Source organism: Uloborus diversus, chromosome 9, assembly GCF_026930045.1.
Source record: "Uloborus diversus isolate 005 chromosome 9, Udiv.v.3.1, whole genome shotgun sequence".
NCBI lineage: Eukaryota > Metazoa > Arthropoda > Arachnida > Araneae > Uloboridae > Uloborus > Uloborus diversus.
In genome coordinates, this window is record NC_072739.1 from 9,294,027 (window position 1) to 9,437,956 (window position 143,930).

General features: G+C 34.0%; 4 protein-coding genes across 6 annotated transcripts; 3 read left to right on the top strand and 1 right to left on the bottom strand.

Moving 5' to 3' along the window:
* The first annotated feature begins 2,270 nt into the window (after positions 1-2,270).
* Positions 2,271-62,546, top strand: LOC129229529 (elongation of very long chain fatty acids protein 7-like). Of its 3 annotated transcripts, none has more exons than XM_054863849.1 (8): positions 2,271-2,312; positions 31,777-31,951; positions 44,558-44,748; positions 47,199-47,279; positions 48,296-48,352; positions 48,452-48,557; positions 51,090-51,226; positions 61,771-62,546. In XM_054863849.1, exons 2-8 carry the CDS (start codon positions 31,894-31,896, stop codon positions 62,239-62,241), a joined length of 1,101 nt encoding a protein of 366 aa, XP_054719824.1. In that variant the 5' UTR covers positions 2,271-2,312; positions 31,777-31,893; the 3' UTR covers positions 62,242-62,546. The 3 variants fall into 3 exon arrangements, with proteins under 3 accessions (XP_054719824.1, XP_054719825.1, XP_054719826.1); XM_054863850.1 differs by lacking the exon at positions 2,271-2,312 and adding an exon at positions 3,349-3,373 and having other exon boundaries at positions 31,774-31,951; XM_054863851.1 differs by lacking the exon at positions 2,271-2,312 and adding an exon at positions 22,056-22,128.
* Positions 62,547-69,447: 6,901 nt separating this feature from the next.
* Positions 69,448-86,891, top strand: LOC129229206 (cytochrome b-c1 complex subunit Rieske, mitochondrial-like). Its single transcript, XM_054863468.1, has 3 exons — positions 69,448-69,731; positions 79,777-79,920; positions 86,324-86,891. Exons 1-3 carry the CDS (start codon positions 69,518-69,520, stop codon positions 86,788-86,790), a joined length of 825 nt encoding a protein of 274 aa, XP_054719443.1. The 5' UTR covers positions 69,448-69,517; the 3' UTR covers positions 86,791-86,891.
* Positions 86,892-87,988: 1,097 nt separating this feature from the next.
* On the bottom strand, positions 87,989-127,863 carry LOC129229207 (geranylgeranyl transferase type-2 subunit alpha-like). The gene is made up of 13 exons (XM_054863469.1): positions 127,781-127,863; positions 122,078-122,188; positions 116,307-116,434; positions 112,145-112,332; positions 109,994-110,188; positions 106,403-106,486; positions 105,566-105,648; positions 105,389-105,484; positions 101,974-102,125; positions 99,566-99,654; positions 97,770-97,898; positions 91,196-91,468; positions 87,989-88,705 (listed from the first exon to the last, which is right to left on the bottom strand). Exons 1-13 carry the CDS (start codon positions 127,781-127,783, stop codon positions 88,554-88,556), a joined length of 1,683 nt encoding a protein of 560 aa, XP_054719444.1. The 5' UTR covers positions 127,784-127,863; the 3' UTR covers positions 87,989-88,553.
* Positions 127,864-128,377: 514 nt separating this feature from the next.
* LOC129230090 (V-type proton ATPase subunit d 1) lies at positions 128,378-139,966 on the top strand. Its single transcript, XM_054864484.1, has 8 exons — positions 128,378-128,593; positions 128,793-128,964; positions 133,349-133,527; positions 134,911-134,990; positions 135,097-135,174; positions 136,407-136,583; positions 137,260-137,337; positions 139,205-139,966. The coding sequence occupies exons 1-8, from the start codon at positions 128,473-128,475 to the stop codon at positions 139,364-139,366; spliced, it is 1,047 nt and encodes a 348-aa protein (XP_054720459.1). The 5' UTR covers positions 128,378-128,472; the 3' UTR covers positions 139,367-139,966.
* The last annotated feature ends 3,964 nt before the right edge of the window (positions 139,967-143,930 follow it).

Below are 143,930 nucleotides of genomic sequence, written 5' to 3' on the forward strand. Positions count from 1 at the left end.
AAAATTGCGATATTTGACGTCAATTTCGAAAATTTCTCCATGCACCTTGAATATACCCGACTCTTTTGTCCTTGCAACCGAACGCAACCAAAGATTAACTAAAACTATTTTTTATACGACAATTTCGATAATTTTCTCGGAGCAATCCCCCCCCCCCCCCCCGCTTCCGTCCTTCCTCTGATGTCACCGAAGACAGATTATAAAATGCGTTTTTAAGACTAGTAAATTTCGGTATCTATTACTTTCTTCAAAGATATAAATTGTACCTAAGGAGTTTCTTATTATAAAACTTTTCTTCCTTTTTACAAATTCAACATTCTTCTGTTTTTTTTTCTCACTCTTTTTTAAATTATAACTTGATACAGAAATTTGAAGAAAGATTTATATAGACGTTTTAAAGATTAGTCAAAATATGCAAATTACTCTTGAGGGGCGGCACATCAGGTCTTTGCACACGGGCGGCCGACACCCTAGGATCAGCCCTGTCTCGAAATCGAAGTTTCAAAAACAGAATTTTAGACAAACTTTGATGATTTTACGGAAAGGGAGGGAGCTCTTCCCTCGAAAAATTTTGAAAATTATGCTTCTAAAAACTTTAGCAATATTTTATATTCAGGAGCCAGTTCACCTAAACTTTTTGTTGATGTAGTTTAAAAAACCTGATTGCTAATGATATAAAAGAAAGGCGGTATGGGGACCCTTGCATGAATATTTTCTAATATCCAAGCCTTAAAAATGCGATTCTATAAGGCCATATTTTGTAATATTAGGTTCGGTAATTTTTGAAATTAATAATTGAAAATCAAAAGTGTGCTACAAAAACACAATTTTAAGCGATTTTCGATGTTGTTTAGTATTTGGGGGCTTTAGCTTTAAGCTGGAAATATCGCGAAATTTAAGATCTCGAAACGAAATTTCAGATGCTCCATAATGCTATCGGTGCGCGCGTGTATGGAGGGGTGTGTGTTCGGAGGAGCAGCATTTTGAATATTTTCTAATTTTTCAACAAGAGAAAAAGAAAAGAAATAGAACGGGGTGCGGGGGGGGGGAATAGAGTTAGCTGATCAATAAGCTGTAGCTAGTGAATATTTTAAATTCAGGTTCCTACAGAATTGGGCCCCGCATTTGCTAAAGCTGGCTCTGTGCAGTCTCCGCTGCACGCACTATTTTGATTACTTTTGTGTCTGTTGCATTTAATAAGAGCTTCAATTGAAAACATGGAAATTTCTTAAAACTTTTGAGAATTTACTTCTGAGAATTTTGCGAGGCCCTATCTGCGCGAGGCCGTCGGCAGTCGCCGACGTCGCCGACGCCTAGCGCCGCCACTGTGTATGCGTGTAAGTTTAGGATATTGACGAAACCTGGAGACGGTTTTCGCTAGAGGTGCAGCATCGTGAGGACCCGGTCGACGGTGATGCTGCGGAGGGTGCTGGTGGGAAAAATCAAAGAAACGTCAAAAACAGTCAAATGAAAGCAATAAGCAATCGTGATTGCTCAAAAAAAAAAAAAAAAAAAAAAAAAAAACATAAAAGACTTTCAGTCGCTGCTTTCATTTTCGCTGCTGACGTCACAGGTGAAAAAGTCGTGGCCGTTTGCTGTACCGTTTTTCTATACTTTAGCCAACCAGATGTTCTTCTTTTTTTCTTTCTTTCGGTGCTTAATTGCACAGGTTTATTTTGATGAGGACTACAATCTGAGTGCTTTGCCTCTCTTACGCATGATATATTTTATTACACATATAAACAACACATGAAAGAATTTACATCACAAAGAAGGGAAAGTATAACCGGAGCGAGGGTGGGAGTCGAACCCACCACCTCAAGTGTGCCAAGCCAACCAGATGTCATTTGGTGTTATTGTGACGACGAAAATGTTGCCAAATACAAACAGTTTTAGACAATAATAATAATACTGATAAAAAAAAATCTCGGTTTTTTGTTCCCCTTTTTGATGAACTCCGCCAAAGGAATAAAATCATGCATCGCGGTTAATACTTTCACATCACATGCACCAAAGAGTTCATGTCAAACATTCTACAATTTGCAAACAATAGCTCGAGAGGAAACGCGCAACTGTTAGCTAAAACCCTCCATTACCTCTCCGAATGTCCCTCTGCACGAAATTTACTTCACCCAAACCTGGAATATTTACCACTGTGACCATCAGACGAGACTCTTCAATCGGTATTGCGAAGTCCGGTTTGGCAACGGTTTCGTTCTCTAATTCGAGTGAGGCGAGTTTGACCTACTGACGGAGGCAGCCAGTCCATCATCCATCAGAGAGTGGGCAACAACTCCGCGAATTTCAAGAAGGTAAGCAAACTCGCTTTCTAATTTCTATACTTGGTATGCACATGGGGAGGCCAGCGAAGGTAAACTTCTGAGCATGTTGGTTGTTTTAAGGGGCACTGGGAGGGGTAATTACCCTCCCCCTGGTCAGGGGCGCCTAGGAGGTCACGGGAGGTCACTGTGACCTCCCCAAAACTTCCCTTACATTTCCAAATTTACCTGACGATTCAACAAATTTGAAGCATAATTAAGTGCAATACTGTATTTTTTTTTCGTGTCCATATGTCCCTTTTCATTTGATGTATTTTAGGGTGGTTCAAAAAAGCTTTTTTGTTAGTTAGTCCAGAACACTCCTTATTTTATTTATATATATATATATATATATATATATATATATATATATATATATATATACTTACTAATAGTATTATGCTGTGTAAAAGTTTTAACTTCTTACTCAAATTTTAAGAGGGTGCTCAAAGATTTAACACTAGCCGTAACATTGAAAATGCCAAAAATTTAGGAACATTTAATTTCCCCAGCTTTTTTTTTTTTTTTTTTTTTTTTGTAAATAATTATTTGATTGCAATGTATATGAATATTACTACTGTATACTACAATATGCATAATTGTTTTTTCAGTTCAATGTATTTTTTTAACCTCCAATCCCATACGTTTGAAGTTTGGGGGAGGGGGGTTGAGCACCCTATTTCAGTTTATAAGAAATAAGTTATTCCAGTTATTACTATCCGCAAGTCTAAAAATATCGAGAAGTGTCCTGCTATTTAGGAGAAACTTTTTTTTTTTTTTTTTTTTGCATGTGTTTTTGAACCACCTTAATGCACTTATGTGTGCTATGTGCATACCCAAATTTTGTTACTCAGCAAAATTTAGAGTTCCATTTGGCCCATTGAGAATTTCCACAATTCCGAAAAATTAAGTTCAGGTCGCCCCTGCTCCTGGTTTTGAGAAACGTAATGTAGTCGTATACCTTGGAACAACAGTCAGCAATGTCAGATTTTGACTAAATTTAAGTCATGATAAAAACCTGTCCACTGTAAACTCCGCGAATTTCAAGAAACCAGCCGATAAGCAAACTCGCTCTCTAATTTCTATATTTGGTATGCACATGGGGAGGCCAGCGAAGGTAAACTTCTGAGCATGTCTGTTATTTAAGGGGCCCAAGAGGATAATTACCCGGTCAAGGGGCACCTCAATAGGAGGTCACGGGAGGTCACTATGATCTCCCCAAAAATGTCCATACCATTCTAAATTTTGCCTGACGATTCGACAAATTCGGAGCATAATTAAGTGTAATAATGTATTTTTTGTGCCTAAATGTCTCTTTTCATTTGATTTACTTATATGTGCAATGTGAATACCCGAATTTTATCAGCCATCAAAATTTGAAGTTCCATTTGGCACATTGAAAATTTCCATCCTTCCAAAAATTTAAGTTCGAGTTGCCCCTGCCTCCTGGTTTTGAGAAACGCAGTGTATTTATATCTGTACCTTGGAACAACCTCAATCATTCTCAGAGACTCTGACCAAATTTAATTCATGATAAAAACCTGTCCACGGTAAACTTTTCGGTGCAACAACCGACTGTGACGCGGCGATACATACTGGTTATTTTCCTATTGGTTTATCTTATGTTCTAAACATTCCTGGAGATATTCTTAAGTATTTAAATTTTGCTAAAACAGTTGATGTTACTTTTAATTCAAGTATAATTAAAACTGACTTGAATTTGTATGTGCATTTCTATTGAAGAACGGGATAATATAATCTCTTGAAGTGTTTTAAAATTTCGCGGGGATCGGTTATGAAAGTTGGATGGAGTCGGAAAATAATTGCATTTTACGACCATTTTCGATAAAACTTATTTATAACATTGGGGGTTCGTCCGATATGTAACATTTTCCCCCTTCAATCTTTCATGGAAACATGTGTCCATGTATTTTGCTTTTTAAAAGTGCAATACATATTGAATCCCCCCCCTCCCCACTCCATCCCGTGAATAAATTTAAAATAACATGTCTGCATCATAAGAGGCTGATATAGTTCTCCAGAAGACGCATCGCACCTTTACAATGAAAGTTAAAATCAAGGTTTTACGCAATAGTACAGTTTTACGTGATTTATTCGTAAATATTATAATACGCACAAAAAAATTATAATGTGATGTTTACTGGTTAGTTTGTTTAACTTTCTTTTACATAATGAAATTTCAATAATGGATAGTTAGTACGTTTTTTCAAAATTTTGCGTTGCCACTTTCCTTGCCGGAGTGCGATATGTTATCGTAAAAGTCCGAAATCTGGTAAATGTCGACATTAGCCAGTGAATATCAACATTCGCATACAAAGACGTCGGCGAAAGACCCAATATTTGTGGTAAATTACCGGGGAAGGTCAGAATGTATTTCTTTTTTCAAGTGAATAACATTAAATCTTACCTCCCCCACTCTCTCCCGAGAAGAAATTTAAGATGACGTGCCAGTTTCATAATCGTGGCATATATTTTAAGATACATAAGAGGCTGTTAGAGAATTTTCTAAAAGACAGAAATTTCCTTCAGATAGCAAATATTATGCATGTTTTGCATCATCGGCCCTTTGTATGTTTATATGATTATTACAAGTCTGACTTGAAACGTCATAAAAGATCATGAAATACTTTTTATGACTTATGTTTTTAGTGTTCTCATTAGTTTACTAGAAATCATCCTAATTTTGTTTTTAGACACCTTACTTTAAACGTCATTTTAGGAATCCGAAAAGTTTAATTTTCGTGTCTTTGAATCTTAGAATATTTCAAAATCTGTTTCTGTCGAAGACCGAAAGTTGATAAATGCCGACATTTGCCAGTGATTCTCAAAATTCACATAGCAAAAACATCGGTGAAAGTCCGAATAATTTCTGTAAATCACCGGTGAATGTTGACATTCTCCAATTTTCGTCTTTCACAGAAACATACTGATAAAATCCTAAAAGTAATTCTAATTTTGGTCAGCTTTAGGAAGTCCCTTTACTGAAACTTGTTTCCTTTCAAAAACAAATGCATTTCAATTAGTAGTTGAATACGTCGGATGTTTTAGGGTATTGATACTTTCTTGTAATGTTTATGAATTTGTGTTTACATTAGTTAATCTCTGAAAGAAATCGTACTTTGTTTTTCCTTTCCTTTTAAAACATATTGCCATTTCTAATATGTCAGCATACATTTAAAGACTTATTGCAGACTTAGACTTATTACCTCTGATTGAGAAAATTTTCTTGTACCTCATCCTCTAAGGAGAAAGTTCTGGCAACTCTACTGTATCTTGAATGCAGCGCGGTATCTATCCCTTATTGCATACTTTCATAATTTTAATAAACCTAAGTTGAAATGACGTTTTAGAAATCCGAAATGTTAAATTATGTCTTTCAATTACGGTATTTTAATTTTCTAAAAATAATCCCCCCCCCCCCTTTTTTTCCCAGAAAGATCATTTTAAAAGTTTATGGAATATAAAACCTTTTTTCCTTATAATGTTGATTTTTGCAAAGATAATAGCCGCTAAATGCAAAATACATTTTGATGTCTCTGAAGTCATTAATCTTTGATCAGAGAGCATTGTATTCTCAATAGCACTACATTGTTAATTGGGGGGGGGGACAGTTTGTGGAAATTCCAACATGGAAACATAATTAGCGACATTATTAAAAACAATGTTTAGAAATTAAGGGTACTTTTTAGTTTCGGTCGGTGAAAAAATCGCACAGATGTTATATACTGTGTACTCTAGATAGTAGAAAATAGTTGGTGGTTGCCCATAAGTGATGCTTTTTTCATCATATTCGACACCCCCCTCCTTTTGTTACAAAATGTCACACTCCTTCACCCCTGTCACATGTCATGCTAGATTACGTAATTCATATTGTTTGTAAGAAAATGAGTGATGTCACACTTTTTGTCACCCCTCCCCCCGTGCCACAGTTTCACGCCCCCCCCCCCCCCCGTTCCTTCAATACGTGACATTATTTGTAGATGACCCTTCAACTAAAGATGCTCCGCTTAATAAAATTGAAATTTAGAAGAAACTTCAAATTGAAATTTAGAAAAACCTAGGTTTAAAAAAAATTAAACCTTCCGCTTGTAGCGTAATTGTAAATGATAGTTTAAAAAATGAATTTCATAAATTTCAGTAAAATAAGCTTTCCCTTGTTATTTTACGAATTAGGTTTTATGTGAGGTGTATTTTACTTATTTTACAACTGCATCTACTGTATGTTGCTCAATTTTCATGGATGCGCCATTTTACACATATATTTTGCACTTTATTCACGGAATTTTAAACTTTGGCTCCTATTTCTATGCATTCCATTACAAGGAACGATTTCACGATATGAAGTATCAACTTTGTGAATAGTTTTCTGGTATTTAAAAAATAATGACTTGTTGTAGACGTGACCATACGGTCATACCCGCCGCACATACTAATTATTTTTCAAGTGCAAAAATTGTATTTAGTAATTTGATACTTCATATTGTGACACATATTGGTTCCTTGTACAGTGGCCACCGCTTATTTGAATCAAGTTTGTTCTAAACAGTTTTGGTTCCGTAAAGCGGCTGATCCAATAAAACTGAATTTTTGATCTGTGTTTGATTTGATTCGTTAAAGTGTTTGATTCAATTAAACACTGATTCAACTAAACGGCGTCCACTGTATTAGATTACCGGAGTACCCCGAATTTACGTAATCTGTTGGACTAGTGATAAAAAATGTACCAAGCGGGAAAACGTAAAATCGTGGTTTTTCTCTTAATATATAGGCAGAGCTGCCAACTGCTACGAAAAAATCGTAGTTTCTACGAATTACAGCTTCAAACTACGACGCTACGAAAGCGGGTCCAAAAATTACGATTTTCCGTCTTTTAATTTATAATTCTAGAGAAAAAACATAACTGCATTAAAATTAAATCGGTAAGTGCAGAAAACAAAACTTCTACACGTGTGCTGACAGTCTCTGCGTAACAAGCATCGCTCTTCAAAAGTTGTATGGTGTAAAGATAGATCGGTTTTTAGATCGCGACGCTGATCCAGTCATTAAATCTTCGGCAAAAAAGCGTAAAAACTGCCGAAAACTCGAGGAGAAAAGAATTATTCCGTATTAATGTTTTCTGTACCATATTTGAAATTTGTTAAGTATCGTTGTTTTTGTTCTTTATACTGTTGACAATTCGTCACTGTGTTTAAATATGTGTCCCCCCCCCCCCCACTTCAAACGATTTTAGATTTTCCAAAAATAGCAGCTCTGGATCTAGGTTTACTTTTAACAAATTCCGTGCAAGTATTTTTTTTGGAAATTTGCTAATTGGTTTGCATTTGCAAACCAAATCGATTGTTCTTGGTTTCGTGCTGTTAGTTTAGAAATTCTTGTTTTTCTAATTGTTTTAATATTTGCATTCCATGAGAGAGTGCAAGTAACACTACAAAATTGAGTTGCAAAATAAATTTTCGTTCAAACGGATAACTTTCGGGCATAAACTTGAAAACTTCGATTTGTCGATCAAAATAAAACTAACCCACGTTTCAGTCCCTCACTGATATAAATTTGTTCTGTTTTTTAGTTTTGCAGTTTCGTTGCACTAAACTTGCAATTTAGTGCTTATGCTTAAAATTTTATGAAATTTAGATAAATGTTTCATAAGAGCAGTCTATGATCGAAAATAAATAGGAGTGGATTCTTGAATTTTATTTTATTTTGTTTTTTGTAAAATGTCTTACATTATCGTTATTCAAAGGAATAACGATTCTGCGCAGGTCCAACTAGTTTCTTCAAAATGTAGTTAATAAATAAAAATTTAATTTTAAATGAATCGATAGAAATATTGTACAACTTACACTTAAATATGTATATATATTTCGCAGGGGTATATGAAATTTATTTATTATTTTATTTATTTATTATTATTTTATTTATTCATTTATTTATTTATTTATTTTGAGACAAAACTTTGTTATTCAGAACGGCTATAATGCACACAGAAAGTTTCGAGAGTTCACCTTTTCATTCTTATGACTGATTCAAAAAAAAAAATCTGTATTGGTTCTAAATAAAATTATATTGAAACGATATGAAGTCCATGCATAACTAAATTATTTAAAAAAATAAGATTTGAAGAAAAAGTGGACGTGCAACGTAACTGTAAACTAATTTCCCAAAGATATTTCTCGAAAACTTAACAGCTCGTATGAGAGACAGTTGTTCTCATTTCCTGATCACTTGATTACAAACCCAAAAGAATGTGGGGGCCTCCTGGAAGCGAAAACGAGGGGTATCGTGTGCGACCTCACCTCTCAGGGGGCGCCGATCATTTTCTTTTAGAACTCTGCAACGCTGATAAAGAAATGAGAGGAACTAAATATTTTTGGGAATATTGGTGAAACTCTAGAAAATAGCCATATTACCTCAGTGGCGTACACCTAGGGAGGGGTCCAGGGGGTCCGGAGCTCTCCCAAAAGTCTTGCTTTCTTCCGCGATTGATTACGATGATATGTATTTTTTACGTAGAATAGTTTCAAACAAAAGCAACAATTTCGGTTCTAATAAGTGAAAAAATAAAAACCTCATGTTAAAAGATTTTATAAAATATTGTGCACTGTTCCTATAATCAACTGTCTATAAGAAGCAGAATAGTGATTAAAAATGAATACGCTGTAATAAACATGTTTCTAGTTTTATTCCTAGTGTAATTATAAATTTAAATGAGATTCCATGAACTTGAATCCATTTTTAACTATAAGAAGTAAAATGTAAATTATTTTGCTCTATGGTTTTTTATTTAAGTATATTTCATTAAATAATGCTGATTATTTTATCAATAGTTTATTTTTTTACTGTTTTTTCGTTCTCGGAAATCTATAAAATCAAGTCAATATGCTTGACGGCGCATTAGGGTATGATATGAGAGAGGCTTTCGGCCTTGGAAAGCCTGTGCGCGCCATTGCTGCCTTATCATAGTGTGCAGAGACACTTTTGGATTTTTTTTCTTTCAAGATGTGAACATACTTAACGTTTTTTTAGAGGAGTGAAAACACAAAATCAGTAAAGATCGTAAAAATAGTGAACTTCCATGGAAAGAGTTTTTAAGGATGAAATGGAATATATATATATACCTATATGGCAAGGAAATAATAGATGTATGATATTTTGATTTTTAACATTTAAAATGCTGATGTTTATTACAAAGCAATTTAAAAATAAACCGTTCAGTTTTATAAAATCTAATTCTTTTTTCTCCTTTTTCCATGAGGCTAAATTTTCATTATTTTTTCTCATATATAAAAGTGAATAAAATTATGAATAAGAAAATAAGTGAAGAAATGAATAGAGAATTTTTGAACGAAGGAATGTAAATAAAATAACTAATAAATGAATACCGTTTGACCACGGATTGTATGGAATTGGCAAACATCCAGTTGGGGCGACTCCATCTGAATGAGGGGAAAAATAAAAATTTTATGCGCGCGATCCTCTCATTTGAATGAGACTCTGCTTAATTTAGAGGCTAACATACATCTGCAAAATCTGACATCCCTGAAAACTAATAGATGCTTCCATTTCCGCCTGTAAACCGGATGTTTGCCTTTCCATACAATCCGTGGTTAGACAGCGCATAAGTGATTTACCAAAAGATTGAATAAGTAAATGAACTATTTCACTTTGCCCCGCATGCACTAGACCAACTGTAGAAAGCATTTAAAATATTAAACAAATAAACATTGTACTTAATAGTAGGTCTCAATATTTGAAATGTTAAAAACAAGAACTTTATCACTTAATAATAACGAAAATACTTTTTGCCTTACAACAAAATATTTCAATACGAAAGTATCAATTTTTGAAAATAGCTTCATCACATTCTTTGATTCTCAGAGAAATTTTTCGTTGGAATACATTACAAGTGCTACTACACAGTTAAAATACTACTAGATAGGTGGTGCTAAAAGCAGAGTAAACATAATGAGATTTAGGAATCAGTAAGCTGTAGTCAATATGAATGTATATTGACATAAGCTTACAAACAGGCAGCAGGCGCACTGCATAAATATAGTAGACATGTGGGGAGGGGGGGGGGAGGAGACACGAGCCAAAAAAGGTTGAAAAACCTTGATCTATCTTGTCATTTTCTCCCCGATAATGATAATACTTTTAAGCCATACATTTTAATTTAACGACAAAGCGAATTCTCAAACCATCCAATGGGGTTGTTCCCTTCAGTCAAAAGTACTACTTTTAGTCACTGAAGTTGAAAGAATGGACAAAGAAAAAAAAATACACGGACCCAGAAAATACTTTTATTTCTCTAACAATTAACTTTTAATTAAATGTTTCAAGTGTTCGATTTTTCAAATAAGGCATGGTCTTTATAACATCTGAAGTGATGTACTTTGGCGCACATTCCACTGGCGCACTGAATGTTTACGCTTGCTGTCTACCGCGGTTCCAGATTATGATAATTCAGAAGCAAATTAAATATTGCGCTCTACGCTTGCTATCAACCATATCGTTGCCATTACATATGAGTAAAGAAGTGAATCAAATATTGCGCTCTGCGCTAATGCCATCAGCGAATGGCAATTCATCACTTGTGATGTCATGTGCAGAAGCGTAAAAAATGAAATTTTATCTGCTCACCGATTAAAATAATTGTTAAAAAATACTAAACTCAGTCAAACTATTTTCAAAAACTAGAAAGGTATGACGGGTGAAAATGGCTTCTACATTTGAACGAAGCCATTGCCTGTTTGGTGATAGTTGAAATGGTAACCCTAACTCCAGTGGATTAACCCTAAACTCCAGTAGGTAGCGTTCATCGTTGACCATTTTTTTCGTTTCTTCACTCCCCTGAAATGACACTGTCTTACCAGTAAAGCAGTTTAAGAGTCATTTCACGTCAAATCGCCTAATGCCATGTGCTGTCATGTCTGCGATTTTTTCTATTATTTTTTTACGAATAGATATCTATGAGAAAAGCTCAAATTAATTTTTTTAGATTTTTTTGAATGAAAATTACGCTTTGGAGAATTATTTCAAAAATTCGATTTTTGATCGTTTTTCGGAGTCACCGTTTTGGCATGAATTTAGGAAATCGCTCTAATTTCTTTATTTTTCAATTAATTAAGCTGAATTTGGTATCAATTTCAAGCTAATACTTTTCTCTTTCAGCGTGAATGGCAGAAAGTGTTTTGTGAATAGTTGGGTGTTGCCACTCTGTATCTGAAGTCAGTTTTTATGATTTTTCAATTGGGAGATTAAATGAGTCATATCTCCGAAGTACCTACTACGATCTGCATCAATTTTTTTTTGTAGTATATTTAAATCATTCTCTTGCTCTGTAGAAAAAATAGAAGGGTATTTTTTTTCAAATAAAAAAATAAAGTTTATATTGCAGATAATACAAGTTTTCTAATACTTTAAATCCCTTTTAAGCTTAAAAAAGGCCAAAAAACTTTTCAGAACAATTAATACTGTTCCTTCAAAGAACTTGTATCAGTAGTTATCTGCTAAAAAGTTGTTTACTTTGGAAAAGAATCAAAAAATTCCGTTTCAGACTTCGCAAAAAAAAAAAAAAACACTTTTGGCTGAAAGTGTACTAAATATTAAGAATAATAATTTGAAAAATAGTGAAAAGAAATATTTCTAATGGCGCTATTTAGCTTTTTTTTTTTTTGATAGTAAAAGATGGAAGAAAAGAATTACAGTAAAATCCCTCTAATGCGGACACTAACGGGACAAATTTTTTTGTCCGCAATAGAGAGGTGTCCGCAGGACAGGGGTTTAATAATGTTATATACATTGGAACTGAGGAATTAAAAATTGTCCGCATAAGAGAGGTGTCCGCCTTTGAGGGGTGTCCGTTAGGAGGGGTTTTACTCTTGAAAAGTTTTCATAGCCTAAACTTGTTTGGATTACGTAACACCTGACAATGATCTTCCGTTCCTACAAAGCTCATGCAATACACATCCTTCTTCTTTCGCTTTGAAAGTTAATCGACACATAGCTTTCGTCGATTATAAAATGTGAAATGAAAGGCATGCTTATGTCGACGGCATTTTTAAAATATACTTCAATAAGCAAAAATAATATTCATCACAGAAATCTAGAGTTGTGGAGTACTTACTGTACGTGTGGAAGTTCATTGTTTGGTGCAACGTAATCCAAACAAGTTTATGCTAAGAAAAGCTTTTAGCAATATTTTCCCCCATCCTTTAATGTCAAAAAAAAAGCAAAATAATTCCATTAGAAATATTTTTTATGCTATTCAAATTATTATTCTTAATATTTAGTACACTTTCAATTATAAGTGTTTTTTGTGAAGTTTGAAACAGGGGAGATATTTGCACAATTATTTTCTAAAGTAAACAACTTTTTAGCTATTAACTGTTGATACAAATCCTTTGAGAGTCCAGTGTTAATTGTTCTGAAAAGTTTTTGGCCTTTTTTAAGCTTAAAAGGGATTTAAAGTAATAAACGTACTTTCTGCAAAACAAACTTAATTTTTATTTCAAAACAACAAAAACCCTTCTATTTTTCCTACATAGCAAGGGAATGATTTAAATATGCTACAGAAAAAAATGATGCAGATCGTAGGTAATCCGGAGATATGACTTATTTGAACTCCTAATTGAAAAAACATAAAGACTGACTTCAGATAAAGAGTGGCAGCACCCAACTATTCACAGAACACTTTCGGCAATTCACACTGAAAGAGAAAAGTATTAGCTTGAAATTGATACCAAATTCAGCTTAATTAGTTGAAAAGTAAAGAAGTTAGAGATTTTCTAAATTCATGCCAAAACGGCGACTCCAAAAAAGGATCAAAAACCGAATTTTTGAAAAAATTCTCAAACTTAATTTTTATTCAAAAAACTAAAAAAAGACTTTTTTGATATCTATTCGTAAAAAAATAATGGGCAGAATCGGAGACATGACGGCATGGCCGACTATTTAATTTAGGCGATTTGACATGGAATGATCCTTAAATAGCTGGATCGAGTTCAGCCTTGTCACGATAAAGCCTTTCCCTGCATTACCAAAACATATTATCAAATTATCAAGCCGTGGTGCGAGTTTCATAGTTGAAACGCTCGGGTTACTCGATCATCGGCTATTATATATAAGAGGATGGTCAAATCCTATGTTTTAAGAATGCTCTTTTAGAAAAAAGTAATTTTTAAAATTTCGAAAAAAACATATTTGCACCAGAGAACTTCTGTTTTGAATTAAATGAACATACGAGTTTTTTAATCCTCTCACACGCGATTCTGAATCTAATTTCTTCCAGTCCGGAAAAGGAAGACACGGGCTGGCATTAACCCATACATATTTTCCAGACACATCTAATAAACATTGTAAAGAAACCAGCACGTGCTTCTCTCGAAACGAAACTAGTTCCGGTCAGTTTTTTTGCTGTTTTTTTATGTTTAATGATTCCGCTGGTTGGCTGGTTAACGCTCCAAATCTGGGGTAATTAAGTCGAAATCAGAATGCAGAAACCCTCTAGCAACCAGTAAGAGTCATATCATGTTAGATTTTTTTTTTTTTGTTAACTTTGTGATAATTCAGCAGCAGATGTAGAGCTCAAATTGATGGTTTAGTTCGTTGATGTTTCGAAGGACTTTCTCTAAATATTTGTAGCAAGAGTGCGTTAACCCTTTAAAGACCACAAGTGTTTAGGTACAGTATGAATATTTTTCATTCATAAAACTATTTTAAAGCCAAGTTTTTTGCCAAGTTTTGCAAAAATTGGTTCAGTAGAGTGTGTAAGTAAATGAAGGAGACATGCAAAGCAAAAAATTGATTAATTTGTCATTCAACTACGAAATATTGGCATTTAATCTAGATTAAGATGTAATTTTTACCAAAGCTGAATGTCTAAATCTGTCTGGATGTCTGTGACGCGCAAAGCCTTTAGACCGTTCTGCCGATTTTTATGAAATTTGGCACAAAATCAGTTTGTTGCATGTGGGTGTGCACTTCGAAGCGATTTTCGAAAATTCGATCCCACGAAAAACATTCTGTAAAAAACTAGCCAAGTCTCGATGGAGTTGCTTGTTTATCTCTAAAAAGTAATGAAATCTAGACAAAGTCATGACAAGTCTAAGGTTCCTTACGGCGATTTCTTTATTATAGTTAATGTTGTGTGACTTGGCCGTTAAACATTCTTCATACGTTAGTGGGTACAAGTCAATTTTGTTTACACGTTTTCCAAGTGGCAATTTTCCATCGTCAATGGGTAGCGGTTCTGGTGACAGATTGGTGCAATGGTGTCATGGAGCACCTGGTTTTGCACCCTTGTGTACCCTTTAACGGCCAAGTCAAACAACATTAACTATAATAAAGAAATCCCCGTAAGGAACCTTAGACTTGTCATGACTTTGTCTAGATTTCATTACTTTTTAGAGATAAACAAGCAGCTCCATCGAGACTTCGCTAGTTTTTTACAGAATGTTTTTGGTGGGATTTCACTTCTTTCTGTAGAAACATTTAATTTGTGTAATGTTCGAGTAGATTAAAGTTAAGCCAGATTAAATTAGAAGATGTGTCCCACTACGCTGGACTTTTGCAATGACAGTCGATTTTTTTATGTACCAATAGTAGAAGGGGGCATTACCATATCTCTAACACAGCTGAGACCAGCTGAGGGTTCTTCATTAGATACTTCAGACTTTTGATTTTTGACATCAAATGAAGCGGCCACCAAGATGAATATTTTTTGTAAAGGCGGTATGTCGATCTCTAATGGTTTGATTGGGCTCTTGTGTTTTCTAATCAGGGTCACTCCAGATTTTCGATTAGCCTAGTTTTTATAGTTTTCCCTTTATGTGGGATTAAACCCTAACTCTGTACCAAATTTCACCTCTCTGAATTTATGGGAAGTACTAGTTCTATTTTGATGATCATGAATGAGTGATTGTCATAAATGCGAAACTTTGCTTTCGCTTAACTTCGGAACTAAATGAGCTACAGATTTGAAATTTTGCATTTTAAGTATGTTATTATAGCTTGCTGGATGACGAAAATTTCTGCGTTCTGGTCTCATCCAGAGGTTCTCAAATAGGGGTCTGAAAATGCGGCGAAATGGTTCCAGTAAAGGATGGTACGGCAGTGTTTGCTTTGCGCTCGACTTGGCGGGGGCACTGCCGTACCCCCCGATTTTGTTCTTTTTCTATTCCAATTCTGAGAACATTTTACCGAGCAAATTACCGTAACGTGGACGAGCAAATTATCGTATTATGGGCGCATTATTAACATAGCAAATCGGCGAGAAATTCATCATCCGTTATTTGTAAATACACAGGCGAACAAAAAGAGCTTTTAATTTTCTACTACGGGCAAAGCCTTGTGCATACCGCTAGTCTTGAATAAAAGTAGAAACGTCGCAAATAGAAAGGTATGAGTGAGGTGTTTTCAATCTATACTTCATGTGCCATGTTTTCAAAAAATAAACAAGTACGGTGAATTTTTAAAGCAATAACTTTGTCTAATCAGTGACTGATTTCTCGATAACCAGAAAAATATTTCATTTATAATTTGTTAATATTCGATAACTTATAAAATAAATTTTGGATTTGGAAGACCGTGAATTGTATGTCTTTTGAGTTATGAAAAGTTTTCTGAACCATCCCTGCATTTTTAACAGAAATGTCGATGCATTTTGAATTTGAAAAAAATGAATAGAGGGGGAGAGGTGTATCCAAATAATTTCTTCAAATATTAAGAGATCCGACATATACTGATTCTTCCTTCTCACGAACTTTTTCTAAAATGGAAGTAACGTATTTACGGGGAGTAGGTATCCTGTATACGAGTAATGTGAAATTTCTAAACGTTTTTTATGTTTTTAACTCACTTTTATTAGCTTCACCTGTATGTATCTTGTAACGGAATTTTGCATCTCGAATTTCGCCCACTTCCTGCGATCGGATTCTTTTGAAATTTGGCACGCGACCTCAGACCCGATGACAATGCAATATTCTATAATCAAATTAACTCTTTTAATTGTTAGTTTCCTCCAATTTTAATCAATATTTTGGCATAAATCCAACAATGTGAAAAAGGAAAAATTTAAATAAATACATTAATAAATGCTCGCAAAAATTATTTAAAAATATCTACAAAAACTTTTAATTTTTCTGCTTCAGACAAAATTTGTTCAAATGTAATTTAGAACATGAAATATAATTGTTTTTAACTAATTTCATGCCAAAATTTAGGTGAGCCTTCAAAAAGCATGGGGGGCTTACAGTTGCTTTAAAACTCTATTTAGCGAGTGAAGCGGTTTCTACTGCAATTTAAAATATTTCGCCAAATAAACAAAAGACATCAAATAATATCTTTCAAATGTAAAAATAGTTCAGCAACTTTATTGTTTATAACTAAACTCGCCCAGCAACCACGCTATCATGAGCCATCCGTCTAAAGAAAAGGAAAAAAATAAAATAATAGTTTAAAAAACTAAAAACACGCTTTCGTAGCAAAATGAACTAAAAAGTGAAAAATAATCTTTGGATGATAGTAGTTGACCAATCACTTAATTTTAATGTAAAACAAAAAAGCGTGGGGGGCTTCTTATCAGTTGTCTTGAATTTCTTCCATTTGTTGTCCAAGCAAAAATGTAAATAGACAGCACCCCACGCTTTTTTGTATTACATTAAAATTAAGTGATTGGTCAACTACTATCATCCAAAGATTATTTTTCAATTTTTAGTTCATTTTGCTACGAAAACGTGTTTTTTTAGTTTTTTAAACTATTATTTTATCCTCAAAACGTTTTAATGATAGGAACTTACAACTTTCAGTGTTTTCAAGGTATATCAAAGAGTCTACTGGAAGTGAAATTTTAAAACAATTCTGTTTATTCTATAATTTATTAAATGTTTACCAACAGGCACTTTTTAAAGGAATTTTTTTTTTTTTTTGATCATAAAAACTGTTTATGAAAGAATGTGACTTCTAAAAGCATAAATTTCACTTCAATTCAATGGGGTCGTTTCTGAAATTTTAAGGGTTTTTTTTCTGAAAGAGCATGCTTAAAAACATAGGATTTGACCATTTTTTCAAATGATTTGACCAAGTTCGACGTTTTGCAAACATTATTTCAATCGGTACGCAGGTTCAATTTCGTTTTTTACGCTTCTGTATATGACATTACGAGTGATGAAATGCCATTCACTGATGCCATTAGCGCAGAGTGCAATATTTAATTCGCATCTTTACTCACATGTACTGGCAACGATATGGTTGATAGCAAGCGTGGAGCGCAATATTAATGAGCTTCTGAATTATAATGTGGAAACACCGTAGACAGCAAGCGTAAGCATTCAGTGCTAGTGGATCACGTGCCAAAGTTCATCAATTGCGACGTCATAAAGACCACGCCTTGTTTAAAAATCGGACATTTTAACCCCTTCAGACCTGGTGTCCGGTATACCGGACATACACTTTAAACAGCTGCTAATCATTTAATAATTGATTGAATTACTTTTTTTTTTGTAGTTGACTCTTTACATTCTACTTACTACAATCTGTGAAATAATTTTTCGTTTTGGGATTGACAACACTGACATATAAGGATTAGGAGATAGAGAGCGGCTCATTTTTCCAACCATGGACTCTCACCCGAAAAGCGAGGGGTTTTTTTCTTGATTTTAAAAAAAATATATAATTTTTAATTAATCGTTTCAAACGATTATATTATGTTTTATTATTGTTTAAACAACATTTTATAATGAAATTTGTTCGATATTTTATCGTTTTTTAATGTGAAATATTAATTTCAAAAATATAAGTTCGGAATATTGGGCGTGCCATATCTCTTTTAATTTTTCTCCTACAAACCTTAAACTTTGTCTATAAAATACCCTTTACCATAGTATATTGTGTACCAAATATAAACATTTTTGGTCAAGTATTTCATAATTCCGACTGAAGGGGTTAAAAATTAATTAAAAATTAAACATTTTGAAAATAAGATTTTTTTTCTCGCTCCATGTTATTTTTCTCTGCTCATTCTATCAACTTCAGTGACTAAAAGTAGTAAATTTGACTTGGAAACAACCCCATTATGAACATATCAATAAAATATAGTGAAAATTTCAAAGTAATATGTAATTTATTGTAAAATTGTAAATTTTATTCAATATGTAATTTAGTTTTCTAGAAAAGGAAACACGAGTTTTTCAAATTGACGTTTTGAGAAAATCGCTTTTGAAAGTAAAATTGTGTGTGCATTTTAATACATTTCTGCCCCGTTAATATTGAAATTAAGTTACATTTAATATACATAGAAAAATGAAAATGGTGTCTCTTGAAAGTTCTTGATTTGAATACCTAAAATCTGAAGAAAATTTTTTTTAAGGTTTTAGGATACAAACTCCCCTTAATATTTAAAATTCATCATTTTGAATTTTTAGTAATGTTTTACTAGTACGTGTGTATTGGTGCGTGTATTCATGTACGTGGATGCATGTACTCATGTAACCCTACTTTATTCTCTTCTTTGATTTTCTTATATTGAGTTTTTTACTTTTTACACGCACAAACTAGAATAGTTTTAGAGATGGTACCTACAGGCTCAGAAAAATTTAATAGTTTTATTAGTCTGAAATCTGAATTCAAAGTAACAGTAAAAAAAGAAAAAAAAATTAATTTGAATTTTGGCATCTTGAATTCAAATTATGTTTTTCGCAATCACGAGTGTGTGTATGTAGGCATGTGTGTTTGTGTGTGGGGGGGGGGGGTGTTTGTGTGCACGGGGTATGTGTGTGTGTGTGCTGGCATAAGTGTGGGGGGGTAGGTGTGTGTGGGGGGGTATGTGTGTCTGTGTGCTGGCATAAGTGTGGGGGGTAGGTGTGTGTGGGGGGTATGTGTATGTGTGTGTAGGCATATGTGTTTGTGTCTGTGTGCAGGCAGGAATGTGTGGGTAGTTGTGTGTATGTGTGTATGTATGCATATGTGGGCCTATGTGTTTGTGTCTGTGTGCAGGCATGAATGTGTGGGTAGTTGTGTGTTTGTGTGTGTAGGTGTTTGTGTGTGTATGTGTTTGTGTGTGTGTAGTTGTGTATGTATGCGCGTGTGCGTAGGACATGGATGCAACCTGGAGACGGCTTTCGCTCTAGGAGCAGCAGCGTGAGAAGCCCGCCTGTCCACGGTGATGGTGCAGAGGGTGGCGGTGGGAAAAATCAAAGGAACGTCAAAAACAGTCAAATGAAAGCAATAAGCAATCGTGATTGCTCAATAAAATGGAAAGAGTAAAAAGAACGAAAATGCAATAGAAAATGCCTTATAGTGAGGAGAGTAGTATTTCGCACTTCCTAGTCAGTTGCGGATCGATGCAGAGAAGACAGTTTTACAGAGATAGTTGATCGAAATCTCGCCAAAGGGTTAAGAGGGGAAACCAATTTAGGAGGACGGAATTTAAGTGTTTTTCGTGATTTGTTTTTAAACAGGAAAGAAAATAATTAGAATCTAATTAAACTTGGAGGATACTTTATTCAGCTTTTGGAATAAATCTTGTAATTTTTTGAAGTCATTTCCACCAGAGTTAGTGGAGTTAGAAGCTGCTGTCCATGGGCGGTCGCCATCAGAACTTGTTGCTAGTGTGCGTTACCGAAACCAATTTTTGTCTGTAATCATTACAATTTTTATTTCTCATTAACAACATATTTCCCTACAATATGAATCTAATTGTGATCAAAAAAGTAAAAAATTGCACGTTTTTGAGGTGTTTGATTACAATGTTATGTTTTTCTACCACTTTTTTTCACATTTCTTGTAAATTAAGAAAATATTTTAAATAATATCGACAAAAAGTTGAGTTCATATAAAGTATAATTGAATCAAGAATATTCACGCAAATTTTCAGAACGATCGGTCAAAACTCTTTGAGCTAGAATGCCCACCAGTTGAAAAAAAGTTGTTCCGAGGAAAAAACTTTTGAAAAAAATGCTGAGAACGTTTTGAATCTCCATAGTCACTTAAGTGCTCATAGCATCGGAACTAATCGGAATTTTTCACAGAAATTTTGGCAACATATTTTTGAATAGTTTTACTAACACTTTATGGACACACACACAAAAAAGTGGATATTTACAGGAAATTCGCCAAATAATGCCAATATCGCCAAGCTTAGTTTGGATTCAGAATCTTATTTTTGTATAGCAAGTTGTAAAATATTCATCAAATTATCTCATCGATTCCGTTTGCACTCTGTTTCATTTTATCCGTTTTATGCTGAAATTTCAACCATCGTGCCAAAAGAAGCAAAACCAGTGGCTGATTTACCATGTCGTAATTACGAGGGTTAGGGTCCCCCACGACCATAGGGACCCCGAAGACGATTAAGAAATGCAAATACGAATTTTACCTAGTTCAGTGCTCAGTGCTAGACAAAGGGACCCCTAAAACCTAACTGTGCATTGCGTCGGTCGCCTAAACCCGTCAATCTGCTACTGGATTAAACTTCTAGGAGCCATAACGTAATACTGAAGCATAATCTGGAGGAATTGACGTCTTAAGGGGTTTCAAGCAATTTTTTTTCAATTTAAATAAATTATATTTTTCGTTGAAATCATAACATGCTTGCTTACTTTGTAATCAATAATTTATTTTAAAAATTTTAAAATATTGCTTATTTTTTTAAAAAATTTAAAACATTTGGAAAAATTTCAATTTTTAAAAATCCCTAAGGTTTTTTTGTTTTTAAACTAATATAAAAAAAGCTTTTTTCTAAACGATCACAATCATCATCCCTAAAAATCTGTGCATTCATTTGCTTTTGTGTTTACTAGAAAATTTTCTGTGATCAATTACGTAAAAAATCGTAATTTTTTTCAAAAAAATTTGGTTTTTAAAGGTATAACATGCTCTAAACATTTGAGTAATTTATAAAATGCTTATCCAATGCACAGTTTTGTTAAATATATTATCTTAATTGTAAAAAGTATTACTTTAAAGCTGTATCTTTTATAGAAAAAAATCCTTAGGGATTCTTATGACACGAAAACACAAAAAAAAAAACGATCATCGAGAAAAATCAAGTTGAAGTTTTCTTTTTGCATAAGAACACATAGCGAGCATGACCTAAAACCACTCATAAATTTTTCAATATTTAAACTAAAGCATTGAAACTTTTCCCCTGTGTTTGGACTAGTGTTTAGTTTCGAAATAAGCAATACAATTTTTTTTTATCGTTTGGTTATTTTTAAGGTGCTGTAACCCCTTAATAGCCAACCGTTATAGTGAGACAATTACATTTTATGTTTGAAAACTGCATTGTTAAAGCTGTACCACTAACAAAAAGTCATAAAATTCGAACATTTAAGTCTTCCTGATAAAACAATGGTTTTTTGACGTGATTAGTAGCTTTTACATCAATTAGAACACGTGTAAACTACAATAAACATAAATTTATGTTTGTGGTTAAATTAGTGTTTGGATTTCGCACGATAGTATCGAAAAGCTAAAATAAACTCAATTTCCTCCTTGAAGAATTTTGACATCTGTTCTTTCCTTTAAACAGAACTAGAGGGAAAAAGAAATGAAATATTATAACACTTTTATAAATTTCCTCTAGAAATAAAGTTTAGACCGAGGCAATTGTAATGACAGGTCATTAGAGGACAGGTTTTTCTTTTCTCTAAGATGGAGACTTCGTGATGACTATGCTTGTCGTGCCAAAACTTCTTTTAAATGTTGACTTTGATATTTGTATAAACTTTTGATGTTGCTGGCTGCGAACAAGACTATTCAGCTATCGAGTTTATGAATAATGTACTAATATATGGTAAGTTTTGTGTTTCTGACTTCGTTTTGTTTTGCTCATTATTTCGAACAACATAATTAATTTTTTGAGCAATCACGATTGCTTATTACTTTCATTTGACTGTTTTTGGCGTGCTATCATTTTATTTTCCCACTAGCACCCTCTGCAGCATCACCGTCGACCGGCTCCTCATGATGCTGTTCCTCTAGCGAAAACAGTCTCCAGGTTGCGTCAATATCCTACACTTACACGCATACACGCACGTACACACACACGCACACAAGCACACACACGCATACATACACACACCTACACATACACACACTCATGCCTGCACACAAACACATGCCTACACACAAACACATGCCTACACACACACATACACATTCTTCCCCACACACACAAACACTCATACACACAACTACCCACACACTCATACCTGCACACAGACACAAACACACATGCCTACACACATACACATACCCCCTACACACAGACACACATACCCCCTACACACAGACACACATACCCCCTACACACAGACACACATACCCCCCACACACGCCTACATACACACATACACTCGTGATTGCGAAAAACATAATTTGAATTCAAGGAGTCAAAGTTCAAATTAATTTTTCTTTTTTTTTCAGTTTTTCTTCCAGAATTGCTTTTCCATCCACAGTACATTTAGCCTTTTTTTTACACTTTCTAATGAGTAGTTTAATAAAGTTCTTTTTTTCGTCAGGTGAAAGTGGGATTTTCATCTTGTTCTAAATATGAGCTCTTTGATTAAATTCCATATTCTACGAAAGGGGCAACCCCGGCCCAATCAAGTCATAGTGGGGCTCTGAGTCTAGAGTTCATGCGCATCCTCCCCTCTCCCTACACGACGCATCACAATTTCTATAATACATTATCACAATATTTTGAAGGTCTTGTGTTTTAGTATGTCTTTTATGAACAAATAAAAACGTATTTACATCCTCCTCATCTTTTTATCTTTAATATGTTCTTTATTTCTATTCTTACCTCTCATTTAAATAGCTTTATCTTCAAATGTTAAAATTGAAAGCTAAATATTAGTGGTATGGATACAACTAAAAGTGCTCCGAATAGTTTGTTTTTTTTGCTAGTTTAAATGCAATATTTACTGTATTTGAATAAAATGCAATATAAATTTAATGTAACACTATAAAAAAAATGAGACAAATATATTGAATGTTTAATTTAAAACACTAATATTAGAGAAAGTAAAGAAAAAGAAACAAAAAGCTTTGCAACAAATATTTTGTTTTTAGTAATTTTATATTTAAAGCATAATAAATGCAAATTCTATAACATAACGTAACTTGAAAAAGAAACAAGAACCCTAAACCTTGGGGACCCCTTGGCCAGGGGTCAGTCGGCCCATGCCTTTATCAGGGCTAGGGAAGCACGGGGTTTTCTTCAGGGCCGTATACAAGGGGGGGGGGTTTCTAAGGGTTCACCCCCCCCCCCCCCGAAGATTTTGGTTTGACATTTAAATGTTCGTATATACTAAAAAATTTCCAAAAAATATTGTTCAAAAACTCATATGTATATTAATTGCATAAAACGCTTTCATAATACACTACTGGCCAGTAAAATTGCTACACCAAGACGAAATACAGATAACAAAATTATATTTATTGGACACATATATTATGTTAGAAATAAAAAATGATTACATGTTCAAGAAATTTGGGTGAATAGATCCTGAGAAATTAGTACCTAGAAGTACTACCTCTGGCAGCAATGACAGCGCTTATAAGCTTGGGCTTTGAGTTATACAGAGATTGAATGACATGTACAGGTACAGACATCCATGCAGCTTCAACACGATGCCAGAGTTCATCGACCGTAGTGGCTGGCATTTGCTGACGAGCCAGTTGTTCAGCGACCATTGACCAGACGCTTTCTATTGGGGAGAGATCTGGAGAACGTGCTGGCCAGGGCATCAGTCGAACCTTTTCCGTATCAAGGAAAGTCCGCACAATACCGGCCACATGCGGTCGTGCATTATCCTGCTGAAACGTAGTTTCGCAGGGCTCGACTAAAGGTTAGTGCCACGGGTCGTAACACATCAGAAATGTAACACCGACTGTTCATAGTGCCGTCAATGCGAAAAAGAGGTGATCGACATGTGTATCCAATGGCACTCACAAAAACTTTTCAAATTGAATTTGCACGTGGGAAATTGGCAGTACAATTACCTCATTTAAACACATTGTAGGTGTCACTGCAGGCGCCTGCGTTGTCCGAATGCGCTGAAAAGCTAATCATTTGCAAATCACATCATCTTCTTCCTGTGATTTAAATTTCATGTCTGTACCATGTCGCCCACTTGGTGTAGCAATTTTAATGGCCAGTAGTGTAGATAACCCGACGACTTGAACATTAGCACAAATAGCGCAAAGCTCCGCATGAAAGTTTATTAAAAGCCTCCCCGAAATGATTTTCTAGTTACGGCCCTGGGTTTCTTTATGTTCTGATCGTAACGCGTGTTTTAATCTGAGTCTTCGTAGGAGACGGTTTGAAATTTCGGATGTCAAATAAAATAGCAAAAAACGAGCAAGATCTTCGATAGCTCCGAACTTTTTGAATTGAAAAAAGATTCTTTGTAGCTCCAAAACGTGTGCTTTTAACGGTAATTTTTACCAAATTTCACTGTGCCCAGTCATCGGTTTTACCATACCTACTGCCAGAACTCAGATTTAATTTTCGAACACATCTCTGAAGTTGTCAGATTGATTTATCAGATTCTTAACCGCTTTTAACTATCTACCCCATCATGCCTACAGAATCCGACGCACTTTCGATTTTGTTCGTGAAACTTTTTTTCTCGTTCGCCAGACAGCTCTGTCAACAAGAGAAATTCAATAGCGGTGTTTGCCAAACGTTGTTCAACGCATTCCCTTTTAGCCAAGACCTGTTTCACTGGGTCACGAGAGCGCCTTTCTTCTGGCAACATTCGCATTGTCATTTCGAAGAGCGGCTCCCGGAACACGGACGAGATGAATATTAAGTGCATTTTCGTTGTCACGTTATTCTAATGGGTTCACCAATTAGTGATGACCCATTGGAGATAAGGGAGAGTGCTTCCAGACGTTCTGGTAGGATTCTGGTACGGCGATCGAATCTGAAAAAGAAAAGTTACTCCTTTTTTGCTTTCTTTAAATTTATCAAATGTCCTTTATGCTTCGACTGTAGTTGCAAGTATCACTAGAATTCAACTACGATTTAAAATTAATTCCTCCAAATACCAACAGTACATCCGGGATCGATGCACAATATAACTAAAGCCCTAGATCGTAGCTTAAGTAGCGACATGTCCACCATCTTGGGGCGAAACGATGCTTTCTTTTATGTCTGCTATGGTGAAGTAGCGTGTTTTTCTACTTAAAAATGGCGTTTCTTGATTGCGGATTAACATGGAGTTAATAAGAAACCTCAATCAAGAAGCAAAACACGCTACTTCTCCACTACAGACATAGAAGAAAGCATCGTTTGGCCCAAGATGGCGGGCGTGTCGCTACTTACGCTACAATTCAAGGCTTTAAATATAACGAGTGTAAGAACACATTAAGTGCATGTGACGGCGAAATAGATTCTCGTTTGGTAGAAGATTTAAAGTTTGTATTTTGCTTGAACCCTCTGAAATTTAGTTATTTGTGAAAAGCAGCTCATTTAAACTGAAAATTGAATCTTGGGCAAAATATTTAACGCTATTCTAGTAGACACAGTAATGACTTCTCACTGATTCCTCCCACACTTTTCAACAGGTTTTAAATCTTGTGGTAAACTAAGAGAGCTGAACGTACAACAAGTCCTCTGTTGAACACTTGTGGTCACAGCTCTCGCAGCTTTCTTGTGTGCCATTGCGAAAGACCTTACATAGATGAAGAGGCTCTATTGCATCCCTTTAAAAAAAAACTATTTTTAGAATTTTCTTGACACTTTGTGATTCATTCACGTTTGTTTGTTTTTCTTCATTTAATTCAACATCATATCGCTGCGTTCAGGTCAAATCATAAAGTCAAACTCAAGTTTTGAGGCTTGCCAGTTTAACCTTCAAATGGCTATGAAAAGTAGAAGATATCATTTTACAGACCCGTAACTGTTACAGCATGTTTATTCCATTGAGAAGAAATAGATGGAGAGAGTGCAACCCTACTATCCCGATACGGCAACAGTACCATGTGACCTGGGGAGCAATTTCAAGTTCACCGTAACCGCTGAAGAAGTTTTCATTTGCTGGAAGCCATGCATGATAACAACCTTTAACTGTAGAAGGGAAAAATTAGATTTATAGTAATAGTGCAGTATTCTAGCATTGTAAACTGTGAGGAAAAAGGCCACACCAGGAGGTCCAGTAACTTTTCCCTAGCATGTACGAATGTTTTTTACTTCTAAATAAAGAAAAAATAACATTCATATGCATTCAACGAGTACATATTCCACAGTTGACTATAATTTTTAAATTTTTGTACTTATTTTACCTATAAAAGTTATAAAACATTGTATATCTTGAGTGTAAATAACAGTTTAGTTCCATAAAAACACTTTTTACTTAACTGGTAATTATTTTAACGGCTCTTAAGCATTTTGTGTACATTTGCTTTGTTGGCGAGTATTTTCCCGCCAAGCTCTTATGAACAGCAGATGCGCAAGAGTAAAGATTTGCTATTTTTATGCTTCAATTTAATTACTAGTATGCCTGCGTATGAAATCATTTCAAAACATTGATTACAATACATATGAATCCATAAATTTTCAGTCAATAACAGAACACTTTAAACTATTTGTACATGCCCGTCATTTCAGGGAATGAATATCAAAATACATGAAAAATGCAATTACATTATATTTTAAAATCCGGAAAGAAGTGGGGAGGGGGAGTTTGAATGATAGGCCTGTATTTGTATCCGGTATTTATTTATTATTATGCGGTAAAGGAGTTGGAGCCAGAGTTGCTCTGATTTGTAGCCCCGACTTCATAATAAGCGCCGTCGCGTCGTCTGAAAAATATTCGATGCCAAAAGAGCGATTGCATGCCAAAACGCGACAACTTCCCAGCCAAACAAGTCACCTGACCTGGGAAACATTGGGTCCCAAGCTTATTTCACCGAGACATTTGCCATGGCTCCCTCCATTAGTATTCCTTCTCAATGGTTTATTCATATAACTTTTAAACTAGGCAATTGATTTGCATCATGAAGTAAGTAACTGTACAATCAAATTCATTGCAATGATTCATCTTTCCCCCCCCCCCCTTGTCGACTAAAAGGCTTTTGCCAGAAAGCCAACTTATACAATACAGTAGTGCCCAACCTTTATCTGCCCGAGGGCCGCTCCTCATATTGAAATCATTCTCACGGGCCAGAGCCCATATACAATTTCAAAATCGCTCATTCTTTCTAATAACATGGTTCAATATTGTAAAGGAAAGAAAATCACAAACTTATGATCGTTGTTATCATCACTTGATTCTTATTTTATTTTCACTGCATGTTTTTTCAGGTACCAATTTCTGGATATTGGGCTACAAATTTGTGACATTGTCACGAATCGTGCTTTTCGAACTTGTAGCATTGAACAAACCAACGAGTCACACGAAATAGCTTCGGGGGCCGGATGTGACCCGCGGGCCGTAGGTTGGGAGGTTGAGCATTACTGCATTAAATCGTGAACATTGACTCTGGCTCATGTGGTTCATGCAACTTGTCAGTATGGTTCCGCTAAACCAATAGAGAATCTTTTCATTCTGGAAACTGAAGCTTATTTATATTCCCCCTCCCCCCCCCCAAGGTTTTTCTGCTTATCGAACTGCTTTAGTTTCTGCTGAATATTTACTAGTCAAATGCACTTTCCCTTGAATTAAACGTGTTGTTTCAATGTGCAACTAAACCAGATTTGTTAAACGGGACTGAACTTTTGAATCAAATTTATATTGTTCTTACTACAAGAGTGGAACAGCTGTTTTAATTTAAACAGAAGACCTTATATCTTAAAATACCTGGCTTTTAATTACATTACCCTTAGAACTACAAACCGGGATACATATTTACCCCACGGGGGTTTTGCTCGTACAATCGTTCTGAAAGCTGCAATCTGATTCATAACTACATGATGTTTTTTGTTTTTCATACCGAAGAAAATGACGAAAATCAAATTCAATTTTATGAAGTTTTAGTTCGTGAAAATACGATTTGAATAGCTAAAAGTGCTGAAAACGTGGCTAAGAATGGTAAAAATCCAGTTTACGTGGACGCCCAGTAACTTGGTTTGTAGTTCTAGGCTAAAAATCGTGTTTATTTCGCTGTTCCGGTGGAACACTAACGCAACTGTAAAAAGTGTCATTTTACAGTAGAACTAAATATACATGGAACAACCTCATACAGTGAAACGTAAACTACCACTGAGTTACTGCCTAAAAGTTGAAAAACAAACCTGTGAATGTTCCTCCGTATGGGGTGACCACGTTTGGACCCAGTGACAACAACTCATTCTCAATTAATTTTATATTGTTCTTACTACAAGAGTGGAACAGCTGTTTTAATTTAAATAGAAGACCTTAAATCTTAAAATACCTGGCTTTTAATTACATTACCCTTAGAACTACAAACCTGTAAACTACAAACCGGGATACATATTTACCCCACGGGGGTTTTGCTCGTACAATCGTTCTGAAAGCTGCAATCTGACTCATAACTACATGATGTTTTTTGTTTTTCATACCGAAGAAAATGACGAAAATCAAATTCAATTTTATGAAGTTTTAGTTCGTGAAAATACGATTTGAATAGCTAAAAGTGCTGAAAACGTGGCTAAGAATGGTAAAAATCCAGTTTACGTGGACGCCCAGTAACCTGGTTTGTAGTTCTAGGCTAAAAATCGTGTTTATTTCGCTGTTCCGGTGGAACACTAACGCAACTGTAAAAAGTGTCATTTTACAGTAGAACTAAATATACATGGAACAACCTCATACAATGAAACATATTTGAGTTACTGCCCTGGTAGTTAAAAGTTGAAAAACAAATCTGTGAATGTTCCTCCGTATGGGGTGACCACGTTTGGACCCAGTGACAACAACTCATTTTCAATTATTTTTTACTTCTTTTTACAAAAAAGGAAGTATTGTATTCGCGAAAAAAATTTCACTCAAAAATCGGCCTTAATTTCTATTTTGCTCACCCCCGAATGAATGTTGGGTTTTTTTTTCGACTCGACCACACGTGGATATATGCCTAGGAACGTACAGACACCCGAAATATCCATTTTGACGATCCCCGAGTTAATTACGAGTTTTCTCGTGACGTATGTATGTGTGTATGTATCTCGCATAACTCAAAAACGGTATGTCCTAGAAAGTTTAAATTTGGTACGTGGACTCCTAGTGGGGTCTAGTTGTGCACCTTCCCTTTTGGTTGCATTCGGGTGTTTCTGAGGGGGTCTTTTGCCCTTTTTTGGAGGGAAATCATTAATTTTGATGTAAACTCAAGTGGTGTTATAATTTGGCGGACACTTGGCGATATATCGCCAGTCTTTTGGTCGCCAAGTTTTGTCGCCAACTTGGAGACAAATTTGGCGATTTTTTTTTTTTTTTAAATCTGGTATCGATTTGGCCACTGTTGGTGATATTTAGAGAGTAAACTATTGAATCACATTAAAACTGCCAGTAATGGGGAAATGACATTAAATTGGAGTCAAAGGAAGTCATGTGATGCACACATCAGCTTGTTTAGTTACGTCAATGTTCTACCAGAAGAGCGATATTGTCTTGTTTCGTTCTACTCGTGGAACAATCGGGGGAAAAATTTTCCAGCTACGACTACTCTAAGACTATGCGTTATTTTACCTATGTAACTTTTAAACATATACTTCTGCATTTGGAAGTTTTTTCAGTTTTAGCTAAAAGAAAATATTTAAGATTAATTTACTAAGTTACCCTAAGAATAGAATTATCTTACAACATTAACTTTTCGTAAAGTTTAAGAATTGTGTGTTGCTTGCCCTGTAAGCGCAAATTTAAGTCATTGAAGCGTATTGTAGTCAGTTTAGTTGTTTTTGACAACGCACTTGGTTAAAAAACTATTTGGCTTACTTTATATTAAAAAAAAAAAAATGCATAATATTAAAGTCTAACTAATTTTACTGAATGATCTAACAAACCTCAATATTGATTTCTGGGTTATTAAAATCTTCCTTGGTCGGTTACAAGGCGGACCGCGGGTCATAGTTTTCCGATCATTGCAACACTCTGTTGTTTTTTGCAAAACAACATGCAGGGCATCCGAGAAGTCTTCGACACATTTTAAAATTTCATAGAAAAGCAAGAAACTGTATAAATATGCGGATTGCACCACAATACTTAACAGGTTCAAGATTTTTTTTGTGACATTGTACAAAAAAAAAAATTGCAGAAAGTGTGGGGGGGGGGGGGGAAACTGACGATACAGCAATTACTTTTATTTATTTACTAGTGTTACGGCTTTGCTCGTAGTTGAAAATTAAAAGGTCATTTGGTTCGCCTGTACTTTGGTTGCCCTGTATTTACAAATAATGGATGACGAATTTCTCGCCAATTCGCTCTGTTCATTTGCTCGCCAATGTTATGGTACCACGTTATGATAATTTCGTAATTTACTCTTCCACGTTATGATAATGTGCTCGGTAAAATTATCTTAAAATTGGAATAGAAAAAGAACAAAATCAAATTTTCGAGAAATCGCTTCGAGGTGCACACTCTCGTGGTACAATCTAACTTTGTGCCAAATTTCATGAAAATCGGCCGAACGGTCTAGGCGCTGTGCGCGTCAAAGACATCAAGACAGATATCCAGACTGACTTCCAGCTTTATTATTAGTACTAGTGGCACCAGCACGGCTTTGCCCGTAGTAGAAAATTAAAAGGTCTTCTGGTTCGCCTGTATATTTACAAATGTATGATGAATTTCTCGCCAATTGGTTTGCCCATGTTACGGTTCCACGTTATGATAACTTGGTAATTTACTCGTCCATCTTATGATAATTTTGCTCGGGAAAACGTTCTTAAAACTGGAATAGAAAAAGAACAAAATCGAATTTTCGAAAAATCGCTTCGAGGTGCACACACCCCCATGCAACTAATTCTGTGCCAAATTTAATGAAAATCGGCTGAACGGTCTAGGCGCTATGCGCGTCAGAGATTCGGACAGAGAGAGATCCAGACAGACTTTCAGCTTTATTATTAGAAAAGATTTTTTCCACGATGTCACAAAAAATTCTTGAGCCTGTGAAACATCATGGCGCAAACCGCATATTGATACAATTTGTTGCTTTACTATGAATTTTTAAAATGTGCCAAGGACTTTTAAGACGCCCATTGTGTCATCAATAGGTGCATTGCTAGGTTTTGGTGCTGATAGAAACCTTAAGCTTATTGAAACCGCAAACTTTAAATTGTCGCCTGACAATTAAAAGTTGTCTGACCCATCGAAAGTCCCATCTGACAAATAAAATGCTACGCTAAATGTATTTCATGCGGAAATGAATCAACGCGAGTTTTAGAGTAGTTCATCATTAAATCATTGTTTCGAACCTTTTTTCTGAATTAGAAGTCCATTCAGCTGAATAAATATTTAGTGCTTTTTTTTCTAATCTTTTTCAGATTTGACCTTCTGGTTGTAAATCGAAATTGTTTCCCCTTGGCGGGAAAATTTTCGTGCTATAGGAAACATACGCAGTAGTCCTAAAGAAAGCAAGGTTACAACCACAGACGGACGCCATGTTTGCTGCTCTCGAGATCTTAAACAAGAGCTTCAAGGATTTCTTGGATCAAGGAGGTATGTAACCAAGGAAACACGTTTTATCCATCGATTTTTTTTCAAGGAAGTGAGGTGATGTGTTTAGTTGTGCCACTGAGAGGTGGTGGATGTACTGGAAGCGGAAACAGGAAACAGATTAGCAAGAGCCTGCAAGTACAGTAAAACCTGTCTACTACGATATTATTGGGACCTAAAAAATATCGTAATAGACAGGTTATCGTTATAGACAGTATCGTTATACACTGGTTTCACTGAAGTAAGGTTTTTACTGCTGGTGCTTTTTCGCTGATCCTACCTCCTAACAAAATATTCTGTTTCCGCGTTCAGTTCATTCACCATCTTTCCGTGGCACCAAGCCCGACAACAGGCCATGTCAGCCTAGTCGGAAACTAAGGGCACTGACTTTGGGGGAGGGGGGGGGCGACACTGATGTCAAAAAAAAAGAAAGAAAAAAAAGGAAGAAAGACAAAGGAGGAAAAAAACTCCGAGTAAAAGAAAACGTCAAGATTAAGTAAAATTTACTCTTTTGATATTTACCTGTTGTGACATATCTCCGTTATCTCGTTTTGAATACTTAATTCAATCTTTCTGTGTCCGATAAAGCAGGCTGAATGAGTTCCGTTTGATGGTTTTGTGTGAAAAAGTCTCAAGTTTGCATTTTTACTATTATGAATATTCATGATTTCTTTTGAAGATGCAGCGAAGTGCAATCCTCTTCCAGGATGTTGTTTTGTCTCCTTGATCTGTCTTTGCTAATTTCACCAGACTTCGCGTTTCGCTGAGAGGTGCTTCAAGGCTGTCGAGAAATATATTTGTTCTCTCTTCATTTCAGAGATTAATCTGTTTATTTTAGCCATTTTTCTATGCTAAACTTGACAATGTTTGCTTAATTTCTTGCAACTGATTTTCGCAGTCTTGTTGGTGAAGAGTCAACAGTAGCAGAAGTCGTAATGGTGTTATTGCGCAGTTCCTTTTCATCTTCCTCACTCTGATTTCCCGTCGAGAAGTTCTCTTTGCTGTTAAAACTTTTCTGTTTCTGTTGGATGATTTTTTTTTTTTTTGAGTACTCATGTTTTTATGCTGTGATGACATATGAATTAGATTCCCGCTTCGTCCTTGTTGTTTTCGTTATCTTTCAGTTGCTGCTACCAGGGCTGCGGAGTCGGAGGCAGCCCTGACTCCGGCTCAGGGAATTGTAGAGCCTCCGACTCAGACTCCTTGACTCCAAAATCAGTCCGACTCAGACTCTTCAACTACGACTCCCTAGCCCTCGTTGCTAACCATTATGGAAGATCACTTTTACATTATGCTGGTTGAATACACGGACGTAGCCAAAGGGAGGCTGTTATAATTTAAATTCAAGTAGTCAAGTTTCATGATACTATTGAGTAATTCACAAATGCATTCAAGTTAATTCTTTATTAGTTGACACGACATTTTTCGTAGCTTCATGCACTACTACAACTTATCTATATAACTGGCAAATTTCAGAAAATTCAATGAATGATCAAAATTCACATTAGGTGCGGTTACAGTATATAAACTAGTTCACATGTGCAGATCTAATTTACATAAAAAATTCTAACAGAGGCAGGTAAGGGCAACTGCCCTGCCTAGAAGAGAACCTCCGACTTCCACGCTCTTTCCAAATGTCACCAAAGAACTCGAAAATGCAATTTTAGGACCTCAATTTCCAAAACATTTCCAAGGAGAACCACATACCGCTATTTCTGCCCGCATCTGACTAAAACTAGCGTGAAATGTTTTTGTAGGGGGAACGGGGGACTATATTCAAGCAATTTCCGAAGTCCGCGTACTTGGGGGAGGGGGGTAGTAAAACCACTACTTTGTTGTGCCTATGCTTGCCCTGTCCTAACGGAAATCCTAGCTACGCCCATGGTTGAATACTTTTTTTTAAAATCAGATTCTGATGGTTGTATGTTGAATACTGTTTGTACTCGGAAAACTGGGTTTTGTTCCTGGAATACCTACTGTCAGCTGATTTCTGATTTGAAATACCATTTTAATAGATGTCCCTAAACCTATATATATTAAAATACTACAAAATCGCCCGTCATGGTATGACGGGTGGAAATTGCTTCTACATTTGAACGAAGCAATTGACTGTTTGGCGATACTTTGATAGCTGAAATTTTAACCCTAACTCCAGTGGATGAACCCTAAACTCCAGTAGATAGCGTAAATTGTTTTGGTTTCTTCGTTTTCCTAAAATGAAAGTCTTACCAGTAAAACAGTTAAGTTACTGGATCGAGTTCAGCTTTGTCGCAATAAAGCCTTTCCCTGCATGTTAAACATTACCAGACATATTATCATGTCGTGAAGCGAGTTTCATTGATGAAACACGCGGGTTACTCGATCATCGGCTATTATTTATATGAGGATAAGAATTTAAACCTATTTTTAATGTTTTAAAATGTATCTTTTTCTTGAGGATGGGAGTGATTTTGGTGAGGCATTTTGTTTCTTAAATTATTTTTTTTTTAAATCAGCATTTGTCTTCATTAATAGATAAATTTTAAATTATAGATGCTTGTTACATAAATGACATGAAGGGTTTTGGAAGTCTTGTTTTATTCATAGCTCAGTAAAATGTAATCTCTGAATGGTTACAAATAGTGTTTAAAACATACAAAGAATACGAAATTGTTCCGAGGTTTTTTTTTCAATGCTCTAAAAAACAACCCAAAAACTCGCTAGAAATTGAAATATGTTGCTTAAATGTGGTGTCTAATGGAGGGAAGTTTGATCAGCCAATGAAAGCCTAAAAATGATTTTGTCTGCTGAAGTTCATAATATCGTTGAAAACTAACATTTGATGTATGATAGGGAAAGAATTTTTTTGTGTGCGTAATTGTTAACAAAAAAAAGTTGGGGGGGGGGGAGTAAAAGGGTGTAATAACCCAGTAAGTTCACCGGATGTCCATAAAAGAACTAAAAGGTTCTAAAGCACTTTGTTTTTTTTTTTGTTTTTTTTCAAAAATCATGAAAATATGTCGATGCGATTATACATGCGATACGTTATGACCCTGGTTAGAGTATTTAGCAGTTTCAGGGTTTTGAAAAAAATCATACACTCTATGTGTGTTTATCAGGGCATTGGACTTGGAAATGGACTAATTTTGGGGTAAGGAGTCGGGAGGGAAAGTTTATAAAAAATGCCAATAATCCGAGTCTGTCATCCCCCCTCCCAACTCCGCAACTCTGCCAGTCTGCCAGGGCTGCGGAGTTTGACTGATTTTGAGTAAAAGGAGTCGGAGTCAAGAGTCGAAGGCCTTAAAATGCCAAGAGTCAGTCTGTCATTTTTCCTCAAGTCCGCAACTCTTCCAGGACTGCTAACTCGGACTGATTTTGGTGTGAAGGAGTCACGGCCGTATGCAAGGGGTGTTTATAGGGTTCAAACCACCTCCAAAATTTTTAATCCAAAGACATTTTTTTCCATTTTTTAAATAATTTATTATTTCTTTTGTGAAAAAAATAAAATATAGTTATTATTTCAATTGCACTTGAAAAATGCGATTAGTAAACCTGAAAAATTGTATAAACTCAGTGCTTCATCTGCAGTACACATTTTTATGGTAGTTATTGAGAACATAAGTTATATTATGTAACAATAAGGCTCTTTGTTTCATAAGACCCCCCCCCCTCTTGATTTTAATAATCTATTGCAACAAAAATAATAGAATATACGAATGAAATCAAAATTGATTCACCATATAAGTTTTTTAAAAAACGTGTTTGGTGAAACCCCCTCCGAAACAAAAGTCTGGTTACGACCATGAAAGGAGCCGGAGTCAAAGACTCTAAACTTCCCAGAGTTGGTAATTTTCCCTCCGACTCCACAACCCTGGTGCTCAATAGAGATGAGTTCGGGCTCATTTTTGAGAGCCCGGGCCCGCCCGAGCCCGAAAATTTGTAACCGAGCCCGCCCGAGCCCGAGTAATATTGTCTCGGACCAAAATCCGAGCCCGAAGGAAACTTTCTTGTATCAAAAACCGAACCTTCTACAATCTGACATCTCTCTGTTAATGAAAAATGTTATGTCAAATGTTCTTCATTAACAGAAGTTTCTAAATTTTCTCAAAATGCTCCACTTCAAATGCGTTACTGTATGACATATTACAATAGTAATCGCAAAAAAACACTATAAATAAGCGTTAATTTCTTTTTTTTTTTTTTTTGGTTTAATTTTCATATTGATTAAACTGATTTAAATGTTCCTTTTTCATTTTCTCACAGTGGGAAAATGTTTATTTGCTTTGAATTTGTTTGGAGATTGACGATTGAATATCTTTGCTTGAGTCCGAGCCCGAAACCTATTTTCGGTTCTAGAGCCCGTCTCATCTCTAGTGCTCAAGCACTGGTTGGACCGCATTGACCAGCAGGTGCAGTCTTCGTAGAACTGTAACCTTGGGTTACTTGAGCAATGGACATGTTATCGTCGGTTAATTAGTAGAACCGTTGATGATATTGATAACTTCGAGAAGTTGTCTGAACGTATCAGATGAGGGTGATTTATCAGAGGAAAATGCGTCCTAATTAGTTTCGTTTCGACTTTTGTCTCACCTGAACGTTGAATGTCAAGGTCAGGCCTGAAACAATTGCTTGCCTTAAGACATAGATGCAGGTTCCTCAACAGTACAATGCTCCAAGGTCAAAATATTGTATAGTACGTGTCATGTCGTTAAATTAAAATTTCAAGACTTTTAATTTTTTAACAGGTAGCTGGTCTTAGCGTTACAACTGGAACACTTATCCTAGAAACAAAAACTATTTTGGTTTTTAGCTTTGATAGAATAAATATAAATTGGGAGACTAACATTGCAGATCAGAGATCAGAGATAAGAGTATTGTATACATGTTTTAGAATTAAAAAGAAATCTTTTTTTTAACATGAAAAAGGTTTGAGCTAGGGGGCAACTTCATGGTGATTGTTACTTTATTGAAATGAAAGTTCTTACTTGCCGAGAAAAAAAGGGGGGAGGGGGATTCATTGTAAATCTCGAACTATATGCATACAATGGAGCTTGCGTGCGACGAGTTCAACCGGTAGCGACCGGTCAATTGATCACGTGACAGCTAATGACGTCATTATTTGTCATGTGATCAACCCACCGGTGAGCTACCGGTCGCTCATCGAACACAACCAGAAGTTGGCGAATGAAGTGAGTTGGGGGCCGAGCACCATTTTTAAATTTTAAATTCCGTAACTTTTACCGCAATGTTTATTGGTTTAAATCACGAATTATAGCTCTTCACAAGATTCAATGTATTTATCTCGTTTTAACCAGATGTTTTAACCAATATCTACTGGTTTCTAAATTAGATATAAGAAAGCTCGTCCCACCGTGAAGGTGACATTTTGAATTGTTAAGCTGGCACTCTAAGAATAAATTCGGCTCTTTTGAGGTTGTATTTTTTTTATATTAATTTAAAAACGTTTATTAATTTAAGTTTAATAAATTAAAGTTTACTCTCATGTTTGAAATTGTGAGTGATCAACATGTTAAAGACTTGGAAGAATCACTATTACCATTGGGTGATAGCGCGTGACCGGTGGTGGGTGCGTCGATATTTTTGAAGTGACTTGGTAGTCCAGTCAATAGATACATTTTACCTTGCAAAAAATGGGGTCAAAGATTTTATTTTTTTAATTTGCACATATTGGTGCCGACATGGAAAAACCAAGTTATCCAACACGAAAGACCCCGGGAGAACTTTTGGGGGCCGAAAAATCACAAAAATTTATGACTTTTTTTGTTTTTTCCAAAATATCTCCGAAACGGTTCAACTTAGAAAAAAGTTTTAAACGTAAAGTTTAAAGAACATAAAATTTCCTACAACTTTTGTACTTGCAACGTTTTTGTAGCACAAATAACAAGCTTGCTATAGCTCTTTGAAAATAGGCAGTTTTCCTCCACTCCAAAAAAAAAAAAAACTTTCACACTGAAAGCAAGGCGTCATGATTATTAGAACTTCAATAGAAACTTTAGTTTCAGAGAGTTTATCGACAGTTAGAGTAGTTTGAGTTTCTTGCTCACCTCCCCCCCCCCGTTTGACACAGTAGCAATTCTGGCTGACAGATTAGTTCCCACACTCCAAAAACAAACGATGTATTATGAAACTGAAATACATATATACGCATTCATTTACAGCACATACGACGATGCAATAATAATTTTAAAAAAAACCTTCCCCACTGCTCACGAACTAACTTTTCTGACCTGCAGAGGTAGTCTTCATCAGACTCCAATAATAGATGATATATTGTTGTTTTTAACTGGATTACACAATATATATGTTACGGCCAAAGCCCGAAATCGGCCAGTTCGCAAATTGGCCAGCCAATTCGCGAACTGGCCAACATTGCTGAAAACTTACCGGCCAAAGCCCGAAATGTCCTTCATTTCGGGCTTTGGCCGGCCAATTCGCGAAGTGGCTATGGACGATCGGCCAAAGTACGAATAGGAAAATCAAGAGGAGATTGTATTACACTGTTAAAAATGCAGCATTTTAAAATGAGTACTTCTGTGTACTGTTATTTTTTTCATGATATACACTTCTTTCAGAAACGAGTTCAAATATAATTGATATTTCTGTGTTAAAAATGAGCTCATAATATATAAAAATATGATCTCGTGTTAGTCTGTTTTTATATTAAAGCCATAATACATATTATTCAGTAACAATACATGATGTATTAATGTGATAGCTTAAAAAAGTACATTTGTGCCCTTCAAATGAGCGAATTATATCTTAAATAAATGCGTTGTGTAAAGTGTGCGAATGCAAAGGTAAATTGAATTGAGGACAATCGACAGTCTTTTTCTGCTCCGTAGACCTAATTTTAAAGATTCTAGATCACATTGTACCGAGAAATATGGCTTTTTTTTGGAATGCCTCCATAATAAGGGCTCATTAAGACAAATATAAAGTGAAAATAGTTTTATTGTTATTATCTATTATTTAAAGACATTTCCTTAATGCAGGTTTTTTTCGCAATTCCCCTGCAATATGCCCTTATCAATATTTTATAAATAAATGTCGTTATATTTATTTTAATTTACTCTTAGTATTGTTTTTTTTTCCTTTGTAAAACAGTCCGAATTTTTATGAAACAATATTTCGGAAGAGAAAGCAATCTAGAACATTTAGCATATTTTCCTTTTTTTTTTTTTTAAACATTTAGGAAAGGTTGTTCTTATTGTCATGGTATTTGTTTTAACTCTCTTTTTTTCCAAACGTTTTCACGCACGTTTTACTGCAATTATTTAAGGTTAAATTGATTGCGTGTATTTTAGTTGGTTTTCTCTTCGTCTTACGGTATTTGCAATCTGGATTTTAATTCAAATTTTTTTCTTCTTGAGGACGCGGAATGATCATTTATATAATTTGCGTTGAGTAGGTATTTGAGCTAAATTCTTTTTTTTTTTCTACGGGGGACAGAGGAGCGAGATTTTTCTTTTGTTTTAGATACAATGTGTTTTTAATTACCTTTTGCTGCGAGGAGGGCGAGAGAGCGGGATTATCGTTTAAAACACTTTCGTAAGAAAGGGTGTATCGCTAATCGTTCGGAGTTCGCTTCGCTCGCAAATAGATTGGGTTACGGTAGCGTAGTTACTTGTCGAGTTTGAAGATGAAAAACTATAGAGTTTTTTCATTATTTTACATTTTAAAGCAACTGTTTATGTAATTTAATGTCTTTTTCATATAGCGAAATATTTTAAACTGCTGGTTTTTTTTTTTTTTTTTTTTTTTAAATAGGTTTTCTTAAAGAGTGACGCATTTTGGTATAAGAAAATGATTATTTTGAATCAGAGATGGGAGGGGGGAGAATTTTCGTTTATTCGTACCTTCCTTTAAATTCTTAGCACGGGCATCGTCTTGCGGGTATAGCTTGTAATTAATAAAATTACTCTCATAATTTTCGAAATGGCCTATCGCACCAACGCAGCGGTGTGAATAGCCAGTGAGTACAGACTAATCGCACGGACTTGGCGCAAAACATGCTAAGTTTCCCCTCTTTGCTATCTCGTTTTTTAATTGTCAAGTCTACACAAATGAAAGCAGAAGTAAAAAAATAAACACTTATAGCTTCTCAAAGCTCAAACTTGATTCTTCCAACAAAGCATATTTCAAGAAAATATCACACATGACAATTTCTAAATGGAAGCAAGTCTATATTATTCGTGCAATAAGTCATTTCCAAAATATGTGTTGCCGACGATTCAGTTACTATATATTTGGATTTTCATCACTACTTTATAACTAATGTTTTATTCATGATTCATTTTGGCTTGAAGATTTTCTCTGAGATCTGGTTTTGTAGAAATTCGGGTTTAAGAGGGAGTTTAAAAAGAACCAATTTTAAATAGAATTCTGGGGAGGGGAGCACACACTAAATTCCTTACTTGTCATTAGGTTTGGTGTCGGAATGAAAATTATGTTTAAAATTTGTGTCACGAACACTGAAAGGTTGAGAAACACGGCCTTAGGCTTAACCTCAGCTGGGACCGGTCAAGTATTATGTAAGCAGAAAGGGGAGACTAAGGGCTTATTTTCTCTGATAAGAGGAGTGGGGCACAAAAATTCTTAGGTAAGCATTAAATAATGAAGCAGTTACAGTGCAACGTAAAAGACGTGGAAAAAGAGCATCCTGATCCTGTGACGCACAATATATCATAAAATCTTATATGTAAGCAAAAGGGGGAAGGGGGTATAGCGTATGCTTATTTTTTCTCAAAAGGTGAGGGAGGGGGGATACAAAATGACCAACAAATGCTTACACAATACTTCAATGACACCTTATTAGCGATCGCATATAATTTCAACTGAAAGTATTTACATATAGTAGTGTAAATACGAGAAATACATACTCATAACTCAGTCGAAGAATTAAAGGCTAGAAAAACGAGGTCGAAGCTTTGAATATCTATTGGCACACCTTCATAGGGACGTGGTAGCACCCTCCAAAAGCCAGAGAGAACATATCAGCCTAGTCGGAAACTATGGACCCTACTTGGGGTCAAAGTAGTATAAATTTGACTGGTTTTATAGTGGGAAACGGGCCTGGTGACGAAATTGACAAGGGACTCGATTTGGCTCTCTGCGGCCCTGGGGCACCCTTTTTTTCTAGTTTCTACTACTCGCACGCCGCGCCGTCCCATTGGAAGCGACAGGTGTGTCGTCTACCTGTTTATCTAAAATCTTTCGTAATCATTTCGGGCTTTGGCCAAGGATTCCCGGCCACTTCGCGAAATGGCTAGCCAAAGTAGAAAATGCAATATTAATTCCGTGTATTTCGAGCTTTGGCCAAACGTCTTGGCCAATTCGCGAATTGGCCGGCCAGTTCGCGAACTGGCTGAATTTCGGGCTTTGGCCGTAACATATACATTCATTTGAGGGATATAATTCGTACGTTCTAGTCTAATTATTGCAAACAAAGTTGCGATTTTTAAATATTAATGTGAAGGAATGAATATTAAGCAGCTAATAAGCAAACAATCAACACAGTCATGCATTCTATGCTCTGATACAATAATAATAATAAACCCTCCCCCACCGCTCACGAACTAATATTTCTAGTCTGACAGAGGTAGTCGTCAGTCAGACTCCAATAACATATGATTTATATTGCAGTTTGTAATTGAATTAGAAAATCTTCTCATTCATTTAAAGCACATAATTCGTACCATCTATTCTATTACAAGCGAAAATGCAATATTCGAATATAAATGTGAATGAATAAATATTAGGGTGATAATAAGCAAACAATAGACATAAAAATGAATAAATAAAGGTACAATAGTAATACGTAATGAATACTTTGAAAAAATTCTGCAGAAACTGACATTTTGAGGCATGAAAAACCCAAAAGAATTACCTTACAAAATGAAAATCCAACTGTAGAAGATTAATACATACATCTAAATTACAGAGAGATTCATTCGACCTTAAAGCAAATAGAGAAATAACAACAAAATACGCTGTTTATCTTCTTCGAAGCAGTTTTGAAGGTCCAGGTTCTCCCAGTTCAGAATCTGTAGGGGGTAGAAAGAAGCTGTGGTCCTTTAATTGTTCATCTCCTTGTTGCGGTAATTCCAAAAGCTCCTGGAACAAATTATCTTCTTCAGCAGTCTCATCCAAAGATGAAATTTCTGCAACATTTTCACAATTTGTGCCACTGCAGTGTTTGCACGTGCTGGAGCATTTTAAACCTGCCTTGTGACAAGAACAGGCTCCAGTACAATTTTTCTTGCAGGTACAAGATACCATCTTCAAAAGATTCTGAGTAACTGAATCTCTTTTCGTGTCAACATGCATTAGACCTTGCGTCCTGCGTTCCCAACCCCATTTCTCTGGATCAATTATGTTGCCCAACCAACTTTGAAGTTGGTGGTAGAACCAATATGAGTGATACCGTCCAGCATGCCCCCCCCCCCCCGCACGTTGGACGTAGCCCTGCAAGATTTATCTTAGCCCTGTATACTAGTTTTATAAAAAGATTAAATTGCAAAGTATCCAAAGATAGGTTCAAATACTTTACGTCACCTGTGTATAATATTTGCAAAATGTTTTCTCCAGCTGCAGCTAAGGAAGGCATCATGATGACAGATTGGGTCCATAAATACTTCAATAGCTTCCTTAATTTTAGGAGGTGTTTTTTTTTTTTTTTTGACTATTTTGTACAACTTAATTTTGCCTTGGCCAAAGATTGCCGAAGTCGTATCACACCCACTAGACGCATGGATGAAAAGAATATTGCTGGGGTTAAACTTAAAAGATTTAGTGGGGGGAAAAATAAATCACAAGCATTCCCTCTTCCAGGTTTTAAAAAGAACAAGTTGCTGAAAGGCTGTCCTAAAGCTGTCATCAGTCCTCTCGTTCACTATAACATCCTTTTCCATTTCTTTTGCCTTTGAAAGAGCAGTAAGTGAGTGAGTCGGCATCATCTTGAGTCTGCCTGACTTCAATACCACACTCTTTGAAATATGTCTCAAGAAGTAGAATAAGACAATTCTTTTTGTTATAATTTGCTAGAAATCTTTCTTTAGGAATTTAGTTAACATGTTAGGTTTAACCATGACTTCAAGGGAAGAGATTGATTGCTCATTGATATAGCGTTTGTGACAGGCAGTGTGAATTGCCACTTCTTTTAAGAACTTCAAAAAACGCTGATGTTCTTTATTTTGCCGTTTTGCGCTGCATCTTTGAAGATTTTCTGTTCCCTTCTCCTTCACAATCTTTATTTAGCATTCATGCAAACTGATTTCAAAAAAAAAAAAATAATAATAATAAAAAACACCTTGGTCAGGCGTAATCATTTCTAGGAAAAAAATTGTAATTCAGAACACACAAATTGATAAAACACTCTCGCGCAAACCCTGAAGTGACCAACATGAGTAGCTATTGAGTCGATTCATCTCATTTGGAGAAAAAAAAAGGGGGGGGGGGATGGAATGGGGGTGTTTTGTTTAAACTAAAGGGAACGGAGGCATTTACCCTCAACTGTGAAAGACAAATGATTTCCAAGGTCAGACTGCCGGCGTTTCTCCTTTTTTCCTCCGTTATCCGATGCGCTTTCACGCACTTCGCTGAAGGGGTTCAGAAAAAGTGTGACTTTCAAGAAGCTGTAACTCGCTTGCTTTTCATGCTACAAAAATGTTGTAATGACAAAAGTTGAAGGAAATTTAATCCTCTTTAACATTTGCATTGGAAGTTTTTTTGTAATTGTAACCATTTTTGAGATATTTTGAAAATACTACAAAAAGGTCACAAATTTTTGGGGGTTTTCGGCCCCCAAAAGTTCTCCCGAGGTCTTTCGTGTTGGATAACTTGGTTTTTTCATATTGGCACTAGTATACACAAATTTAAAAAATAAAATCTTTGACCCCATTTTTTGTAAGGCAAGCCCGTTTTTTTCTACCTATTGACTGGACTATGGCGGGGGGAAAAAGATTTAAAAACTTGTAAGACCACAATAAGTATGGACACCCGGTGTATAACAAGTTGTCTCCCATATCATTCTTAATCACTTGTCAATAGCTTGGCTTAATCTGTTTATTTTAGCCATTTTCCTATGTTAAACCCGACAATGTTTGCTTAATTTCTTGCAACTGATTTTCGCAGTCTTGGTGGTGAAGAATCAACAGTAGCTGAAGTCGTAATGATGTTATTGCGAAGTTCCTTTTTATCTTCTTCACTCTGATTTCCTTCGAGAAGTTCTCTTTGCTGTTATAACTTTTCTGTTTCTGCTGGATGATAGTTTTTTTTCTTGGGGAGTATCGTAAACACGGGCTACTTTGGCCCACATTTTGGAACTTTTCGCGTCTTTTCTCACACATTCCAAGCTATGGAAACTTTTTTACTCATCTCGAGTTATCGAGAAGTTCTCTTTGCTGTTATAAATATTCTGTTTCTGTTGGATGATATTTTTTTTTCTTGAGTACTCTTGTCTTTATGCTCTGCGATAACAATTATGAATTCGATTCCAGCTTCGTCTTCGTTATTTTCGTTATCTTTCAGTTGTTGCTACCAGGGTAGCGGAGTCCAATGGTGGTTCCTGCACGAATAAAAAAGCAATTTACTTTTTTGTCTCTCTTGCAGATCCTCGCGTGAAGGATTGGCCCATGATGCAAACGCCCTTCCCTGGCCTGGCCATGATCATTGCCTACATCTACTTCGTGAAGGTGGCTGGACCACAGTTCATGAAGAAGAGGAAACCCTACGACCTGCGGACCATCATGGCCATCTACAACGCCGCCCTTGTCTTCATCAATCTCTTGGTGTTCTTTGGGGTAAGAGCCATCCCACCAAAAACATTCTGTAAAAAACTAGCCAAGTCTCTATGGAGCTGTTTGTTTATCTCTAAAAAGTAATGAAATCTAAACAAAGTCATGACAAGTCGAAGGTTCCTTACTGCGATTTCTTTATTGTTATAGTTAATGTTGTGTGACTTGGCCGTTAAACATTCTTTATACGTTAGTGGGTACAAGTCAATTTTGTTTACACGTTCTCCAAGTGGCAATTTTCCATCTTCAATGGGTAGCGGTTTTGGCGACAGATTGGTGCAATCGTGTCATGGAGCACCTGGTTTTGTACCCTTGTGTATACTCTTTAACGGCCAAGTCACACAACATTAACTATAACAATAAAGAAATCGCAGTAAGGAACCTTCGACTTGTCATGACTTTGTTTAGATTTCATTACTTTTTAGAGATAAACAAACAGCTCCATCGAGACTTGGCTAGTTTTTTACAGAATGTTTTTGGTGGGATTTCACTTCTTTTTGTAGAAACATTTAATTTGTGTGATGTTCGAGTAGACTAAAGTTAGGCTAGATTAAATTAGAAGATGTGTCCCACTACGCTGGACTTTCGCAATGACAGTCGATTTTTTGATGTACCAAGAGTAGAAGGGGGCATTACCATATCTAATACAGCTGAGACCAGATGAGGGTTCTTCATTAGATACTTCCGACTTTCGATTTTTGACATCAAATGAAGCGGCCCACCAAGTTGAATATTTTTTATAAAGGCGGTTAGCCTAGTTTTTACAGTTTTCCCTTTATGTGGCCATCAAACCCTAACTCTGTACCAAATTTCACCTCTCTGAGTTTATGGGAAGTACTAGTTCTATTTTGATGATCATGAGTGAGTGAGTGTCATAAATGCGAAACTTTGCTTTCGCTTAACTTCGGAACTAAATGACCTACAGACTTGAAATTTCGGATTTTAAGTATGTGATTATAGCTTACTGGATGACGAAAATTTCTGCGTTCTAGTCTCATCAGAAGGTTCTCAAATAGGGGCCTGAAAATGCGACGAAATGGTTCCAGTAAAGATGGTACGGCAGTGTTTGCGCTTCGCGCTCGACTTGGCTGGGGCACTGCCGTACCCCTCGATATTCACTTTGGAAATATAACGAAGGCCCGACGCTTCCTTTTGAATTTCTTTCACTTTTTAACCCCCGACACACAAAGGAAGAGGGTTATAAGTTTGACGTGTCTGTGTATCTGTCTGTGGCACTCTAGCGCCGAAACCGATGGACCGATTTTGAAAACAGAAATTTTATTCGAAAGGAGAGTTGATCGAGAGTGTTCTTAGCTAGGTTGCGTCTTCGGATGACATTAATTAACTAAGATATTAAAAACTTCAAAAGGGTTTTCGTGATTTTTGCAGTTAAAACATATTTTAAGATTTAGTACCAAAATGAATGTTTTTTTTTCTGCGGTCTGATAGTATGTGTTTGGAACTTCCATGTTATATAGAATTCGAATTATAACGCTTTTCAAAGCACATTTTACACACGGCTAAGCTTTTATTCACGCGATTGGTAACCGAATTCATTGTTGGCCGCAAGGAAATTAAAAGCAATGATTTAAAATTTGTATCTGTTGCCAGTTTCTATTTGTTGACAAATAAAATACTTCTAATTGATTTTTAATAGTACAAGGATATTCAAAGGATTTTCAATTTTCCCTGTTTTCTACATTTGAGACCCAGAGTGCAACCAAAAAAGGAGGTGCACAACTAGACCCCACTAGGAATCTACGTACCAAATTTCAACTTTCTAGGACGTACCGTTTTTGAGTTATGCGAGATACATACGCACATACATACAGACGTCACGAGAAAATTCGTTGCAATTGATTCGGGGATCGTCAAAATGGATATTTCGGGTGTCTATACGTTCTTAGGCATATATCCACGTGTGGTCGGGTTGAAAAATAAACTCAACATTCATTCGGGGGTGAGGAAAATGGAAATTAAGGCCTATTTTGGGATGAAAATTTTTTCACAAATACATTTCCTTTACTTCGTAAAAGGAAGTAAAAATACTTTGAAAATTTCGGAAACACAATTATGTGAATGTTTTGTTATTATTTATTTTTCTTTTTTTGTCTTTTAAACAATTCCATTTATTTTTGCTACAAAATCTAGTTTTTGTTGTAATGAACAGTAAAAATACTTATTTAATGCTTTGCTTTGCTTATTAGCCATTCTACCTAGATTTCCTTATTGCGTTTGGTCCCAGTCTGGCCGAATAATCGTGGTTGTACTATAATTGTATAATATTTTTGTCTTGGCGCGACTATAGGTCAAAGCGCGCTGGGATGAACTGGAATCTTTAGTGGGAATTTCACGGCTTCATGGGATAAGAACAGATTTTAATTATTTCTTTATACGCTGCAAATCTTAGATTTAATTAAATGCGTGAAAAAATTAATTTTCATTTTCTGCTTCAGATTGGCTGGTATGGTTACTTCAATGGGTACAGCTTAAAGTGTCAACCTGTTGATTATTCCAATCGTCATAGTGCAGTGAGGGTAAGTATGAATAAAAGTTCTAATGTATTTTGTAAATATACTCTTGTTGTTCTCAACCACTTTTGTACTCCTGTTGTCTGAACATTTTAAATGTATATTTATTCAATAATTTTCTTTTTCTAAAATTATGTCAAAAGATAGTAAACAAAAGAATATTTTTGCTGTAACTTTTTCCCAATACTCACCCTTTGTAACACGAGCTTGAGTGACTTATACTGAGGCTGAACTGTTTCCGGGGCCCTACTCAACCGGTAAACCTCATCTGTGGTAGGTACGGTTAACCCTGGGGTGTAATGTAATGGACAAATGGTGAAGAGTGGAAAAGATATTTGGCCTTGACAAGTTGATTCTCATTACATGAACTATAATAAAATCTTCACATCATTGCACTTTTTTTTTGAGCAAGCGTGATTGCTTATTGCTTTCATTTGATTGTTTTTGGCGTTCCTATGATTTTATTTTCCCACCAGCACCCTCTGCAGCACCACCGTCGATCGGCCGCCTCACGATGCTGCTCCTCTAGCGAAAACAGTCTCCAGGTTGCGTCCATATCCTGCACACACACACATGCGCATACATGCACACCTACCTACACACACATACACATACATACACCTACACACATACACACACAAACATATACACACACTCAAACACATACACACACACATACATGCAGACACGTACACATACATACAGATACCTACACATACGCACAAACATATACACACACTCAAACACGTACACACACGCATACATACAGACACGTACACATACACAAAGATAACTACACATACACACATGCCTACACACACATAGACATACCCCTACGCACAAACACACATACCCCCCACACACACATAAACACACACACACTCGTGATTGCGAAAAACATAATTTGAATTAAAGAGGTCAAAATTCTTTTTTTTTTTTTTTGTGTGAAGCTTTTTCAAGCAATTGAAAGCATAAACACAGAAAGTAACATCTGAATTTATAACATCTTATTCTTTTTATAGATGGCTCAAGTAGGGTACTACTTCTACCTCACCAAGTTCGTCGAGTTCGCTGACACAGTAAGTTCTATTCTTAAATCAATCGATACATTTACATTTTTTTAAAAAATTACCCTCGTCTCTGACGGTTAAGAACTAAAACCTTACCATTCGTTCCAGATATTTTTTGTTTTGCGCAAAAAAGACAACCAAATATCAGCGCTGCACGTGATTCATCACAGCATTGTGCCATTCAGTTTGTGGTTCGGGGTCAAATTTGCTCCTGGTGAGTATGCCACTAGATGTCCTTTTTTTTTTAAACCTAAATTGCAACTTTTACATCTTTGTGCGTGCTAATGTGGTTAAGAAAAAAGTTTGACTTTTTGGTTGGTAATGTTTTAAGCCACTATAATTGGGAAAACCTAGCCTGGCAGCGCCGTATTGCTACGATTACGATCTGCGTTGCCTTTATGATGCTATGAGGTTAGGTTTGCCCCAACTATAGTTAACAACTTTTTCTATTTAATGCCATCATGCAGTTTCAGTAGCGCACCCAGGAAATTTTTCTGGGAGGGGTTTTCAAAATCGAAAATTGTTGCTTTCTTTCCTATTCATTCACAATGCGTAATTATTCAGTATCGAAGAATTTCTAGAGATTAGTAATTATTCATTCATAGTAACTGCTGAAAAACAATTAATAATTCGTATTGATATCACTATGAAACGAAGAAAGTGGGAAAATGCACAGAACGTTTTTTGTTTTACTTTAATCTTATTCATTTTTTGTGTGTTTTTCGCGAGATCATTTAAAACCTCCTCCTCATACATTCATGTTTTTATGAATGTCAAATGCTAGCTAATAACGTTTTCAATCTTTCGATGAGAATTGGTTGAGAGCCTCAGAAAATCCGGTGCGGTAGGTTTCCTCTCTCTAGATGTCCCTAAAAAAGATTTGTGCTGTGATGGAAATGCTGAGGGACCGTGATACCCTGTAGAGCTTTGACACCATTTTAGCTATCCTATACCAGTATGGACGTGGGATGCTCATCATGAAATACAACTTTTATATTTAAGAATTGAAAAGTAATTTCTGATTGCTTCCCGATCATTAAAAGCAGTAAGATACTTTGTTGAATCCTATTCCGCTTGGAAAAGCTCAAATACTCTGCTTTTTAACACGCTTTTATTAGCTTCACCTGTATGTATCTTGTAATGGAATCTTGCAGCTCAAATTTCGCCCACTTCCTGCGATCGGATTCTTTTGAAATTTGGCACGCGATCTCAGACCCCGATGACAATGCAATATTCTGTAATCAAATTAATTAATTAACCCTTTTAATTGTTAGTTCCTCCAATTTTAATCAATATTTTGGCATAAATCCAACAATGTGAAAAAGGAAAAATTAAAAAAAATACATCAAAAAATGCTTGCAAAAATTATTTAAAAATATCTACAAAAACCTTTAATTTTTCTGCATCAGACAAAATTTGCTCCAATGTTCCAAGGTAATTAGAACATGAAATATAATTGTTTTTAACTAATTTCATGCCAAAATTTAGGTGAGCCTTCAATTGGAAATTCATTGCTGATCAGACACCATTGTTGAACAAAACTTTTATTCAAATGCATCTCAAATTTTCAAAGTAATATAAATATGATTTCTGCAAACATACATCGATGACTCACAGTAGCTTCCCATCGGGGTGCCCTTGTCTTAACTTTATGATATTACCTCGCACTCGTTTTATAAATAATTTCGTCGCTTGATAATTCTCCAACATAAGACTAAAAAGCAGAAAAATAAAATAATAGTTTAAAAAACTAAAAAAACACGCTTTCGTAGCAAAATGAACTAAAAAGTGAAAAATAATCTTTGGATGATAGTAGTTGACCAATCACTTAATTTTAATGTAATACAAAAAAGCGTGGGGGGCTTCTTATCAGTTGTCTTGAATTTCTTCCATTTGTTGTCCAAGCAAAAATGTAAATAGACAGCACCAAACGCTTTTTTGTATTACATTAAAATTAAGTGATTGGTCAACTACTATCATCCAAAGATTATTTTTCACTTTTTAGTTCATTTTGCTACGAAAGCGTGTTTTTTTTAGTTTTTTAAACTATTATTTTATTTTTCCTTGATTTTAACGGAGGAAATGAATGTGCTTGTGTTCTGAGAGGACTTTTAACCCCAAAACCCCTCCCGTGGCTGCGGCACTGTGCAAGTTGTATCTGTTTCTCGTTTGGGTACTGTCCGGCCATCACGAGAATAGCCACCACCGGCGCCACTGTGCAAGTGGTATCTGTTTCTCGTTTGGGTACTGTCCTACCATCACGAGAATAGAGACCACCGAAATGTCTACGCCTGTCGGCTGCTATAGTAACAAGGCGCGTCTCATTTTTCCATGGGAAGTTTTGGAAAACCCGTAAGATTGCACAAAGGCGAGCAGACGAATGACGAAATAGCGCCAAAAAGTCTTCCTGCTAACCCTTGCAGAAAGTGAACGAAGTCCGTTTCTATGGCAGTAGACGGGCTCAGACTTGACGGCGGGAGCTTTTCTCGTGAAAGCCAGACAGTATTCTACACTTGCAGAAACTTTTTATCCTGTAAATGCTTGTTATTATAGTGTCGGGTGGTGTGATCAATTTCCTCCCTCAAACTACAAACCAGAGTAGATATTTGCCCCCACCTAAACTGGATTTTCAGCACTTTCAACCACATTTTTAGAACTTTTAGCTATTTAAATCGTATTTTCACCAACTTAACCTTGATAAAGTCGAATCTGTTCTCCATTGTCCTCATCATTTGTTCTTTTTTAGGTGGCTACAACGCGTTTTTTCCATTCCTAAACTCATTCGTACATGTGATAATGTACACTTACTACGCAGTAGCTGCGTTAGGAGGGAAGTACAAAAAGTACTTGATTTGGAAAAAATACATGACATACATTCAGCTGGTAAGTGGCTCATTTGTTTTCATCCTTAAAATACATCAACCACCAATTGTAATTCATTCGTTTGAAAAAAAAATTCTTCAACTCTATAAAAGTATGCATTTTGTTTTGTTTTTTTTCCCTCGTATCAACGTGAATTTGTATGCATATGTAACATTTTTTTCAGCAAAAAGGGGTTTGAAATAAGAACAGTGTTAATGCCATTTTAGTATCTCAGATTTCAGACTTTAAAAGAAAATTATGGATTCATTTTAAATCAAGAAGAGTATGATGCAGGAAATAGGAGCAACGAGAAGAGGGGAGGGGAGGCATTGCCAAACATTTTATGGAATTAAAGTTCCTTATTTTCTACTGATCACATTTCTTGATGCGTCGATCATTATGGTTCTCTAAACAGATAACGGATGATCTGAATACGTAATTACGGCCTTGAACTCCTTTAATTTCGATGCTATTCGATGTAGTTGGGGCAAAGCAAATTTGGCAGCATTTTGAAAGCTATACAGATTCTAATCACATCATTACGTACGCTGGCAGGTCAGGTTTGTCCAAAAGTCACTCACTATGGCCCTATCAGGGGGGACTCCCTCCCCCTTCAAGCAAGGGCGCACCCCACCCCCTAAAAATCGCGAGGACCCCCCCGCCAAGAAAGAGCCCCCTAAAAAGAAAACCCCCTCAAAACAACGCCTCCCTAAAAATTTCAATGGCGCAATCTGCGCCATGACTCCTCCTAGGTGGGCACCCCTGGCCTTGGTTTTCCCTGCAATGGAATTAAGATTTCCTCTCTTACAAAAATCTTAACATTTTAAAATATGCGAGGCAAAACCTGATCCAGAAATTTTTTTTACACTTTCATATTATTGACACTCATATGGTTTTTCTCTTAATTCTTTACATGCCCACTATTAAAGCATTCAACCATTTGTACTACATTTACACAGCTCAATATGAATAGTGCATATTGTATAAAATAAACTAGGGGGCTCCGCAAGCCGCCGTGGCTCCATGTCGTCTGCCGGCCCAGGTAGCATTAACTCATCGGATTTTGCTCGGCCGATCATCGACTCCTCCTAAACTCATCGCGTAATGCACGCTGATATCGTTGCGATCAGAATCCGAGAACGGTTTTCGATGAGCTGTTTTTTATCGGAAAACTATATCGTTACGATCAAATTTTCCGATGAAAATTTGCCGAGCTACATTTCATCGGAAAAAGAGATCGTAACGATCAAATTTTCCGATGAAAATTTGCCGAGCTACATTTCATCGGAAAAAGAGATCGTAACGATCAAATTTTCCGATGAAAATTTGTCGAGCTGCATTTCATCGGAAAAAGAGATCGTAACGATCAAATTTTCCGATGAAAATTTGCCGAGCTGCATTTCATCGGAAAAAGAGATCGTAACGATCAAATTTTCCGATGAAAATTTTCCGAGCGAAATTTCATCGAAAAACGAAATCGTAACGATCAAGTTTTCCGATGAAAATTTGCTAAGCTACATTTCATCGGAAAAAGAGATCTTAACGATCAAATTTTCCGATGAAAATTTGCCGAGCTACATTTCATCGGAAAAAGAGATCGTAACGATCAAATTTTCCGATGAAAATTTGCCGAGTTACATTTCATCTTAAAAAAAGTAGGTCGTTTAAATTTTCCGATAAAAATTTTCCCAATCTAAATTTTTTGGAAATCTCCCAACTGTTAAAATAGGATAAAATTTATTATTTGAATATCCGACTATTGATCAAACGTAAGGCTATACGGATCAACATTCAAGTTTGAGAATCGGATTAAAAATGACTGAGACTTTGACTCCGAATCCGACTCCTGGATTTTGGAAGGGTTTACTTCAATTTGCTGCAAAATCAATTCAACTTTAACTCCACGATTCAAACGCCGATTACCTCACTGGAATTGCGAACAAAATGAGACTCCGACTCTTGAATGATTTCTCTCTATCTCCAAAACAATTCCACTCCTGACTCCCAAAATTACCGACTCCGACTCTTCACTAGCTGGCGCTATAAGTATATTCACTGAATAAAATTCTCACTTTCCGTTCAGAAATCTGTCATGGCCTTACCACCCGATAGATGGCGCCACAAATGATTTTCCATTTAATACATTATTTTCCGCCATGGAGTGAGCATAACTTGTCTAGTGGTTAGCGTATGAATCTCGTATTCCAGAGGACTAGGGTTCGATCCCCGGCTAGAGCGATTGAACTCATGAATCACGCTCATCAAAAGTTGTTAAATTAGAAATTAATTAAACAAGTTATTAAAAAAATAATATATAATACGTAATTCCCAAATGACGTCATCCGAAAATACCCCTCCTGCAAGTTCTCTTCCCACTGTTATTTTTTTTCCCTCCTTGCTTGTCCCTATATCGTAGTTGTTACTACTTCTCATCGTATTTTCATCCTAAATTCATCGCCTCGGAACGACAGCACTGCTCGTATATTGCTCCAAATTTCATCGTATTTTCATCCAAAATTCATCGCCTCGGAACAGCACTGCTCGTATATTGCTCCAAATCTCATCGTATTTTTATCCAAAATTCATCGCCTCGGAACAGCACTGCTCGTATATTGCTCCAAATCTCATCGGTATAGGGAGCAAAATTCATCGGAATCCGATGATCGGATTCTACTATTGCCGATGAGACATATTGGAGCAATTTCCGATGAAAACTCATCGGAATCCGATCATCGGCCGATCATCGACCGATCAAAGTTTGATCGGATTTCGATGAACGGCCGATCATCGGCCGATGAGTTGATGCTACTCGGGGGGGGGGGAGGGGACGGCAATTGATTACTTTAATGCTTTTTAGCCCAGGATGTCCTGAGGATATCCTGAAAACTGAGGGGTTTCCTCTTAAGGTCAAGAGCGGGTGAGACTGTGGAATGGATTCCAATGGATGTCCTGTATGCAACGATACCAGTATTTCCCTGGTAGACATTGCTAGTCGCAGGAAATGGGATTACACACAGACGTGTACAGGTTTTAATAGTGTAGATAAAATTGAAGTATCGATTCTTCAGACTTTTTTAAACCAAGATATGTAATTAGTGTTCTCATTGTATAATTAGCTCATTGGAAAATTTGTGCTTTATTCACGTATCGTGTCAAACAAGTTTTACCGAACATAAAAGGCAATTCAAAACTAAAGTGACAAAAAGAATGTACGCTTGTGGTTGTTTTAATCGACGTACAAGGTGGTTATAATTAATTATCTCCTTAGACTTCACGGAAAGCTCGTTTCAGAAGCTTGAACCACTGAAACTTGGAATACACTTTACATGGTCAATGGTGAACAGAATTTTGCATTAGAAAATCTCTAGTTGAGTTTCTTACTACCAAGTGAGAAAAGTGTGATGAAAACACCACGATTTAAGAGCAAAGAACAAAAAATTATAACAATTTGTTCAATATTTAACTAAAATTCGTTCTCAAAAGCACTAGTTTTGACAAAGGAAACATCAGTAAGTCTTACAACCAAAAACTTCCAGCACCTTAACATTTCCTTTTCTAACCTAGAAATCTATTATTGATTACATCCAAACACAGACAACGGTAGCTGCGGCTAGATGGGAAAGTTTAACAATTTAGGCTCTATCTAAGTTACTTAAAAACAAGAAGCTGTAGGCGTCTTACGTAGCGTTTATACTACGGATATTCAAGCTCTTCAGCAGTTTTTTTTTTTTTTTTAAGTGATTACTGTGTTAGGTAAGTTTGTCAGCCGTCTTGTAATTTGCTCAGCAGCGAAGAAGCAATTTATAAAATAATCAATGAAATGTTTCTCCTTATTTTTGAAGGTTTTTGAAGATGTACCATTGAAATTTTTAGGGGGAGGGTGTTCTGAGGGTTATTTTTGGGGGGCTTTTGCTTTTGGGGGTCTTCGCGATATTTAGGGAGGGTTTGCACACTTGCCCTTAGGGGGTGGGCACTCCTGGTTTTTGGATGCGTTTTGTGGTTGCAATCTTTAGGCTACTACAGCTGTATTGGTTTTAATTCGGAAAAAGACCATTGAGTAACTATTCCAAAAGTACAAGTATCTGTCTTTTTTAAATTTTTCACCAAACTAAAATTAATCATGGGCAGAAAAAGAAGAAATTAATTTCCTTTTAAAACAATTTTTTTACTAAACGCTAACAACTATTCATTTGGGGCACTCCGAGGTTCGAAGCATGGGGTAAAATTTCGAACGGGCTATTTTTTACGGACTTTCCAATGGTACAAAAATTGTGACGGTTGGACAATATCTTCAGATTTACGCAAAAATGAGGGTTTAATTAATATCTCCGTTAGTTAGCTTTCTACTTGGATAAGACCAGAATATTCGTGATCTTCAAAAAATTTCGGATTTTTTAATCCCTGGCTCAACTCTGAAGCCTTGCCCATTCTCGAGGATTTTGTGCGTAAGCGTGCTAAGTTCCCTATCACATTTCCTCCCCTTAAAACCGAAAATTTCAAAAATCCCTTCGTAGTGTGTGATAACTCTATAAAAACAAATCTATGTTCCAAATTTCAACGTTCTACGTTTAGTAGTTTTGGCTGTGCTTATCTGTAGGATAAGCTGCTCAGTGGCGTAACTACGTACCGCAAGACCCCGCAACGCGGTGGGGCCCGGAGTAGGAAGGGGCCCGAAAATGTTTGAGTTTTGTTTTCATTCAATTTCATTAAATTTTCCGGAAATCAAGCTTAGTTTAAAACTTTATATTGGTTCTAGGGCCCTCTATAACCCCAGAACCTATTAACCAAAACAAAATATCGGGCCTTAGGCCAAACCCATTTTCGGGGTCCTCATAAAGACAAACATTACAATTTTTGCTATTTGCTAAAACGGTTACAGCCATTCGAAGCCCCCGAACAGAAGGGGCTCTAAGTCACGGCCTATTTGGCCTTTTCAGCACACAGGCCCTGAGTAGAGAGAAGGGGATCCACGGACCAACTTCCCTGCACGAAAACCAAACCTCGGCACGGTGCAAAAAGTATTATACCTAGGCCACCTACCACGGAAAGAAGGGAAAATTCTTGAAAGAAAAGGAAAAACGTCTTGACTGTACCGGAGCACGGAAAAAGATAGCGAGGAGAAGTTTTTGGGTAAGATCTGTATTGGAGGGGGGGGGGGGTGGAATCGGAAGGGGCCCGAAAATTTTTGAACTTTGTTTTTACTCAATCTTATTAAACTTAGTTTTGAATGCTTATGTTGGTTCTAGCCCCCCCCCCCCCCCTAGGGCTCCAGAACTTATTGGCTTGGGGTATTGGAGGCTATTGGATTAAAATATCAGAGATCGTAGGCCCAAAATTTTTCGGCACCCTTTTGTAACCAAACATTACAATTCTTCCCATTTGCTAAAACTGTTTTCGCTTTTTGGAGGCCCCAAATAGCAGGGCTATAGGCCACGGCCCAGTTGGCCTATTCAATAAACAGGCCCTCTTACATTTTTTAAATAAAAAAGTAGGGCCTTAGCCAAGAAGGTGGGAAAGAAGGGATCCTAACACTAAATTTCTTTTTACTTCACCAAAGACAGCCTATTGTGTTTTTAAACTTCAATTTCGGAAACTTTCTGGGAGAGAGTCTGAAAAACCTCCTTCTCCATAATCTGTCCAAAAATCGTTCTTAATTTTTTTTTTTTGAACTTCTATTCAAAAAATTCCGGGGCAAAGTTCTAAACCTCATCCTTTCCCAAATGTAAGATTTTAAAACGTTAATTTTCAAAAAATCCCGGAATAGCCACGGAACCCCATCTCTTCTCGTCTGGTCATCAAAGGTGGCCTACAACTGCGTTTCATAAGTTCAATTTTGAAAAATTTTCGGGGGAGCCTCCGAACTCTCGTTCTTTTTAAAATTACCGAAGGTCATCTAAAATTGCGTATAGGGAACTTCATTATCAAAAGAATTTTCCGGAAATTTCATCTTTGAACAGCTCGCGTTTACATATCTTAAAAATGCATTTGTGGGCCAATTTCGATGAAGTTAGGGGAAGAAATAAGGGGGTTTGAAACTTTCCCTCTTAATTTTTCGAAATCGAAGTCCAAAAATGCACTTTAGAGATGGCTTACAATCGCATTTTTAAAACTTCAACTTCGAAAAATTTACCAAGAAGGTCCCCAAAACTTGCTCTCTTCTTAATATCACCTAAATTCGTCGAAAATTTCGTTTTCTGAACTTACCCGAGTAGCATCAACTCATCGGCCGATGATCGGCCGTTCATCGAAATCCGATCAAACTTTGATCGGTCGATGATCGGCCGATGATCGGATTCCGATGAGTTTTCATCGGAAATTGCTCCAATATGTCTCATCGGCAATAGTAGAATCCGATCATCGGATTCCGATGAATTTTGCTCCCTATACCGATGAGATTTGGAGCAATATACGAGCAGTGCTGTTCCGAGGCGATGAATTTTGGATAAAAATACGATGAGATTTGGAGCAATATACGAGCAGTGCTGTTCCGAGGCGATGAATTTTGGATGAAAATACGATGAAATTTGGAGCAATATACGAGCAGTGCTGTCGTTCCGAGGCGATGAATTTAGGATGAAAATACGATGAGAAGTAGTAACAACTACGATATAGGGACAAGCAAGGAGGGAAAAAAAATAACAGTGGGAAGAGAACTTGCAGGAGGGGTATTTTCGGATGACGTCATTTGGGAATTACGTATTATATATTATTTTTTTAATAACTTGTTTAATTAATTTCTAATTTAACAACTTTTGATGAGCGTGATTCATGAGTTCAATCGCTCTAGCCGGGGATCGAACCCTAGTCCTCTGGAATACGAGATTCATACGCTAACCACTAGACAAGTTATGCTCACTCCATGGCGGAAAATAATGTATTAAATGGAAAATCATTTGTGGCGCCATCTATCGGGTGGTAAGGCCATGACAGATTTCTGAACGGAAAGTGAGAATTTTATTCAGTGAATATACTTATAGCGCCAGCTAGTGAAGAGTCGGAGTCGGTAATTTTGGGAGTCAGGAGTGGAATTGTTTTGGAGATAGAGAGAAATCATTCAAGAGTCGGAGTCTCATTTTGTTCGCAATTCCAGTGAGGTAATCGGCGTTTGAATCGTGGAGTTAAAGTTGAATTGATTTTGCAGCAAATTGAAGTAAACCCTTCCAAAATCCAGGAGTCGGATTCGGAGTCAAAGTCTCAGTCATTTTTAATCCGATTCTCAAACTTGAATGTTGATCCGTATAGCCTTACGTTTGATCAATAGTCGGATATTCAAATAATAAATTTTATCCTATTTTAACAGTTGGGAGATTTCCAAAAAATTTAGATTGGGAAAATTTTTATCGGAAAATTTAAACGACCTACTTTTTTTAAGATGAAATGTAACTCGGCAAATTTTCATCGGAAAATTTGATCGTTACGATCTCTTTTTCCGATGAAATGTAGCTCGGCAAATTTTCATCGGAAAATTTGATCGTTAAGATCTCTTTTTCCGATGAAATGTAGCTTAGCAAATTTTCATCGGAAAACTTGATCGTTACGATTTCGTTTTTCGATGAAATTTCGCTCGGAAAATTTTCATCGGAAAATTTGATCGTTACGATCTCTTTTTCCGATGAAATGCAGCTCGGCAAATTTTCATCGGAAAATTTGATCGTTACGATCTCTTTTTCCGATGAAATGCAGCTCGACAAATTTTCATCGGAAAATTTGATCGTTACGATCTCTTTTTCCGATGAAATGTAGCTCGGCAAATTTTCATCGGAAAATTTGATCGTTACGATCTCTTTTTCCGATGAAATGTAGCTCGGCAAATTTTCATCGGAAAATTTGATCGTAACGATATAGTTTTCCGATAAAAAACAGCTCATCGAAAACCGTTCTCGGATTCTGATCGCAACGATATCAGCGTGCATTACGCGATGAGTTTAGGAGGAGTCGATGATCGGCCGAGCAAAATCCGATGAGTTAATGCTACCTGGGTAGATTTCAAACATTCTGGGCAGAGTCTCCAATTTAATCCCTTGTTATAACGTCATCAAAGGTGGCCTTCAATTGTGTTTTTTAAAGTTCCATTTCAAAAAATTTTCGGGGGAGAGCCCCCTTTTCGTTATTATTAACGAATTTTGTCTAAAATTACGTTTTTAGAACTTTAATATTGAGATATTTTCGGAAGAGTCCCCGACTTCTTCCCCCAAAGGTGATTCCCAATCATGTGTGTAAAAACTTTACGATTAAGACCCCCGAACCTTCCATCCTCCTAACATCACTGACGAACACGTTTAAAATCACTATTTCGGAAATTCGAAAAACTGTGAGTGAGAGTTCTGAACCTTATCCTTTCACCTAACGTCATCAAATGTGGCCTATTGCATTTTTAGAAGTTCAATTTCGATAAATTTCCTGGGATAACCGCTGAAATCCGTTTTTACAACATCATCAAAAGTCTTTTAAAATTGCGTTTTTCGAGCTCTCATACCAAAATATTTGTGGAAGAGTCATTAATCCCTTTCCATTGCGTCACAAAAAATGGGTTGCAATCTCGTTTTTAAAATTCAATTTACGACGAAGGGCCCTGAACCTTCCTTTTGCCACATATAGTCTGAAATTCCGTTTTTCAAACTACGCCCCCTGACCATTGTGATTAAACTGTTATGACGAAAAAAGGGGAAAATACATCGCTAACGCAACACCAAACCCCTATATTAATATTCAGCATGTTAATTAAATGTATCTCTTATTGAGCTTGCTTATTGCTCTCACTTACCCGTAGTTGATCTTTTAATTTTATTTTTCTGTGTTTATAATGCAAACTCCTCTGGTCCACGGTACTCCATGAGCACCTCCTGGGTGGTGGAGGCCATGTCCTCCGGAATCGACTTAATTTAAACCCGACCATCTCGACTTCACACAATCCTCTTTGGACGAAAACAGATCCAGCACACAGCATCCCGCCCCTCTGGCCTTCATGAGTTCAAATTATGTCGTTCACAATTATGAATGGAATAGGCAGAGCCCGATTTAGAAATTTTAGGACAGTAAGGCGCAACAAACCAGTGGGGGACCCCTTGACTAGCAGAACCGAAGAACGTGCTCAATTGCACATCTTTTTGTCATTGCAAATGTTCCCATTCCCCAAGAAAAGTTGTGTTTCATCCCAAAAAACTGATACGCCCTCCAACACCACATAAAAAAAAAAAAAAAAAAACGGTGCAATCTGCACCATTTTTTTTTTTTTTTTTTTTTCAAGTTGACCTCCATTGACATTTGCAAGGCTATAGGCTGCAGTAAACCGGGGCGGTAAACCTCCAAACAATTCAAACATCTTGAAATATTGTAAATCAACAAAAACAAGATAAATGTCTTAAGCAGTAACATTGAGCTTTGGTCCAGCATGGAGTTCCACCTGAGTGGTCTCATTCTACAGGGTGTTTCAAAATGAATAGCGGGGTTTTAACATGTTATAATATTTATTACACCAAACTTACAGCCACAAGTGATATATCAAATGAAAGAGAAACTCAGTTTTACATAATAGCCTACAAGTGTTCAATGTGAGCACCATTCGTCACTCGGCACACGTCAAGACGATATGCGAGTTCTTCCCAAACTTTGATGAGTGTCTCATTAGTAATTGCTGCAACAGCTGTTTCAATCCTGTTCCTTAATTCGGGAAGGGCGGCTGGCAGTGGAGGCACATACACACGGTCCTTAATAAACCCCCAAAGATAGAAATCACACGGCGTTAGGTCGGGTGACCGTGGAGGCCATGGGAAACAAGCCCTGTCATTAGGCCCCTTACGGCCAATCCAGCGGTCGGGTACAGTTAGGTTAAGCCAATCGCGTACCTCATTATGCCAGTAAGGCGGCGCACCATCTTGCTGAAAGATAAAACGCTTTCTGTTCTTTAGTCGCCATCTTTGCTACAAGCGCTTTCTAGCGGATTGCAGCAGAAACATTCCACGCGCATGCGCACTGATGCCAACAAACAAAACAGTTTGAGTTTCTCTTTCATTTGATATATCACTTGTGGCTGTAAGTTTGGTGTAATAAATATTATAACATGTTAAAACCCCGCTATTCATTTTGAAACACCCTGTACGCTAGATGTCACTCCAGATAGTTTCCTCACTCCGTAGGAGAGAGTTAGTTTTTCGCTGAACTCATAAACCTTGTTAAAACAGCCAGAAATAACAATTTAATTTTGAACTAATACTAGAATGAAGAGAATGTAAAAAAATTGTATAGCGCAGAATAAATAAAAATTCATTGTGTGTGTTTTTTTTGTAATTTTTGGGGGCTCCCCAAGCTAAGGGGCCCAAAACCCGTGCTTCCTGGGCACGGGTTTCCTCTTGCACGGGGTCCTCGGGCACTAAAATCAGACCCTGGTGATAGGAGCCACATTTGTAAGAACATGAAATTCAAGGAGTAGGGTTCTGCCTCCATTCGTGATTGCGAAAAACATAATTTGAATTCAAGACTTCTAAATTAAAAACATCCAGGCCCTGGCATTCTTTTGAAAGTTACTTAATACTTTGTGTTTCTGATTCGTATCTTTTCACTTTCAGTCGCAGTTTGTCTGCGTCATCATCTACGCCATTTCGCTCTACTACCACAAATGCGATGTCTCGACGACCTTCATTGCCATGAACTTCGTCCACGCCCTCTTGTTCCTAGGCCTTTTCCTCAACTTCTTCGTAAAGAGCTACATCCATCGAACACCAACCAAGAGGCCATCTTTCAAATTGGTGTCGTCTGAGAAGGCCGACGCGTGTTCCACAGAAGAGACCACCTGCGTTTCGAACAAGATTCAGAAGAACGGTTACGTGAAGCAATTGGTGGCGCAGATCGCTGAAGAGACGGAACGCCATCGAATGAATCTACACAGGTGCGCAGCAGAAACCTGCTGCAATATATCTTGCAGGAAGTCTCACCAAAAGACAGGATCTCACCTCAACGACTGCCTTCCAGAGCTCTCTTATTTCCCAAAACAAAATGGCGTGTCGTTACAGAACAAAAAGGATTCGAAAGCTTTGTGATGGAAGCCTCACCAAAAGACAGGATCTCACCTCAACGACTGCCTTCCAGAACTCTCCTGTTTCCCGAAACAAAATGGCATGTCGTTACAGAACAAAAATGATTCGAAAGCTTTGTAACAGTAATCAAAATTACTGTGTAGCAGTTTAATTATCGAAATTATTCACCAAATATTTTTCGTATTTTGTGTGCTTAAGAAGTACGTGGTCTTGAGGACTGAAAATCACTTCTTCAGAAATCAGTATAAGAACTGGATCGTCTGCTGGATTTCGTGTATTTTTTCTTCCTTGTAGAAAAAATTTGTTGTTCTAATAAATTTTTGAAATTTATACGTTTTATCTCTCAAATACTTCAATCATGTACACTTTTTTATTATTTCCTTCCAGAAGTTGGTTTTCAGCAGCTGTATTTACTTTGAAATACAGTGACAGGTTTGTAGCTTTGTAATTTTTGACTAGCTTTGGCCCTTAGTCCATCACTTTCAAAATCAGAGTTAGAGAAATGAGGCAGTGAGAAGCAAAGGAATGGAAGTAGCAAAATGAAAAATTTGGAGATAACCAATACAAATAGGTGAAACCCTTCCCCTCCTCTGTCTTGGGGCAAGAGATAGTGCTGGACTGGTAGCCCTGGTAGGTGATGATCTACGCATGATTTCGAAAAAACTTTTAATGAAAGCTAACCGAGGACCTTATCTTTAAACGCGTTTTACTCAAAAACTTGAATGTGTCTATTTACATCCCTTTGCTTCTCATTGATTCGAATAGGCATTGGTCTCCTTCGGGACCTAATGTCATGTGGAACAGAGATGGCGATTGGGACTGAAGGGGGGAGGGGGCAAAAAAAAACTAAAAGCCGTAGGATTTTTAGCGGCAGCAAGAAATGAAAGAAAACAAGGTACAAAATTTGCTAAGGTTTGTCTTTAGAGCATATGAGTGGTAGTTGATGCAAATTTAACAGCTTTACTCACATTTTCTGAAGATTTTGATGAATTATGTACACAATAACTTTCCCGAAGAAAGACATAAATTAGACTTACATTATTTATCCCAAAGTATTTTGATAAATCACAAACGCTTGGTGATAATTTCGTTAAGCAAGTATGGCTTGTTTTAGGTAAACAAATGATTTACAAATATCTAAACAATGAATATATAAACTAAAACTTATTGCTTGTGCTAAATAATGTTCCGTAAACATAGATACACACAGTAAAACAATTATGATCTGAAAGTTTTGACACTTCTGCTTTTTTTTATAATTTCTGGTTTTTGTTTTTAGGGTGGAAAATAAATGATTGAACCATAAAGAGTGGGGGAAGGTTCCCCCCATTTTCCTTCCCCCCTCGAATTGCCGCCATTGATGGGGAATAATAAATGCGACATGATAAACCCGGTACTGTTGAAATAAACTTTTAGAATGTTGCATCTTTACTTCTAAGAATCTTTACTTCAGTTATTTTGTTAGAAATCATAGTAACTGGGGTTATGACTTAAATACTAATCAGGTAATGAGAATCAAGTTTGTTGCGCAATTTTATGATTTGAGATTTTTCCAAAAGGATGTTTGTATAAGAACTTATCAGATGCGCATGTCATTTGATAACACACCCACTAACAAATAATGCATTTACCCAGTAGCTGCCCTTGCTCCTGCAGGGGCCTGGGCGATTTATTTTAGAGGGAATTTCGTTCTTGAAAGCAAAAATGAAGGTAAAATGAGAAATGATTTACATTATAAAATGAAGCGATTATTCCATAAAAAGTCATTAGCTGAATGAAAACGAATAGGGCTTAATTCTTTTCTGAAATGATCAATTTAAATAAAGGTATAGTCTGAGACTAAACAATTTTAACCCTTTCAGACGGAATTTTGAAATACTTAACCGAACGTGTTTTTATTTGTTAGACAGTGTACTATGGTAAAGAGTATTTTATAGACAAAATTTCAAATTTATAGGTGAGGAATTAAAAGAGTTATGACACTTCCAATAATCCGGAATGTTATTTAAATACATATTTCAGACAATAAAACGATGAAATATCAAACTTTTTTTGTAAAAATTTCTCTAAGCAATAATAAAACATAATATAAGCATTTGAAATGATTAACATATGATTATATTTTTCAACAAATCTGAAAAAAAAAAAACGCTTTTGCGACGAGAATCCGTGGTTGGGAAAATGAGCCAGTCCCATTGTCCCAATCCCTATTTCGTTATGTTGTCAATCCCAAAATGAAAAATTCTTGTACAGATAATAATAAGCAGACTGTAAAGTGTCAACTACGAAAAAGAAAAATTTATTCAATTAATAAATGATTAGCAGCTGTTTAAAGTTCATGTCCGGTATACCGGACGCCACGTCTGAAAGATTTAATGTTTTTTACTGAATTAAGCGAAGTCATTGGTGAGAAAACGTGCAGCTTCTGTTAGTCCAAAGACTGGAGCACCAAGGGTAGAAGACTGTCTTAGCTACTCCTTGGTCCCTCCTGTCTTGTTGGCCTGTCCGTTTCTCTTAACCATGACGTTCATTTGCAATGGATACCCTCTCATGTGGACATCCAGGGGAACGAAATGGCCGATAATCTTGCTAAAGAGGGTTGCAGGATTCCAACAGCTCCATCATCCACACTTACCTTTATAGAATTATACTCCCGAGAAAAATCAAATCTTGGAGGAGTGGAAAAAACACCCCCCATGATTGGTACATGGATCAGAACCGGGTTTGTCCCTTGGGCCTCCCGTGTGACAGACGTACCAAGATTGCTCTCTCAAGACTGGCTAGTGGTCAGGGGCGCCGACTTGCAAGTTATTGGGGGGGGGGGGGATAAACGTCTTCGGGAGTCTAAGGGGTTATGTAATCCTGAGGGGCCTCCACCCCCCTACCCCCCAAAAAATTATCAGATTTTTGTTCCTTGAAAATGCCAGTTTGCATATTTTCTTTTCTTTTTCGAAATTGTAGTTTCAAAAATGCAGTTTAATACCATGTTTGATAACATTATTAAGGAAAAGCGGCTCTCCCCTGGAAAATTTTTGGAAGTGATGTTATTGAAAACGCAAATGTATTTCATCTTTGATGATATGAGGGAAAGTTATGAGATTCGAAGCTCTCTTTTGGAATTTTCGAAATAGAAGTTCCAAAATACTGTTACAAATTTTCTAAAAAATAATTGTTTTTATGATCAATTTGTTGTAATCTGGCTAATTTTGGCGTTTGTTCCATTAATTTTTATCTAAAATTATCGTAGTAACTTAACCTGTAATTTGTTTCTTGTAATGAATATGCAACCCCAACCTTCGTATGACGTATATAGTACCCCGGATAACATTTGTGAATGGAAGAAAAAGAAAATATGAGAAATTGGTAGGATGTTGTAAGATTTTCTGGATGTTTCTTCGCTGGGTATATGGACATCTTGTGAAGGGCAGAGTCAGTTAGTTTGCTTTCTAACTGTGAAGTCGCATTTTCAGCGTTCCGCTGGAAGTGTGTATTAGCCTTTGCGCTGTGTTTTTGCGTATTTTGATGTGAATACGTGTGTGACCGTTGAGTTTACGGTGTTAATTGACATTTACCTAATTACTATGGTTAATTTAGCGGTTGCTAACGATATTTCTTGTACATAGTTGTGAATAAATCTCCTATGTTTTCTTAGAACTGTGTCGTCATTTAAAGAAATTTTGAAGTTGCAACTGAACTTGTAACAATACAATTTCAGACGATCTTTGGCGATGTTAGGGAGAGGGGAGGTTTGAGGGATTTCCCATGGAAATGCCTCGAAACCCTTATGCTAAAAATAGCATTTTGAGGCCATCTTTGGTAATGATGGGGTACAGAGACATTTCATCGGAAATTTTTTGAAACTTGATTTCTAAAATCGCAATTTTAGACGATCTTCAAAGAGATTAGGTAAAATGTGGTTAGGGGGTTCCTCCGGAATATTTGAACTCTTGGTCCTAAAAACTCAATTGGCCATCTTTGAAGTTAGGCGAAAGAATGATTCTGAGCATTTCCCCGAAATTTTTAGAAATTGAAGTTCTGAAAATGCAACTTTAGATCGTCTTTTAGCGATGTTAGAGAAAGGTTAGGTTTGAAGGTTTTCCCCTGAAATTTTTTTGAAATTAAAATCGTACAGGCTATATTTCATAACGTTAGACGAAGGGATGGGGCTTGGAATCCTATCAAAGAAGTTATTCTAAATTGGAAATCATAAAAATAATTTTGGGCCGCTTTTGATGACTTAGGGAAAGAGATAGAATTTTTTCTCCTCTCAAAATTTTTAGAAACTGAAATTCTTAAAACATAATTACAGCGTATCTTTATTGACGTTATAAAAAGGGGCTTTGGGTATTTTCCCCCGGAATTCGACCTTTTTTTTAAGTACAATTTTATAGGTAGAGCATCGGTCACAAAAGGCAGGGCATTGCTCCCTAATGCCACCCCCAGGCTACAGCCGTAGAGTTATGCAGTGGTCATACATTGCTTGGGGCTATAAATTTAAAACCAACTTTTGAATTCCACCAAACTCCCCCCCTCGTATTTGACGCACTGAAAAGCAGTCCTCTTAAATCCTGAAAAAATAAGTCTAGGCGGATAAGAATATCTTTCAGTATATTAGAGTCTTTGCCTTAATGTTTAGTTTCACAAAGGTCTGTAAATTTCTCAAGTGTCAGAATTCTCAATGACACTTGTTAAGGAAAAAGAAATTTGTCTTTCCATAAAGTTAGTATTCCTCAAGCAAAAGCACTCGAAATTCCCTCTTAAAAATACCCCCCTCCCCTAAGCCCCATGGAGTGGGCGCTATTGCTAGCGGTCACATCAAATGTCTCACTTTCAACGAGGGCAGGAAAACTTTCGCCATCTGCACCAAGTGCATTAGTCATCAGGCTTCTCCAGTTCACAGTTTGGATTGCATAGGACTCTCTAGGGAGGATCCTTTAGCAATCCCCTTTTGATCTTTGACTTAAGTCAACGGGATCGTGGATCTGACGGAGTCAGACAGTAAGGATAATAAGCAACAACAACAACTGAATTAAAATGAACAAAACATTTTTTCTAAGAAATTCTTCTTCGTTTTAGGGTAATTGTACGGTAATAGTGCTTCCTCTTTCTTATATCTTGGCTTTTGTAAAACTCCCATACGCTAAGAAATCAGCTCTGTTTGGTTATTATTTAGCTTAAATTCTATGTTCGGGTAATCACCTCACACATTTTTATTAAATTCGAATTTGTTCTTCTCTTATTTCCTTTTAAAATGAAATTCTAACAGAAATTCCTTGTTTAGGGACGAAAATCACTCTGAACAAGAATACTAGATGTCCCCACTCACTGTTTCAAAATGTGGTTACGAATTGCTAAAAATGGGGACTATCCATACAAAATGGGGACGTTTAATCGTCTTTTTACATGGTTTTCCTTTAGCTCCGTTTTATTTAATTAGCATCAGTTTTTATGAAACTGTATCCTTAACTGAACTTGAACGGTTATATTCAGGCGAGTCTCTTACTCTGTGACGTCATATCTAGCATCCAGAAATAAACTTTACCTTCATGCTGCCATCTAGTGGCAAACTCTATATTTTTTCAGAAAAAAAAAGAAAAAGAAGATTCCCGCTTATAATTGGATAACGAATACCCCGCTAATACGAATAAAACCTACTGGAACCGAATATTTCACCATAGGACTGAGTCAATGACTTTTTTCCCATTTGTTCTTCGTTTTAATTTTGTTTGTATTTTAATTTGTTAAGTTCTCTGCCATTTGAAATAGATAAATAAATCTCCATAGTCGGCAATGTTAAAGATCCCCGCTTTATCGAATAATTTCCCCGGATATTCGAATAATATTGATCAGCTTTCGCAAATAATTTAGTTGAGAACACTTTTGATTAAATTAGAAATAAATTAAGTAAGACGAAAAATGTTAAAGTAATATTTTTTGCCGAAAACGGGCAAGAAAAACAACGTTCATACTCTATCAAAACATTTCAACTATTGTACCAAATTTCTTTTGTCTTTTCCATAAAAAAAAGAAAGAAAAGAAAACAACAGACAACGCAGTCGATAATTAAATTAAATAATACAAAGAAATGTATACACATTTTAGACGATTATAAAACACGGTAGACGAAGAGGATCATTTGTTTTACTTTGTATATCTGTTCATAAAATATTATTTAGCACAAGCAGTAACTTTTAGTTTACGTATTCATTGTTTAGATATTAGTAAATCAATCGTTTTACTTAAGCCATCATACTTGTTCAATCAAATTATTACCAAGTGTTTGTTACATCTCGAAATACTTTGGGGTAAATAATGTAAGTCTAATTCATGTCTAAGTGTTTCTTCGGAGAAAGTTATTGTGCACATAATTCATCAAAATCTTAATAAAAACGTGAGTTAAGTTGTTACAGTTACATCAATTACTACTCATTTGCTCTCAAATCCAGCCTTAGCAAAATTTTGTACTTTCTTTCCTCTCTTTTTTTTTTTTTTTTTTTACTGCGGCTGAAAGTTCCATGGCTTTCAGTTGTCTTTTTTTTTTTTTTTTGCTCCCCCCCCCCCAAAGTCCCAATCGCCGCTTCAGAGTCCTGCAAATGGTAATTTAAACGAATGGATTTCAAAAATATGATTTTTAAAAGTTGGTTCCGTCATCCATCTTTTATATATATATATATACATATATAAAAGACGGATATATATATATATATATATATATATATATATATATATATAATTTCTTTATCTATATTATTATTATTATTTAATTAACTAGTATTATAAATATATGATCAAAAACTTTTATCGATCAATTAGAAACATTTGGTATTTTTCGCTTCAGCTGTAGTTATTCAAAACCTTACCAACTAATATAATTGCTTCATTTCAATATATTTACTTATTTTCTTCTCCTGACATGTACTTCTATTATTCCTTTTTTAAAAAATAAATCAATGAATTAAAAATATCCTCTTAATTTTTTTTCGTATTCAATCACTGTTTAAGATACGAATAATATAAGAACTATAAATATTTATTTTTTTGTTCGATATTAATAGGAAAATCTATTTCCATCCCCCTCCCGAAAACAATAAGTTTTTTATTAAAAGTTTGAAATATTTTGTCAGTATTTACATAGTATGCCACTAGATGTCAGCACAGTAACGAATTTCGCAGATTATTCGGGAAAGAGACAAGACTGGATTTAACCTTTTAACCGTTCGCCTCTCGGAGCAGGAGCTCTAGCTGACCTTGTCTGTGCTGTTTACGTAAAATTACAAATATGATTAAAATAACTCAAATTCCACCTAATATTACTAATTGCTTAAAGGTATCGAAACAAGTTATTGGTTCACTTAATGGAGAAATCGCCGCTCCATTTCTCATACCAAAGGAAAAAGTTAAAATTCCTCCTTCGCCTGTTAAGCTAACCAACTCCAGTTTGTTTAGTTCGCTACCAAAAGGGCAATTATGTGCTCAGTCCGGTGGATTTGGAGGTAATTATTTATCAATTTTACTGTTATTGATTAGGGCTGAAATATTTATGGCATTTTAAGATGTGTGGTATTTCTTACGCATTTCATCTTACATAACACTGCATTTGAACAACCGCATGAAAAATGCTAATCTTTCTCAATTTGTATCATTTTGTTTTCATTAATTCTTCTATGAACTTTGCCTCCCCCCCCCACGGCTTATTGTTTATAAAGTATTCCCTTTAGATATTAATGTTGATAAGTAATTGGTTCAATTGAATGTTGTCATGTAACCATCTGTAATAAACCAGATCACCTAGCTCATTTTGTCAGTTCTGTAATACGTAGTTATTTTTCATGTATTTCATGGAGTTAATTAGCTTTTGTTTCCTACGTATTTTCAATCTTGTCTTGCGATGTAGTCCCGCCCCGTTTCTTTTCAGTTTTTAAATTTCAATTCAGAAATGCCGTAAATTGAAGATTTATTAGTTTTCCATTCTGAGTGTTTCAATTTTTAATTCCCCCCCCCCCCCTTTTTTATTCACTACTTTACGGGAGATATGAAAAATATTTGTCTAGCGCAGACAAATGATAAGACCCGCTGTGTTCTTTTAACACGTAAATAATTACAGGGGATTTTTAATTCTCTCCCCCCTCTTTTTGATTTACTACTTTACAGGAGATATGAAAAATATTTGTCTAGCGCAGGCAAATGATAAGATGCTCCGTGTTCTTTTAACACTTGTAAATAATTACAGGGGATTTTTAATTTATTTATTTTAGAATTTTTCGATGTGGACTAAGATTCTACATACAATGCAGCAATAAACAGAAACCTGCAATTTTTAAATTTTTGTCAGTCTGGCTCTGAGGTACAGAAGTGGCAAAGTTATTATTTTAAGTAATATTTCATACTTAATTATTTTTAAACTCTTTCGGTCATCTGTAATTAAATTTATCTTTTTCTGGGACGTGAAGTAAACCGGCCGGCAGTCTTGCATAATATATAGACTAATGCGCGAACGGCCTTCGCAGAGAATTTTTGGCTCTGCAATTTTTTTCAAACTGTTAACGTTGATTTATTTTTTTTTAATTTTTTTTTTAAAGGGAATTTTTAAGAAATCCCAGAGTTTATTTAAAGCCTTTTAAAGCACATGTGTAAAACAAATAATGGTTTTGGCAGTTTTCTTCAGTTGGTGAAGAATAAGCTAAGTATATGTTATTGTAAAAAAAAAAAAAATTAAATGATTTAAAGAACTTTTTTTTTTGTCTCTTTCATATATTCGCAGAAAGCTTTTCATTTTATCCAAGTCTGCCGGCCGGGACACCTGGGTTTTTTCTGAAAACCGGGACTGACCTGGTTAAACTGGCAAGCCTTGTAAAATAAACGACTTGACAAAAGACTACGAAATGGTCCTTCTGGTGAATCCTGCTGCAACTGGAGTTTCAATGCATTGGTATTGGGAGAGAGAAGAGAAAAAAAAAACACAGACTCACACACAGACAATAAACGGCAGCATATAATCCATACCTCATTAATTTAAAACTTTTTTTAACCTATAATATGAAGAAAATATGGTATTTATTTTTGCAGAAATACTTAATTTCAAACAAATAAGTAGTTTTGTTAATTTTTTTACGAAATCGAATATCTTCATAAAGTTTTCAAGTAAAATGCAGGTAGCTCATGTTTTAGCAGATCTGCATGAACTTTTTCACTAAAAAATAAAAATACAGTAAGACTCCTCCTAATGGACCCCCCTCTTATGCGGACAATTTTTAATTCCCCAGTTCCAATGTAAATAACATTATTAAACCCCTGTCCTGCGGACACCTCTCTATTGCGAACAAAAAAATTTGTCTCTTTAGTGTTTGCATTAGAGGAATTTTACTGTAATAGTAATCATGTGATTGATATTGAGCAAAAAATAATGGTTAAAGCAGTTTTTCTTTAATTGGTGTATTTGCTAAAAATTTTCCAGTTAGGATTTGTGTTCGCAGAAAGCTTTTCATTTTATCTAAGTCTGTTAATGGCCCTTAGAAACAAATTTAAACTTAAACAGTGCTCTACTGTAGCAAAAACTTCTTACAAAAGAATGAAAAGTTTAATGTTACAAGAACTTACTTAAATTGTGGTGCATACCTTGTAGCTATACACTATTCTATACACAAAACCAGTGGTTGGAAGTAGCACGCTACAAGTAGCGACGCTACTGTAGTAGCTACATTTTTGAGTGGTTTGTAGTGTAGCGCACTACTTTTTAAAAAAAGTAGTGTAGTGAGTAGTTAACTACAAAAAATAGTAGTTTGTAGCGATTTCTGGAAACTACTTTTAAATAAACTGAAAAAAAAATCAAGGTTCAAACGAATTTGACTGGCACAAATTTTACACAAGTACATCAGCGGATGCAATGAGAAATAAGACTCGTAAAAAATACGAGCTAACCTCAGGCATTTCATTTTGACTCAATACGTTCTATCTGTTCCAGGGTTCGTACACCCTTGAAAAACCTTGAAAAGTGCTTGAAAAAAAAAGTTCATTTTCAAGTGCTTGAAAACCTTGAAAAAGTTTTAAAACCTTGAAAAAGTTTCTTAGTGCTTATATTCTCTCAAAAATCAACGAATTGTGCTTAGAAGTTTTAAAAAAGTATTTCACCACTGCAATTTTCTGAACATGTGCTCAGTATGCAACATCGCGAAAAATTGCTTCCGTGTTTGGGATTTCGATCCTTTTGCATCTTGTAAATATTTTGATGTTTTTTACAACCGAAGATATTTTGACATATGGTACCTTAGATTAGTTTATTTTTTGTTTAATTTCATTAATTAACAAAGAAATTAATTTGGAAACCATGACAACATTGAACTTACTCGGGTTTCGCGGAAAATTGCTCTTGTGTTTGAAATTTCAATCTTTTTGCATCCTGCAAATATTTAAATATTTTGGCTAATCAAATGTTAGTTTCGCATATGCTACCTTAGATTAGTATATTTTTTGTTTAATTTTAATAAAAAACAAATAAATTTATTTCATGGGAAACATGCCACGTCGAACAAACTCAGACTTTGCGAAAAATTGCTTCTCGCTAATCGGATGTTATTTTCATATTTGCTACCGTAGATTAGCATATTTTATGTTTAATTTCAGTAAAATATAAGTTTATTTTATGGGAAACATGACAACATTAAACTTAATTCGCGAAAATTTGCTTCCCTTGTTTGAGATTTCAATCCTTTTGCATTTTGTAAATATTTTATATTTTTGGCAATTAGTAGTTATTTTGACACTGCTACATCAGATTAGCTTATTTTATTTTAATAACTAAAGAGTTAAAGAATTTATTACCTTGGTCTTGTTTAATTATTTGCTTATTTATTTTTGCAATTTTGAATGATTATCTTTACCTAATTTTTGGTCATAACAGATTTTTTTTTAAAAAATTTAAATTTCAGCAGCTGAGCACCTAACAAATTAACTTAAAGTTTGTATTTTAAATATAAAGTTGATTTATACAATTTTATTTATAAGTACATCATTTTTTATGTCTGCTAATATAAATAAGGTGTATAACAGGGGTGGTTGTGTTATGATTATTCACTTGAAATCCAGTAGTGTTCGTTTTTATGCTTTTACCTCCCTATATCTCCAATTTTCCCCTTTTCCTCAAATGTTCAAAATTACTACTTTATTAAGGTTGTGGGTACTTGGAGCTTACTGAAAGAGGCTTTAATCAGCAAAGGGGTAGATAGCTTAAGGAGGGTCATTCATCTTCATTTGGATCTAATAAATTGACCAGTACCAGCCTAGCTAGGCCCAGTACCTGTTGCTGGTTATCAACAGGCACTGGGCATTGTATTTCTATGCAGAATATTGACTTAATAAACTATTTTATGAATTGTATGCATAGCAAAAGTTATTGTTGTACATATGTATATTCAAGTAATAGGGGTCTTAGTTTTAAAAATTATTCCCCCCCCCTCGCTCCATTTTGCTCTTTGAAACTTTCAGGTAATTTTTTATGAACTCACAAATCACAATTACACCTGAATATTATTGCCTTTCTAAATTTAAATTCTAATTTCAACAATAACCCATTTTTTTCCCAAAATAAAACTACTTTTGTCATAATATATGTCAACTTATTGTGAACCTTTTCAATTTCGAAATATGGCTCTATAAATCTGAACTTGCACATTTATTGTCTATTGCAAGTTAATCAATGAAAGCTGAATAGGCTCAAGTTTGCATTCAGAGTATTTATCACTGCTTAAGCTGCTTTTGTATATTTTGAGGTGTAGAGACTGGACTGTGGACTTTCATAAACTTTTCTTACTTCCTAATTTTTAAATTTACTCGAGGACAGTTGAAATGCCTTATTGGCTGAACAGCTAATAAATACATACGAATAATTGATTTGCATACTTATAAATGATTTGCAAACCTAATATTTTTAGAACTTAATAGTGTAAACTGAAATAACTTTCTGGGTAGTGTCTTTGTCCTAACCGCCCTTATATTGTAATAAACCACTGTATAGATATTGGAAATAAATGTTGAAACCAGGGGGGGGGGGAAGGAGTGACTTCAAAAACTCCTCTCCGGCAATGCCATTGCACATGGGTATTTTAGTTTCTTCCCATAGAAGTTAAAAGCACTTATGAAAGGTTTTTTTTTTAAGTATTAATTTGCTGATTCTAGAAAATATACAAACCTCTGACTGCTGCAACCTTTGAAAAACCTCAAAATCAAACCTCTTGGTATCTGCTTCTCTTTATGACCAAACTTTTCAAACATTTTCAGAAAAACTTTCAACGCAGTAGATCTTTCATCAAAGTGTCTCTCGTTGTAGAAAAAGCAATTTTGTTTTCCTATACTTTTTTGTATTATTGCCTTATTTCTATGTGTTTGTAGTAAATGAAATCTGCATACAATATTTTTAGTACAAATTTGATATTGCCTTGAAAACAAAATTTTTTACCTTGAAAAGTACTTGAAAAGTGCTTGAATTTTTTTCTGCCTAAAGGGTATGAACCCTGTGTTCGACGCCATTAGTTTGTTTGCCATCGTAATTTTCATATTTCACAATATTTATATTGAGAAAAGCACTTATTTTCGCGAAAATGAAGATATCGGTGATTTCGCGAGTTGAAAATTTGGTGAATTTTATATTAACAGATCGAAGATTGAGAAACAAAAATATTTTAGCGAGGCCTAAATTTTCGACAGTATTCACCAAATAAAAAGAAGTTACTGAAACTGTTATAGAAAAGGATGAGATTGAACTGTTCTGGAGGACTTAAAATAAATGCGAGCATTACAGTGTATGAGAGTATGATAACGGATATTTTTTTAGCGTCTTCTGATGAGCTAATTTATCAATCTTTTTTTGTTTAATCCTCTTACTGTGTGTTTGTGTATTAGGGTCCCCCCCCCCCAAAAAAAAAAAATCGAAAGTTGATTTTTCAAGTTGCACACTCTCTTATATTTTATCCTTTTACGTCAAAAAAAAAAAAAAATCATATAATTTGAACAACGGCAACAAGTGCTGATTATGTCTGAAAGTGTGAACCAGCACTTGTGTAGTGCTATTCCAAATTAAAATAAAATGTTTTTTTTAGAAACTCAAAATTTTTGCTGATAAACGTTGCACCACAAAGATATTTGTTCAAATGAAAAACCATTTAGATATCCCACACGTGGCCTAACATTTATAATTTTCTTCAAAAAATTAAGTTTTTGATACACATTTTCAGATATGTAAGATTTTACGAAATTATTAAGCTGAAAAATATAAACAGTAAAGTAGAAAAGTAGGTAATTAGCGTTAAATAGAAATTTTTGTTTTCCTGCAGTTTTTAAGCCTCCCCATAGTACTCAAAGATATAGATTTTTTCCAGGTTGAGTTAAATTTTTCGTTTAAAATATATTATTTTTTTTATTATTCGTTTGTAATTGTTGATCTGTAAATGTGTTCGCCAGTAAGTTTTGAACTTGATATTCTATTTAAATTTATATGTAATTTTTTGAAAGATAACTGAAACAAAAAATAATTTTTTTAAATAAAATTATAAATTTTAGGTCAAGTGTGGCATATCTAAATGTTTTTTAATTTGTGAATAAATATTCTTTTGGTTCATGTGGGGTGTTGGGTACAGGGGCGACGTTTTATCAACAGAAATTTCGAGTTTCTAAAAAAAGTTTTTTTTTTCGATTTGGCCTAGCATACAAGTACTGTTTTACACTTTCAAGTGCAAGTCGGCACGGATTGCCGTTGTGCAAATTATATGAAATTTTATTTCACGATTGTTTTGACACAAGAGGAAAAATACGAGAGTGTATGCGACTAGAAAAATTGATTTTCATTTTTTGAGGGACAACCTATTGTGTATGCTTTTTATTTACTTATTTTTTGGAAAGTAGCGAAGTAGCGACTACATTTCAGAAGTAGTTTGTAGTTGCTACATTTTGAAAAAAGTAGTTGTAGTTGTTAACTACATTTGTAACAAAGTAGCTGTAGTTGTAGCTCGCTACAAAAAAAATGTAGTTTTTTCAACCACTGCCCAAAACTTTTTAACACATATCGCAGCTACAGTCTTGTATATAGACAAACGTGCAAACAGCGTTAGCAGAAAATTTTTGGCTCTGCAAAAATATTTATCAAACTGCTAACGTAAAAAAAAGGGGGGGGGGGATTTTTAAAAAAATCAGTTTATTTCTGTTAAAGCTTTTTAAAGCATATGTGTGAAAAAAATAATGGTTTTGGCAGTTTTCTTCAGTTGGTGAGAAATATGCACAAACTATGTTATTGTAAAAAAAAATTAAATGATTTAAAACTTTTTTTTTTTGGCCTCTTTCATATTTGAATATAAATTTAATTCTTTATTCAAGGGTGAGTTAGGCAAAATAATTATTTGCAGAAAATTTTCTAGTTAAGATTTGTGTTTGCAGAAAGCTTTATATTTTATCTAAGTCTACACTGCTGTATGTTATGAGTCTGGTGCATTTGTTATTTTGGATTATGATTTGAGGTAATTTTTATGATTGGTTGAGTTTAGTGTTAGAATAAGTGCTGTGTATTTGAGAAATAAGCATAAACTTTCATAATGTTTCTCAGTTGCTATCCTAAAATGGCTATTCATTCTATGTTAGAAAAAGGTGGTTAAAAGTTCTTAATGTAAGAAGCCCCAAGCATTACCAAAATCTTAATTTTTTTTTGCTGTTAAAGCACAGCTGTTGGCTAGTAAAAGTTGGATTTTTATGAAAAATTATGGATTTTTTACTATGTTGCATTCAAGTAATTACTGAATGAAGAAATATGCCATTTCACTGCATCAACCACGTTTCAGTGTGGACAATAACCAGGGTTTGCCGTTATTATCAGTCAATATCTTTCATGATATATATCACGATATATATCCAATATTTATCTTGAAAATATCATGATATTTTCGATATTTATTTTTTCAACTATTTATTTTTTATTTATTATTTTTTATTATTCACAAAAAATTTACAACAAAAATTATATTAATCATAGTAATGTTGTTAATTTATCATTAAAGATAACCAAAAAGTTATGTACTATATTTTTATTATGTATCTCTACATAGTATAAAATGAAATCCCCAAAAAGCGTCTGTGTGTTTGAACTCGCAAAACTCGAGAACTACCCGGCCGATTGCGCTGAAATTTTCACAGTTTGTTCCTTTGAGTCCTGAGAAGGTTTGCAGAACAGTTTGAAAACAACTCCATGAATAGTTCTTTTTTTATTCCAATTTACTTCCAATTTTCACATAAATTCCCAAATATGGGGGTGAAAAATTACTCGCAAATAGTAATATTAAGTATCGTTAGAAAGGGTAGAATTTTCCGCATTCTAAGCAATTTGTTTCAATGCTCTAACTTTATTATGGCGGGAGTTATTTACGTTTTTAGCTCGAATTTTTTTAGGCTTAGCTGAAATTTAGGCACTTCTTTCTTCATTAAATAAATCAATAAAAAGTGAAGGAATTGTCCCACAGCTTTCTTTTTGACGCCATTGGAAAATGCGACCTTTTTTACTCCAGATCTAACTCGACCTATGGTCGAAAAAATAAGCTTTTATCTCGAAAGGAAAAAAAGTTGCAAGCCTTTTTAAATCAAGTTTAAGAAATCCCGATTCCATTCAAGTTGTGAACCATTTTCTTTCGCATTTTAATTCCTTAAACTTATTTCATTTTGTGTTTCCATGGTTACGTATTAAAATCCATCTTTCTGGATTTAATTTCTTAAAAGTATTTTATTAATAACATAATTAATGTAACAAAGTAATATAACAATAATTTTCATTTTATATTTACAAAATTATTAGTAATGTAACAATTTTAAATCACGTTAAAAGTGCCTATTAAGTGTTGTAACAATATCTTATGACTATGCACCAACTAATACATATCTTTTATTTCTGAATCATAACTGTGCAAATGTAGCCAACAGAAGAAAAATGAGTAAAACCGCTAATGCTAAATGAACTCCATTAAAATTGATAAAAATGTGGTATGAAATATTAAATATAAATAAGGAAAGCAACCTTAACTTTAAATCTACATATTGTAATAATAATATAAGAAAATAAAGAATGATTTGAGGATGCATTTACTATTTTGGAGACTAAAGTTTGTGCTTGTGGAAAATATTGGATATATATCAAAATAGCCGATTATCAAAATATCGAATATTTTCGAACCCTGACAATAACAAATTGGCACCAAGCAGACAGCAAATATTGGTCTACCCTTTTATGTTGTAGAGAAAATCCCGAAAAGTGGCAAACCTTTTGGCAACTTACTTTTGGGCTTACTTTAGGTTTATATTTTTTCTGAACAGAGGCAAATTTCCAGTGTTGCCAGATTGGGAAAAATTCCCATTTTGGGGAAATCTTGTGCTTTCTGGGGAAATTTTAAGGAAAAGGGTTCTGAGAGAAATTCTTTGGGGAAAATTTTTTTCTTGGGGAAAACCTGAGGGGGGGGGGGGGGGGGGGGAATGCTTGAAATCGTGTATTTACATCTTGTAGTTACATTGTTTGTATAAAACAGCGTTGGTTTAGCTTTGCTCAACTTTATGACTTTTGCATTATGTGGAATATTATGTTACGGAATTCGCATTATTGTTCTGTGTGACTAACTTGAAACGGGTAAAAATAAGTGAGTGTGATGAAGAATGTTCTTGGATAAATATATACAAAATTAATTGTTTGATGTACAGAAGCAGGGCAATAAATGCAAGTAGAAAAAAAAAATTTGGTTATTTTTTATCTCTCGGTCGGCCAGGGCCATCCAATCAAATCCAATATGAGTACAAAAATCTTTTCTTGATGCAAGCACTTGTATTCATGGAGGCAAAAATGAAAAAAAAAAAAAAAAAAAAGTTGAGGAAATTAAGAGAATTTTGGTTATTTGAGGTAAAAAAAAATTCTAAGAGAAAAAATTATCATAGGAAGTGGATTTATTTTATGAAAATATTACTGGTTAAAATAATTTTTGAATTTGGGGAATTTTGGTGGAAAACATCGCTTTTTGGGAAAAAATTGGAAGGGAAATGGGAGAAATCTGGATTTGACCATCTGGCAACACTGCCAGTTTCCCTAAAATTTCACTTCTTTAGAAAATTTACTTGAGTCTACTATCACCCCAGATTCCAGAACCAGCATAGCACTTTTTATTTTGAGCCCTGGGGATACATTGTACATTACAGATTCTAGAACATAAGTTTACTTTTAATCTGTGTTAAATTGATATTTTCTGTATCATAAAATTCGTATGTTAAGCTTGTTTAACAGTTTTGAAAACGCTAAAAATAAACTAAAATGTTCTAGAATGGGTGTTCCAAAACGTTTTAGGATAAGTGCAAAAGTAACTGGCTGATGCAAATTGTTTGTCAACATCATGTATTTTAATGACCTAACAACATGATTTTTGTAAAATGCATATTTGTTGAAAAAGTAAAAGATCAATTTTAGATGTAAAATAATTATTGTTCAGGTAATCATATTTTATTCAATGACTAGTAATTTCATTTTAATTCCAGTCTTAGCTCAAGTGAGGTTGGCTCATACAGATGTACAAGTTCCAGACTTCGATTTTTACAGGAAAAAAGAATTACGAGATCCCGCAAGACCTTCCAGAGATGTGATAGATAATTATAAAGGTGGAAGCTACTTGATCATGGCAGGTAAGAAATTACTGTGCTACAACTATTTAATATTACTGTTTTCCTTTGTGACGTCTCAGTTGATTGCAGAGATGTGATGCAATATGTTGAAAATTTGTTTTATGGACGAAGTAATTGATGTCATTTTAGTTTGTATATTTGATTTAAGTGTTTCATGTTGATGATCAATATTATTCCTTTCATTTTATATGAAGTACATGTACAGCTTTACACACATATGGGCAGTAAAAAGTTGCTGGATATGAAGTTTTACTACGGTCATCTTGGACTTGCAGGATTGGGGGGGGGGGAGGGGGAGGCTCTTGGGGGGCCTCTCCAGGAGCCCTCTTGGGGCTGGCACCACCTGCTCTAGGAAAGTTTATGCCTCCAATAAGGGAAAACTGAAAAATACTAGTCATAATCTCCTTTCACTGTATCAATTTAAACTTAAAAAGAATCTTTTAATACATTTAAATCAAAAACCAGTTTTGCCCAAATATTTTTGAGTCAAACAAATGCTATTTTTGAATTAAAAGTTTCCCATGGTGTTCTTCTGTACATATAAGTACAGGGTTGTCCTATTTAGTCCATCACGGAAAAAACCGTCCTGGACAAAATGTCATTTTGTCCACTTCATCAGTAAACTGAAAGTTTTGAGTTAAAAATCTGAAGTTTCAAAATAAATAATTATAATATAGATTTTTCCTATTCATGTAATATTTTAATATAAAAATAGCATACATAAATATGTATATAAACAATTGATTGTAAAATATTTTAAAGTGAAAATAAAAAAAGTAAGATCAGTTGAAGTTTATGTAAGGTTGTTAATAAATCAAATGAGTATTAAAATAAATTATAATGCATGTAATAGCATTTATAAAACAAGCACATCAGCTTAAATTTTAAGATGTTTATCTGTGATATCAAGGTTTATTGCCCATAATAAGTGCATTTATAAAATTAAAAAGTAGAAATAAAAAGTTTTTAAAGGTTGGAGTTTCAAAACATTAAAAATCATATTAAAAAAAAAAAAAGAAAAACTACTTGATATTAATAAAAGAAATGTTGGCATGAAGTGAAATCTGATCTCGCAATACAAATACAAATGTGATGATCAGCAACAGGCTCTGACTAGGCTGTTCCCTAGTCAATTTATTAGTCCCCAATGAAGATTAATAATGGCCCTTTTAAAGCTATCTACCCTCTTGCCTATAATAGCCTCTTCTGGTACACTGTTTTGAGTACCCACAAACCTACTATAAAGTAGTAATTTTTCTTAATTTGTATGACATTAACAGATCCATAAAATATGCGAGTACATAAATACTTTACTATGGGTTGACATCAATAAAAACTTGAAAAATATAAGTTATAAAATATTTTTAGTTTATAAATCTTTGTTTTGTATGTATGTCTCCAAGCATTTCATTTGACTTTCCCATTGAGTTTATTTTCTATTATTATATATATAATAGTCTAATCATGCCCAATAGCTTATTCACATTGTTATATTTTATTACTTTTAAGTAAATTATAATCTAAACTTAGCTGCACCAATGTGTACTTTTTTTAGATTTATGAAATTCTAAAGCTAATGATTCTATTTTAATTAAATGATTAATTCATAATAGAAAACGTATTAGAATAATATACTAATATTATTACACCATAACAATAAATTTATGTATGTATAATCAGTTTATTTTTTATTTCGTCCAGTTTTGTCCGGGGTCCTGGACTTTTTACAAAAAAGTGGACAAAATAGCAACCCTGTATAAGTATGACTAATCCTAAAGAGACAAGAAATCAAGTTTGTGTACCTACATTGTATATATATTGTATTATAAAAGTTTCATAATTAGTTTATAGTTATTTGTGAAGTTATTGCAAAGTTTTCAATACCCCTCTAATGATTTTGACACATAGTATAATTATTTGCGAAGCTATTGCCAAGTTTTGCAATACCCCTGTAATGATTTTATGGCACATAGTTTGGGAAACACAACTGTCTTAGACTAATAACCAATCCAACAGGTTCTATTTTTATACATAAAAGTGGATTCCGAGATGCATTGCTGTATCTGCTCCTATCAGTTTCCCTCTTTGATTCCAGAACACTATTTCTTTCTTTGGAGTTCTGCAGTGGCGCACACAGGAATTTTACAAGGGGAGGGTCCAGAGTTACTAGTCCCATTTTCAAATCATACCCTAATATGCCATCAAACATATTCACTTTATTTTATCAATTTTAGAGAACAAAAACATAAAAAATATAACTTATTCAATAAATTAGCACAAAAATTACTTAAAAAAAATATTAATAACAAATACTTAATTAAATAACCAGAAAGTAAAAGAGTTAATGCATTTATTTTTCTCATTATTCAAAAATGAAAACAGCGAAGCAAGTTCAAGTATAAGAAGCACCAAGTCAAGACCAAGGAAAATTTCATTTTAATCTATAATTACAAAGCTAAAAACATGATTATTACACTGTATTCATTCACAGTCACCAGTCTGCCTCTATAGGCTTACAAAATATCGTAGAATAAAATTTAGTTTTTTAGTTGGTTTTTGGATTTCATTTATTAACTTCCTCAGTGTGTGTTGGTGAAGTTGCTTGAATTTAGCAGCGCAGAAGCCACTAAATGTTCATCATACATTGTAATATTATAGTTTCTCAAAAATCAAAATAGATTTCTCACTGGTGCTGTGAAATTCGTTATTGGAAAAGTGCATAGTTTTTAAAAATTTTGGGGACGGTGGACCTTGAAAGCTTTTTCTTTTATTTATTAATTTTGAAATGTGAAACTTGGCATAAAAGTTAGTAAGTTTATTAGCATGCAAAATATCAAGCAAAAAAAAGCAACAAAATAAAAATGTAATTAAAATTAAAAAGTTTGAAATTTAAAATAAAAATTTTAAAATGCTCCATGCGACTTAATTTTTGCTTTTTTCTCAAACAATTTGCATTTTACCAGAGAACAGAATATTGCCAAGAACTTTGGGTATCCATTTAAGGACTGGTCCATTATTAACTGCACAGCATTTTTTTTTCTCTTAAAGCAATAGTTTTTGTTGCGAATAATTACATAAAAATCAAAACTTTAATATTTTTAAGCAACATAAAATTCTCTTAAACCTTAATGCATACCCAGTTTTATCAAACTACTACCAAAATAGCATATTCTGAAATTTGAAGCATATCGAACAAAAATTAAGTAGCATGGAGCTTTTTTCAATCTGTGACAGCATCGAATTTTCCAGTCCGAGATAAATGATGTTAGTCTAATTTCACCTACATTTCATGATCTACGTATTTTAATACCTCTCGAAAGATATTTTCACGATGACTAAATATTTTACATTAATACCAATGTAAGAATTTTTTGAAACTTAGTTTACATGTTTGACACTTAGTTTTTCGATTTTGTTTACATGTTTTACAGCCATTTTAATCGAAAACATGCTCTGTTTACTTTTTTTTAAAAATGCATATAACTTTGCGATAAAACATCAGATCAACAAGCAGTTTTTTTCATACGATTCAGCACACTTCATATATTGTTACTTCCCCCGGAATAAAAAAAAATCATATTTTTGACCGATTTGAGCTATTTGGAAGGTCCACGGTCCCCTTTTAAGTAGAGGATTTTTTTTTTCACTTAGAGCTGAAATTACTGTTATCTTTGTTTGGAAATATTTTATGTATAAAATACATAGAATCATAATTAATCGGAAAAAAAAATGCAAGAGCTATGGGAAGGGTCCGGAGCTCCTGGACCCCTCCCTTGTGTGCGCAACTGGAGTTCTGTATTTATAGTTTGTTACATTAAAATTTCATTTATTCAATATGAGGTGATGAGAAGCAAAAAAATGTAAGTATAGAATTAGAAATGTGGTGATAGCCAGCACAAATGGCAGGCTAACCTCTCCTCTGTTTTGGGGCATGAGATAGTACTAGTGTGTGATAGCCACAAAATGTCTATTTGAGAAATATTCTCACAAATTCATTTTAAAAGCAAAGTGTAAACTAAGTGAAAATGTTTTTACTCACTTGTATTTCTTTAATAATGAATAAGCAGTAAATCTTGTCCCTTAAAGGACGCTTGTTTTAAATCGTGTATCGGAAAAACGTGTAAACATCGGAACGACGTGTTTCGTCAGGAAGAAGGATGTGACGTCAGAGCACGAGCGGATGTGTGATATAATCTCCCGATGACTCCGCGGCAAATCGAATGTTCTGGAAAGATCCAGACTGGCTCTTACGTTAGCATATCCGGAGTGACGTGCAGTGTGTGCAGGGTAGGATATAAGCAGATGGAATGAGAAGGAAATCACTCTTCTGCTTGCGTTTCTCATTTTCGACTGACGACAGTCGTATTTCTTAAGAGGATCGTTGGCTGTTGAAACGACGTCCTGCACAGAGGAGATGGCTGTTAGGATTTCGCCATGAGGGTTAGGGACTTAAAATTTTTTGAAATATTTTAGAATAATTCTTGTTAGGGTGTCAAATATTTTTTTGGAAAGATGTTCTTTTGGAACATGAAGATTGATTTGAGTATTGTTGAAATCCCTCATACTTGTTTATACCATTTACTGAATTTGGATTTTATTTACAGTTGTTAATTATTAGATTTATAAATAAAATGATTTAGACTTTCAATTTGAGTTCTTACATTTCATTCACTTGATAGCTACAGAAATGTGAAATAGAAAGGCATCTGCTAAACTTATGGTGTTTACCTTCCTTACGGGAGTTAGACACAAATTGTTAGGTCAACACTGTGCCCTGATAGGCGCGCTACTACACACCTTGATTTAGAAAAAAATTACATGAAAGTCTACCTAGGATCTGAACTTAAAACACATTTTACTCAAAACTTTAGAATTTCCTTTTACATCTCTTTGCTTCTCCCTGCCTCATGTATTATCCTTGAGCAGTTTGATTTTAAATTAAAACATTATTCATATAGATTTAAAAAAAAATATTGTTCAGTTACCCATAGTTAGAGATGAACTTTTTATTTACGTAATGAATATTCAATGTAGTATGTAATCAGTGTTAGAAATCAGTAATCGTATGTTGCATTTTGCAACCTATAATTTTGATTTGAAGCCTAGATTTCCAATCATAAGCGTCGAATTCGATGCCTAAAGTTTTAGATCACATTGAGGCCTTTCTTCCCTGACTCATTGTGATTAAAACTTGTGATTGACTCAAAGCATAAGTTACAAGAAACCAATGTTATATGCAATCAGGGTTCGTGATTTTTTTGATTTTTTAAAAAGAATCAAAAAAGTCGGATTTTTAAAATTTAAATCAGATTTTTTATATATTTTTTAAATGTTCAAAAATTTGTTGATATTAATTACTTTTAAAATTAAGATAAGTTCTCTAGCTATTCAATTTTTTTAAAGATTTATGAATACGTTATAATGTTTAGATAAGATGTGATTTTGTTTTATGCTTTGCTTAAAGATAAGGTTTCCATTATCATGTACCTTTTTAGTGTAAAATAATATGTTGAACAATTATTTTTCTGAACTATATTAGTCATGGTGTATATGAAAAACTCCAAATTTCTATTTTGTTCTAAACTCCAATTTTGGAGTAAAAGCAATAGAGTGAAAATCTTACACACACAGAAAGAGGGATCTATGTAGTTTTGCCTGTTGAAGTTAAGATAGTATAATGCAGTGCAGTTAAATTTAAAGCAATACATTCTAAAAATGCCAAATTAATTTATAAAAGTAAAATCAACTGATTTTAATTAGTGATTTTGTTAAATAAATAACTTGATTTAAATCAACGAACCCTGTATGCAATCATTTTTGTCTTTAAAAAAATCTTATATAGTTTACAAATATGCTATCCTTAGTATGCCCTGCATTTGGTAGTGTGTTAAGTAATTGTGCTTGGGCTTGCCCGAGCATCTAAAACTGATAAACCATGGTGTGGGGGAGCTCTGGGTGTCCAGTGTCAATAGTTTAAAAAAAAATTTATATTTTAGTTATGTATCTTTAATGCAATAAAAATGGCACTTAGGTTTGCTTTGACGCCTAGAAACTTATACTAAGCACCATCATGATGCCTAGATTCAAGTATTTTTATTTCCAATACTGTATATCATGTATCAAAGTTTGAGAATTTCTAAAATTAATTTTTCAGACAAATGGGCAGGATAAATAGATTATTTTGAGGTGAAAATATATTCACTTATGCATTTTTCTTGGAAAGTACCTAGAATTAATATGCTTATGAATGGGATCGAATATAATTAATTTAACTTAGAAATTACACTTTCAAATAAACTTTTTACATTTCTTGATTTTATGGGGGTTTTGTAAGGTCCATGAAATTCTTGCACTTAAAAATGAAAATGTTGGTAATACTTATCTGCTCCTTTTAATTTTTCAGTTGGAGGTATCGGTGCTGCTTATGCGGCCAAAAACACAGTTACAAAGTTTGTTTCGTCGATGGGTGCTGCTGCTGACGTCTTAGCTATGGCCAAGATTGAAGTCAACCTTGGAGATATCCCCGAAGGTAAGAATGTGACCTTCAAGTGGCGTGGAAAACCACTCTTTGTACGGCATCGTACCTCTGATGAAATTCAGAAAGAACAGAGTGTGGATGTGTCATCGTTGAGGGATCCTCAAGCTGACGTAGACAGGGCGACCAAACCAGAATGGCTGGTCCTCATCGGAGTCTGCACGCATCTGGGATGTGTGCCCATCCCTGGAGTCGGAGACTATGGAGGCTATTTCTGCCCTTGTCACGGATCTCACTACGATGCATCGGGGCGTATCAGGAAAGGCCCTGCGCCGCTTAACTTGGAAGTCCCCCCTTATGAATATGTAGATGAGAAGACCCTACTTGTTGGATAAATTAATCAAGGACTAGTTCAAGCAAAATATTTATCATTCTCTAAGGCATATAATTAGAAAATTGTACAGAATTGAAATAAATGATTTTTTTTTTCGTTTTATCTGCTAGTTATGTATATAAAGTAATTTATGATGTAATGCATTTCTTAGCAATTATGTAAGCAGATATTAGGAGCAGTCAATAAATAACAAGACGGAGGCTATACGCTAACTTGCAGTAATTAACAGTGCTACCGAAAAAGGTGAAACATTCCATTCCACGTGTTTTCTTCGGGGTAAATTACAGGCTTCAGACAGTTTGTGATTTCAGAAGAATAAAAAAGAAAACTTCCCACAAACACTATTAATAATTACTGTCATTCACTAAGCATCAAAGCAAGTTATAAGTTACAGCATTTGTTTGTTTTGCCTTTTTCATCCGCCATTAGACAGTGGCTGCAGCCCCCACTATAGTTTATTGGAGTTGCGAATAAAACAGATTTTATTCGTCATTCTTCAAAAATACTGACCGAAATTGTTTAAACATTTATCCTACTGGGAAATTAATAGCATAATTCCGAGCTCATTAAAGTCCTTTGGCTGCTGCCGACACTAATTACGCACGCTCTCCATTACTTTATCGCCCAAATGAAATCGTCCCCGAAGTGCCTTCTTGAGTTCCCTAAAGATGTGCGATCACGTGGGGACAGATCTGGGCGGTCATCCCAGCTCGTCAGCTTGCAAGATCGAGATTTTCACTCACATAATCGGTAGTGACGTAGAAATGTCGCAAAGTAGTATTCTAATCTACTCGAACCTAGCCGCAAGCTACGTTCGAGTAGATTAAAATGCTGCTTTGCGACATTTCCACGTCATAACCAATCACGTGAGCAAAAATCTTGATCTTGCAAGCTGACGAGCTTGGAATGACGCCTAGACTTCCCACTTAAATTTCTCAGAATAGTACCTCTGTTGCATTTGTTGTTTGTGATCTAGCGTTACCGGGACCACACACAGCCAGTGCATAAAAAAAACTTTTACGGAAATTTAAGTGGGAAATCTTGAACCATCCCCCTTATGATCCAGATCTATCCCCATGTAAATGTGATCTCACATCTTTGGGGAATTCAAGAAGGCACTTAGGGGACAATGAAGTAAAGGATTGCGTGCTTAACTGGTGCCAGCAGCAGCCAAAGGACTTTTAAGAGAACGAAATTATGCGACTAATTTCCCAGTGGGAAAAGGGTTTAAACAAGTTCGGTCAGTATTTTTGAAGAATGTCAAATAAAATCTGCTTTATAGCTTCTGTTTCGTTATTTATCCACTGATCCTAACATATCAGAATTGTCGTACAACTTTTATTTCAAGAAGGTAACATCTCTGTTTCTTATCTGGTGTGTCTTTTGAAAAGGGAACAACTGTTTTAATTTGTAATACTTTTATAGTATTATCAGTCAAAAATAGTTTTAATTAATTGCACTACAATTACCTGTGTGACACAAAATGAAACACTTTTTCATAGGTGGGTCGCTATTGCAAAAGTTTAAGCCTTGCAATATATTTTTTCTTCCTTTTAGTTCTGTTCACATCAAGTTTAAAATTTACAGCTTGCGAGATCTTAGATTTCTGCATTTTCACAAAAATCATAGCTCACAGAAATAAGTGCTTTTACAGTAGGTAGTTAAAGATAACACCGGTAAACTTTCATAAGTCGTTTTCTTTTCACGAGATGCTACCTTTTTGAAATGCACAATATAGTTCAATTATTACTTAAATATAATATATTATGAGTCTTCAATTTCTATTTTAGCAATATTCAGCAATTTCTTAATTTCGTTGGAATGTAGAGTATCACAAACTGGATTATTCTGAATAAATAGCTCTTGAAGATTTTTGCACCTTTTTAACATGATGAGGCCATCAGCATCATTGATTACTGACCGTGAGTTAAGAATATAAGTATAAGCTATGTAAAACACATTATGAACAATTTATGATAAAAGAACTTGGTAAATAAAACAGACGTGTGGTCCGCCCAAGCAAACCAAGCAGTGCTTGAGCACACCTGAAGAGAAATTTAAAAATAATTTATCATTATGCTCATTATGGACACGAAATATGAATATTAAGGTAAACACACCAGCAGTGGCCAGTGCTTCAGTAGTAGTCAGTTCAAGGTTTATATTTGAAAAAATAGGATTCCAGGTTTCCCAATGAATTCAAACCTGCAGGAGAACCTTCTGCACGTTGGATGCACTTTTAAATCCTTTGGGAGACCTGGAATCCTATTTTTTCAGACATAAACCTTGAAGTGACTAAAGCTTGACCGCGAAAAGAAGGCGGTTGACCTTGAAGCAAACACATCATTTGTATCCTTTGTAATAGATTGATTGTTATTATTTTGTGATAGATAGGATCAGTGAGAACGACTCTCACTTTTAGGTGCTTTCTGGTTGATTCTACCTATTACAAATGATACAAAATGAGGTTTCGCTTCAAGGTCATCCGCCTTCTCTTCGTGGTCAAGCTATACTACTGAAGCACTGGCCACTACTGGTATGTTTACCTTTTTATTTTCTGTACCTCAAAATTAGTAAAACCTGCAAGCAGCTGTACCAAGATCGCGAGATTCCCCGTCCACATGTCTTTTAACTGGTAAGCGGCAAACCATGAAAATTCAACAAGCCTAATCCAAGCTGAAACATGAATAAAGGTTGAAGTATAGTTGCTATGACAACCCACATCACTAGCTTCTATCCAGCGAGAGGAGACTGGCAAAGAAGCAGGTTTTATGGTGCCAATCTAAGCAGGCTTCGGTTTGCTTGGGCAGACTGCAGGTCAGTGGTAAACAAGCAAGATAATGCACAAATGGGGCAGTAAGAAGCAAAGGGATGTAAGTGGCAAAATTTAAAATTTGGAGATAACCCAATGAAAACTGTTGGTGAACCTCTCCTCTGTCTTGGTACAAGATAGTTCTAGTAGCCCTGATAGGTGCTGTTATATAGCATGATTTAGAAAAACTTTTCAATGAAAATCTACCTAGGAGTTCCATGAAACACACCACCAGCTCAGTCAATTCCTGCAGTCCTCGGTTGGAATTGACTGAGCTGGCAGTATATTTCATGTATTTCTGCCTTAGCCCTGGCTATAGGATGGTAACTTACTGAATATACTTAGGAGTATCTTTAAATGGGTTTTACTCAAAACTTGAAATTGACCACTTACATCCCTTTGCTTCGCACTGCCTCAAATGTGCAAGACATTACAGACACGTTTCAGGGTTATAAGGAACTTTTTTCTACACAGAAAATTGAGCTTCTGCACCTCAAGTCTCCCAATAATAAGCTTTTTGTTGACTACACCCATTAACTCACACTTTTCTGCATTGAAAACATAGTCTCACTCTCGAATGTCCTAAGTTTGGGCTAGTCTTGCTCATTTATTTTATACTAGTGGTACCCGCACGGCTTCGCCCGTAATAGAAAAATTAAAAGGTCTTTTGGTTCGCCTGTATTTACAAATAATGTATTGTGAATTTTCTCGTCAATTGGCTTGTACTCATGTTACGGTTACACGTTATGATAATTTCGTATCTCGCCAATTGGCTTGTGCCCATGTTACGGTTACACGTTATGATAATTTCGTAATTTATGATAGTTTTTTTTTTCTTAAAATTTGAATAAAAAAAGAACCACATCGAATTTTTCGAAAAATCGCTTCGAGGTGCACACCCCCATGCTACATACTAACTTTGTGCCAAATTTCATGAAAATCGGCCGAACGGTTTAAGCGCTATGCGCGTCACAGACATCCTACGGACATCCTACAGACATCCTACAGACATCCTCCGGACAGAGAGACTTACTGCTTTATTATTAGTAAAGATAGCAATAATAACTTAAATTATCATTTGGAGATTACTTAACTTTTTTGTTTACACATGTAATTCAGTATAATTTTCTAACACATTGCTTAGAATTAAAATGATTACCTGTTGTTTAACAAACCATTTCTCACAAAAATTATTATTATTTTAAAACCTTTTTATAAAATATATATCATTTGAACCCCTAATAATTATTTACATTTCAGAGAAAATATCATTTTTAGGAAAATTTCTAATTAATTTTTAAAATAAAAAAATATTCTTTAAAAAACTTCTTACAATTAATACATAGTTAGAAACAGATTTAAAACACCTGGTCTTAAACAGTGCAAAAACTGAAAAAGTGTTTCAAGTGAAATATTTTAATATTTGAAATGAAGCAACACTGAGAAAAACAACCTCTGGAGAGTGTTTTAAAAGAACTCAGCAACACTGATATAATTTGCTGTAATTTTCCTAACACCCCCACCTCAACAGAACCAAGTAAAGAAAAAAAACATATTTTTCAACAACAGAATCTCATCTTTAAGAAAAGGATACAATTTCTCTTCACTGAAAGAATTTTCAACTGCGTCAGATTTTCCAGTCCTTCCAAATCGGTCAGTTGGTTGTCATCTAAAATTATTGTCTTTACACATATTAGGTGACACAGAGGAAAGATTGATATCAAACAATTTGAAGACAAATCTATTTTCTCTATTAAAATAAATTGATCAAAGTGGTGAAGACTGGTCAGTCCTCTGTTAGCCAGATTGATTTCTGTAGCATCCACTGGTAAAGTTTCAATGGTGTTTTCTATCACAAATTTACTACCTGTAATGCAAAATTTGAGGTATAAATGTTTAAAGCAATTTCTTCACAATAGATTTTTATTTTTGACCACAAGTTCACAATATACTCAGACTTTGAGGTTCAAAATAATAACACAAACTTCTGACTTATTGATGAAATTTTAAAAGTTTGAATGTCTACATGTTTCATTTTTGCATGATTTTTCATCTCTTAAATATAAATACAGAATTTATACAAAAATTACGGAACACATTTGGCGTTAAAGTAAAAAGCTTTTGAAGCAAATCTTATACTTCTGAAAAAGATAGCTTGGCAACTAAGCATAAATATTTAAATTGAATGATAAATTCCTTTCAATTTTTTTTTTATTTTTCTAAATTTCTTATTTAGTTTTCTACATAAAATTGTTAGATGTCAAACTAAAAGCTGGACATATATGGGTACATATATTAGAGCATTTTCTATTACAAGGCTTTATTATAATGAAGTTTTTCAATTTGAAATTGATTTTGATATGATTTATAGCTTCCATAGTTTTTATCTTTATACTCTCTCAATTGCTTTACGTGTTACATGAAACAATAAAAAAAAAACCTTTATTCGGGAATTTTCGATTTGCTGTTTTTTTCTTTAAGAGTGAGTATTTTGACCGGAAATTCACAATATATTTTTTTTTTAAATTGTAGCCTGATCGTTGAACATGCGTCACTTGACAGAACTTTTTATTTTTGAGATAGACTGTGCGAGACCCACGTGATAACAGGCCAGACAACTCCCCTCCCCCCCGCTTCGTTACGCCACCAGTAGTCGATCTTTGAACTTGGCGCGAAACTTAAAAGCAGTGCAGTTTACCAGTAGTGTTGCTTGCTCTGGTTGATATAGATGAAACAGGAAATATGTAACTTCGGATGCATATTTTTGAATACAATTCTGTTTTATTTATCTCTTCCTTCCCACGTACCGGAATGTAGAGGCAATTAAAAAATATATGTATAATATAAGTCTTAAGTTATAATATAAGTCTGCTGAGTGAAAAGTGAGTCAGCGAGTTCCGCTGCCGAACAACCTGCATGTAAAGCAAAAAGCTGGGCGCTTCATGGAATAAATTTTAAAGTTCGGAGGTAAGTACTCTTTTCTCAGATAAACAAATTTACATTTTATGCAGTTAAGATTTCTTAAGTTTTCCTCCATTACACAAACAATTGTCAGTTTCCTTTCCGATATCTTTGTCTGTAATTTGTAATTTCAGCATACTGCTTTAATATTTGAAACGGTTAACTTGCAACTTTTTATTTCTTTATTTTTTCAACTTTGAACACGCATTTATTCGAAATGGATTTTCCAAACTAACAATATACATATGTCAAAATTTTCTGCGAATATACTTGTTGCTATCAGAAGCGTAACTTGGTGTTGATATTCAGTAAAAATGTAAACAAGTTTATTGAAACAGGCTTTTAACTGAACTAATCTTATATTTTCGGTTTCGATTAAATTGTTTTATACGCGAGCATGTGTTATTTTGATCAAAAAACATTCCTTGATGGGTTTCCGTAGTTTTGAGATAAAAGATTAGATTTGAACGCCGGAGGTCGTGGGTTCGATACTTAAACATTTCCCCCCAACTACGCCCCTGCAATGTTATTCAAACAAGCTGGTTCTGTGCGTAAATTAAAAAATATATATATATGGTTTTTTTTCACTGTTGTCTTTAGGTTTTATGATATTTATGCACACATTGTGGTTAAGTTAACGGTATTCATAATTTCTGGGCTTGCAAAAGATTAATTTTGAGCAGTGGATACACAACGTGTTTTTGCCAAATGCTCCATGCTTGTTTGTTTATGCTTAAAAAGGGCAAAATGTCTTGAACTACATATTTTTTGAACTCCTTGGGTTTTCTGTTAATAAGCTTTCAGGAACTCTGAAACTGTAACATAAATTGAATTAAAGGGCTGTCTATCAAGTATGTTACAAACTTTTGAACAAATCCCCCCCCCTCCTCCTTGTTACATGTAACGCTGTTCAACATGAGCATATTGTTATAAACAACGCGTGATGTCACACTTCTTGTTATCCCCTCCCTTCCCCCTGTCACAAAACTGTCACATTGATTTCCTAAAAGAGCATACTTAGCAAAATGTTGATCTAAATTTAACATATATGAGGTTTTAAGTATTAAAGAAAGTTGCTAAAATGGTCATTCTATGAAAAGTTTTTTGAAAAAGATTACTTTGTCATCAATTAATGCTTTTTAAAATAATTTTTCAAAAGCCTAAAATGATGAACAATTAAAGCCCCCCCCCCACACACACAAGAATCATTAGCAGCAGAAAAAGCTAAAAATGGGAAAGTAGCCGAATTCCAAAAAAAAAAAAGGCTGTTTAGATATTGAATACATTTTTTGATATACAACATACAGTATTCATGATGTATCATTCATTCTTTAATTAACGTTTTTCAAGTTGAATTCCTGTGTAATTTTTCGAGAGTGCCCACCGAAGGGGGGGGGGGGGGTCGGAATCATAGTCTCATAGTAATGATAGCTTTTCAACGGCTATAGTTATAAATAACTGTGCCCTTGAAATTTTAAGGGAGATGGAGATGCTTTGGTTTTTTTTTTTTTTTTTTTTTGAAGGTTTCATAATTGAAGGGGGTAGGGCACCGTCTACTTTGGGGATGGCACCCAAGCATTCACGTCTTTTTAAAAGCATAAATTTGCTCAGCTAAGTTAACATTAATAATCTGGTATTATGTACTTTAATTTGATGTTATGTCTTTGAAACATATTGCAGTCCTGTTTCCCGTTTACTTAAGTAAAAATGTTTATTTATTTTTTAAAATTTCATTTAATTCTGATTCAAATACAATAGTAATATTATTTTTTGTTTTGATGTAATTGTAAAATGAAAGTTCATTTATTTATTTGAATACTTCTTAAGACTTAATGTTTCAATACAATATACGAGTACTTAAAATGCGATTAGTTAAAAAACAATTTCTAATGAAAAATAAAACTGTGTTTATTTATCACTTTGTTTTAACATGATTGTAAAATAAAATCGTGTTTAGTTATTTGAATACTTTGTAAGACTATGAATTAAGCTCAGTGTATTTTTTAATGTATGATTATCGGTTCCTTTTTATGTTTTCAAATGAAAAAGTAGAACTTGTAATGCTACTTGAATAACAGAAGACAATAATAAATAAACCAAATAGTTTTATTTAACCAAAATATTAATCGAAGTGCTCCCTTCCCAATATCATTGTGGATCGACAAACGATGACGTCATTTGCTAGTTGGATGGCCTTCCTATCTCGAAGGCCTCGGACTGTGCAAAGCCGGGCAATGCAGCTAGTGAAGTAATAATAATAATAATAAACCATATAGATAAAAGTTTAATGTCTGGACTTGGAATGTTAAGTTTAATTGGGAAAGCTATGATACATTTGAATCTTCAAAAGCAAATAAATTTCATTAGAATTGAAAGAGAGAGAACAAGTTAAGTACTTATTTAAGTAAACTAATTGCAATAAAGATGAAAACACATTGAGATGTTTATGAACTTTGGTGCATATGAAAAATATCTTCTGAAAAATTAAAAGATGCCTCTTCTCCCCAATATTTTTCTTCAAAGTTTTTTTTTTTATACCACATTTAAGAAGTTAAAGTAGCTGAAAGGAATTATTTTCTAGAGTTGGTGTTTTTTTCCAGGAAAACAGCAAGAATTTATGTTATAATTAAAACAATTAAAAGTAATGCTCAAACATAACTCGAAGAAAGTTAGAATTAGGTAATCAAAAAACATGTAATGAGTTTGATGTAGAGAATTCACTTTATGAATCTGCTTGAAGTATTTGTTGTTTTTCTTAGCCAAATTATAGTTTAATATGAGATTTACCTTTTTCTTTTTCATATTTCTATTTCATGTTAATCATAGTTCAGGGTGGCGACAGGAACTGTGAAAAAAAGTTCCCTGACTTTTCCCTGATTTCCCTGATTAGGTTCATCAAATTTCCCTGATTTACGTTACCAATGATAATGGTTTCCTTACTTTGCTCTACTTGGAATTCATTGTATGTTTGTACAAAACGCAGTATTTTAAACGTTTTTAAGTTGCGTAAAGTTGTTGAACTAAAGATATAATTTTAAAAAGATGCTGTTTTTTTTAATAAAATGTTTTAAAAAAACATATCAAGTCAATTTGTTTGGAAAAAACCTTACAAAACAGTATAATAAATTTTTCCATATGGAAATTTATATAAAATTAAAAAAAAAAAATACTTTACTTCCAGTAACCACTTAGCATAAGAATTTTTAGAAACTATTAAAATCACTCTTAAAAACATGTGTATTTATGATAGAACTATAAAGTAATTGAAATTATTTTGAACTAAGTTTTCAAACAGTATAATAATTGTTGCAAGAATAACAAGTAATAGTGAAAAAATAGAAGTAATGTAGTTATTCTTATATAACTAATTGACATATTTAGGAAAAACAGATGAAACCTTTTGACATTCATTCATAGGGAGCTTTTCTCTAATCAAGAACATAGATTTTAATGAATGGTTACAGCATTTTAACAATAAAAAAATAAAGATATTTACTTAAGTGCACAAGTTATTTCAAATGCTTTCAGTTTGTATTGAAAAAAATTTTAGGTTGCTTTTGTAACAAACAGCTTTAAAATGTAAGGGGGGAAAAACAATTGGTTAATTTCAAAATATATAAAAGAATGGTTTTAAAATAAAAGAATCATTTAAGCCTGAAAAAGAAAACCTTTCTATTTCTAATCTGTGGTGACAGCAAATAGTATAACGGCAAAAAAACGAAGTTTTTTTGATTCAATGTTAAATTTTAGTAATTACATTAAAAACGCGAAGAAGTAATAACTTTTAAGCTTTTATCAGTATTAATTCAAAAAACAAAGAGTTCTTCTTGAAATCTTGATTACAATACACTTAAGGCATTAATGACGGTTTCCTCTTTGCCTGTAGGGTTGTTTATTTTACGTAGTATTGAAAGCGTGAAAGCAAACTTCAGCCGAGGTAAAATAAACAACTTTACAGACACAGAAGCCATCTTGCATCCTGTGGTTAATAAGTAAGATGCAATACTTTGACGTTGAGGAAAAAAGATGCACAAATATGCGTCAGTGTATAATCGTACCTCATTAATTTTAACTTTTTTTTTTTGAACAGATAATTGCCGGAAATTGCGTAGAGAATTAGGAGACTTAATTTTGCAAAGCAAAAAAAAATTTTTTTTCTTCATAAAATCAATTTTCCCTGATTGTTTGTTATTTTTTCAAAATTCCCTGATATTTCCCTGACTTTTCCCTGATTAATAAAGTTCCCTGACTTTTCCCTGATCTCCCTGATTTCCCTGATCTGTCGCCACCCTGTAGTTTCTCTCTTCAAATTTATATTATTCTGATAGCTTAGCCAAGTTGTTATAACTTCTGTTCAAACTAACTGAAATGTAAGAACGTGTTATTTAATACTTAAGACTCTTGTTTAATAATTTCAGCCAAAGTCAGTGATTATTTTATTATTATTAACTCTCTGCTTTCTTATGATTAAAAAGTATTAATTAAATAGGCATTTTACTAAAACAGTACAAACTTAACACTTAGATTACTGTTTCAATGATACTTTGAATAATTTAAGTTTAATAACATTAGTTTTATCATATTAGAGATAAAATTACTAAAAACAAAGCTAGCTACAGTCAATCCCCTTAAATAACGCACATGTTTCACTCTTCAACGTAAAATTGTTCAAGTTGCACTCTACATTGCTTAAGTGAATGAAAAAGCTGGCAGTAAAACTTTATACAACTATCCATTGACAAAGAAAAAGAAAAAAAGATTTTTAAAAGTTTTTTCAGGGGGTTGATGCATGAAAAAGTTTGGCAAATCCTGATCCAAAGAAAAGAGTTCCAAAATAATTAAAACTCAAGTGGTTTTCAGTGATATGTCATTTCTTATTTAACATACAGTATAACCTCGATTTAACAATTGTCAAGGGACTGAAAAAAGTAATGATTAAATCAAGGAGCATGGACATTTGATACAGTCAAACCCAGACCAGTGAAATGTATCATTAAATTGAGGAAATCGTTAAATCAGGTATCGTTAAATAGAAGTTATACTGTAATTATAAACTATTTCATATTTTGAAGTTAAGTGAATTAGATATTATTAAAAAAAGGAAGAATATCTTAAAGCTACAGCTGCCACTGAGCTGTTAATAAATTTACAAATTTTTCTCACTGTGCATATGTGTTTATAACCACAAAGGTGTCAAACAATCTTACCCAAATCATTGTAGTAGTTTTTCCTTGAACTATCAACTTCTTTAATATTTTCCATATATTCTGTTATCTTATCGTCGAATTTACGATCGTTTAAAGCTCTCATTAGAAGAATAGAAGTGAACAACGTCCCTAAAATAATAAGGTATGAGTGAAATGGTAAAAACGAAAATAAAAAGAGAAAAGTTTATACAGTCATAAGGCTTTAAAAAGATTGCTAAATAATCAGATAACAAAAATACAAAAATATTAATGATTAAAAAAATAGCATGAATGTAATGAACAATTAATCTACTTGGGATTTAAAGCTACTAGCAACAACGCCCCTATAATACTAAATGTCTATCACTTTCTCACTTTTTGCATAGAGCAAAAATGAAATCAAAATGAACAAGGACTAGTCGATGTTGGTATGCAGGCCGCTGCCATCTATCGAAGGTATTAGAAATTAATAGCAGAGAATTTAGCAATTGGTTCATTTCATTTCTAAATTTAAACTTTAAAAATTAACAATTTGATTTGAATTGTTTGGATCCATCGCCATAGGAACGTTGTCGTTGGATGGCTGCTAGGAAGTGCTATCCTTCATACCAGGAGTCAATGCGGGAGGTCACTTTTTGAGGCAAATGCGATAAGCATTTAGTATTATGGGAGCATTTCAATCAACCTCCTAATAGCTGGAGCTAAACCTACTCAATTCCTTTATGAGGGTTTTTGCCTTCAGCTTTAATATGGTCATTCCAGACTGTGATAAGTCCACAACAAAGGAGAAACCAGTCTGGATGCTGTAACCAGCTGTTTCGTTTCTGCTTTTATTCAGTACTAGCGGTACCCGCACGACTTTGCCCGTAGTATAAAATTTAAAGGTCATTTGGTTCTTCTGTATATTTACAACTAATGGATGATGAATTTCTCGCCAATTTGCTATGTTCATTTGCTCACTCATGTTATGGTAGTTTGCTCGTCCACGTTATGGTAATTTGCCGGTCCATGTTATTGTAATTTGCTCGCCCATGTTATGATAATTTGCTTGGTAAAATGTTCTTAAAATTGGAATAGGAATAGAACAAAATCGAATTTTTGAAAAATCGCCTCGAGGAGCTCACTCCCTATGCTATGAACTAATTCTGTGCCGAATTTCAATAAAATCAGCCGAACAGTCTAGGTGCTATGTGCGTAACAGACATCCAGAGACACCTTTTCAGCTTCATTATTAGTAAAGATTTTGTCATTTTGCAGAGAATTTACCTTTGGTAATAAACAATGCATTGCACAATCTGCTTTAATGTGAGTAAAAACAAGCAGAATTTTTTTTACAAACCCTGAGAAAGAAGGACAGAATAGCAACAGTAAAAAGTGTTTCAGCAATTGACAAAAAAGTAGATGATCAGCGATGTTAAACAGCAAAAGAATATTTGAAGTTATGATTTCTAATACCTTTTCCCCATTCTATGATATTTTAGTCAACATTTAGATTGGGAAGTTAAAAAAAGTGAGGTATGCCTTAGTTACTTTGACAAGCAATGGTAAAATTCAGGTTTAAAAAAAAGAAAAATAAATAAATATTACGTTCAATTTCTTAAAGAAAAAGGGATGTTAAAATGCACGCTTTCAAAATTTTGATAACTTGACACAAATCTAGGAAAAGATGATAAGTATTAAGCTTTAAGTAACAACAAATTAAATATTATTTTTTGTAAATAAAATAAGATATTTAACTTATTTACTAATTTATAAATGGTGCTAAATACTCTTCAGTTGATTTTTTTTAAATAATTTTAATTTATCATAGTACATACATTTGCAATTGGACTCTAATTCATTTAACTGCTGGCAGGATTCCAATTCTTGTTCAAGAACTTCTTTGGTAGCTGCACTTAAAACAGAACTAAAAAAAGGAGAAATAAGGAATTTATGAGTTCATGGACAAATAATGCTGATACTAAACAAAATATTACTGCTTGAAGATATTGTTTGAAAATTTGCAGATGTAGATTTCACATGGAAGTAGTGAGCTGAACATAAGTAACTATAGGTGGAATGGGTAAATCTCTATTATTTTTGTTAAATTTGAGAAATAACCCGCAGCTAACTCCCGATCATCTGTAGAATAGGGTGGCCGGTAATCGTAGATAAGTGATTTTCGCAGATACTCTGCAAAATAGGTAAAAAACGATACTAATGTATACAATAGTTTACAAAAGCAATAACACTCGCACATACATTTACTCTTGCAAAAAACCATAAGTGTACGTAAAAAATTTTAGTTAAAGATCAAAAAGCTCCTTGCTGCTAACAGGTACACTTACAAAGTAAATGTTGCAAACAGATGTAGTTAGGTTGCAACAAAAATGTGTAAAGGAGGGGAGGGTAAGGTTTTTGAACCAAGGGCGTCCATATAGGGGGGCAAGTGCGCAAGTGGGGGCTCAAGCCCCCAAATAGAAATTAGAGCTTCCTTGCTTTTAGTACTTTTTCCTTTGCAGAAATGTAAAATTTTAATTACTCTAATCTGTACTGAAATCGGTTTCTATGGGGAAAATATACCGTTAAACCATGGGGAAAACATCTGAGCCCCCCCCCCCCTTTAAATTTTGCAAATGGGCGAAAACTGGTTCGGTCACTCGTTTACTCCTGTTAAGAGTAGATGTAAGAACAGTAGTGGTATGGGTGTTGATGTAATGATAGTTTTAAACTAGTTAGGTTTCAATGACCTTGAAAGGTTTGATGTCGTTAGAAAGAAGGGGGAAGAACAAAATAAGACTATTTTAAAATAGGTCTTGGACTTACAAAGTTAAAATAGGTGTATTTAATACATTCAGTCAAGTCATGGCAGGGACGGATACAAGGGAGGGGCAATTTTTTTTTTCTTTTTGGCAATCCTGTATTAGCAATATATAGTTCTTATTTAGCAACTCTCTTTATTCTATTTTGTATCTTAAAAGAGACTTAATGCCTACATAACGCTTTATGAATTAATTAAACTCTTATAAAGATTTTGTTAGTTTGTTTGGCTATGGACTAAGACTATACAAATTATAGAAAAATATTAAAACAGTGAAATTTAAAGTTCTCTGAAGAAAGTTATGTGAATACAGTAGGCCCTCGTTTTACGCGGGTTTATTTTAAGCGGTTTCGATTATACGTGGTTTAAGATTTGACACATTTATTTTATTTTACGCGGACGAGTTTCGGTTTTACGCGGATGCGGCAATGCAAACAGATAAAATTTTCCCCTCTTTCAAAATCCTAACTCCTAAAGATTGCAGATTACGCGGAATCAACTGTATTTTGGCGTGCTAATAATCGAGCTTGGGCCATTGGAGATATTTTATGCGATTGGTTCCAGAGCTCTTTCCAGAAGCAAAGTTATTAAACTCGCACAGTTCAGAGCTCATTGGAAGAAGAGCTTCTAGGAGTGACAAAGGAGGACAAAACCATCGAGGATACCGACGTCAGTGACACACAGCCGAAAACGTTCACATTGAAAATGTTGAGCCATTCCTAGACAATAGAAATGATCTTTCTGATTTGGTAGTGAAGGAAGATTTTATCATGGAAATGACGCAAGTGATCAGGGATGCGTTAATGCTCTGCAAAGAATTAGAAAAAAATTCTTAATGACTACCAAAAGACTATCATAGCCAGCTCCTCTTTATAAGCAGAAAACGAAATTAATTTATGTTTTCTTTATGTATGTTGTGCATAAAAGTCAATATAAGTACACATTAAACTTATTATACAATTAGTCATCACTAGAATGAAGTATTTTGTTATCTGCGGAACCAAACCTCCTATATTAACACTGGTATTTGGTCTCAATTTACGCGGTTTCGATTTACGTGGCATTTTTGTGGAACGTAACTCCCGCGTAAAACAAGGGTCTGCTGTATTTAAAACACTGACATTTATATTGTTTTTACTGAAGAACTTTAAATGCTGAAACAGAAAAAAAATCTTCTAAATTTAAATCTCTTTGTTTCTTATCACTTAAAAAATAGATTATGTTATTTAAAAATTCTTATAATGTAAGAATTATGTGTTTTGGCTCATCAAATGCCAGTCAACAAGTTTTTGCAAAGCTAAGTTAAGGGGGAAAAAGAGAAAGTAATATTGTATTGCAATTTCATGCATCAGTTAATAGAAAAGTGCTGCAAAAAATATTTTTATGATTTGAAGCAAAATTTTGCTAAATAATAAGAGATACTACCGAAAGGCGTCAGCTCTACTTGTCTTCATCCAATTGAACGATTTTACTCCATTTATACTACATGATAAACAACTTCTTATGTCTCCTTTCTTCAATTCAACAGCTATTTCACATGAATCCGCATCATTGCTGAGATCCGGTAAATCACAGACCTGAATCCAGAAAAGTAATTAGAGAGATTAAAGTAAAATTCAATATGAGCCCTATAAATGTAACAAGGTTCATACTCTTCCAGACAAAATGAATTTCAGGAGTTTTCAGGAGTCAAAAGCAGAATTTTCAGGAGTAACAACACGAGCGGTTTTTAGTATATTTAGTATATAGTACTCCGTATATTATGTATTTGTAGTATATTTAGTATTATCAATGCTAAATATACTATAAAATAGCAACAGCAATACTGATTAGCAATAAAGAAAATACGCTTAATAGCAGTTAACGCAAAACCTAGGACATGCTCTTGCTTCGTTCTCTAGTGGCAGCTACGATCAGTAAACGGGCATGTTTGAATGGAGTAACCGGTCAGTCGGTTCAAACACACCCCATGTCTTTGCAAAAAGCAATGGGTGCTCTGTATAGTACGAGATTTTTGATTGGCTCTTTTGATATGGCAGCCTAACAACATGGAATTAAAACTAGCGATTGTTAAAGTTTTATTTCGAGATTGATGAAGCACTGTAACTAGTAAAAATTATTTTCAGAAGGAGAGGGGGAAAAACAGGAGATTAAAACAAAAATTCGGGAGTTTTAAGGGCCCTTAGAAGAAAAAATTAAATTTCAGGAGTTTTCAGGATTTTCAGGAGGAGTATGAACCCTGATGTAAACAAGATTAAGTATATTAGTAAAAAGATGTATTGCTCCTTCGGAAGAAGAGTGCCACAATACGAAGAAATGAAATTTTACAGGAGAAGTGTTTGAAGTTGAACTCTTCAGGCAATTTGCATTAAGAAAGGTAAATTTACTGTGCTCTCCAGTGGTTAATATTAGAACAAAAAATCTGTCATTTTCCAAAGAAGATATCGTCATTTGAAGCCCTTTAAGCGAATAAAAGAGAAAATTAAAAATTTCGTATTGCACTCTTTTTCCAAACGAACGAGATACCTGCTTTGAATGCACGTAAAATTTTATTTTAAAGATAAAATTTGGGTGTTTTAAAACACTAAATTTCAAAATATTTCTAAAAGCTTGTTTTCATAAAAACATAAAATAGATTTACTGACATAATTAAACCATTAGATAAGAACAATGTAATGTAATTTTACCACAGTTAAAAACATAGTAATAAAGGAGAACATTAGACAAGGAACAGGAAATGATCGTACAAGAGGTCAGTTTTGTCAAAGTTTGAAACAAAATTAATTTGAACTATTCATTTTATATACTGAGTCAAAGAAACCAAAAAGGTACATTACTATATCTTCAATTATAATATAGTTTGTGAAAGCATTTAAATAAATCAAATTGAGCCCCCCAATTAAGGCACTAAAAGCCAGGGCCACTATTTCAAAGTTTCTTGGCAGGGGGCAAAGGGTATACAACTCCATACATTTTATAGGAAAAAACAACAAAATGTATGCACAAATACATAATTACATTTTGTTTCTAAAAGCCTGGAGGAAGGAACAGATGATCCTCGATACCCAAATAATAGGCCTGCTTAGAACAAAAACGTAAATTAAGTTAAATTATTTTTGAATTTGATTTAAATATTAAACTGCAGATTATTCTAAAGACAGTACAAACTGTAATTATTGTAAAAAATGCACAAAGGTGAAAATGTTACGAGAAACAGGACTATGTTTAAAACTTTTTAATTTATAAAACATTGGTATTCAGGGGTGCTCCAAGCTAAAATTTTCAGGCGGAGATTCTCAACTTACCAAATGAAACTCTGAATTTTTACGAAGGATACAATGCACAAGAACACACACACCTACATCAAATGAAAAGAAACGTTAAGCTTAATTTAACAAAAAAAATAAAAATGATATTGCAATGCTCCAATTTTTCTAAACCGTCAAAGTTTGCCTAATAAGAAAATTTTTGGGCGGTCATGGTGACCTCCTGTGACTTTCCATTAGCCACGTTCACAACACACTTTTCTACCTCATAAATAACTGCTCCGGCTCTGAAAAAAACCGGTTGAAAAATTCCCCGTTTACATGTAAAAAGAGCTTTTCCATTGTAACCAGAGAAAGCGGTTTTTACCCAGCATCCTTAGTGGTACCCCAACAAGTAGACGAACTTGTTTCGCATAATGCATTCTGGGTAAAAACTCCACTTTTACTCCAGAAGGAAGCAGGAGGAGAAAAATTCCAGCATATATCCCGCAAATAACCGGAATGTGGTGAAAAGCAGGTTTTTTCCCGGGTCGAAAGTGCCCATGGAAACGCGCCTAATGGACCACTTTTATTGGTATTAAAATACTTTAGTACAGTTGAGAGCCAATTATCCGGGAAGTTCGGGAATATCGCTATCCCGGATATCTGAATTTCCCAGTTTTCTTGATCGCTAAAAAGTGCTATTGGCCGATTGTTTCTAAAACTTAAATTACTATAATAAATAGCAATGCATATTAAAATAAGAAGAAAACAGTTCAGAATTAATTATCAATATCGAAACATTAAAAACTAGTATAGAGAGAATAATTTAAACACTAAAAAAGTTTAGTTATCCATAAGACCTGAGACCCTCACATTCATTTAGAAAAGGAAAAAGATAAAAAAAATCACTTTTCTATGTTTTAAAACGAAAGAAAATGAAAAGAAGGGCAAGAAACAAGTTTTTGAACTTTTTTTTTTAAATAAAGGTTTGGTGTTTGCGATTATGGTAGTTATTGATATTTATTGCGTTTGCAGTAAGTTCATACCAATTAAAAATCAATTGATTAATGAGTCTGGTGTTTAACGATTTCTAGATTCCACCATCAACTATCTGAAAAATTCCCGAATCTGGTTTTCGGCGTTTCCCGCACTTTTGCGACATCACTTACGCTCTAAACGGCTTTAATTAGAAACCATTCAATGAAATATTGCATTAGAATGTGACAATATTCATTTCTTTATTTTTCAGTTGGAATAAAACCCGAAAACTTCAGACTTACGAGTGTACTTTTTAATTTAAGAAAATATTTCGGAAATTTTGCCCCGTGTTAAGTATAACCCTTTGAAGTTCGTTTTTGTAAACATTTTCCCGAGTTATAGACGAGTAATGTGGTATTTATTAAAAAACCGTTTATATTCTTTTAGGTACTTCCAAAAAATGCTTAGTTTTTCAAAAATTGCCAAAAATGCTAATTTTTAAAAAATAGCGAGAAAATCGGCATAAGGTTGCCGGTTTTATGGTTTCCTGGTTTTTTGGTTCCCGGATAAAAGGTTCTGCACTGTATTACATTAAGGATGAAAATATTGCTTACCCAAACAGTAGGAGGTGCTGAAGGGAAACCAACAGGCGTCCATGTTGCATTGACTGGAATGTTATTTATCTTCAGTTCTATACAACTCTCATTGATCTGAACAAATTAAAAATAACTTGATCTTAGTTCATCTTTTCATTATTAAAACAAAAGTTCAAAATAATAATAATAATATACCTTAAAAGGTTCAGAGAGCAAAATTGCGACAATATTTTGAGGCTTTAGGACACTTATATTGAGTATCTGGAGGGGGACTTTGCCTGAAAATTAAAATAAGTTTGATTAAGACAGTATCCAATTACATCAGCATCAGGGGTGATAGGGGACTCAAGTAAAATTTTTTGAAGACAGTAAAATTTGCTTTGCTTATCGCCATACTACCCGGATTATCCAAATTTTTGGTCATCCCATGGCCCTTGGTTCCAGTTAGTCCAGATAAATACAAATACAAAAGTGATGACCAGCAACAGGTTCTACGCCCAGGTAGGCTGGTCCTAGTCAATTTACAATCCCCAGTGAAGATCAATGGCCCTCTTAAAGCTATCCACCCCCTTGCTCATTACCACCTCTTCCGGCAAGCTGTTCCAAGGTTCCACTACCCTGCTAAAATAATAATTTTTCCTAATATCCATGTTAGCCTGAGATTTAAATAGCTTAAAACAATGCCCCCTTGTCCTGCTTTCAGTGCTAAACTTCAGCCCCGTAACATCTTTCATTTTAATAAATTTAAACAACTGAATCATGTCCCCTCGGTCTCTTCTTTGCTCAAGACTGTACATTTTTAGCATTCTAAGCCTGGAATCATAGTCTAAATGAGAAAGCCCATTTATTAGCCTTGTAGCCCGCCTTTGAACCCTTTAAAATAGAATAATATCTTTAAATAACCTTTCAATACATAATATCTTAAAAGAAATGAGGTTCGACAGTACATTTTTAAGAATTGTGCAATTATGAAAAAACTTTTAAATTTTAGACATACAAAACTGTGTGTAGGTTTCCAAAGGAAATACTTACTTCGCCCAAGCAGCCATCGATGATAAAACCAGACACTTTGATCATCAGGATCCGTGAATGCTGCATTTTGAACCATATCCAATTCTTGAAAATAAATCAATAAATATTTAAAAAAAAATTAATTAAATAAAAACAACAATTACAGTATAATCTCAATTTAGCGATTGTCAAGGGACTGGAAAGAGTTATCGTTAAACCAAGGTTATGATTAAATCGAGGAGGATAGACATTCAATGCCATCAAATCCGGACCAGATTGAAATCTGCCATCACCATTGAATGCATCAAATTAAAAATTCTAGAAGCATATTTCTTATATCTCCTCCTACGCCCATACCCCTTTTCAAGGATTGTTAGGGGCCATTCATTAATTATGTAAGGGTCCTGAGGGGGGGGGGAGGTTGGAAAAATCTCTACATACCCTTACTTTGAAGGGGAGGGGGTCAAATCCACTTACATAATATTTTTCAAGTCTATATATTGCATAGAAATTGCGCAGTCAAGTGGTTTGGCAGGGGCTTTATTTCATTTGCATCTGGAAAGTAAACGAGCTGACCTTTCTTTTACTCCAATTTAATGTCATTTTCCCATTATTGGCAATTTTAAAGTGATTCAATTGCTTACTCTCTAAATATCACCAACAGTGCCAAATTGAAACCAGATTTTTAAAAAAGAAAAAAATCACCAAATTTGTCCCCAAGTTGGCGACCAAAAGACTGGCAATATATCGCCAAATGTCCGCCAAGTTATAACACCACTTGAGCTTGCATCGAAATTAACGATTTCCCCCTAAAAAGGGGCAAAAGACCCCTTTGGAAACACCCGCATGCAACCAAAAGGGGAGGTGCACAACTAGACACCACTGGGAGTCTACGTACCAAATTTCAACTTTCTAGGACTTACCGTTCTTGAGTTATGCGACATACATACGCACATACATACTTACACACAGAGGTCATGAGAAAACTTGTTGTAATTAACTTGGGAATGGTCAAAATGGATATTTCGTGTGTCTATACGTTCTTAGGCACTTATCCACGCGTGGTCGAGTCGAAAGAAAGACTCAACATTCATTCAGGGGTGAGCAAAATGGAAATTAAGGCCGATTTTTGAGTGAAAATTTTTTCGCGAATACAATACTTCCTTTTTTGTAAAAGGAAGTAAAAAATGTATTAGGATGAGCTTAGGATTTGTTTTACAAAGAATGAATTAGTCTAAAATATAATAAAAGAATCACACTATGTATGGCATGTTTAATTTTAATTAGTATCGCATCATATACAAAACTAGTATGTTGTGGCCATCACGAAACTTTCTTCTATATTTTTCCTTTTTCTGATCCCTCCCCATGCTTGATGAGGAAGCAATATTCCCAACAAAAACAAAATTTCACATGAAAAAACTTGACGACCATCCCAATGTCTGAATTATTGCAAAAGCAAAGCAAAGAGCGAAAATTGAAAGTTATTTTAAAAGCCTTGCTTGAATGAATTACAAATATTTTATTTGTTAACAAACATAAGATGGCAACAGTTAAAAATTTTAAATCATTGAGATAATATTTCCGATCATTTCCATACAATTAAAATCACGAGAAATACGCAGACGACAATCTATTACGATTTATCTTTCTTATATAGCATTAATAAAGCTATTTTTATTCGCAAAAAAAAAAAAAAAAAAAAAAAAAAAAACACCTCTTGGAGCGATTGGTGTCCAAATTGAACCAAAGCCTGTTTACATATGGATTCACATATATTCCAAATTTCAACCAGAACGCAGCATTACTTCTTGAGATAGGGCACTCACAATGGAAAAAAAGAACGGGTGATTGCGCTACCCCCTTTTTAGCTGTTGACACCAAAATAAAATCAGCTCTTATACCCACTAAGGGCTACTTGCCGATAAATTTTTCTTTCATTCCGTTCACTATTTCTTGAGATACAGCAGTCACAATTGACGACAAAAAACGTTCTATAGCTCAACCCCCGTTTGAGTTATTGACACCAAAATTGAATCAGCACCTGTTCCTGTTAATGGCAACATATGGACCAAATTTTGTTTGATTCCGCCAGTTACTTCCTGAGGAATAGCAAGCAAGCGTAACTCAAAAAACGTCCCATTGCTCCACCCCCTTTGGAGGGATTCGCGCCAAAAACCAATGGGCACAAGTTCACATAGCGGCACATATGTGTACCAAATTTCGTTCGATTTCATGCGGTAGTTTTTGCTGTAGAGCGGCCACAAAAAACTGGTCACACACAGACGTGACACACACACATACACACACACACACATACACACACACAGACAGACAGACATTTTCCAAAAATAGTCGAAATGGACTCAGCACATCTCAAAACGTTCGAATCCGTCAAAATTCGAAATTCGAAAATTTGCACGAATCCAATACTTTCTTCTATACATTAGATATAGAAGAAAGTAAAAATGTCAAAAAAAAACATTCAGTCTAAATTCCAAATTTTTAGCAAATATTTCTTAACACAAAAAGGTTTAGCTTAATAATAGTGAATTTGATAACGATTCCAGTGGATGTAAGATTCATTATTTCATTATTTTGAAAAACGAAATGGAATCTTACGAAAGAATAGGGGGGAGGGGTTCGAAAAAATCTTATGCACCCCCTTTCATGAGACAAGGGGTGGGGTTAAAAATTGCAAAAATCATCCTTACGTAATTACTGAATGGTCTCTTAGTGCAAAGAGAGAAATAACTAGTACGCTTTACTGTCCAACCACGGGTTGTATGGAATTTTCAAACGTCCAGATAAGACAAATCTATCTGAATTAGGGGGAAAAGAAAAAATTTGATGCCGTTATTCCACTCATTTGAATGAGACTCTGCTTCTGCAAAAGCTGGCATCGCTAAAAAATAATAGCATACCTGCCAACCTCCGAGAAAAAAAATCCGGAAGATTTTTTTTTTTTTATCCACAAGATTTTAACGCAAAATAAAATCAAACAGGACACCTACCCTCTTTACATTTAACAATATATTAGTTATGAATTTTATATCAATTGAACTTACTTTCGTTTAGTAAATATTACTTTTATTGCTTTCTTTAAAAGTTTGGAAATAACATTTGTTACTCATCTTAAAAAAAGAACGAAGCAAAAACAGCTCGAATTGAGAGAATGAGAAGATAATTGGCGCCGAAATTGTGCCCCTAGTTGCCCGCCGCGACACTTGCTTTGATTGGATCCCGATGAAGTCATGCGCTGCATCACTCAGTGATGTCATAATCTTGCCTCGCTTCTTCTCGTGCCATTCTCTTACGGCAACCTTTCCTTGGCTACTTGGACTATAACGCGGTGCCACGTTCCACAAAAGTCTCGTTAGCGCCAAAATTGGCGAGATAATTATTTTTTCTACAAAACGTGAAAAATCCGGAAGATTTTGCTCATAACCGGAAAAACGGAAAAGGACATAAAAATCCGTAAAACTTCCGGGAAATCCGGAAAGGTTGGCAGGTATGTAATAGATTCGTCCATTTCCGGCTGTAAAACGGATGTTTTTCTTTCCATACAATCCGTGGTCAGACAGCAAGCCTCATCTAAACAGATAAATTTACCTTTTAGCAGCACATCCTCACTGATAGATCCTTTCACTGTCCCAGGATGGACAACAGGCAATAAAGTGCTGCGGTAATGCCAGGCTGAGTAATTGGAAAAATTAGATTCAATCAGCTCTGTTGTGTAAGCTAACTCCTCTTCTGGGGATACACCACACTTTTTACTAACGAGTCGCCTGTAGTCCCAGCAATGAACTGCAAAACATTTAAAATTTCTTAACTGAGTAAGGGGCTGTCCACAAGCGATGTCACGCATTGAGGGGGGGGGGGGAGGGTTCGTGGAATTGTGAGTTTTTGACAGGGTTCATTGATTTAAATCAGTTTGGTTTAAATCATGATTAAAATTATGATTTAAATCAAGTGATTTTTTAAACAAAATCATTGATTTAAAATCAGTTTATTTTATTTTTATAAATTAATTTTGCATTTTTGGAATGTGCTGCTCTAAATTTCACTACTCTGCATAAAACAATCTTAAATTCAAAAGGCAAAACTACATGAATCCCTCTTTCTGTGCGTGAAACAGATTTAACTCTTGCAATATTGCTTTTACTCTGAAATTACAGTTCAATTCAGTACAGAACCAAATACAAATTTGCAGTTTTTCTTATACACCATACTTATATAGTTGAGAAAAGTAATTGTTCAGCATATTCTTTTACGTTAAAATGTACATGATGATGGAAACCTTATTTTTAAGCAAAGCATAAAACAAAATCACTTCCTATCTAAGTAAAATAACATATTTATAAATCCTTAAAATGTATAATTTAAAGTTCAGCCAACAGTGTAGCGTAGCTAGCAACAAAGCCAATAAGATGCTTGGGTTTATCAATAGATCTATTTCAAACAAACCTAAAGAAGTTCTTCTGCCCTTATATAGAAGTTTGGTAAGACCTCATTTGGAGTATGCTGTTCAGTTTTGGTCTCCTTATCTTAAGAAAGACATTAATGCATTGGAAAGGGTTCAAAGGCGGGCTACAAGGCTAAAAAACGGACTTTCTCATTTAGACTATGATTCCAGGCTTAGAATGCTAAAAATGTAGTCTTGAGCAAAGAAGAGACTGAGGGGACATGATTCAGTTGTTTAAATTTATTAAAACGAAAGATGTTACGGGGCTGAAGTTTAGCACTGAAAACAGGACAAGGGGTCATTGTTTTAAGCTATTTAAATCTCAGGCTAACGTGGATATTAGGAAAAATTATTATTTTAGCAGGGTAGTGGAACCTTGGAACAGCTTACCGGAAGAGGTGGTAATGAGCAAGGGAGTCGATAGTTTTAAGAGGGCCATTGATCTTCACTGGGGATTGTAAATTGACTAGGACCAGTCTAGCTGGGCCCAGAGCCTGTTGCTGGTCGTCACTTTTGTATTTGTATTTGTATTTGTATTGGATAGTTAGAGAACTTATCTTAGTTTTAAAAGAAAGCTGAATGGATTCATTTATTGTATGAAATATATTATGTTTATAAGTGTAAAGTAATTGATAATTACAAATTTTTGAAAACATCAAAAAAATCTGATTTAAATTTAAAAAAAATCTGATTTAAATTTAAAAAATCCGACTTTTTTGATTTAAACAAATAAAAAAAGCACGAACCCTGGTTTGTGACAAGGGGGAAGAAATGTGACATCTAGCATTTTTTATATGGATATGTTTATGAAAAATAGCATGAAAAGTGACAAAGAGGGGGGGGAGGGGTTTAAGGTGAAGCCTGGCACTTTGTGAGAAAGCGGGGGGAGCGGGGGGGGGGGGGGGGTCAAAAATTAAAAAAAAAAAAGTGACATCATTTATGGACAGCTTCTAACAAGAGTTTAGTTTTAAAGACAATAAATTAAAATAAAAATTTCTATTGCAGAATTACTACAAATAATAGCAAAAGATAAATAATATTACAATGAACTCTTAATAAAAATATTCATACAAATTTAACCTTAAAATAAAAGCTAAAATAAGAATTTAATTCCTCTTTTTTAGCATTTAACAGTCATAATGATAATTCTGTCTTAAATTCATACATAATATTTAAATGTGAATTTCATGGTTTACATTTCAATCTTGCACTGATTACAGACAATTGCAGATTTCATGTCAGGGGATTTGAGAGAGTACATTATGGTAAAACATACAAAAGTAGGAATCAATACTCACAATTTCTTTCGTCGTGTGAAAGAAAAAATCCACAAAGTTTCAATTCTCTCTTCCAGTCCGGCTCAGGATTGAATTTCATGACCCAGTAGCGATGATGCCATGCTCCATAAGATTTCGGATTCGTTTTTAAGCAATTTTGAGTCAAGCCCAATTCAACCAAAGCCAAGTTTTTCAATTCTTCTGTGCTTCTGTACAAGTTATTATGAAATGGGTGATTAATAATTTTATATACAAATATTGCCCTTTTTTCGAACAAATACAATTACGCTCAGAACACATAGGGTAACGGCATTAGTAACAGACATGTTTAAGACATCGCTCTCAGGTTAACACAATTTTCTGAGCCTTCTAATGTATTTAGACTTTTAAAACGATTTCTCTCTCATGCAACAACATGTCATCTAACGTTTGGCTGCTTCTGGATCCTCTGAAAGAGTTAATTCTATTTTCATTTGCTTGATTTTGAAAAACGGTCCGGACCCCCCCCCCCCCCCCCCCCCCAGAAACAGACAGTTCTGATGATACCCAGTAACAGATAGGATGAGGAAAGGATGAGCAATGGACACAGTTCCCCTGTTCTCCTCAAAATGTGCAAAAGTTCTTTATTTTTTGATCTAAAGCCTTATTAAATTCAAATGAACATTAAACACCGGCAGATCACATGGTGGCTGTTTACAACCTTACACCACAGCCTTGTAATTATCAACTGGCTCATAAAATTCACTCTGATAACACTAGATGGTTACACCGTACTCATGGGTCGCAGCAACATTAGTTTTACCCGCCTAAAATTCTTATTATTTAAATCCAAACCTATGACTGTCTGTTACTGGACCCTTGTCTGTTACTGCTGCCGTTACCCTATGAGGCAGTGAGAAGCAAAGGGATTGTAAGTGGCAAAATTAAAAATTTGGAGATAACCAGTACCAATGTTAGGTAAACTTTTCCTCTGTTTTGGGGTTAGTATTAGTAGCCCTGATTGGTTCTGCTAAATGACACGATTTAGAAAACTTTTGAATGAAAGCCTACCTAGGACAGGTACTTTAACCTTTTAAATACAGCGGTACAGCATTTGTACCACAAAATAATTTGGACCACACACGTCTTCGGTACAGCAGCTGTACCAGGGTAGTCCTTTCTCCCTTTCGGCAGGCTGCTTGCGAGGGGAAGTTTGGAGACATTCTTTGAAAGATTAGCAATGTTCAGCGAAGCATGCAGAGCAGGCTGATAAGAATGGCTGTCTAAGTGGCATCCCTTCCTGGTCAGTCCTAAACAATGCTGATGGTTGCAACCCTTTCCGTTGCAATTCCGGGAGAAAGCAGCTTTTAGCCGTAGGGGGCCTTGCACCTGTTTCAAGGGAAGGGGGTCGAATTCCTAAACTTTCGCTGTTCTTAAGATGAAGTTGGGATATGTGTCTGCCGTATTCAAAAAGTTAAACACATTTTCCTCAAAACTTGCAAATGACCACTAACATCCCTTTGCTTCTCACTGGATCAATTTATACAATGCTAGTTATCTACAGAAATTGCATCAAGACAGTTACTGACATCCAGTTGCATCATAAAATAAGACAATTAGGCATCACTTAAACAGTTCAAGAATATTTTTTCGAAAAATGTATTTTTATCTAATATTTCAGGCATGTTCCAGTTTGGGAACATTGGCATGTTGTTCTTTTACTAAGGTTTTCGAAGAATTATACTTTATGATCACTTGCTACTATTTTGTATTAATGTATATAATGCTTGATAGATATGACATTATTTGTTACAATCCCCTCAATTTTAAATGTTGAAAGTTTCGAAACCTAAAAATCAATATGCATTTTTTATAAAACAAATTCAATCAAAAATTGAGACTTAACAGCATAAAACTTAGAAATAATGATTGGGGGCCAACTGTCTAGAAAGTCTGGTGTGACAAGGTGGTGAAATTTATTCCTAACAGATTGTACAACAAGCGGGGTACTTGAAAAGAGCTGTAAACACCTTTATTTCTAAGTACCCCAAGAGATTTTTCAACGTCACTCTTACCCTAAAACTGGAGATGGAGGGGAAGGGGCGGTAAAAAGGATAGTGTTGAAGCCCAAAATGCTGTCAACATTCATTTCAATACCTCAACAGACGTTGATTTCAATTCTGAGGCTTTCACGAACCACATAACAGAAGTAAGAAAGCACGCAAATTGCCCAATTTTATATAGCGCAGTTTTTTCCCCGAGGTCGAACTACTTAAAAACTTGCCACTTCCGTTACGTTCACGAATATCGACCCTGAACATTCAGGAATAACGGTCCTGAATATTCAGAAATAACGTTTGTAAAACCGATCAATGTAGAAAAAATTTCAAAAACCACATAGAACTATGTTTTTTCACCAACGTTGAACTATGTAAAAACTTGCCACTTCCGATACGTTCACGAATATCGACCCTGAACAATCAGGAATAACGTTTCCATAACCGATCGACACAGAAATTTTTTTCAAAAACAATACAGAACTATATTTTTCACTGACGTCGAACTACTTAAAAACTTACATAAAAAGTAGTCGAAAACTTTGTACTGTATAGTGAATAAAAAAATGACAACGTATATAAAGTACAAATTGAGAATGAAAAAAGGTTAAAAAACCAGCAAACAGCTGTTTCGGCACTCTAAAATACAAGTGCCATCATCAGTGCAATTAAAAAACGAAGACAGGTTCACCCGACTAAAACTTGCCACTACCGTTATGTTCACGAATATCGGCCCTGAACTTTCAGGAGTAACAGTTCTATATCGTCACCCCAATTGCTAAGAGGTGACAATGTTATTTTTGACAATGTGATGCCAAAGTTCCCGAACGGGAACAGAGAAGTTTGATCGATTATAAAAATACGTTTCTGTTGGAAATTTTTATTGGTTATGTTTGAGCATCAAAATGATCTCTACTTATGTCAAAATGGTTAAGTTTTTTTAAGAATTTTTTATAAATTCCTTAATCAATCTTGGTGAAAATCGACAAAAAAGCTCGTTTTTGCGAATTTTTGTAGAACACAGTAATTGTAGATAAAAACTAAGTTTTCCCTCAAAACATCAAATCTGTTTTTGCCAATAAATTTTTTAAAAAGTTAAATTCTCACAAGTAAAATTTTATTTTATAGGATTTTTTGAAGTGGACATTGGCACTTAAAAGGTTTTAAACTGAAAAATTTCTTTTTACTTCCCTGTACAAAGTATGCGCTACTTTTTAGAGGAAGCAACTACACCTTAATAATGCTCTAATGCAGGTCTATCATTTGGACGGGGGAGGGGGGAGCAGGAAGGGCAACTGCCTTCCTGGTTTTTAGAAATTAATGTAGCATGTATGTAATGTGGGCATGGCTTTTGTTGTTTTTTGATATAATATACATTGAATATATATGCTTTGACATAATATACTTTGAACACACATTTGTTGTCCACACAGCATGTAATGTAATGTGGGCATGGCTTTTGTTGTTTTTTGATATAATATACATTGAATATATATGCTTTGACATAATATTGTAACGGATTCGGTGCGACTTCCACTTTCTTGAAATGAAGACACAGTTCTTGATAAAAACACAGGAGCTTTATTTACACTATGTACAGGAGAAATCGTTAACTTCTAAATTAATCATCAGCAATTAAGCAATTATCACACAACACCGTAAACTCAATGTTTACACACGTTTTTACTTCCAAATACGAAAACAACACAGCGAAATGCCTCGCAATAAACAGAGCTAATACACTCTCAGAACAAATTCTCAATCGAAACTAAACTGTTTATCCATCGCTAACGGCTTATATACACACCGAAAAGAAATCTCTCAAATATTCCAGAAAATGCTACAACGTTCTACAACTACACTTTCATTGATAAAATCAGTGAATGAAATAAGAAAAAAAAAAGAATAGGGGGTTGTATACTTTAGCCATATGTTAAGGGGTTGTATATTCATTACGGGAAACTATTTACAGGTTACGTTACTACAATAATTACTATTTACAGAATTTGTAACAATATACTTTGAACACACATTTGTTGAAAAAATGTAAAATGATGGGCCAGCTCCACTGGTATGGAAACTTAGTTAATCTTATGGTTAATTTGGTAACTTTTGGTAAACTTGGTTTAATGAGATAATATACTTACTTTCCACTGGCTAGGAAGTCATTGAGAATATTCCTTCGGTAATTCCAAAATGTATAAAAATCAGGATTTTCTTCAAGAACTGTTCGAGTCAATTCAAGGCCTTCCTCATCATACTCTTTATCTTCTTTCTACAAGCAAGAAGTCAATTAGTATCAATCAGAAGAAACTATCTTCATCAGAGAAAGCACCTTTCCAAGTGTATTTCATGCATTAAAAATTGGAAATACAAAAAAAAAAAAAAAAAATCAATAAAGCATTTTATTATACTTTGCATTTTAAATAAAATATTTACATTGAGCAATATAAAAGCAAATAAAATTTTAAAAATATTATAGTTGAATGGTTTGATACATTTTAACTGCAAACTGTTAAACATGATAAATGCTAAAAATCAAAATAGTACACATCTCCTTCCAGTACTATGATCTTCCTTTCATCTTCAGAAAATTTGTTTTTATACAGAATTGACTACTAGGGTCTTCAGTTGTCACATATTTTACTAATAAAAAAAATTTAAAAAACACCAAAGAGTATTTTTATACTTTAAAAAATAAATAAATAAATAAAAAATCCAAGCCACATCTCTGACTTTTAATGCATTTCTCTACTAGATTTAAATTCAAAATATAAAATGAAATTTTGTTTTGATACATAAATTTTAAAAATAAATAATTTACTAGTGTTTTAGTATAGAAAGATGGGCACAAAACTCATAATACCATATACCTAACCGAAAAAGAAATTAAGTAAACATGAAACTATTAGTTGATTGATACTGTTACGAATAGAGCTAAATTATTTTCCAAAAAGTATTTCTAGCATTAATTTGCATCGATTTAATCCCATTCATTTTTTTTGTCTTGCAATAAGATCACGTCAGCAAAATCTGCAAATTGCCCGTAACGTTTAAACTCCTGGCATTTTGCCTCGCTGTCATTGCTTTTCGACATCAACTCAAGTCAAACTTGCTTGTATCTAGGCAGCTCAGTTGAGTTTGCTTGATTTTGTCGATACTTTTGGCTTGGTGCTCTTAACATGCATTTCAGGGACCGCGTTAAGCATTTGCCACTGCGCCAAATATGCGATAAAATCGTAAATTCTACGAAAAAAATTCTAATTTGGCGAATTTATAGGCAAACAGAAAATTTTCCGAAACTACGATAGAAAAAAAAATCTCCCCCTCAAAAGATTGTCAAAAATTAAGTCATACTTCATTCTCTGATTAAATATTTCTACCGAACAAAATAAACATTACATTCACATTAAAATCAGTTAAAGTTGGCTAACACTTTTAAAATTTGGCCAATTTACTGGCTAACAATTCGAAATCCTTAGCACAGCCCCTGCATTTGGTAGCTCTAAATGTTTAAATCAGCGCTTCAGGCTTTAATTACAATTTACTTTGTAAGTCATTTAAAGTGTTGCCTGCCTGTTAGAGATGAGCTACTCATTTTGTATAGAGCCTATCTTCTATTTTTCATTATACATTTCACTGTAAATATCATAGCTGTAATAATTAAGTTATTTTTAACTTCGGCTCTTCTAATGTTTCACAAGATAAAGAAAAAACATGATTTTTCATTCACTATCACACTTTCTGGTTGAACTTTCACTAAATATTAATAGGCAGAGCACTATGGAAAGCTCACAGCTTAACAGATACAGTAGAATACCTTTATAACGAAAACCTGTATAACGCAATTCTCTATAAACCGCACAACTTTTCAGAAGTAAACAATAAGTTTTGAAATTTAAAAAATCCCTCTGTTTTTCCTTGCAAACATAAAAATTGTTAGGAAAATTAAATTTTGAATCAGTTTTGCATCTTTTCATCTTAATTCAAAGCTTTTAAATGAAAATTAGCATTCACAGTAAAATGAAAATACCAGATGGTTCTTGAAAATGCAGCTGTTATGCAAACCATGAAGCTAGCAGAAGTGCAGGATATTTCACTTTCTTGTACCTATAATTAGTGCTTTAATACTCACTACAGATAAAATTCATTCTGAAGTGCTAATATCTAAATATATTTTGAATATTAGTTTAAAAATTTATGAAATGACCTATATAACACCAAAACCTGTATAACGCAAAAACTTTGGTCCCAAGGTGTGCGTTATAATGGTCTTCTACTGTACAATGACAAGTTGTAAAAAACAGGGCCGTAGCAGTTTTAGCAAACATATTCTTTGAAACATTTATATGGTCTATCAAATTTGGTTTCATATGTATTCCATTGATTTTTGTTACAATAGGTTCTCTAAATGGAAGGAGGGGATGTTCTTACAAAACGCCATATTGTTAAATAATAAATGAATTCCTCCATAACTACAATAAACTACCATAAACACACAAAGAGTTTGTACAATTTTTCAGTTATACTAAATTCACATTTCACAAATAAAATTGAAATAATAATATTAACAACAATATTATTTATATAACTAAAAAATAAATAAAAAATAAAATAAATAAAAAATGGAAAGCATTTCTTTGGATGAAAAATTTCTGAGGGGGTTTGAACCCTATAAACCACCCCCTTGCATAGGGCCCTGGTAAAAAATAATAAAATGAACTGCCTCTAAGGCAAAAGCAATATATCGTTCGTTTGAAAGAAGAGTGCCACAATATGAAATGTTTAATTTTCTTTTTGCTTAAAGGTCTTCAAATGACGTTATCTTCTTTGGAAAATAATGACAGGTTTTTAGTTTCAATAGTAACCACTGGAGAGCACAGGGAACTTACTTTTCATAATGCAAATCTCTTAAATCATCAATCTTCTAATGCAATACTCTTTTTCCAAATGAGCGATATGTTTAGATAAAATATAAGTAAAATAGTAAACATTTACTGTATTTAACACAATAAAAATATTTACACACACAGACATAAAGAAAAAAAACTTCCTATACCAGCTAATTGTGCAGATTTTTGTAAAAAACTAAAACTATAGAAAACATCAAAATTTCAAGAGGTACATTAAAAAAGCTTTATTCAAACTTTTTGTGGTACAGATGTGATATACCCCCCCCTCCCCTTGGCGAGGATAGAATTTTTAGCTCATTTCGAAAATCGCCAACGTTGGCGATAAAACTTTTTCCGGTAGCCCTAGTAACCCTGCAGAATATACCTGGGAAGTACAGATGTGAACTAATTCTTTTCGCACGTGTGTCCGTGGAGGTAGGTGCACATATGTTCCGCTCTTAGGGGGATTTTACGACGTGGTGTTGTTTCGTGCAATATACCTTACAGGAATGCTTATTTTGTGTTAGTTTAAATTCAGTAGTTGTGTTTTGAAGTAAAAACATTTGAAAATGCCAGTTTCTTCAAACTTGAAGGTTAATTAAAAGTTAACTCCAACGTGGTGTGTATCTGTAACGTGCCATTGTCATATGATGTATTGTTTTAGACTGAGTGTGAATATTTATACCATATAAAAAGGTAAGTTCTTTATTTTAGAATTCAAAAAAAAACCTCTCACTTCCAAAATTCTTTGTTTTTACAAATCCTTGAGGGGTTCTTGTAGTATACATAACTGTGATCATACTCCGACTGTAATGTATATTAACAGTCGGAGGGATAACTGGCGAGCCCTCGGTCTCATAGTACTTTCGTAATGAGACCGAGGCAGGGGTCTCATTACGAAAGTACTATGAGACCGAGGGCTCGTATCCCGGAGAAATGATGAAAAAAAAATTAATGCATTAATTTCGACTTGTAATTAATACAATAATTTATTTCATTGTATTTTAATATGTTTACAAAAAACCCCGGCCCTATACATTTTTGAAGCATATATTCGTGATGCTTTTTGTTGTGCTTTTATGTTGTTTTTATATATATTGTGTTCTGAAGTGCTTTGATCATGTTTTCTTATCTGATTTTTTCCTGTTGGCGCTAAAAAAGCATCGCTAAGAACGATGTATGACATATGTCGTCATACATCGTTTTCTTGGCGACGCTTTCTTGGCGCCAACAGGAAAAAGTCGCCAAGGGTGGGGTATATCACATCAGTTCCCTTTTTGTTTCAAACTAAATTTTTCTATCTTTTATGAGTGTTAGTGAGCACCATGGAAATAGAGTTTTTCTTGTTTTTGTGCAAGTCATACAGAAATTTAAATTTCTAATTCTTTTCCTTTTTTAAAAATGCTGAAGAAGCTGGTACGTAACTCATGACTAACAGCAACCTGGAAGAACAAAGACTATTGAATATGGCGGATGAGTTAATACAGCGGTCAATAACCCGTCGATCTCGAGCCTGTTTTCAGTCGATCGCAACAATATGTTTTCTTTGGTTTCTATCGGAGTATCATTTTCTGAAACAAAATTAGGTTAATGTCCAAATTATTTGACAATTTTCCACTTTCCAAACTTTTTATGTTCAGCGGAACTTATTGTGGTCACTATTTCATCAATTTTAAAACAAGCAATATACTAACAGGTGAAAATATTTCTATGTGAGTTAACAGTGTTCACATAATATCATTTTATCAAATTAATGCAACTATTTAACAAGTAGTAAAATCTATTTTGATAAGATTTTGCCTATAATTTGAAGTCAGCATAATCTCAACTTAACCGCAAATGCAACACGACCGTTTACCCCCCCCCCAGTTGATCTTTGTATTCACCAAACTTGGAAAGTAGATCTTCAGTCAATTTAGATAGCCGACCGCTGAGTAAATACTTTCCAGGCTCAGTGGGATATTTTAGTGCATCTTTACATTTTTAAATGTATGATGACCTAATAACTATTTGCAAAACTTTCCTTCAAACAAAAGCAATGAATTTAATCATCCCATAAATTCACTTTTTTTAAAGTATGATATTTGATTCTGCTATGCAAAAAATATTTGAGGAAGCAAGAAGCAAAGTGATTTTTTTTAACATTTTCGAGTAAAAAATAGCATTTTTAATCGGTTTTATAACCACGGTTTTACCTTTACGTCAAAAATTGTTTTTTGACATAAATGTCAAAAACCTAAATTTGGGTGTCCAAAACCTATCTAAAATTAATATTGACATAGAAAATTATCTGAACAAGTGGTTCTTAATTTTATAAATTTTGATTTCAGACATTTAAGGAAATTCTTGGACCGTTTAACATTTTTTAAATATTTAAATGATGTGCAGAAAAAAAAAAGAAACATTTAGTTAACACATTAAGACATTTGCTCATATCATACTTGCCAACAGCTACTGTAAAAAAAAATACTGTTGATTATTGAAACACAGAAATACCCTATTTTTCACTGTTATTTAGGGGAAAATGGAACTGTTTTATTATCTATCAGAGTACAATTAAATGCAAGTTCCTTACATTACATTCACAAACGAGAAAACTTCTCAAAATGAAGGAACCTTCCGGAAAAACCGGTAAAGTTGGCAGGTATGCTCATACCTGTTGTACGCTGTTACTCTAAAGCAGCATTTTTAAAATTGTGTTCCATGAATCAACAGGGCTCTACATTTTTTAAAACCATGATGCACAAAAATAAAATATCACTTGAGGCAGTGAGAAGCAAAGGGATGCAAGTGGACATTTTCAAGTTTTGAGTAAAACGCGCATAAAGATTACGTCCTAAGTAGGCTTTCATTGAATTTTATTCCCAAATCATGCTGAACAGCAGCACCTACCAGGGCAACCAGTACTATCTCTTGCCCCAAGACAGAGGATGGGTTCACCTACCATGTGTACTGGTTATCTTCAAATTTTTAATTTTGCCACTTGCATCCCTTTGCTTCTCACTACCTCAGTTATAGAATATTACTTTTTGAAATATCTTTGATGTAACTTCAGAGTAAATCTTCAGTTTTGCCAACTGCTCCCGTTTTTTTGCTTCAGCTTGTTCTTCGGTCGTACGCACTTTTATTCTTCCATGCTGAAAATTTTCAGAAAAATTTGTAAGTTATCTACTTAAAAATAGGAACTGAAATTTAATAATTCACTCATTTCAACACATAATAGCGTATTTTGTAATGGATATTCATACCATTTATGCAAAGTATCAGAAAATAATCTATTACTAGCTGCGTCGCCCGGCTTTGCACGGTCTGCCTCAAAAATAAAATTTATGCTAAGTGACGCGTGTTTAACAATCAGACTTTAACAAAAAAAAATCAGTAAATTTTGCGGTAGATTGCGGAAAAATAACCGGAAAGAAAACATTTTAAATTCCCCGATTACAGGAAAAGCCTCAAAACAAAATCCAGAATTTTATTTCTTCATATTTGTGAAAAAAATGGCAACAGGTCTTTCTTCCCAGTGATTTCCTTCATTGCTACAAATTTTAATAAAAGCATTGCTGCGGGAAGTTGAGTTGAAGCACTGAATAATAATTTGAATGGAGGAAAGCCTTTGAAAATTAGGAATTTTATGTTGAAATCTAAGTATCATAATTAATAGTTTTTAATTGATATCTCCGCTAATTACTATCGGAGGATTATGTTAAATAGCCAAACATGAAGATGGGAAGATTACGAATCCATCAATAGCCTGGTTCGATGGTCAGTTCACTGTCGTTCGGGAGAAGAAGCCTGGACATACATAGATACATACGCTCAGTTTTTGATTATATAAGATATATGTATATAAATGGCTCTATGATAAACAGTGTGAGTGTGTGTTTGTTATTTTATGCAAATATCCAGTTTACATTGTATTTTTGCAAAATTAGGCATAAAGATCATTTGATAGGGTGGTTTTAGCCAGAAAACCTTTGAAACAGAATGTTAATGCCTATTAATTTTAATGACCCATTTTTAAAATTAAAAAAAAAAAAAAAAAACCAAGAGGTCTCGATTTAAATTTTGAGTCGTAAAATTTCTCTTTTGCTACATGTTGTTGGAAAATTTTACAATTTTTTTTCCCTTTATTTAAGCTTGATTGTTGAACAAGTTGACACAACTTTTGGAGGTAGACCATACAACACATTTAGTATATAGATATTTGTTAACATGATGAATCTTAATGAGTAAAAATTTTATTGGATGAATATTTGCAATCAATATTGAGAATTTCAACAATCAACAATGAATGCAATCTATCAAAATTGCACGGTAAAGGTAAAATTCAGTCGCAGACCTCCAATTGATAATTTTGATTTTATTGCCTTTCACTGAATTTCTAGTTGTATAATGTTTGCAATTTTTGGTATCATGATTACTTTTTTATTAACCCAGGAGAACTCGCGGTACTTTTCGTCACACGAAAGCTGGCGGGGGGGGGGGGGGGCTCCGTAGACCCGGAGTGGTTATTTCAGTAAGTTGAGTTTGCAAAATAGAAAAAGAATTGTGTTTTCAACACTGAATTATAAATAGATAAACAGCCTCTAAAATATGTTTTAAAAAGTAAGGTTTAAGAAAGTTTTATGATTTATGAATCTAAATCTTCTTCTAAGTATGACTGATGATCGCTATACTGTTCTGTGTCAACTTCTTCTTCATCATCTTCATTAAGGGAGTCCTCATCAGTTGAAACCTCAACTAACAAGGTCTGCAACCCCTTCATTTCATCTTTGTAGCTTAAATAGTGATGCATTTCACAACCTCTTCCATTACATTCACAATTTGAAATGAAAAGCGTGAGCGCTCGCTCCGGGACTCTGAGGCCTGAACTGGAATTTTCTGGGGAAAAGGGGGAATGTACATTCTTGAAAAGCATGTGGTCAGTATGTAGGTCACCTTGAACGCAGCTACTGTGGGGCCTCATTCATTTCCATTGAAGGGGTGATTTTTGGCAGCGTAGTTTTGTAATGACCGGGCTTAAGAGATCCGATGCAAGTTCTCCCGGGTTAACTCATCATTTTCTCTGATATTCAAATAAATCCAGCTAATGGTAGAATCTTGTCTTTGCATTGTGGCTTAGTTACTTTTCAGCTGTTTGCAGTTTTGCCTATATTACTTTTTAAACCTATATTTTTCTACAGAATTACATATTAATTTTGTATTACAGAATAAAATGTTTAATTTCTTTATTTGTGCTGCCTTAGTTCTTAGTTTGCTGTTTGACTTTTTTCCAGATATTTCTTTTTATGACTACAAACTTTATTTTTACTATAAAACTCATTTTATTTAAAAAAAAAATATATTAGCCCATATGTCAGAAGTATTTTACATTGTTTTCCAAAATCTGCTTTTTAATAGAATTGGATTAAAAAAAAAAGTTTTTGCATCATTGGGTTAGTTTTTTAGTTTAGTTTTGTACCATTGGGTTTTGATAATAATGTTTTTTGCATCACAATTTATAAACATATTACTGCTGGAAACGATGTTTTCTTCATTCATACAAAATAAGTGATGAAATTCAACATTTATTAAAGCACAAAATTGCAAAAATATTGCATACATGTAATACTTTTTTTAAAGCACACAAAGTTTTGAGCCTAAGGTCTGATGACTGAGAGCAGCAATCATAAGGAAGGCTGCTCAGCATCAGAAACTCAAAACATTTTCTTCATTGAAAAAGAGATTAACCTTTTTACTCTGAATCATGATTGTAATATTTCAGTTACATGTTTTAGTTTTTCAGAAGTCATTAAATAAAAGATTCAATATTTAAATTACATATGAGGCAGTGAGAAGCAAAAGGGATGTGAGTGGCAAAATTAAAAATTTGGAGATAACCAGTGCACATGGTAGGTGAATATCTCCTCTGTTTGGGGCAAGAGATGGTACTAGTAGCCCTGGTAGTTGCTGCAATACAGCATGATTGAAAATTTTTTTCAATGAAAGCCTATCTAGGAGCTAATCTTTAAACAAGGTTTACTCAAAACTTGAAAATGTCCACTTACATCCCTTTGGTTCGCACTGCCTCATATATAAATTTTTCATATGTTAATTAACATCAGCAAAGTGCTAGTATTTGTGGCCAGATCCATTGTACTCAATACAATTTTTTATGCATTAAAATACATTAATGGGGGGGGGGGAGTGATTACCAATCCAGACCCTACCAAATGACAGGCCTGTATGCTAGTTCCCTCAACTAGTTCTCCCTGTAATGTGAGTGGCAATTCACTGAAAAAGGTTGTGCACCCTCAATTAACTTGATAAATAACTTGTAATAAAAAGAAAAAATATATCTTGATTTTTCATAATTCAGTCAGAAGATGGTTAACATAACAAATAAATACAATAATTAATTTAATAAATATATTTTTTTAACCATACAAATTTTAAAAATTACATAAGTTAAATAAAATGAATGTTTTCGATAAGATTAAAGAAACTGACAGGTTCATTGTGAAAGGATTGTATACAGTAAACTGGTTTCAATACAGGCAAAAGACCTACCCCAAGATCGAAGGGTCATCCCTTTAAATACTCTCTAAGAACAAGACCTCCCCATCCCCTTTTCCATAAGGAACCAAAACTAAACCCGGTTTCAGAAATATCTAATTGCTAGAAAGGGGATTATTCGATAAAGGTGCTTTTCCAAATGTCGCCAAATTTTGGCGATAAATCTCTCTCTTATGGCAACCAAGCGCCACTGTCGCAATACTACGGCAACCCTACTATTTTCCCCTTCCCTGGCGATAAACTGCTCTCATAGCAAACTGGCGCCACTACGGGGACACTACGGCAACCCCTTTACCACCCATTCTACGGAGCGGAGCGCCCCCTGCCTTTCCCCCCACCCCCGCTTTTCGGATGGGAGTGCAGTGGTTTCACCTCGTGGCTAAATTTTTTTAAAAATTAATTTAAATTGGGCGTTTTTCAAAAAAACTAAGAGGATCTTATTGAAAACCTGCAAGCAGTGAGTACAACTTTTTACTTTTTTTAAATTTAAATTTGTAAGTAGTTTTTATAAAACGGCATGGGATGCACTGATTTCATTGTTACATAACCACCCCCTCTTTTGTAGTGCTTAATTTTACAAAAATAATAAATTTCTTCGAGTCTAATATTTATTTTAATCCTAAATTTATCCTTTCCAATCGTTTTTTTATTTTTTTCAGTCCAGATGTATTTAGATTTTGCTCTAATCAGGCTAAACGTGTTTGCAACCATGCCGTTTTATTTTTGTGATTTTATGTGTTTTCCTTCAACTGTTGCTAAATTTTTTGGCCCCCATTTCCAGACGCTATTTTTTTTCGCTCTGCAAATGAAAAAGAAAGGGTGAAAATATTTTTTTTTCTATCCTACTTCCGTGGAAAATGAATGAATTTCTCGTGTTTTGTAGGATTTATTTTTTAATTCAATTTTTAAGAGTTTATTTATTTAGATTAGTTAAATAATAGTGTTTTTGAGGATATTTCCCAAATTAATTTTTGATTTGATGTTTGTTTTAATGTTTTTATGGTCATTGGGAAAGTATCTTAATATGTGTGGTCGGCCATACATAATTCGTCCGACCGCATAGAATATCATTGGTCGGCTGTTGAAATTAGATCCCGCCCCTTTGGTCGGGTTCATAAAACAGTCCCGACCCCAGGCAGTAATTTCTACTCGGCTCATGCACAGAAGTTGGTCGGTGCTTCATTACATTTCCGGCGGTCGGGTCTGCAACCACTGCCTTACTAAAAATGTATCTATCTAGTTTTCGCAGCATTTTATTGTATTGTTTAGGGTTTATTTAGTTTATAATTAGTGTTTTTGTGCATTAAATTATTCAAATTAATTTCTTTTTTAATAGGTTAATTATTTATTTTAATGCTTTTTACCGTTTTTTAAAGAATTTTTTTTGCCTAGTTTTCTTTGCATTTCAATGTAATTTTCAGTGTTTATTTGATTAGATTAGTTCATATTTAGTGTTTTTAAGCAGTTGAGTTTTTTAGTATTTTTCTCGAGATTAAGTTGTTTTTGAACCTTTTGTTTACATTTTGATGCTCCAATTTCTTGTATTTCTGATGCAAAAACTCCATTTCATTCATTTTCCAGTAGGTTAGTAAAAAAAACATACGTTTCTCCCCCCTTTTTTTTTCATTGGCAGAGCGGGAAAAATAGCGCCTAGACTTTAGCGCCAAAAAATTTGGCGAAATTTGAAAAAGTCGCCAAGACGCACCTTTATCGAAAACTTCCCGCTAGAAAAGGCACCATGGAGTACATGGTGGAACTTGGTTCTATCATCTCCATTGAAGAATTTTTCTTAACAAAGTTCACATGCGAGTTTTTTCAATTTCTTTTAAGTACCACAAAAGAAATTAATACACTTAAAAGTGCAGGAAAATTACAATTTTTTTTTTTACTTTTCATAAGGTTGGAAGTATTTTTTTATATTTGTAAAATTTCAAAACAACTAAATACTCAACTTCACATACAATGAAATAAATTTTACTTTTTCATAATTATGTGAACACGAAATAAGGCAAAAAATGCACCCAAGTCTTATTTTGAGCTTTCACAAAGTTATATTTTTCTCATAAGAGGAAGTGTGAATCCGTACCCTTTTGGGCATAACCCAGACCAGGCAACAGAATTTCACGTAGTAAAAAAAACATAGCAGATAAATAGAGCCATATAAAACTCATTACCATATTTAACAATATGAGAAGACAACAGATTATTCAAACAGTGTTCAAAACGCCTTTTAAATTCGGCGTTGTCACGAATTGGGGCAGGCAGAGGATGACTCAAGAAAAATGTAAACAAACTCTGAGGTTAACAGTTAATATGTTTTGACTGGGAAAGATATTGAGGTTTGAGGCTTGAAACACTTCTGATGGCCTTGGATAGAGTCCCAAGGGACTCTAGTCTTGGAATATCTCAAACTTGTTACCTGATTATTGATATTTACTGTTTTCTCTTAACCCATATCACAATAGTGCACAGTCAGCCTAGAGATTATTTACTGTTTACAACATTTGTGCTTGCTGTGCTGTGATAAGATTAGAAAAAAAATGTCTCATGTGGAATCAATCCTTAATAATGTTCAACAAACGAGAGAAGATGAACAAAATTTGGGGAATTTTAGAAGTGGATCTTTCTTAGCCGAGCATCAACTTTCCGTAAATACTTTTGGTTTCAAGATTTTTACATCTATTTCCTCCATGAATTCGGTCTCTTCCCCTCCCACTTCTGGCTCTGATGACGTAGGAGGATCGATGATGCAAGCATGCGCAGTAGCGGAATCACATGTTCTTCGATTTTGCTACAGGAGTGACAACTGTGTTTATACAAATCTTTGCTTCCGTAAATATATTAAATTGTTGAAATTCGAAAGAAAATGATAGAAATATTGTTCAATATAGATAATGGATACCTAGAAGGTTTAGTTAGAGGGTTCAAATGCGGTATCCTTAAAGTCGCTGATTACCACAATCTTGTACAATGCGAAACATTGGAAGGTAATCACATTTGTAAAAAAAAAAAAAAAAATAATAATAATGGGGAAAAAAAAAATCAGTTTCTAAATGTTTTATTTGGAATACCATATGCTAATAAATGTTTAAGGTTGCCGTAAATTGTGTAAACATGTATGCATTTAAAAATATTTTCTAAGTAAATTGATTATGCAGATTTCTCAATTTCACTTTTGTATTTCAGATCTCAAAGTGCATCTTCAAAGCACCGATTATGGGAATTTCCTCGCTAACGAACCTAGTCCTTTAACAGTCAGTATTATCGAAGATAAGTTAAGAGAAAAACTTGTTATTGAATTTCGACACTTCAGAAATCAAGCAGTTGAACCATTATCAACCTTTCTGGACTATATAACGTAAGTTAATAAAACATTATGCTTGGCTTATAGGCAGGCCCGTCATTTCAAATTTGTCCAAGGGAGTTGGATCCGAAGTGTATGTACTTCATGTAAATTACACAAAAACAGCAAAAACCACGCCCACTTACATGTAAATACATATTTCCCAAAGCCAGGAGAGCAATTGTCCTCCCTAAATGATGGACCTGCTTGTACAATAGACCGATTGTTAGTAGGAATCGAGTTGTTTTTTTTTTCTTTCTATTTTCCTTTCATTATGTTTTTTTGTTGATTAATAAATGCATGAAGCATATTTCTATCACTGTTTTGTCTGTTTTAAGAAGTCCTTGACATTATTTAAGATTGAAATATTTTTTAAACCTTGCTTGCATTTCTTATGCATTAAAAAGAGAAAAACTCTCTCGAAGTATTATTTATCCTCATTCTAAAAAAAAAACTTAAGTAAGGAAATTGCTTTAAATTTTTAATAATTGTCATATATATTCTACAGAAAGGGGTTGTAGTCACATCATAATAGACATAATCTAACTTTTGCTACAGATTTAAAGTTTTAAGTTGTATTTTGTGATTCCTCATGCATTGTGTGATTGTGACTGTTCCTCATTTTATTGTATAATGTATACAATAAAATGAGCATTGTGTATTTTATTGTATTAGTTTTTTTATACACATTTTTATTAATGAAACAGCATTTGAAATCATTGCTGTGTGGGAGTTTTTCAGATATTTGAAGAATCTTGTTTTGGATTCCATACTAACAATAGGGTCATTCCATACAGATTCATCGGATGAGTGTGCTCGACCATTTTTAATTTTTTTGAAACTCATATCTGAAAAAGATGCATATGAATGATGTTTGAAACCACTTTTATTTTTTCTCTAACCTTAACCCTTGATTTTTTTAGAGGTCATCAAAAGTGATTTTCGCAGTCAAAAATGGAACTTTTAGGCCTTTGCATTTTGGCCAAAATTTATTTGAATTACATTTATGGCAGTTAACTTTACGCTTTGATGTTAAAGTGCATAAGATGATAGTCTTACATGCTGAGTTATGTGGCTGTAACTTAATAATTAAAATAATGGCAACAGGTTAAAGTTCAAGGTCAAATGTAAAATTTTTACTCATTTCAAAGGGGGGTAACTCGCGTAGGGGACGGAAACACGAAATGAAATATGGCAAAAACTAATCACTGGAACCACGCTAATAAGAATATGTAACTGTTGCTGTGTGTTTCCTTACCCTTTATTGGTTACAGCCCCTCAAAGATCAGAAAAATGACAAAAAATGACATTTTTAGAACCCTATAAACCAAAAGGGGATGGAATTAAAAATAAAATTTCTTGGCCAATTGACTATTCCATTCAAGTACTATACATGTTATACATATATTGTTTTGTGTATTTGGCTTGTAAAAAAGATACAGTTCTTTGAAATTGAGCAATTTTGCTAGTTAATTTACATACTAAAACAGAAGTAAAAAGTGTGAAAACTTCATTGCACTTTCTTAAATGTCCTATATAATATATTATACTGAAAAAACATATTTTAAGTATAAAAACAAACTATTTTAATTTGATAACTTAGAAATAGTTGGATATGAATGAGTAGTTCATACTTGATTGACAGCTTAAGTAGTTAATTTATAGACTATCTACACACACAAATTTTCAATACACACAAACATATGCTCTGTACATTAACATATCTGAATTGCCTTAAACATATGCAAAAACATTTTATATACAAAATTTAAATTTTAAAAAGTGCGTTTTTTATTTCTTGTTTAGTTTTGAAAAAATGAACTCACCTAGTAGTCACCTAGTAAGTTGTATTGGTGACTCAAGTATATGGCGTTTTGGAATGCTTTATCAAGGCACATTCATAATTTGGTACTTTGAAAATGTACTAGGAGCAAGACAATGACAGGGGTTCTAAATTTAGTGATCACCACAAGCTATGTAATAACTTTTTTGACAATAATGGGCATTTTCTTTTAATAGTCTTTTTAGTAACACACTATTTTTCATACCTATTGCTAGGGGACAATAATTTTACAGTGATAATATTTAAATATGGTGGCATAAAGCAGTGATTAAATGTTGTATTGGGAATTTTATTTGCAGAGTCAAACCTTTCTTGCAGCATTTTTTCAGCTAGTTTAATATACTGAATACTCACAAGGATACATGCAATGTTTAGTATCAAAAATGCAGAAGGTATACACTTCTGCAGGAATAAAAAAAGTGACTTCTAGTGGTTCTTCGCAAGCTAGTTTTAGTAGTATCAATTCTTTTTACGGTTCTTCTGATTCTGTTACAATGTCCATTACCGTGTGATATTGCATAGAAATGCCATTCAGCTCTCAAGTTGACATGCGTTTCGTGATTATATAATTAAGAAAGTTCTTTCTATTTTTGTTGCGTATTTGAGTAAAGTATTTCAGTACGCTACATGCTGTGTCACCACCAGAACTATAGTACTACTGTGTGAGTTCATTTTCTTAAAACTACACTGAAGCAAGAAATGAAAAACGTGCCTTTTTTTCCTTTCAGCTATGTAGATAATGCTTTTGCACGTGTTTAGGCAAGTTACATAAGTTAATGTACAGAGTGTATGTTTGTATGTATTGAAAATTTGTGTGTGTAGATAGTCTATAAATTAACTACTTAAGCTGTCAATCATGTATAAACTACCCATTTATGTCCAAATATTTCTAAGTTTAAAATAATTATTTTTATACTTAAAATATCTTTTTCCGGTATAATATATTACATAGAGCACACTATAAGTAATTTAAGGAAGTGCAATGAAGTTTTCACACTTTTTATTTCTGTTTTAGAGTGTGAATTAACTAGCAAAATTGCTCAATTTCAAATACCTGTATCTTTTTTAGAAACCAAATACACAAAAGAATATATATAACATGTATAGTACTTGAATGGAATATTCAATTGGCCAAGAAATTTTATTTTTAATTCCATCCCCTTTCGGTTTACAGGGGTCTAAAAATGTCGTTTTTCTCAATTTTCTGATCTTTGAGGGGCTGTAATTTGTAAAGGGTAAACAAACACACAATTACAGCTATATTTTCTCATTAGTGTGACTCCAGTGATTAGTCTTTGCCATATTTCACTTTGTGTTTTTATCCCCTAAGCGAGTTATGACCCTTTGAAATTAGTAAAAATTTTACATTTGACCTTGAACTTTGGCCTGCTGCCATTTTTTTAATTACTAAGTTATAGCTACATAACTCAGTGTGTAAGACTATTATCCTATGTACTTTAACATCAAAATGTAAAATGTTCTGCCATGATTGTTATTCGAAGTTAGATTTGGGCCAAAATGCAAAAGTCTAAAAGTCCCATTTTTGACTACGAAAATGACTTTTGATGACCTCTAAAAAAATCAAGGGTTAAGGTTAGAGAAAAAATCAAAGTGGTTTTAAACATCATTCATATGCATCTTTTTGGGATATGAGTTTCAAAAAAATTAAAAATGGTCGAGCGCACTCATCCGTTGAATCTGTATGGAATGACCCAATAGAGAAGTGTTGGAATATGATGTTTTTTTTCCTTCTTTATTTATGATGTAACGAAAGTCAAAATTACAAGAGCAGTAAAAATTATGAATGCATTTTATGTAAAATTTTCCGTAATCACTTCATAACCACAATATTGTGCTCTTTTTTTTGTTAAAGTTTGATAGATTAATTAGTGTTTAAGATCTGTTAGAGGAAAATGTCTGAATTTAAAAAGTATAATATTTCCTATAAAAGTAAGTCCTCCATAAGTCCACTTTGGGTTTCACTCGGGGAGCACCCTATTGGCACAATTGTTATAGTCATGTCCCAGAATGTTTTGCCCTTTTTTCAGAGCATATGTCAAATTTTCGAAGTTTAACTTGAAGTTTTACAGCATTTGAATTTTTAATTTTGTATTTCCTGGTACAAAAGCACTTGTAAAAGTTCAGTCGGCAATCATTCTTTGCATTGACAAGTTTTTAAGAATCTTTTTCCTTCATGCTCCATTTCAACAAATAAATATTAATCAGGGGTGCCCCCCTAAGGGCAAGTATGCCCCCCCCTCAATATTGCAGAGCATCCAAAGCAAGAGCACCCACCCCTAAAGGAGAAAAATACCCCTCAACACCCCCCTAAAAATTTTAATGGTGCAATCTGCGCAATGACCTCCCTCCCCCCATGTGGGCACCCCTGCATTAATGTTATTGCTTTATGTTCCATTTTCTTTAATATTCTTAAAGGCTGCTATTGTATTGTTTTGAACATTTCAAGCAATGGAAAATTTAATAGTCATTGAAATTTTTTTGATTTTTGTTCATTTATTTAAGTTTCTGAATATTTTTTTCTTTTAATAATTCTAGGTACAGCTACATGATTGATAACATAATCCTTCTAATTACCGGAACATTACATCAACGACCCATATCAGAACTGATTCCAAAATGTCACCCTCTGGGAAGTTTCGACCAGATGGAAGCCATTCATATTGCCTCCACTCCTGCTGAATTGTACAATGCAGTTCTTGTAGACACTCCATTAGGTATGGCCAGAAATTTCAAGACGAAGAATAATTAATATCTTGCATTGACAAATACATTATTTTGACTGATTTATGTATTTTTGTCCATTGCCGAGGTTAAAATAATCTGATTATGGTATCATGTTATGGCTTCTGTTATTGAAATCAAGAATTTTATCAATTTCAGGGTTTGGTTTAAAGTACATCTTAATAGTGGTTTCTGTACATTTCATTGCAAAATGTTTTTGGGACCCCCCCCCCCTTTTTTTAGAGAGAGAGAGTAATTTTTCCTTTCATTAGACAAAAAGATATTGTATAGGTTTAAAAAAAAAAAAAAAACAGTTGATGGGTCAACATTTTGCATTATTCATTTGTTTTATTTAGTTAGTGGATTAGTTAAATCAAACTATTTACGCTATTTAATGGCTTGTTTGTTATTTGACAGCTTGTTTTACATTTTAATGTATTTTTAAGTTATTTGGTGGATTTTTTTCTCTTACTAATTAAACTTTTAGTTTTGTTTAAGAAGCTTTTTTTTGTTTGAAAGTTCATTAAAAAGGCCAGTAATATTGCCAAACCAATAGTTTTTACTTTGATCAAAGATGAGAGCAATAAGCAAAATGAAAAATGGTGGCCAGCATTTAAAATGAGCCAAGTGACGTGCCACGGAAAAGTAAACAATTTTTATGTTTACCATACTTTTATATGTGTAGAAAAATATTTAAAAATCTATATATTTAAGAAGTATACTGCTTTGCATGTGTGTACATGAGCACAGACACTCATTCTTTTGAGTTATTAAAAAATGTCTATTATTATTTAATAAAAAATCTGATGTGGTTACCACATTACTCTTTCTTATGTGTAAAAGGAAGTAGTGTGATACCACCACATCAGATTCTTAGCTGTGCATTTATGGTTAAAATTTAATGAAAAAACATTAAGTTACTGCATTATCAATAACACAATGAAAAAAATATAAAAATTTATACAACATATTTTAAGGAATTTACATTACATTTTCTGACATGCGTGACATGTTCTGTTGGACAAATTTATTGTTTATAATAGAAATTAAAGCACCACATTTAGAAGGTTTTTTTTAAATGTAAATGTATACTTATTTAAATCTAGAGTTAAAGTTACTGTGGTCTCCTGATAGCTATTTTTCAGTATCTCTTTAGTTTCCAAACTAAAAAGATACTGAAAAATAGAATTAAAAAAAAATTCTATTAAAATTATTCATTAAAATTTGAAATAATTTTTTTAATGTATGAAATGTCCAGTTCTGTTACTGCAGGTTCTAATGTGCTGATTCTTTTATTAACAGCAAAGTTTTAATTTATCATATAAAATATTAATTGTATGTTAAATAAACAATAAATGTCAATTTTATCGTTTCAGCGCCATTCTTTGTTGACTGCATTTCTGAACAGGATTTAGATGAAATGAATATTGAAATTATTAGGAACACTTTGTATAAGGTAAGCTTTGCATTTATTTAATACTCACTATTTCTTTTAAATAAACTGATGACTACAGTATTTAAATGCAAGGAATTAAATTAGAACTAATTGTGATATTATGTAGGCATATTTGGAAGCTTTCTACAAGTTTTGCAAAGACCTGGGTGGTATCACAGCTGAAGTTATGTGTGAAATTCTGGCAGTAAGTCTAAGTTTTTAATCCTCTATATGGTTTTGTTTTATATTTTGTTTCTTAATATCATTTTCAATAAGGCAGTATCATTTGAAGGATCAGAGTAATATTGAAATATTGTATTTATAATTGCATTACATGTGAGCATTTACCAAAGTTTAGCATTTTTTGATAAAATTCTAAATTTTTTTCCTGAATTTCAATTGGTTTTGAAAATGTAATTTTGAAAAATCGACTTTAATTTAAAAGAAATTTAGTGAATTACATTTTTATTGAATCATTAATCCTCTTTTTGGTTTTGCTGAGTAATTAAATCTGGAGAACTGGCAATTTTCATGAAAAAAAAATCTCTTTAATAAACTTAAAAGAGGAGTTAATAGTCAAACAAAGTTTTGGTGTAATTAGTTTTTATTTTGCAGTTGGATGGTATAAAATTAAACAAAAATCTGTCAGCATATATTTCTTTCAATTTTTTGTTCAAAGAGTTTGACCAAAACTGAGAATGTGTCCAAATTTTCGAGTTATGTAGGATATATATATTTTTTTGTTTTGTTTTGCAATGATTGTTGGTTATTTGATTTTGTGCTGGTCAACTGTTATACTTGTACTGATTTTCTCAACTTATACACTGTAACGTATCAGGGTTCCCATGGACCAGGGAGAACCTGGAATTGTCCGGGAATTTTATTTTGATCACACAAAAAATGTCAGGGAAAATCATTGACTTTGTTAATAACTTTAAAATTGGAGAAATAGACTGAGAAAAGCATTATCTTTTGCATTATAAACTGCTGAAGTTAATAGAGTATTATGTTCTTTACCTCCCTGACAAAACCAAAATGGATAGACTTGCATGTGAAGCAATTTTTCAAAGTCTTAACGTATTAGTGAAAAGAGGCATTTAAAATTTAATATTAAAGTTTGTTTTTATTTATATTTTGCAGGAAATCATAATTTTTAGATTCATTTAGAAATCAAAAGAATTCATTAGAATTAAAAAATTAAGTCTGAAATTTCATAGGATTTTTTCTAGAAACCTCGAAAATCTGGGAATTTCATTTCTCAAGATGAGTGGGAACCCTGATGTTGGATATTTTCGGTAACTATTAGTAACTTTTTGTCTGAAACCTTAATTTTGCAAAATGCACAAAAAAAAAAAGACCCTTGTAAGAAAACCCTAGAATATCCCATGTATCAATTTTTTAAAATAAAAACTAATTTTGTGATTTTTCTATTACTAGTTTGAAGCTGATAGAAGAGCTTTCATCATAACCATCAATTCTTTTGGGACTGAACTGACAAAAGAAGACAGAGCCAAATTATATCCTCACTGTGGGAAACTCTATCCAGATGGACTTCAAGCACTTGCCAAAACAGATGAGTATGAACAAGTGAAAGCTGTTGCTGAATATTATGCGGTTAGTTTAATCAAAACTACTTTACTGTTTAAATTTGGACACAAATAAAAATACATGAACATTAATTTTGAAGTGAGTGGTTTAGGTAAATATTAGGTTATGAAGCTGAGTTCTGGGTGGTTACATGTCCATGAATAGTTGGGGATTCTTTTTCAAACTGACTAAGACAGGAAATGTTGTTAAAACTACAGTTAAAATTTTTCTTTGCAGTTTTCTATTTTAACAATAGGTGCCAGGATATCAACGCTGTAGCAGCTTTTTCTTGCTTTTAAATATTGTTAGTTTACCAACTGCTAATTTTTTTTGTAGGAATTCTTAACCAGGCAAAGGAAGGGTAGGGGCAGAAGTGTACAAGGGGGGGGGGGTTGAGGATATTGAATTCCCTTGAAAACTTTGATTATTTTCAAAATTAGTAGGCCCAAGATAGAAAATAACCAGAAAAATAAAAGCATTATAAAATACTGAGGACTGATATAGCAGGAGATGTAGTAGTTTTACTTGTAGTTGGGGGAGGGTCATTAAAATTTTTTGGTCATTTCTAATTATAAAGGTCTCCTACCTAAAACTACTCTTGCTTTGTTCACATTTTAAATCTTATTTTGAAAATTAACAAATTTTGTTCTTTATATTTTTGATATGCTTATCACTCGTTAAAATTATTTTTACTTTATTATAGGAATATCAAATGCTTTTTGAAGGTGCTGGTACAAATCCTGGTGAGAAAACACTAGAAGATAAATTCTTTGAACATGAGGTAATAAAAAAAAATTACCAGTTTGAGTTTTTTTATTTTCAATTATCTGTTTTATTTTAAAAAAAAAACTACTAATAAGCTACTAAACTAAAAGAAACAGTTCAATGTCATGTTCAGGTTATCACAAAAATGGCAATTCAGTATCTTATATTTCTAAGCCAAAATATGCAGGGTAATAACTAAAATTAAAAAAAAAAAAAAAACTGAGTCGCAAATGTAGAGAATCAAGAGGGAAAATTGAAAATTCTTTTAAAATCCTTATACTATTTAAAAGCAATTACAAGTATTTTATTTGTTAACAAAGAGAAACTAGCAACGGATAAAATTTCTAAATTTTCTTTCTTTGTCATCTAACAATGAATTCGGTTACCAATCTCGTGAATGAAAGCTTAGCCCTATTTAAAATCTGCTTTAAAAAAACGTTATAATTCAAATTCTATATAACATGGAAGTTCCAAACACATTCTATCAGATGCAGAAAAAAACTTAATTTTGGTACTAAATTTTTAAATATGTATTCACTGCAAAAATTGTGAAAAGCCTTTTAGAGATTTTTAATATCTATGTTAGTTAAGGTCATCCCAAAGCGCAACCTAGCTAAGAACATTCTCGATCAACTCTCCTTTCAAACAAATTTTTTTTTTCAAAATTGGTCCATCCGTTTAGGCACTAGAGTGCCAGATACACAGACATGTCAAACTTATAACCCCCTTCTTTCGTATGTCGGGGGTTAAAAAGAGTTAATAAGCTGCATGATACATGGTTAGTAAAAAAAACCCTTAATGGGTATTTTATATGTTTTCAATTAAAATAGATATGCATTTATTAAGAAAAATAACCTGTTACTCTTCTGTTTCGAGTAAATGACGCAAAAGCCAAATTTGGAGCCTCTGCATAATGACTTTGAAATTCTACAATATGAAGTCAAATTTTTACAGCACTTAAATCATTCTTTATTATTACTTTTCTGTTTTGATTGATTGGTCAAGGCATTGAAACAGTCTTGCTGTCAGATGGTGTTTCAAATGTTGTCAAACCAGCGTTCAATGAAATTAATAATACATGTTTCGCTTAGGATTTTCTTTTTTCGATGCTGTGCATCTTCAACTACTGTTTTAATACTGACTATTTTCATAATCTTCTAGATCAGAGGTTCACGCCACCATAGACCCACCTGACAATGTACCAACTTAGTGCCCCACCCCTACGAGAATTTTACGGTTTTCTCAATAAAAACAAATAAAATTTGTTTACCAATTGTTCTTTTCTGATATACATCAGGGGTGATAGTAAACTCAAGTAAAATTTTCTGAAGACAGTGCAAGTTTTAGATTGGGTTATCAACCTAAAATTTTTGGATCACAAACACCTGCAGCTCTCTATTTAACGACTTTCAAGGGACCATAAAAAATCGTCCTTAAGTAGAATGCCTCCTTAAATAGAATGCTTCTAAAACTAGTGGAGCATCCGCAAGTAGTCTTTAAATAAAGCGCCGTTAAACATAGAGCCAACTGTATATTTTTTTGTTTTATATTGAAATACAAATTGACAGTTGGGGCTAAACTGCAACAAAATCAGATGTCAGAAAACATACCAGTTATGTTCATTGATTAAAAAAAGAAAATACTTTTTATGAGAAATATAATTTTTTTCTATAATGTCAAATGTAAAGCAATATATTTTTTCGAGCGACGAAGGAATAGTGAAATATATCCGAATGGAGCAAAATAACGAAGAGCGATTTAACGAAAAGTTACTTGACAAAATTAATCATTCACTAATTATTCTTTTCCCTCCCTTTCCTGTATTATTTATAACTAACTCTTGAGAAAATAATTATATTCAAGAAATTTTTTCCACATTTCAGGTTCGGCTCAACAGCAGCGCATTTCTTCAGCAATTTCACTATGGGGTATTCTATGCTTATGTTAAGCTAAAAGAACAAGAATGCAGAAACATAGTCTGGATTTCTGAGTGTGTTGCTCAACGTCACAGGGCCAAAATTGACAATTATATTCCTGTGTTTTAGTGTACATATTGACAGATGTTCTCCCTTTAATCTAGACTTGTTATTAAAAAGCAAATATTGTCATTCCAATGGCTGTACATGTGTGGAAATTCTAGTTAGATGAGAATAATGTTATATAATATTTATTATATTGTTTTTGTTGCATCTGTGTAAATATATTTAATCAAGCAATGATAAAAATTTTGAAAATATAAGTGGTTGTATGTCATAAGATGTATTGTGTAATTTGTTCAACTTTTGAAAATTTCAGTAAGAAATTGATTTATGTATATTAACTTTAGATACATGTTTCAAACTGAAAAAAAAAAACTTTATTGAAGAGAAAATGCCTGTGTAAAGTCATGTATCTATTTTGTTTGCAATACTAGAAATTAAAAAAAACTAGTGAATTGTTAAATTGTGTTATAGTTTATTTTCTAAAATTTAAAATTTGCATTACATATCACGATGTCAATTTCCGTAAGGATTTGGATTTTATGAAAAATGATACTGTTTCAGATTAGCCTATGTTGTATAAACTTTTATCAAGTACTTTTGTACCTGATTTTAAAGAATTTTGTTGATTTTGTCTGTGTGTAATAAAAAACAAATTCTCCCAGTTTTGACAAAGCAGAATTCTAAACTTTTTTTTTTCTTTTTAGAGGTACTTACTAATTTTAAAGAATAAACATAGTTTAATTGTCTCCTCTGATACTGGATTTTCCAAATATTGTTAGGGAAAAATAAATGCAATTCAAAAGCAAATTCTCAACAATTTATTCAAAATATAAGAATCATACACCCATAACTTTCACATTAATAATTTTGTATTTACAACTTACATAATTAAGAATTTCAAACAGGTTGTACATGAAGTTAACTCCTGAAAAACATTTTTTCGTAACTAAGTCATTGCTTACAGATTATAGATAATGATAGAGATGAGTTTAGAGCAACTAAGAAATTAATTTTACTTTATTGCGATTGTCATTTCATTCCTATAATATTTACATGTTAAATCATGAATAACATGACATAACATTTAAAATCTATTCCAACATTCATAATTGTTTAAAGCAATTGAATGATTTTTAACGTCTCCATAAATGAAACTCATAGGAAATAATAACAAGCTTTTTTTTTTTTCTTTGCAGCTGTAGTGCAAATCTAAAAAATATTTTTTCCCCCTCCATAAACTTGATAGTTTTAAAAGATTTTTGTACACAGCTAAGTTTAAATGTACTATTTGAATCAATTTCAAGTATTTTTTAGAAATATTGGAATTATACCCTGCAACAACCAATCTAACAGAAAAATAAAATTGAGGAATAAGTGAACAAATTATAAAATTTCTGTATAAAATTATTTCACTTGACAAACAATATTTTCTAGAAAAGTTGCTTTTGTAGAAACATTAAAACTTTTAGTATTTACTTTTGATATAATGAATACTGTACTGATACATCAATAGGTTTTACCATTATGTGGCATTCTAGAAACTTGCAGCACTATCAACCAGGGTTTTACATTTAAGTAGAATTAACTTAAAATTGGAAATTGCAGGAAAAATTTTGTAAAGATAATTTGGAAATAGCGATACATCTTGAGAAGAGCGCCATAAAAATACTAAAATTCCACTTTTCGCAACAAGGATGTAGCCCGATTGAGAAATTTGCAATGAAGAAAGTTGAAAAATGAGCACCTCTTCATTCCTCATAGCTACATAAAAAACGACATTCTAATTGTTTGAAAATTTAGATCTATACAAAACCTCAAAATACATCACTATTTTAATCGCAAGGGCAGAGAAGTTGACAAAATGCATTTGAAGCAGTAGTAATCCAAATCTATTGTATCATTTTGGAATAAGGAACATTAAATTAAATAATAAAAAATTTTTAAAAAGATATTCTTAGAAATTTCCATTTTCTATGCTGCAAGTCTTAATAGAAGTCATTTATAATCGTTGAAGTGTAAAAAGGCTTCCTATAAAAGAATTGAAAGGAAATATAATAAAGAGAAATTTTACAGTATTTTTTTTTTTTTTATAACAACTATACAACAAACTATATTTTTCAAAAAACGAAACAAATCAAAGCTTTATATTTAGGTTTTTAAATGGCTATTAAGTATTACTATTAAAATTGTAATTTTTCTTACAATTTTATTTCAAACACAAAGTATTTAATTTTTTGTAGCTTATGCCAATATTTTGAAATCAATCACTAAATTTCGACAAAAGCTACTGATGAAAGTTTTACTGATTTTTATTGTCAAAAAATGCCAAGTACGTCATAGGACTACAATTCAAGCTTGTTTGAAGTTAACTGTATTTTCATTTCAGTAAAAATTTGAACAATCACCTTACACTAATAAATCTTTTTTTTTTTTTTTGCCAAAATAGATTCATTTTGCCTCGTAGTTAATAAGCATAAACATTAAAAACCACTTTGAAAAATTCATATGATAAAAATTTTCATTTAGGGAAAAAAATGATCCACTAGTATAAAATTACTGTATAAGTTCTTTTGAGAAAATGTAACAAACCACAGAAAATCTACAACTGCATTTTAACGCCTACAGAATTATGACAAATCTGCACCAAAATGGTAGCTGACAATCATAAATTTCAAACTAGACTCGTTACAAATTAAGCTAACAATATTTGAATCGATTATTTCAGAAAAGGCGCAAGTCCAATGGATTTCCGTAGGACTTGCCCTGTCTGAAATAATCTTTTCACTTGTTTTGTACCCCTCCTTTCAATTGCATTGACGTTGAACTTGCATTTTTAGAAATTGGTGGCATATAATGATATGAATTAAGATATAATTGTTGAGCTTCTTAAATCTAATAATTTAAAAAAAAATGTTATGTAAGACTTTATTTTTGAACTGAACGATGTTGAAAAGGTATTCTGGACTGAATAATTTTTCACAAGATACTTAAAAACATAACAAGAACCTGCCAACTGCTACAAAAAAAATCTTAGATTTTTACCAACTGATTATGATTGATGAAGTACAGTCAAACCTTGATATCTCGAAAAAAAAGCTTTTCCTCTGCATTTTGCATAAAACTCTCAAGTGTTTTCTATAGTTATCTCGAAATTTATTTTTTGGAACCCTCACTATGTCGAAATTTTTGCCACAGAAGCAAGGTTTAATTGTTGCTTTTCCATTGAAAAAATTTTGTAGCAGAACCAGTTATGGAGACATCTGCATGTAGCCATTCAATCTTTTCCCCTGGAAAGTATGAGAATAGAGGCTTGGGGTAAGAGAATAGGGGAGCATTGTTATGAGGGGGGTGCTGACGTCTTTTGACTGTTTTCTCCGAAAGGTTAGATTCTTTCTCTTTTCTTCTGCTTTGGAACACGCGCTCACTTTGACAACAGGGGGTCAAGTTTTTGTAGTTGACCAGCTTTGCAGCGAAAACGTGCTCTTCTTCAGTTTGATTTTTTACTCCTGCAAAATGGCTGGTGAAAAGCATGTGTTATCAATTGAGGATAGAATTAAAATTTTGAAGTTTATTGATGAAAACATGCTGATGAAGAAAATTGAAATTGCTGCTAATTTTAAAATCCTTTCCAGTACACCTTTCAGCAATAATAAAAAACCGTCAAGCTATCGAAAAAAACTATTATCAAGGAAATGGTAAAAAAATTAAAATTCGAAAATCTGCTTATCTTGAAGTAGAGGAATGTGTGCGTTTAAAACTCAGAAATTGCTATAAGGAGTTATTAGTTTTTGTCGTATATACAATGTGATATATCTAAATGTCATTGTGAGAGTTACAATGACTTATTTTTTTTCTTCTTATTTATCTCTCATTTATCTGCTTTTTCTTATTTTTTTTCAAATTTCGAGGTTATACTGTATTTCATTTCAATTACTTAAGTACACAGTACGGCTGTCCCTGCCATGGAAATATAAAGTCTCAAATTCAAATGTGCTGAAATTTTAAGACAAATCGCTAAATTTAGCAAGTTTTGAGTTGTTATTAATAGGATTAACTTTTATCAAGTCCTTATTATAAAATTAGTTTCTAATGCATCAGGCTACAGAAGAAAAAAAAACATAAAAATATGACAAATTGTAAGTAATTATGCACATAAGAACTGCTGTTCTTATGCAAATTTCAGGAAAAATAATTACTACAAAGACATAAAGATAATACTGAGGCTTGTTACAATAAATAAATTTGTGCTTTTGTAACAGTGCACTGGATTAAAAAGAGCATTTTTTTTCGCTCATTACATATGTAAGGCATTTTTAATGCTTATATGAAGTAAAGATAGTTTTAAATAATATAAATCTCTCAATAGTTCCTGAGATGGGAAAAAAATCTTTGGCACCAATAATCTTTTCAGTAAAATATTTGATAATTATGTAAGCATAATTAGAATCAGAAAAATGTCTATAAAAATGTTTTGTTAAAACATCCAAAACTCTTTTTTTTAAGCATTTGATTATCCTTAATATTTTTTCAGTAAAATTGTTGACAATAAAGTACATATGATTGGAATCACAAAAATGTCAACAAAAATGTTTTGTTAAAACCCTCAAAAATCTCTTACAGCCTTTTC

Excerpts from the sequence above, each read along its gene's own strand:
- LOC129229207 (XM_054863469.1), bottom strand. Across the intron at positions 112,333-116,306 it reads GACTTCCTAGCCAGTGGAAA|AAGCACAGAAGAATTGAAAA; the intron begins GTAAGTATATTA and ends TAACTTGTACAG. Across the intron at positions 106,487-109,993 it reads TGAGGATGTGCTGCTAAAAG|AATTGGATATGGTTCAAAAT; the intron begins GTAAATTTATCT and ends TTTATTTTCAAG.
- LOC129229206 (XM_054863468.1), top strand. The coding sequence starts at position 69,518 with ATGATTAAAATAACTCAAATTCCACCTAATATTACTAATTGCTTAAAG. Across the intron at positions 69,732-79,776 it reads TCAGTCCGGTGGATTTGGAG|TCTTAGCTCAAGTGAGGTTG; the intron begins GTAATTATTTAT and ends TTTTAATTCCAG. Across the intron at positions 79,921-86,323 it reads AAGCTACTTGATCATGGCAG|TTGGAGGTATCGGTGCTGCT; the intron begins GTAAGAAATTAC and ends TTAATTTTTCAG.
- LOC129229529 (XM_054863849.1), top strand. The coding sequence starts at position 31,894 with ATGTTTGCTGCTCTCGAGATCTTAAACAAGAGCTTCAAGGATTTCTTG. Across the intron at positions 44,749-47,198 it reads ATCTCTTGGTGTTCTTTGGG|ATTGGCTGGTATGGTTACTT; the intron begins GTAAGAGCCATC and ends TTTCTGCTTCAG. Across the intron at positions 47,280-48,295 it reads ATCGTCATAGTGCAGTGAGG|ATGGCTCAAGTAGGGTACTA; the intron begins GTAAGTATGAAT and ends TTCTTTTTATAG.
- LOC129230090 (XM_054864484.1), top strand. The coding sequence starts at position 128,473 with ATGATAGAAATATTGTTCAATATAGATAATGGATACCTAGAAGGTTTA. Across the intron at positions 135,175-136,406 it reads TTATGTGTGAAATTCTGGCA|TTTGAAGCTGATAGAAGAGC; the intron begins GTAAGTCTAAGT and ends TTCTATTACTAG. Across the intron at positions 136,584-137,259 it reads CTGTTGCTGAATATTATGCG|GAATATCAAATGCTTTTTGA; the intron begins GTTAGTTTAATC and ends ACTTTATTATAG.